Genomic DNA, 144,179 nt, shown 5'->3' with positions numbered 1-144,179 from the left:
GCGGATTTGGCTGTTTGCCTGTGGGAGGTCTGCCAATCCCATGGCTTCGGCGTGTCTGCCGCTGAATTGCCATCGAATCCACGGGACCGGCGGACCTCTCGCAGGCAAGCCGCCGAAGGCTGCCTGACTGCAGCTCTTGCAGGGACTGGCAGGCTACCCCCCGCGGCTTGCTGCCCCAGGCACACGCTTGGAGCACTGGTGCCTAGAGCCACCGCTGCACTGAACTGCTCCTCAGAGGAAGAATGTGGCAGCAAAGGAGTCAGAACTTCATCCTAATCGGTATCACACTCCAACATCTGCACCTCTACAGTCACGTCTGTCGGACACTTCTCTTTCTTTGGCTCTTTTTCTCTCTCTCATTACTGCCATGAAGCTCTGTTGCCAGGTCTGCTGTAGAAATTTTCTCTTTGTGGGATATTTTCCCACCATTCTCAGCACAGCTCCAATGAGATCGAGAGCTCTGTAGCCTTCCCTGGTTTGATCTCCTCTTTCCTTTCTTTTGGGTTTTCCTCTATTAAATTCTTCTCTCCCAAAGTCTTTATGAAAACTTTATTTTTGTAGGTCAAAGATTTTGTCATAACCTTCGTGTCCCCAACTCTTTCTTTTATTCTATGTAGTTCTCACCTGCTATTCAAGTGTCTCCCTGGTTCTTCCTTTTTCTTTGCATCTACCATTTATTTTCTGTTAATGTCGTGTGACAGCTCTGGATTCTTAGTGAAATAAACAAGCGTTTTCTTTACTTTTTCATATTAATTCTATTGATTTTCAGTGAGGCCTGATATTTGCAGAATATCATCTTCCTTTTCCCTCATGATGAATATGGGTAAATTGGTATTCCTCACTCTTCACAAGCCCTGATTCCACTTGGAAATTGTTCAGCATGGTGTATCCATTTTAGCCAGGGTGATTCAACAACAAAATTAAAGCACAGGTGGAGCGGCGGGGTCAGGGGCGGCTCTAGACATTTTGACACCCCAAGCACGGCAGCATGCTGCGGGGGGTGCTCTGCCGGTCGCCAGTCCCGTGGCTCCGGTGGACCTCCTGCAGGACCAGCGGACCCTCCGCAGGCAGGCTGCCAAAGGTAGCCTGCCTGCCGCCCTCCCGGCGACTGGCAGAGCGCCCCCCGCGGCATGCCGCCCCAAGCATGTGCTTGGCATGCTGGGGCCTGGAGCTGCCCCTGGGCAAGGTGGAAAATCAGAGGAGCCATTAGCTCCATTATTGTGGTACTTCTCCAGGCTCTCTCTTTATTTTGCTTTTGTCCCTTTTAGGACAATTTGCACTCTGACTCTCTCTGTGTCCCTGTGGAGATGCCCTCTCTCTTTCTTCTAACAGGGCTCCTTGCTATAGCTCCAGTGGAGTTTTTTTTTGTATTCTGACTGCCACTTTCCTAGTCTCCACTCATCTTCTCCAGACTGGAACTTTTCCTGCCCTCTCATTCCTTCTTAAAGCCTTATCTACTCATTCCTTTTTCTTTGCTTTTTCACTCCCAAGCCTACTCTGAAACTGCTCCACTGTTTGGGGCTGAGGGACGCAAACTCACCCCGAGTTTTTACTGACTCTTTCCTTCTCTCTCTCTCTCTCTGTCTCTGGAGGTAGCTTTTGACCTCTTTACACTGTGTACAGTGAGCAGGGAGGCTACAGTGTGAGTAGAGACACTCAAAAATCCAATCGCTGAAGTACAGAATGACCTCCTGCCTGGAATGGAAGTCCCTCACTTTTTGAAGTTCAGTATCTCCTGTTCATCTCTGGTAAGGGAGGATCAAGAACTCTGGGAAGTTCAATTCCATGCCATGAGCTGTGCCCTGTAGACGAGATCCTCCTCAGCTGGCATAAGTCAAATCTGCTCCAGAATTTGATCCTGCATATTTTACTACTGTAATAAGTTATATATGTGTATATATTAATCCCATTTAAGTGGCTAAATCAATGGAAGAAGCAAGGGCCACTATGCATTAAATATTATCCAAGTATAAGACTCTGTACTTGATACTTCTTTGATGAGATTAGTGTAAGAACCTAACTAGCAAAGAATAGAATAAATGAATTGAAGCACATGCTTAAGTGGTATTCTGAATATGGATGTTTTCCTAAACTTGAGCCTAATGCAGACAAAATAGATACTTTAAGTAAAGATGCACAGTCAAGAATAGTCAAATACAGTTTGGTAGGTTAAAGAGACATTTTCAGGTACTTTAGTTCCAAAATGTGGCCTATTTTAAAAAATTAGATTTATTTAAATCTAATATACACAGAATTTATTTCAGAACTCACAAATGGTCCTTAACATTCTATCTCAAACACTGAGGAACATTAATATTTACTAGTGTCACATTTGCTTTCTGTTCCTCAAAAAAGTCCAATAAGTTACACGTTCAAGAGTGTCAACATTGCAAATCTTGGCCCATATTCTCTTCTCGCTTCTATGCAACCACATTAACTTGAAGAGATGTGTGAGGCAGCAGGCTGGGAAAGTGTTTTTTCTGATCACTTGTCCACAGGCAACTAGAATTTCTTGTCAAATAACCAAGCGGGTTGTCCCAAATTTCAGGCCTTGATCTTAGTGCCTCATGTAAATTAAAATGAAATGTTGTTGCTGCTGTGATTTGTCTGGAGAGATTTCTCTGCATCCTGCTTTTTCTCTCTAAGATGGTTGTGTCAAGATTTGTCACTTTTATTGTCTGTGAAGTGTGTATGACTTTCCCTTGGCTTTACAAGGTTAATTTTCTCTTTCTTGTAATATAAATAAAAATGTGTTTTTATTTATATTAAAGCACATTAAATCAGTGCTCCAGGACAAGCACTGGCTATTTCTTGGTTACCAAGTGAGCTGCGACATAAAAAACTTAAAAATGGCTGCCAATTTGAGAGATCATGCCATACCATTGTGGCTGTGATCAGTAGAAGCTCCCTACCTGGATCCCACCAATTTAAAAGAGAGGCAGCCCTCAGTGGAGGAGCCTGCAGCTTTTCAACTAAGAGCCACTTTGCTCTGAAACACTTCTGGTCTTTTAAGCCCATCGCAAAGCGTATCTATTTTCTAAGTCTATTGGGGATGGAAGGAGTCAGTGGGTATTGAGGCTTGTGAGAGCATAAGGATGCTTGTGGGACCCTTTTATTGGAGATTGATTTTTGTTGGGAATGGGGGAGGGATGTAAAAAAGATTGATGTTAGCAGCTAGCTTTATTGTTTGTCTTCATAATCTTTGTTAAAGATAGCTAGAGATTTTTGTCAATATTTTTATAAATCAGAATAATAACCAACTAAAAATCTGTGCCACACAAACTAGCTATGTACTTCAACACAAATCAGTTCGACACTTAATCTGAACTTTTAAAAGACATCCATTTCTGATCCCTCCGTTTCACTGGAAATCAAGGTTGTATATGTATAGAAGTGAAGGCAGAAGTTATGTGTATTGCGAGTGATACCTGTAGGTGGGATAATGGGAAAAGTGAAATTGTGGTTGTAGGTTGCAGTGGTCAGGTGAGGACTAAGCTAGGTATTTCCTGGATTTTGTTCAGTTTATGCAGTTCAGTGACCTTGTTTGGTTTTCAAATAAGTTTTTGTCTGGTGGATGTAAATAAAATTGTGTCAACTACTTCCTTTTAAATCTGCTTTCAGGCATTTGACAATGAGCCATAAAAAGAGCAAAACAACATTGCATTGCACTTCTATAATTTTCATCCAAGGACTTCAAACACTTTACAAATGTCAAGTCTGATTTTTGCTTGCAAAGGTCTAAATGACTCTGCAAGATGAAATTCTGTTCTAGGTAGGTCATTATATCATCCCCATCAACTGTGGTATCCAAGCATCTAGGCAGTGGAGCACTGGTTAAACCTCTCAACCCTCCTGTAAGGTAGGTAAGGGACACATATAGGAATTCATTCTACTGAGCACTAGAATGCAGCCATCTCTTGAGCAGAGCACAGCAGAGTGTAATAGGGCACAACAGTACTATACAGCACCTTAGGAAATCACATGAAGAAGAACAGTATAGCTAAGTAAGACTACAGTGGGAATTTAGCTTAACAAAATATGTGTGTTTACAAAAAGAGCCATGGGTTCATCATCTGTTGTCATGGATTACAAGTAGCTGATGCAATATTTATTAAAACATTCAGGCCCTGCTTTGCCATTGCCCTGGGGCCCATTTGGGCCTGTGATGCTGACACAAAGGGTCTGCAAATCAGCTACCTTGCCCCAGCACTGAAAATGAGAGACATTTCCTAAAATCTGAAATGAGGTTGTGACTCCTCTCCCAGTCCACCCCTCAGCACAGGAATCATCATTGGGCACATGCCCCCCACCCCCAAAAAAGGCTCCACCTTTTCTGAGGAAAGAGCCCTGAGCCTCAGCTCTGCTCCTCTAGCTTCCACTTTCTGGTCAGGAGAACACTTCACGCTGTAACTCTGATACACCACTAAATAGTAAGTGCTAGCCCCCTTTCTCTCTCCCCTCCCACCATACAGATAATGGAAGCAGGGCTTATTTATTTTCTGGTTTCTGACCTTCAGGGTATGTTGGCCTCATGCAGCCATGAGGGCTAGAATTTTTATTGATTGATTTTAATGAGAGCTGGGATTCTTGTGCAAGCTCCTGATTCCAGCAGCTGGGGCTTTAAGAAAAACAATGACATTCACAAGAGTTGGCAATGCTGAGACGAACCCCCCTTTTCTTGGGCTAGACCCATGGGCGGCAGGTATAATAGACCAGGGAAAGCTATGCTGCTGTGGGAAGCCGGGTTGCCATTTTTTGCTTATTATTATGCGCTATGCAGGTTCCAGGGCAGATGAGGCAGCAATATCTGCTATTCAGCTTCCCAGGTTCATTGTAATCTCCCTGAGCTGCAGAGAGATTACTGGTGAACCCCAGGAAGCTGAGTAGCGGATATTGCCTTCTCAGCAGCCCCAGAACCTGCAAAGCACATATAAAAAGCTCAGCTTCGTCCGCTGGGCGGCTGGGGGTTTCAGGGGATGAGGCTCGTAGCGTTTCCCATTCTCCAGCTAGGGGCTGAGGCCGGCTGGGTCTCAGGTTGATCAGCTGGCCTGGTTGAGGCTGGGGTGGTTGGGGCAGGGCCCGGGGTTGGGGTTAGCCAGCTGGGGCTGCTTGGGCCGGTCCGGGGCTGGGGTCAGCTAACCGGCACAGATGGGGTCAATTGGCTGGCTGGAACTGCGTCAGAGCTCATGTTGGTCAGCCGGCTCGAGCCGGCCCAGGGCTGAAGCTGCTCAGGCCAGTCTGGGGCTGGGGTTGGCTGACCAGCACGGCTGGGCCTTCTCGGGTCAGCCTGGGGCTGGGATGGGCCAGCTGGTGGAGCTGGGGCTGTTCGGGCCGGCCCGTGGCTGGGGTCGGTTGTCCAGCTGGGGTGCCAATTTTGGTTGGACTTATTCCTGGAGGTTTCTTTGCATGACATAATCTTTAATTAAAGATTAATCTTTAATTCCTGGAGATTCCAGGCCAATCCTGGATGATTGGCAACCCTATTCAGCCGGCTGGAGCCAGGACAGGGCTCGGGTTAGTCAGCTGGCTGGCCAGCACAGTTGGGGATGCTCGTGCTGGCCTGGGGATCAGAACGCCGGGTCGAAAAGGGACCCTGACAGCTCCAGTCAGAATTACAAGTTTTCCAAATGCCATTTCATAGAATAAATTTTCAAAGTTATCTTTAAAAGTTAATAGGCCCCACACCTGAAATCACCTTCTCTCTGTGAAATCTGAAAAAAATTCTGTAAGTTATTTGTTATTGCTTCCAGTCTAATAACTAAAGCTGAAGATATAATAAAAGGATACCCAAGTTAAAAATCATGACAATAAATTAAGTTCTGTGTGGTGTTCATGCCGTTTGCTTACTTTTTGCATTTCTCTCATCCTGGATAACAAACATCTGATGAAGTCAGTTTCACTTTTGTGAAAAGTCATTTTTACTTTCAGGTAGTTAGTTCTGCAGTGTTTGAACTGAAAGCTATAAAATATTTATTTAAAAACAACCATTAGTATGGTATTTTTTAAATTGTGGTTCATTATTTCTATTACAGTAGTGCCTAAGGAGCATAATCAGAGGCCAGGGCCCTGCTATAATAATCACCAAACAAATACACACACAATGCCTGACCTCTATATTAACATTTCTATCCAGCTTGTTTTTTCTCTCTATTTCCTCAAATTTTACACAAGCTTTTATTAGAGAGCCACATTTAAATTGGCAGCTTATGGCTTCAGTCCTACCAAATCTCATCCATGTGCTTCACTTTACTCACTGACTTTAAGGGAACTATTTGAATGAGTCAAGTTACGCAAGTGCATACATGTGTGCAACATCAGGGCCTAAATCTTTAAATTGATTTTTCTAATCAATAAGCTTTTGCTGTATCTTTTGTGCTGTAGTCTAGAGGTAAGACTTTCATTAGATAAGAAAAGATCATTGGCAGGTCTAAATTGGCCTAAAATTTAAGTTTTACAAAATGAATCCAATAGTAATATTTCCCATGCGAAATTTAAAAAATGGGAACAGCTTAAAAACAATCTCCGATACTATTTACAAGCCCAGTATTGCTCCAGTGTATGAAAACCAGAAAGTGAAATTGAGGATCTATTTTTATTATCCAAGCTGAGGGAAAGACATGATGTAAAAATAACCAGGAAAGCGTCAATTTGATTTTTAATACTCATTCAGTTCATAGAATATCAGGGTTGGAAGGAACCTCAGGAGGTCATCTAATCCAACCCCCTGCTCAAAGCAGGACCAATTCCCAACTAAATCATCCCAGCCAGGGCTTTGTCAAGCCTGACCTTAAAAACCTCTAAGGAAGGAGATTCCAGCACCTCCCTAGGTAACCTGTTCAAGTGCTTCAGCACACTCTGAGTGAAAATGTTTTTCCTAATATCCAACCGAAACCTCCCCCACTGCAACTTGAGACCATTACTCCTTGTTCTGTCATTGGGTACCACTGAAAACAGTCTAGATTCATCCTCTTTGGAACCCCCTTTCAGGTAGTTGAGAGCAGCTCTCAAATCCCCCCTCATCCTTCTCTTCTGCAGACTAAACAATCCCAGTTCCCTCAGCCTCTCCTCATAAGTCATGTGCTCCAGCCCCCTAATCATTTTATTAGAGCGGGGGTTCTCAACCTTTTTCTTTCTGAGCCCCCTTCTGACTCCCCACTATAAAAACACCATGGTCCACTTGTGCTACAATAACTAGTTTTCTGCATATAAAAGCCAGGGCCTGTGTTAGAGGGTAGCAATCAGAGCAATTGCCCAGAGCCACACACCACAGGGGGCCTCTCAAAGCTAAGTTGCTCAGGTTTCAGCCCCAGATGGCTGGGCTTGGGGCCTCAGACTTTAGCCCTAAGCGATGGGGGTTCAGCTTTCTTCCCTGGGCCCCAGTGAGTCTGATGCTGGCCCTGCTTGGCAGCCCCCAGGAAACCTGCTCGCAGCCACCCAGAGGGCCCCATACCCCTGGTTGAGAACCACTGTATTAGAGTATGCCATTCAGTACAGTTATGCCCTAAACAAAAGACCCCTGCTAGCAGGAAATATCCAGCCTGCTTCCAAAATGGGTTTTGGGTGGTGAGCAATGCAAGTACCCCACAGAAGATTATTTTGGTGCACATAAGGGATCCATACTTCCACTCATCTTCACAAGCCCAGTTAGACAGTACCAGTGCAAGTCTCACTGTCCCAGGGCCAACACGAGGTCCCCCCAGGCCAGCAGGGCCGGTGCAACCACTAGGCAAACTAGGCGGTTGCCATGGGTGCCAAGTGGTTGGGGGTGCCAAAAAGCAGTGCCTTGGCTCAGCAGGGAGAAGCCACCCTCTGGAGGCACCAGAGAGCCAGAGCATCCCACCTGCAGGGGGCGGCGAGCCCAGCCATGGAGAAGCCGGCGCTGCGCAGGGGGGCAGCAGCCTCGCAAAGGCAGCGGCGCTGCTAGCGGGGAGCAGCCACGCCCCCCAACCCCTCCTGCGGCCCGGCACCCCCCTGGGCTCCTGCAGGCTGCAGCGGATGCATGTGGGCAGCAGCCCCCATGCGCCCCGCTGGCTCCCCCCTGCACACTCGTGCCTGGCGGCTCCCGGGCATGTGAGCCGCCACCAGGGCGCAGGGCCCTAAGCCTGCTCTGGGAGGGGCAGCAGCAGCAGCTCACATGCCCGGGAGCCACAGAGCCCAAGCGCAGCAAGGGAGGAGCTGGGGGGCACACGGGGACTACCACCCACATGCATCCACTGCAGGAGCCTCTGGGGCGGGAGACCAGGCCGCAGGCTGGGCAGGGAGCACAGCTGCTCCCTACCAGCAGTACCGCCACCCCTGCAGGGCTGCTGCCCCCCGGCACCACGCCGGCTCCTCCATGGCTGAGGCTCACCGCTGCCACAAGTGGGGTTCTTTGGCTCTCCGGTTCCTCCAAAAGGCAGCTCCTCCCTGCTGAGCTGCTGCAGCAGCCCAAGTCCAGCAAAGCCAGTGAGTGGACTTGGGGCACGGCCACCTGGGTGTGCTCATGGGCTATGCACCCTCCAGGGGAGTTCAGGGGGCGGGGGGAACCTGGTCTGAGGAGCAACCCGTGGGCACGGCTGGCCCCTGGGGTCTATAAAGGCTCGTTGGGATTTGCCCCTCAATGAACCGATGAGTGGGGAGGGGCGGGCAGGGGACGCCAGGTGGAAGTTTCGCCTAGGGCACAAAATATCCTCACACTGGCCCTGTGGGCCGGTAATAATTCCTGTGAGACCCGAAGCCAGAACACAACGAGTTCAAGGGGAGAAGCTGTGGCGCCTGGAACCAACCAGTGACCCACGCCCCATTCAGAGCCCACATGGCGGGTGCGGGGAGAGCCGAGCCTGGGCTCAGGAGAGCAGAGTGCCGGGCCAAGGCAGCCGGACCTACGCCGGCCCTGCCTGCCTGAGGCCACTCACCTCCCACCCCGCGCGGGGCTCCCGCTCGGCCCAAGTCTGACGGGCTCTGCCCCGAACCCACCGGTCCCCAGCCAGGGAGGGGCGCGGGGCTCGCAGCTGCCAAGGGAGGGGCAGGCAGGGCTGAGGGCTGGGCCTGACGGGATCCACTCGGCCGCCCCAGCCCGGACTCCAGGGCACACCCCTGACCTGCTTGGTCTTGGCCTGGGCCGCACTCAGCCCCTTCCTGCGCAGCACCGTGACCGTGTCCCACTCGCTCTCCGCCATGGCTGTTATTAATATTGAAAAGGAAAAATGTGGGTTTTTTAGAATATTTTCAGCAGACAGTGTCTCTGTAAACTGGGTTATAGCAGGTTTAAAAGTCTATAATATTTACTGATGATTTCCATTTAAATATCACTGGTGGGAACAATCCCAAAATGTTGTCTTGTATAAATCAATAAAGAGCTGTAATAGCTCCTACATGAGCACACTTGCAGGTTGTTATAGTGCTGTACAGAAATATCCATACAATCTTATATTTAATGTTTGCTATAACATTCTCTGAACTGAAATTTAGGAATTTTGATCCAAGCTTTTCAAAAGCCCAGAGCAAATTTAGCTACATTGGGATAAAGAATGGAAGACGTATGACAAGACACCATTTCAGATCTGGGGAGGGGGGGCAACTTTAACCATGATTCCAGAGGCTACGTAGGCACTTGAAAACTCCAGGGTTTTTTTTGCAAATAACAACTTAGAAATTAGCTTACAGGAGTACTGTATCTAATTCCTATATAAAGAAAAAAATAAAAATCAGACTCAGCTCTAATACTAACTTGTTCTGATATCTTGTGTCAAGTCACTTAAAGGACACTGGTTAGTTTTAAAATTTTAATGTATATTCTTACTTTATTACTAACTCTTGAATGTAATTGAAATAATTGTTGAAAAATCTAGATTACTTTCTATCACTTTTTTGCAGTTCACCAAGCTTGGAACAGATCATTTAACTTTTGGAAACATCCTACTAAGCAAGGTCTCATGAGTTTATACTGCACCTGCCTAGGGCTCCAGGGGTGTTTCCCCACTACAAGTAATAGACTAGAAACTGACTTTAAACAGAAGTGAAACTGACACTTTCAAGTCACTTTCACAGTATTGCCAGCCTGGAATGTTCAAAAATCATGAGTCAGGCTCACCAAAAATCATGAGACTAGCTTTAAAATCATGAGATTATGTACAACAGATTAGGTGATCTTTTTATTTGCCTTCTGCTTTTTGAGCCTTTAGGGTGCACTTAGGTCACATTTTGAAGCTTTCTCCAGAGCCATGAGGGCTAGAAAGTTATTTTTTCTTTAAGAATAAAGGGTGAAATCATCACATATTCACTTGACTCCAGAAGCTGGGGCTTTAAGGAAAACAACTATCAGGAGACTCATGACAAAAATCATGAGAGTTGGCAACTCTGCTTTCCCTTCTGTTTAAAGGCTAGATTGAGATGCAGTTCTCACAGGAGAATATTCAAAACTAAATACCAAGAAAATTCCACATTTTAAAGTTGAGGAAAAAATTGACACTTCTGAGGTATTTCGGGGCCACTGCAGGCAGGAAAGGAAAATAAACAGGCACCGGAGCTCTAGGCAGCTTTTCCTCTTGAAAGAAAGTTGGAGTCTCAAATCTTCTAACCCTTAATCCAGTAAAACTTCTATTGGCATCAGTGCCTCCACTCCTAGATATTAACATGTGCTGAATAATTATACACTTCATACTTAAATGTCTGAGCCATCTTAACCAGGGCTACACATATTATACAATTGGTTCAGGGACTACATTTTCTGGCATATTCTGAACTGTGCTGAGCATGCAGATGGTACCTACTGAATAATACAAATCATGACAATAATCGTTGACTTTATGGCCTCTGTGGATGCAATTTCTGTTCTTTGTTCTGGAATTGGCCTGGATTCAGATGAAACCCTAAAAATCTGAGGTATAAAAACATCTGACACGCATTCCTTCCTTTTCTCGAACTCAGAAAGAAAAAAAAAAAAGACAAAAAATGATTTTCAGGTAAAATTACACAGCAGCCATTGCCCTACAGCCCAGCCTGGGGCAGAACCTGACAACCATTGCGGGTTAAGTGATCTCCTCTCATCTGATTCTTATTCTCTCTCTTTCTTCATTCTTCCTGACCTCTTGCTGCTTTTTATGCTGTCAACCATGACATCCTTCCCAATTGCCTCGGATTGATTGCTGAAGTCTCAGAGAACTGGCCTCCTTGGTTTTATTCCCATCTATCAGAGTCCTCTTTTTTGCAGCATGCAACAGAAAAATAGGCTGGACCAATGGATAGGGAGCTAGCCCTGAGAGACCTGGGTTCTACTTCCCTCCCCACGGACTTCCTGTATGACCTCAGGCTGTGCTCTAGGGATAGCATTTCAAGGTTTTTAGGCTAGTGAAGGCAGGGGGCTGGACTCACTGACCTTTCAGGGTCCCTTCCAGTTCTATGAGATTGGTATATCTCTATATTCTTTTTAAATATTTTTATGTGCTAGTTAAATAGTTATGTATGAAGAACAGGAGTACTTGTGGCACCTTAGAGACTAACACATTTATTTGAGCATAAGCTTTCATGGGCTACAGCCCACTTCATCAGATGCATAGAATGAAACATATAGTAAGAAGATATACACCTCTACTTCGATATAACTTGACCCAATATAATAAGAATTTGGATATAACACAGTAAAGCAGTGCTCCGGGGGGGCGGGGCAGGGCTGCACACTCCAGTGGATCAAAGCAAGTTTGATATAATTCAGTTTCACCTATAATGCGGTAAGATTTTCTGGCTCCTAAGGACAGCGTTGTATAGAGGTAGAGTTGTATATACATACAGAGAACATGAAAAGGTGGAAGTTGCCATACCAACTCTAAGAGGCTAATTAAGATTAAGATGATCTATTATCAGCAGGAGAAAAAAGACTTGTAGTGATAATCAAGATGGCCCATTTCAGACAGCTGACAAAAAGGTGTGAGGATACTTAACATGGGGAAATAGATTCAATTTGTGTAATGACCCAGCCACTCCCAGTCTCTATTCAAGCCCAAATTAATGGTATCTAGTTTGCATATTAATTCAAGTTCAGCAGTTTCTCGTTGGAGTCTGTTTTTGAAGCTTTTCTGTTGCAAAATTTCCACCTTTAAGTCTGTTACTGAGTGACCATAGAGGCTGAAGTGTTCTCCTACTGGATGTTATGATTCCTGATGTCAGATGTGTGTCCATTTATTCTTTTGCATAGAGACTGTCCGGTTTGGCCAATGTACATGGCAGAGGGGCACTGCTGGCACATATCACATTGGCAGATGTGCAGGTGAATGAGTCCCTGATGCCATGACTGATGTGATTAGGTCCTATGATGGTGACATTTGAATAGATATGTGGACAGAGTTGGCATTGGGCTTTGCTGCAAGGATAGGTTCCTGGGTTAGTGTTTTTGTTGTGTGGTTGCTGGTGAGTATTTGCTTCAGGTTAAGGGGCTGTCTGTAAGCGAGGACTGGCCTGTCTCCCAAAGTCTGTGAGATTGAGAGATTGTCCTTCAGGATAGGTTGTAGATCTTCGATGATGTGCCGGAGAGGTTTTAGTTGGGGGCTGAAGGTGATGGATAGTGGCATTCTGTTATTTTCTTTGTTGGGCCTGTCCTGTAGTAGGTGACTTCTGAGTACTCTTCTGGCTCTGTCAATCTGTTTTTTTTCACTTCGGCAGGTGAGTACTGTAGTTTTAAGAATGCTTGATAGAGATCTTGTAGGTGTCTGAAGGATTGGAGCAAATGCAGTTCATAGAACCTAATCACATCAGCCAAAATTTAATTCCCCATGTTAAGTATCCTAACACCTTTTTGTCAACTGTCTGAAATGGGCCATCTTGATTATCACTATAAAAGTCTTTTTTCTCCTGCTGATAATAGCTCATCTTAATTAATTAGCCTCTTAAAGTTGGTATGGCAACTTCCACCTTTTCATGTTCTCTGTATGTATATCTATCTTCTTACTATATGTTCCATTCTATGCATCTGATGAAGTGGGCTGTAGCCCATAAAAGCTTATGCTCAAATAAATGTGTTAGTCTCTAAGGTGCCACAAGTACTCCTGTTCTTTTTGAGGATACAGATTAAAATGGCTGCTACTCTGAAACCTGTTGTTATGTATGAATTGTTTTCAGTCAATGTATACTTTGTCACTAGATACTGATCTGTATTTAAGGGCAAAGAATCTTTCTTTAATGAATAATTTGACACTGGTAGCTTTTCTAGGAGACTCTCACTATTGAGTTAGAAAGTGAGAGATGTGGCTCCTATGGAATTAGATACTTAAGAGAATTTTAAAAGAAAGAGGAAGATTTTTGGAGGAATTTAGAGACGCTGGCGCAACCCTCCTACTTAAACCTCTATAATTAACTGCAGATGTAACATAGCATCGAGTTGACGTAATGACTAATCTAAAGCCCACTGAAGGCTGTGGATGAAGCCCTAAGAAAGGAAGAGGTAAAAATGTCACTTTGCCTTTCTAAATGGAAAAGAAGAAGAAGAAAGAGTTAGGAAACCTACTTCCTTTTTATTTATATTTAGAAGGGTATTTATGTCCTCAAAGGAGAATGGTGCACAGATTAGTTTCAAGCCAACATCTGATATTGGCTATCAGTCAATGCTGGAAACTGATGAACCTGCATTCATGATCAGAAGCTGGTTGTCAGTTTTTCGAGTATTTTGATGATGCTGGCTTTCGAAAACACTCACCCCCATTCACTTGTGCGATGACAGAGAGGGAGAATTATTATTAATTAATTTTTAGATTGGTCCTTACTTGCTAACAGGAACAAACTAATGTTGTTTCATCTAATGCTAAGTGACACACTGAAAGGGGAAAGTTGGTGGTGAAGTAGTTGAGATAGACCTTGAGTTGAAAGTTTTTAATGACATTCACTAAGTGATTGGCACTGATATTTATACTGAATGGGCTACTGAGGACAATATTTTTCACCTGCTCATTACCAAATGTGTCAGTTCCTATTTGACAGGAGTCATCAAGTAGAAATCAAAAATCTGCAATGAAGTTGCTGGCTATTTACAGCTACAAATCTCCTAGTAATATCTGATATACTGCTGACAGCAACTGAAGAACATGCTTTGCCTATCAACTTTTATGTTAACACTCACCTTGACATTTCAAAATACTCACTCATCAGGGGTGGAATATTTCATGAGCATATCCCAGGTGATAAGTTTTCTTTATGTTGAGCTGCTAAAGATCTACATTTCTTCCAAGAATACAGTTGTTAGCACTCGGGCCTTGCTGCCTTGGCTAAATTCAGTTCTGCCTAGCTAACTTCCCTCTGCAATCTGTATATAATAGTCACGTAATTTCCTAAATTGTTGCATACTCTATCTCTACACTGTTTAAAAAGATGCCATGTTTTATGCACAGGTGACTACATTTCAGTGGCAGACTGCTAGATATGTTTATATAGTTTGTAAAGCACTTTGGATCCTCCAAGATAAAGAAGAGCTATATAAATGCAAGATACTTAAAGAAGTCAGATATTTTTAGAGAATAGTTCTTGCTACTGGAAAGCCTTGACTTCAATGGGAGTTTTGTCTGTATAAATAACCATGGGATTGGTCTCTGGCACTCTTGAACACCTATTTGTCTTTGAAGGTGCAACTGTCATCATGGGACTGTAGAAAGATACAATTTCTAAAATAAAGTTTATCTTGATCCAATTTTATTTGGCACTCATTCCAATGTTCAGACTCAAAATGTATCATTTTACTTCTAAACAACTGTGAAGTTCAGGTCTCCATATTGCAGAGTAAGAGCCATTAAACTCAACATTTGCTTGCCTGAGGAAATGATTGTACGTAGTACGATGTTGCCTCCTGTTTTAAATAGGAGATGGGTGCAAACAGCTTGGGCCAGCTATCTTGTGGTTTTGATAATTTCTAACTAAAATACCTTGCATTGACTCTCTCTCCACCCTATTTAGAAAGGAGCTAAAAAAAAAAGTGGAAAGCTCTAGGCACACTGGCTAGCCAGTAAGCAGAACTCAGTCTCTGTAATAACCAATTTTAATCAGTGTTTTAATCTGTCTTTTATGGTTCCAGCTAAGCAACTATAAATATGCATGTGAGTAAATTTGTTAGAGTGTGGAATATTTCTTTAAAAGTTAGTGAGCATGCATGAGATGAGAATTATGACAAAGGACACCACAATGTACATATGACAGACTGAAAACATTTCTCTTGTTTTGACAGATATTGCCATTTCAGGTGTATTCCTCATTTTATGTGCAGAGACTCTCTCAAACAGGTAGAATCTACTAAATTGGAAGAAGCTTTAAGTTCATATGTTGGGCCATGTTTACTTAGTTGTTCTGTAGCATATTACACTAGAGACCACACTTTGGGCCAAATCTGTAATATAATAATAATAATAATTAGGAGATATACCAATCTCCTAGAACTGGAAGGGACCTTGAAGGATCATTGAGTCCAGCCCCCTACCTTTGCTAGCAGGACCAAGTACTGATTTTTGTCCCAGATCCCTAAGTGGCCCCCTCAAGAATTGAACTAACAACCCTAGGTTTAACAGGCCAATGCTCAAACCACTGAACTATCCCTCCCCCCCCAATTCTCAAGGATTTTAGCTCAACTTAAGGCTCCAAGATTTGCCTTACAAGATGCAAGAATTCCAGCACATGAGCTGATAAAGTTGAGCCCAGATTGAATAATGTAAATTTTCCACTTCGCTGGGTGTTGTGCTGTTTTTTTGACAATGGCCCTGTCGTAGCTTCCTACTCAGATTTGAACCTTAGCATTCATAACTGAGAATGCTAGCATGAACCCCTCTAAGCTCAATTTACAGCTTAGATCTGATCTCGCTGCCACCAGCCAAGTGATTTCCAGGACTTGGCTCCCTCTCAGGTCTCCCCAAAACCTTCTCTGGGGGACCCCAAGACTCAGAAGCCCTGAGCCTTACACCAAAGGGAAAACAACCTCCTCCCCTTGTCATCTCATCCCCAGCTTTCTCCCGCGGTATCCCTGGTGATACTGTACTTAAACTCCTTGAAGCAAAACAGAGAGGGCAATTTACCTCCCCCCTTCCTCTCCCTGAGCGCAAGCACTTCAAACCTAGTCAAGCTAACCAAAGAGATTTCCCCCACCCTTCGTTCCTAGCCTTAACCAGAGAAAAACTCAAAAGGTTTAAAAAAGAAAACTTTATATAAAAAAGAAAGAAAAAGACATAAAATATCTGTACAAGATGACAATAATACAGGATCAATTGCTTAAAAAGAAAAATGAAACAACTAGAAAAGGAAAGAAAAACAGCCTTACCCAAACAATACAATTTAAAGTACTTATAGCCAAATACACATAAAGACCCACCAGCCAGATACACAGATGCAAATACAGCAAAACAATTTAAAAGACTATACTTGTTCCTGTACTCACAACTTGAAACTGAAGATAGAAGCTTGAAGATAGAAGGAACCCTCTCATAGCTAAGAGAGCACAGAACAGACTCAGCACAAACATTCCCTCCCCTGAGGAAGCTTTGAAAAATCCAGTTTCCTGATTGGTCCTCTGGTCAGGTGTTTGGTTCCCTTTGTTAACCCTTTATAGGTGAAAGAAACATTAACCTTTAGCTATCTGTTTATGACAGGCCCAAAGTAATTTGATGTGCATGTACAAGAGCTTGTTCAGGTTTATTATTTTTGTAGGTAGTGTTTGGGGCTTTTTAGATACAGAATGCCATTTAGTGGGATCAGTTTGTAAATTGTTTCTCTTTTTTATCAAGACAGATGACAAATCAGCAAGCTTGAGGAAATCTCTAAAGTGAGTGCACAGCAGGCACCATCTTCACCCCACCCTTGAGTAACTGTCATTCTTTGTTCCATTCTGAGAGACAGGTACATATTTTTAAGTGTTCCTCTCCTGGTTTTTCCTTATTAATTTATGAACTTTCAATTTCAAATACAAAATTAAATGCATGGAAAAATACCGTAGTTCACCAAATACCAAGGTACTTAGGCACAAGTGAAGGAGAATATAATGGTGTTAACAGCCAAAGGGTACACACTTAAAATTCAATTTACTCCTAATCAAATGCAATAAGGACAAGCAAAACAATTCTAGATAAAGATTGTTTTCTTTGGAGATGTTCATCAAATGTAATAGGGACTTGCTTGACTGAGAAAACTGAACAGGAGAAAATTAGTCATTATTTTATTTCTTATGCAGATTATTGCATGTTACTTTTAAGTCATCAGAACAAAGTGGGGACCTCCTGTTCAAAGGCTGCACTGCATGTTACTATGTAGTAAAGCTTTTCACCCATGTCCTTTACAGTCAAGATATCCACTTGTTAACATTATTTCACACACTTTAATAAGAACACAAAGAGGAGAATACACCCCTTTCTCTCTCCATGAATTCAGGAGAATTTGATGTCTAAACTTTGCTCCCATCTCTCCCACTGTGTGTCAAAGCCTAGCATGCTTCAACCAAATTGCACTACATTTATAATCTACAGCAACAGTCTTTGCTGAACTGCTATAAAATTTGGATATATGGTATGATATTCAGACAGATACTTTATTCTAGCTCCCTCACTGCCCAACTCTACCTGTAAATTGAGTAGCAAAGTCAAATTAACCAGATACAGACTTGACCAGCAGGAGAGAGCAGGGGGAGGGGAAAGAAAAGCAAAGCCTTTTCACTTCCCTCCATCTGAAGTGAGCTGAGCTGCACAGAGAAACTATTTATTGTCATGTTTCAGAGTGGTTATTCTCAGCTGCACTTTGCAGCCTCTCCCTCAGCCAAGATCTTACACACAGGGAAACTCACTAAGGTTATTCAGCTTCCCTTCCTCAGGAAGCTCTGAACAGGCTGCAAGGAGTAACAGACCATAGTTCTCTTTTGCAAACAGAATACTAAAAAACAGAAAATGGTACAAAAATCTGGAGGGGGGAGCTGGGGGAGAGAAGAGCTAAGAGAAAATAGAAATGAGGACAAAGAAATAGAAGAGATGAAAAAAAAAGGCAGATGAAGTAAAAGATGGGATGGAGAAAGACTGGCTAAAATACAGCCCCTCTTGTAGAGTTGAAATGAAAATTTAAGTGCTTAATGGGGGCTTTGATTAGCATTGGATTAATGTCCAGGAGAGAGGGCTGTGATACTCACCAGGGGCACCCAGTGTTGTGGGGCACTTCAGCAGCACCTTTCCCCTCTCTGAGGGTACGTCTACACTGCACGATTATTTCGAATTAGCTTAAACCGATATTACAAAACAGATCTAATAAAATCGGTTTAGCGCGTCCACAGTGGGATCCCGAAATCGATTGTTTGCGTCCATGGTCCAAAGCTACCATCGATTTCAGGAGCGGTGCACTGTGGGTAGCTGTTCCTCAGCTATCCCATAGTTCCCACTTCCGTGTTGAGAGCACAGTGCCTGATGGGGCAGAAAACACTGCCCCGGGTGGTGCTGGGTACAGCCTCACCCCTCCCTTTGTGAAGGCAGCAGACAACCCTTTGGCGCCTTTTTCGCGGAGTGCATTGAGCAAACGCCATAGCACAGCAATCTTTCCCTTTTTTTTTTCACGTGGTGGTGGGGGGAAATAAACTGAGGAGCTATTCCCTGAACCACGCCAGACACTGTGTTTGAACCTACAGACATTGGGAGCTCAGCCAAGAATGCAAATAATTTTCAGAGACTGCTGTGGACTGTGGGATAGCTGGAGTCCTCAGTACCCCCTCCCTCCCTTCATGAGCGTCCATTTGAGTCTCTGGCTTCCCGTTACGCTTGTCACGCAGCGCTGTGTATCCTGCAGTTTTTTATTCAAACGCTTTGGCATTTCGTGTTCTGTAACGGAGCTGGATACAACAGATTTGTCTCCCCATACAGCGATCAGACCTAGTATCTCCCGTACGGTCTATGCTGGAGCTCTTTTTCGATTTCAGACTGCATCGCCAGCCGTGCTGATCAGAGCTCCACGCTGGACAAGCAGGAAATGTAATTCAAAAGTTCGCGGGGCTTTTCCTGTTTACCTGCCCGCTGCATCCGAGTTCAGATTGCTGTCCAGAGCGGTCAGTGCTGCACTCTGGGATGCCGCCCGGAGGCCAATAACGTCGATTTCCGTCCACATGAACCCTAATCCGAGTTATCACTATCGAATTTAGCGCTACTCCTCTCGTTTGGGAGGAGTTCCGAAATCGATTTAAGGAGCCGTTTAACTCGATATTAATGACGACGTCGTGTGAACGGATACAGCGTTAAATCGGTATATCGGCCATTAAACCGATTTAAAGTCGCAGTGTAGACCTGGCCTGAGTGAAGCAGTCTTGTCTGTGCCTGCTGCAGCTCAGCTCTCTGAAATCAACAGCCTCTGGCAACACTAGCCCCTGCCTTCCAGGCCTCCATAGACCTCACTTTCTCAGTTCATCCTAGTAATAGGTTCACACCAACCCTCGAGTTCTTGCAGTGGTCCCTCTATAACACTCAGCCCCTATCACTGCACGCTCATAGAAATTACCGGAAAGCTGTCCCCAAAAGAACAGTGTACACACAGCTTGATAGGTACAATTCAGGATTAGGTCCTTGATAATATCATAGCACTAAGATATATATTTATAGTGAAAAATCATAAGTATATGATCAAAGATTAAGATTCAAGAAATACTGAGTAAGGATAACGGAATCAGAAATGGTGACATATAAAACAAAACAGGTATAAAATGCATCTCACAAACTAAACTTAACTTTAACAGGCTAAAATCCTTGTCTAAAGTAGTTCTCTCACCCCAAAGCCTTTTTTGCAGAATTTTCAACCAACCTTGGTTGAGAGCCTGTTCTCATGCAGTCATACTGCCTGATTACTTCCTGAAGTGCCGGATAACAAAATGCTTTATTTGTCCCCTTGTTACAGTCCAGTAAACTGATAACTCTTCTCCCCCATTGCTCGTTTTTCCTGTTGACTTCCCATGTCTCTTTTTATTGGCATTCAGTTCAAATCAGTGATGGGAGGCTCATTGTGAAAAAAAAATATACAATACTTAATGTACATCTCAATTTACTAGCTGGACAAGCACTCCTGGTCTGAAACCTCTCTGTGCTAGTGGCTCATACCTTCATACAGACTCTCAGAATATATTTTCAGTATCTATACACACATAACTTCTAAAATATCATCCATACATATATATCTCACAACGATTATGAAGATCAGTATGACATATGCTTGTATTAGATATCTTCCATGACATTCTTTATGGATAAATACTACAAAAGTGGTGTTTCAGTTGTAGTGAGTTGTGAGGCCTATTAGGAGTTGCTGACACACAGAAGTGAACCCTTTGCCAGCTGGCACCAATGGGCCTCTCTGTCAGAAGAATGTAATCTTTGTTGTACCACATTCTATAGGGCTTCTGCATCATCGTTGCTTTAGAATGTTTTTATTGAAAAAAAAAGTTTTAAACATTATAATGTACAAAAAATTAAAAAAAAAAAAAAAAAAAAGAATTACACAGCAATAACATTAGTGAGAAGTCACTGAATGCGTTACAGAACTTACCAAACAAACGGTGATGGAACAGGAATTTTCCAGCTATCAGTCCCGTAAGAATGGCAAGTAGCCATAGAAGCACCTTCAGAAACCTCCAGCCTCCTCCTCCAGGGTATTTATTTGTTACAAATGAAAAGCAGTTGCCAACAACAATAACATTGGCTTCTGTCTGACTGTGAGATACTGGATCCTCAGCAAATATTAAGAAGTTAAAGAAGATCACCAGGTAAGCCACTGTAAGGCGAGACCAGGGGTGCTGGAAGTAGTAGCGGAAGCCTTTACCCATTCTCAAATACTTCAGGACAGTTGTCTGCCTGTGTATACAAGATATATCAGTACATTGTTATACCCACCAATCAGCATGGAATTCGGAAGCTGTCTAGATATTTCAATAGTCAAACCACTTAACATTTTCCAGTGATTTACTTTTGATATTCTAGACTAACCTAGTGATAAACAGTTCCAACAAAACAGAGTCACCAGACAGCAAGTATGAAAAATCGGGATGAGGTGGGGGTAATAGGAGCCTATATAAGAAAGAGACCCAAAAAAATCAGGACTGTCCCTATAAAATCAGAACATTTGGTCACCCTAAAACAAAAGCTGTGTTAGAACTCAAGGCAAAGAAAAATTAAGACTTCCTGTTAGTTTCAGTAAAGGCATGCTATACATCTTAGCATGCCATTTTTATTTTTAAAATGTCTACATTCTTATTAAAGTACAACTACATCACAGTTAACATGGCACATGAATATGGGTCAGCAAAAAACATGTTATATGGCACTTGAAATTCATAGTGCCTGTCTCATGCATTCAAAAAGATACAGCAAAGCCTCCACAAATTTTGATTCTAAAAACCTTTCATCCCTCCTGTCTCTTCTTTGACACAGGTGCTGGAACTAGTGCTGCCACACCCCCTGGCTTGAAGTGGTTTCCATTATATACAGGGTTTACAGTTTGGTTAAATGGGTCTCAGCACCCCCACTATACAAATTGTTCCAACACCCCTGCACACATACACATAGATCCCAGGCCTACTACTAAAACTACTCCATCACCTTTTGGAAAGAACCTGGACTGAGACTGCATGAAAACCACATAGTCAATTCTCTTTATCACCTGCGAGATTTATAAGCCTCCCAATAACACCACTGGAGATTACTATACATGGAGGAATGAACAAATCCCAGAGTTAATCTATGAAGGGCCTGACCCAAAGCTCATTGAGATCAGTGGAAGTCTTTCTATTTACTTTGGCTGATTTGGGATAAAGGCCACAATAAAATGTAACCTTTTAAGCAGGGCACTCCCATTTCCTGCACTTCAAAACAACTTTGTATGAATAAAAACTATTCTAATTTTGAAATGTGTTCACTTATAAGAGCACAGATTTATTATTTTTTTCCCAATGTGGTCTGTTTCAGTTCTTTTCCATCTACATATTTGTCTCTTTGTAAACATTTCAGTGTGTAGGTTCATTATGTATTCATTAAGACACAAAGCCAGGAGTGCTATAGAGTACTACAGTTGTTCAGAGAACCAGACTGGGGTGGGCAGGCTGGTGGAGGAGGAAGCAATCCAACAGCTCTTTTTACAGGATGAGCATTTAAAAATATAGTCTACATAACTGAATGAAAAACAGTTTGTCAGTGTCATACAATGTGGAAAAAATAAATAAGATGCTTCTTGAAAATGTTTACGGAATAATACTTGTGTCAATGACAAAGGTCTCTCTGATAAGTTTAACTCTTTATGTGGGCACTTTTAAAAAAAATTCAATATCTAGTTTTTCTTATTGTCAGATTCCTATATTACATTCAGTAAATATTAAAAACAACAGATTATATTTACTAGTCAGGGCAACAATGTCAAACTTCATATAAGACAAAAAATATATCAGAGAAAGCACAAAATAGATTAGTATGTTTAAAAGTTGATTAGCTAGTACAAGGAAATATGTCATCTTTGGAAGAACTTTATGAACTGAAGAAAGTAACTTGAAGTGGGAAGTTATTACTCAAACAAGCTAAAGACTATTTAACAAGGTCAGACAACAAGAAACCAAAGATGCATTTTAGACTACAAAGTCAGTACATTCCTGTCTTCTTTTTGTGCTACTGTTAGCATGAAGAAAAGTTCTAATTATTCTATTCAATTAGACATCTTACATTTAAGAGGCAGGTGGGCAAAGACAAGACAATCATGTATCCACCAAATATTTTAATCACTAGGTTAACCTAGAGTTACCAGGTAGTGAGCAAAAGATATAGCCTATTAGATATTATTTGGGTAACAACAGGAACCAATTCTTTAACTAGTTGCACTAGGTTAGAAAATAAACAGAAGAGTGCTCTTTGCATCCAGCAAAGGTTCCGAAATTTAGGGACTATTTTAGAACAGGTGTGGACTGCAACATGCTCATTTAACCTATTTTATTTCCTGGGCAATACAAGGATTTGGCTTTTTTTTTTAAATCTTTTTAGAATTAATAAGTGGAGCTCGTTAAAACCGATTGTCTCCAACTAAAACTGAATGTGGTTTTTTATTAGGGAAATCAGCACCTGATACGGTGATATGCCTCCGCCTACCCACGCGCACACACACGCTTCAGTGCCTGCTTGGGAAGAATCATGCCAACAACACAGTAGCAGAAAAGGGGCTGTAATCTCCCCCGCTGGGGGTGTCACAATACTAACTGCAGCAGCCCCCATTCCCCGTGCGAAGTCCTGCCCATCGTCAAGGGAAACCCCGCTACAGTGTGGTCACAGCCGCTGGGGGGCCAGGCTGGAGCTGCCTTTCGCACACGGCGGGGCGGGGCGGGGCAGGGCTGTTACACGCCGAGAAAAATGCAATGTACTCACCGAGCTCAGCAGCCACCTTTTGCTCTAACGGGAAACTCCTACGTGAGCCAGGCTCCGGCTCTGGCAGGGCGCCGCTGTCACGGTGCTATAAATGCCCGCCGATGGCAGGCCCGCGTCTTTCTCCTGCTGCTACTGCGCCGACCGCACAGGGCCCCACTCCTTGCCAACAGCCTGCGCAGCGCTCGCCTCGGCCGCGGGGGGACCCGCTGCCTGCCTGGGGGGTGGGAGGGTTAGCAGCTGGGCTCCTCCCGCGCGCCCGCGGCAGCTGCCGCCCTTCTACAGGGCCGCGGGAAGGGCGAGAACTGAACACACAAGCAGGGGCGCGTGGCGGGCCTCTCGTCTCCGCCGCTCGGGGAGAGCCGCGGAATATTACCCGCCCCGGCCTGCAGGAATGCGGCGGCTAGCGTCGTTGTGCGTGGAGCAGAAAACACGCGTGGATGCTGCCTAGTTTTACCGGGCCTTGTTCAGTGTCTAAGCGCCACCTGTGCAATTGTCCGGCCCCCTCCTGAGCCTCTTGCGCTGTAGTGCGGGGACTGCTTGGGGGCTTTTATCTTTGTTACCCAATACGAGACCCTCTGTTTCCCCAGGAACATGTTTGGAACTGGGAGCCGGTGGCTCAACAGCAATTATGGGTGGCTCGTCAGGCCCCATAGAAATGAGTTCCCAACACCCAGTTCTGGCTGCTGAACTCCAACCGTTGCACTGGGTAACCTTGTATGAGATCTTATAAATGGGTGAATTATTAACCCTTTTAGGAGCACATCCTGGGATAGGGTACCCCTGGAAGGACCAAAGGAAGTTTAAAAAGTGTGAACAACAACACTGGAATCCCTTCTCTCAAGAGGACTCAGCAAGCCCTGAGGGTGCAAAGAGGACTTCTTTATTGCAGTATCAACCACTGCATAATCAATTTTTCACCTAAGTCAAGAAAAACAGTTTTCCTGTACATTGGTCTGTAATTTTTCCTCTGAAAGCTCTTGTGAAAGAAGCTGCTGTCTCATTCAAATATAAATCAATTCAAAACAGTGCATCTTTGCAAGTGGACAGGTTTAAAAACATACACAAAATGTATGTAGATTGATACTTATAGGATTTATATATCACTTGTACTATTTTAAAACAATGCGTAAAGGAAAGTGCATACCAGACACAAACTTATGTACTTCCTATGGCTTCCCCTATTAGGGATGAAGCCTGTTCACCTCTAGAAGGACCAATAGGCAGCAGGACCATTGCAGTTCCACTAGACGGTGTAGGAGGCTAGGAATCTGAAAGGTTGCTCTGAAGGAGGAAGAGAATTCCATAGCTCCCCATGGGATGGAGCCAAGTGCCCCAGCAGCCTATTCAGTGGGAGCACATGGTGTCATAAGTAGGTAAGGTAAGGGTTAATTTTCTTTTACTGTAAGGGGTTTACAAAGGGAACCAAACACCTGACCAGAGGACCAATCAGGAAACAGGATTTTCAAAAGGAAGGGTGGGAACCTCTGGAGGTTTTTGGCTTTTTTCTGGGTCTTTTTGTTTTCCTCGGCTGTGAGTAAACAAGTTTTTCTTCTAACTCCATCTTCTTTCAAAGTTTCTCCTAAACATCTGTGAGTACAAAAGGAAACAAAGTAATTCGGCTGTGATGAGCTTTGATTTGTATTTACATGTGTGTGGTGTACTGTGCTGGACTGATTTAAATGGGGCTATCTTTTAAATCAGACTGTTTATTCATATTTTCTATAAGCAAGAGCCTGTATTGATCTCTTAATGCAGTATTATTGTTTTGTATTTTCTTTCTTTTTATATAAAGTTTTCTTTTTAAACCTTGTGGAAGTTTCTTTTCCTAGTGAGGCAGAGGGGAGAGGAATCTCTGTGCCCAGAGCTCTGTTATATCGGTGACAGGCTAGAGGGGGGAGGGAAAAGCCCAAACTCTGTGTCTCACCTTCCTATTGTCCCAGGGCGGGAAAAGGCTACAGGACAAAGGGAGGGGGAATCTCTTGTGTGAGCTGACTAGGTGAATGCATAGCCTCGGGGAAGCTAGATTGCCTCTCCGGTTGTATTCAAGGAGTGAAGTATAGCATCGCACCGGCTAACCCAGGAAAGGGGGGGAAGCTGGGGGATGAGATAGGGAGACCCAGGGGTCTGGGTCTTGGGGGGTTTCTCCAGGGAAAGTCTGGGGGGACCAGAGCGAGGCAGGCGCTATATTCCTGTCTGGTGGCAGCGAGATAGATCCAAGCTGGGTATAAGCTTGGGGAAGGTTCACAGTAAACACTCAGATGTTGAACTCTAAGTCCAGATTTGAGACAAACGTTTATTACACATGGGGTTTTATATAGACTGGGTATCCAGATAGTTGGTCTATGAACTGTGCACATATGCTGTCTACAGACAAAATGAAGATACAAGTGTGGTTGCCAGCAGCTGCTACTTACAACCTATGGACTCCAAGGAGTGGCTGCACAGGTGATTGGAAAAAACATTGCATCATCCCAACCCTTCAATAATCCATTTATTTAGGATTTGTGCTACAAATATGAATTTTATTCAGTCCCTCAAAAAGTGCATCCCTACGTCAAAAAATTCAGATGTATGGCTTCAGTAGACAGGCCTCATTTATATCCTTATACTACATTCAAGGACATCAAAGTTATTACCAACTTGATAACAGGAGGGACACAAAAGCAGTTATCCTTTTTTATATATAATATAAAACAAATGGAACAAAGGGGAACTATAGATTCTAATTTATATTTATTGCTATGAATTGTAGACAATGGATAATGGGAGCAAAAGGTCACAAGGAAAACTCTATGACCAGCAGAATTAAGGACAATATTGAGGGTTTTTGTAATTCCACAGGAACAAAGGAATCCTGTTAGTCCCTTACATGAGGGAAATGGTGTCATGTTCTGGGGTGCAATCCAGGCCAGTAGAGGGGTTGTGTCCCTGCCTGCCTTGTAACCCTGAGTGCCTCAAAATGCTCTGTTGCTGCACTTCTTTTGTCTGGACACTTCCAGCTAGCAGACAAGCAAGCACTGAATGTCTTTAAGCAGATCTGATTCCAGCAGCCTGCTTGTTACACCCTTGTGACACTCTGACCTCCTCCAGCCGTGGTTACACCTGGCAAGATGACCCTAACAGCTCACAGTACTGAATTTTCCCAGAACTATGTGCTCTGCAAGGTCCAGCCCTCCCTTGGACCATTCAGAAAGAAATTAAGGTTCTTTTGTTCCTTTAAAGATACAGTACTCAGCAGTTTGCCACATTAATTGAAGTTAACATTCGCCTTAAATCAAACACAGCAATGGGTTGGTTTAGATTAAAAGTAAAACAAATTTATTAACAAAAGGAGATAGGATTTTAAGTGAGTTCAAGTATAAAAGATAGTTAGAAATGGTTACAAGCAAAGAAAAGTGAATAACACTTTCTAGAGGCTAAGTCTTAACAAAACAAGCTACAGCCTTTGTTGAAGGTAGTTTCCTTAGTAATCTTCCTCAAGCAAGATGGCTGACCACCCCCTGTGGTCAGGATTTCCCACAAAAGCCTGAAGTACTCAGTTCCTTTTTCTTCTTTGGTAAAACATAACTTGGGTTTCTCTGCCTCTCTTTTTATAGTCCAGTGAACCTTTAAATGGATTCTTCTGAAGGTTATCTCCCCCCCCAAAAAATCCATTCAAGCTGTGAGGAAGGCAACATGGAGTCTCCTGCTGAAGGAAGCTTCAGCATGAAACCAGCATGCTGGCTTCCTCCACTGGTGTTTGCTAACACACAAGTTGATCTATTTATTGCAATCTGCTCCCTCTGTTGCCTTGATGGTTCTGTTTACATTCTATTGCATTCCCAATGCCTCTTAACGTACCATGGAAATACCTTCCAGGTGGCTGAACCCCATTCCTATGTCTTGCATGGGGTAACTTTAGCCCTGCCTGGCAGACACACTTTGCTTACAATTTCCAATGTTGTAATTTTGAATTTGTCCTCCATACATACACCACACATTAATATGCATGATCAGTATTATATCAGCTTTCTATGGATATCTTACATGACACCTTTCAGATACAGGTTATGACTTAGTGAATTGGAGTACACTGAAATGGTCAAGCCACCTGAAATATACTACCAGATATCAGTGAGCCTCTTTCATTGCAATGTTGTTAGGGTCACACATGGAAGAAATGCTTATAGTAATTCCCAAAACACAGAAGTATTCAATAAATATTTCTGTTCTGTATCTGGGAAAAAGCCAGATGATGTAGTCATATTGTATGATTTTGATTATATAGTTTCTATTCCAATAATAACTCAGGAGATGTTATACAGCAGCTCCTAAAGTTAGACATCTTTAAGTCAACAAGTTTGGATAATATCCACTTAAGAGTTTAGAAGAGGTGAGTGAGGAGCTTGCTGAACTGTTAATGCTTATTTTTAAGAAGTCTTAGAACACTAGGATGTTCCAGAGAATCTGGAAGAAAGCTAATGTTACAGAATATCAGGGTTGGAAGGAATCTCAAGCAGTCATCTAGTCCAACCTACTGCTCAAAGCAGGACCAATCCCCAGACAGATTTTTACCCCAGTTCCCTAAGTGGCCCCCTCAAGGATTGAGCTTACTAACCCTGGGTTTAGTAGGCCAGTGCTCAAACCACTGATCTATCCCTCTCCTCTGTATACAGGCTGGCCCAGGTAATCATAGGCCTGACATCTCTCCCAGGCAAAACAAGGAAGCAGCTGATACAGGACTCATTTAATAAAGAATCAAAGGAGAGTAACATAATTACTGGCAATCAATATGGGGTTTACGGAATATAGATCTTATCAAACTAACTTGTTTTGTTATTACATTTCAAGTTTGGTTAATAAAGGTAATAGATACTTGGACTAAGGCATTTGACTTAGTTCTGCATGGCATTTTGATTAAGAAACTAGAATGATATAAAATCAACATGGCACATGTTAAATGGATGAAAAACTGCCTAACTGATAGGTCTCATACATGGGAAATCACCATTAAGTGGCCATGTTTCTTTCTGTTGGGGTCCTGTATGGATTGGTACTTGCCCCTATGCTGTTTAACATTTTTATCAATGTCCTGGAAGATAACATAAAATCATTGCTGATGAAGTGTGCAGGTGACATAAAGATTGGGGGAGTGGTAAATAATTAAGAGACAGGTCACCACCACAGAGCAATCTGGATTGCTTGGTAAACTAGACACAAGCAAATAATGTGTGTCTCAGTATGACCAAATGTATGACTTTAGGGACAAAGATTGTAGGCCATCTGGAGTGGCTCACGACTGAGTGTGCCAACCTCAGGGCAGACTGGTAAGAAGCAGAGCACAAATCCCAAACTGGTTGCGTGTTCTATACTTAGATTTCACCAAGAAGTATCAAGTGTGAACTCCTCAAGCACTATAACATCCTTAACATGGAGTCACAGACAGTCCCCTTGGGTAATATCACTATCTTGCCACCCAGGCAAGCTTGCCTTTGTGATAGATGGTCTCATACACAAAAAAGAAATCACAGCAATATGAAGGTTACTCCCATTCCCAAAGAACCAGTCACTTATCCCAGATCAATTGTACCTCAGATCTCACACCAAAGACAACACTTGTAGCTAATCCTGTAATAAACTAACTACAGGTTTATTAAGGAGGAAAAAGAAAAGAGTTATTTACAAGTTAAAGCAGGGAAACATACACACAAAAATGAGTTACAGTTTTAGGTTTCAAAAAGTAATAAAAGCTGCTGCAATGTGCAAGTTCTGCATGTCCTTTAGGTTGAACCCATGCTAAACAGCTGGGGAACCTTTGTTTATGCTTAGAAGTCTTGCCCTCTCCCTGATATTCAAGCAACATAGGAATAACAATTCTTGACAGGGATTTATATTCCCTTTCCCGAGACTCAAGTTCATGGGATGAATGTTTGTGCATGTCTCCTCTTCATGAGTGTGGGGGAATCAATCAATCAAGTCTTTTGTCTACTGAGTTCCACAATGGTTTGTCTGATGTCCATGGGCCTTCTTTTACTGGAGAGGAGATGACACCTTTCATGGGTCTTGTCTACACTACCAAGCTTTGTTGACAACGGTGATGTTGGCATAATGAAAATCAGAATATCATGTTCACAGTCGCTCCCTCTGTTGGCAGAGCACGTCCACACTTGGGAAACTATCATCGACCGTGTGAGCAATACACTGTGGGTACCTATCCCACAGTCCACCTCAACACCTTCTATCGCTAAGTGTTGTGGGAAGGCAGAGCGGATCACGGTGCACCTTGGAACCGGGCTCAATATCCGGTGATGCATTGTTTTCTGTCCCAGTACTCCATGGGCTTCCAGCTTTCTTTGGTAGCATTTTTCAATGGCCCTTCTTTGCTGTGCATCTCAGCATCTTTGTGAGAAGGGATGGATCCTGTGCTGCACTCCTATGCTCTTTTAACTGTCATGAAAACATTGCAGATGGCAGATGGCAGTTCCTAACTGAAGAAGATTCCCAGGCACCTGACATGCTGTGTGATATGGATAGGTGTAACTTTAGATTGCTTTTGGCATTCACAGAACAGGTGCATAGGATAGAGAAACTGTGTGCGGAGCTCGCCCGTGCACTGCAGCGCAAGGACACCGGAATGAAAGCTGCCCTATTGGTAGAGAAGTGTGTGGTGCTACTGCTGTATGCTACTGGTTGGTTGTGAATCAATTTGGAGTTGGGAAGTTGACCACTGGGGCTGGGTTAATGCAAGTGTGCAGGGCAATAAATCACATCCTGCTACGAAGGACCGTGACTCTGGGAAATGTGCGTGAAATAGTGAATGGATTTGCAGAAGTGGATTTTCCTAACTGTGGAGGGACGATAGATGGCACACATATTCCAATTTTGGCACCAGACCAGCTGCTTAGGGGGAAAAAGGAGGTATCAGTGTTCCAAATGTCATTCATACTGTGGAAAGGCCATTTCAATTGGCAAATTTTGCAGCATTTCTTAAAGATAGACTCCAAATTTGCCCAGTTTCCTCTGACATTTGTTCCAGAAGCCAGATCCCTTCAATTGAGATTTGTTCCCAGCTCTCATGTTTCATCCTTGGCTATGTTGTCTCAGAGGAGCACAGGTGTTGTGGTGGTTCATAACTCACTTATTAAGTTTTAACAATATTACACACAATTTTGAAATTGTGTTCTCCAACAGATGACGTTACTGCAGAGTCAAATTGTGTGATGCCACCATCAATTATGTTTATTCCATTTATATGCAGTAGACAATTTACACAAAACATGAACAATTAACACTGATTATAATAGGTGCTTTCTTCATAACACAATAAATACACTTCAGTTCAATATCTGCATATACTTTATTCATTAAGGATTTTTAACATCACACCCAGGCTAATGGTATAGTTATTGTTATTAGAGCTGGTTGGAAAAAAGTTTTGAACAAAAAATTAAATGAAAAATTACTTTTTCCAAAATAGGAAACTTTTGTGAAAAGGGCTTGCTAAATGTTCTTGTTTTTTTGGTCAAAACCAGATATTTTGTAAGTCTCTTCTCATGCATTCCCTTTTATTTCCTTTGTCCTTTTGCATTCAATTGCCAAAAAAAGAATGAATAATTGCCTGGGGGGGTTTCCTCCACTTTTACGTTTTTTGGGTTTTTTTGCAACTCGAACTTTTCAGTAGTTGAAATTCTGAAAACTTACTGTGACAAATGGAAAAATAAGAAAAATGAAAAAGTGAAGAAAACAAGCACCCTGATCATAACTTCTCTTGGATTCATTGGCAAAAAAACAAACTATTTACTTTTTTTCAAAAAAGTGTTTTGCAAAAATCTCATTCCAAAACAAGTTACTTTGAAATATTTCAGGAAACCGTTTTCGCTTTCTTCAACCAGCTCAAATTATTATATATTGTAGATATTTAACCGCTGTTAGATACTGACAATTCCTAAAAATCATCTTGCATGCTGTACTCCAGAGGAACAAAGGAAAGAATGAACAGTTCTCAATTATTTCGGGGTTTAGTGGGCTATAAATACAAAATATAGAATTTTCTTGTATCATTGATGTGACCACTGTATTCCCTAAATATGTACACAGGTTTGCACAATTCCTGAATTATATAAACTGTACAAATTAAACATTACATAAATAAACCATGCTGCAAACAGTTTTGAACAACTTCAGTACTAGTTCAGGATGGTTTGTCTTTCTTCTAAATAGAAATGACAAGCATGGGTTACATACTACATGGACTATGGCTGCAGGCTGTCCTTCTAAAGATCCCCTCACAACCCTGCACTGAGGGTCATGCTAGGGATGGGGTGGGGCCTCAGCACTTAGCACTCTGGAGATTCTGTGTAGTGCTGCTGCATGTAGGGCAGCCTGCAAAGGCTATCTAAATAATCTTAGGGGCTACTCTGGCTCTTGGAGAAGCCTAGAATTTGGGGCCGCAAAGGTGGCTTAAAGCCTCTAATGTATAGAGCAAAGAATTACAACATAAAAACATAAGAATGGCCATACTGGGTCATACCAAAGGTCCATCTAGCCCAGTATCCTGTCTACCACAGTGGCCAACGCCAGGTGCCCCAGAGGGAGTGAACATAACAGGTAATGATCAAGTGATCTCTCTCCTGCCATCCATCTCTACCCTCTGACAAACAGAGGCTAGGGACACCATTCCTTACCCATCCTGGCTAATAGCCATTATCAGATGAATTTATCCAGTTTTTTTTTAAACGCTATTATAGTCCTAGCCTTCACAACCTCCTCAGGCAAGGAGTTCCACAAGTTGACTGTGCACTGTGTGAAAAAGAACTTCCTTTTATGTGTTTTAAACCTGCTCCCCATTAATTTCATTTGGTGGCCCCTAGTTCTTGTATTATGGGAACAAGTAATTTACTTTTCCTTATTTACCTTCTTCACATCACGCATGATTTTATATACTTCTAACATATCCCCCCTTAGTCTCCTTTTTTTCCAAACTGAAAAGTCCTAGCCTCTTTAATCTCTTCTCATATGGGACCTGTTACAAACCCCTAATCATTTCAGTTGCTCTTCTCTGAACCTTTTCTAATGACAGTATATCTTTTTTTGCGATTAGGAGACCACATCTATATGCAGTATTCAAGATGTGGGTGTACCAGGGATTTATATAAGGGCAATAAGATACTCTCCGTCTTATTCTCTATCCCCTTTTTAATGATTCCTAACATCCTGTTTGCTTTTTTGACCACAGCTGCACCCTGCATGGACGTCTTCAGAGAACTATCCACGATGACTCCGAGATCTTTTTCCTGATTCGTTGTAGCTAAATTATCCCTTATCATATTGTATGTGTAGTTGGAGTTATTTTTTCCAATGTGCATTACTTTACATTTATCCACATTAAATTTCATTTGCCATTTTGTTGCCCAATCACTTAGTTTTGTGAGATAACCCATGTCTTTTGACACGGTCACCTGTTCAGACTCCTGAAAGCCATGTAAAGTAGCAATGCTGTAAACAGACCTCTTTAGAGCACAAGTCAGCTTGTTTCCTGAAAACAAACAAACAAACAAAAAACACACACACAAGCTCGTGTTTGGCAAGAGCGCCTGATTAGAAAGTTCCATTTCCATACTCCTTCCCCATTTCCATACACTTTCCAGCTGGAATCAGGCAGTCAGTGAAGGTCACTTACTCCTGAGGTAATTCTGTGCCAAATAATAATAATAAAAAAAATCTACACAATATTTTAAAATTCTGCAAATTGTATTTGTCAATAAATAAATGTGGAAGCTCCAGAATGGCAGTGCAAGTGGGGAGCACAGACCACTGGCCGCACAGAGGTGGGAGATCACCCTGTAGCTTGGACTTGGCGGTGAGGCTGCACCTGACTCTGACATGGCACAAGGGTTGGGCCTGCCCCACCGCACCTGGCACACTAGGTGTGGGCAGGCAGGATACACTTGGAACCTGCCGGTCTGAGAGGGGCTTAATGTGGGGGGACCAGGTGTGGAGTGAGAAGGTTTTGGTTAGGGGAAGCTAAGTGTGCATGACTCAGTGTGGGGTCTGGGTGGGAGGGGGATCTGGATGCACAGGGACTCATTGGGGGGTTCTGGGTGCAAAGGCATTGGGACCAGGTGAAGGAGGTTGGGACTCAGCAGGAAGGCATGGTGGGGGGCATGTGCCAGGGGTTAGGGCTTGTCAGGGTTGGGGTTTGACTGCAGGGACTCAGCTTGGGGTGGTTTGGGTCCAGGTGCAGCTGGTTGGGACTCAGTGGGGTGGAACTCCCGGTGTGGGGCTCATTGGGGTGGTCCAGATGCTGGGAGGTGGGGCTCATCAGAGTGGGGGTTCAGGTGCAGGAATTCAGGAGTTAGGTGTAGGGGACTAGGTGGGGAGGGTGCTGGGGAAATCTGCATATGGAGGGTCTGGATGCATGGGAATCTGGGTATGTAGGGTCTGGATGCATGGGAGTTGGACAGATAGGGGAGCAGGAAGCAAGGGGACAGAGCTGACCCAGCCCCTCCTTGCAGGGGAAGAGGAAGTCCCATCCTCCCATGCCCCCAGCCCAGCTGAGATTAGCATTTGAGCTCTGCGCTTGGAAGGAGCCAATGCTTGGGACATCCCCAACCTCCTCCTCCACCAGTGATTTACTTCCCTGCTGGCTGCTCTGAGAGTCCAAAACAACACACATGCACTGCTGGGGAGGGGCACGTGACTGCTCTTGCAGCTTCCCTTTGCTTCCCCATCAGGAAGTCATTTTTCTGTGGGGACTCAAAGAAATCTGCCAGAGACAGAAATTCTGCACACTTGCAGTGGCGCAAAATTCCCCTTGTAGTAGGTTACTTTGTACCTATGCATGAATGATTACCAAATGTGTGGGACTGAAGAGAGCAGAATTTCTCTGCTGGCTGACCAAATCTTCAAACCAGTTTTTAATCTAGGCAATCCAATAATCAGAGAGTCCTTTGACTGCCCTGCTGGTGCTTGTCAGACAAAAAGAAGATAGAAGTTTGTGTGAATTATTGGGTCTTTAGATATCGTTAGGCATCCTTTGCAGTGCAGTTGTTAGAGTAGATGACATCCTTGCATAGGCACTGACTCCATGGGTGCTCCAGGCTGGAGGCACCCCCCAGCAGCCCACTTGTCAGTTCCTGCCAGCCCCTCCTGCCCACCGGTGGGCCCCACTGATCAGCACCTCCCCTCCCTCCCTACACCTCCCACTCGCTGCAATCAGCTGTTTTGTGGCATGCAGTAGGCTGGAGGAGAGGCGGAGGAGCAAGGATGTGGTGCACTCAGAAGAGGAACTGGGTGGGCAGAGATGGGGCCTTAGGGAAGGGGGGGGGAGCAGGAAATGGATCAGAGCCAGGGATCAAACACCATCCGGCACTTTGGAAAGTCAGTAACTGTGCATCCTTGACATACTAGGTGTGCCCCAGTGGCTCATTACAATCAGCCAGTGACTACTGCCAACTTAAGATGCAGCCTGAGGCTGGGTTGGGGGAAGAGACTGCTTTTGTAAACACACAAGGCTCTATTTGAATTCAGTGTAATGCTTAGAATTATTTTCAGCAACTAATGGAGTTGGACCTTGCCGATTTATACTGGGCTACCCATCTAATACGTCTAGAGCATTGGTGGCTCTTTGCCAGAATTCATTGCCTATCAGGAAGAGGTCCTTGGATGCCTACACAATTCTAGGTCAAGGGTGGCCAAACTTTCTGAGCCGCGTATGACAATCTTCAGAAGTTCGAGAGCCAGGGTGCATCTACTGGGGCTCAAGGCTTCAGCTTTGCAGGAGGCACCTGCTGGGGCTTGGGGCTTCAGCATTGCTTCTGGCTGAGAGCGGCCCAAGCCTGGCAGGTGCAATCCATCAGGCGTGAAGCGCCTGAGGCCCCCCACACTGAGCAGAAGCCTCTACCCCACCCCCCACTGCAAGCCAGAGGTCCCGCTGTTAAAAACCAAGACTTTTCCATGAGCATGAAGTTTACTTAGACATAAAGCTCCCATCTCTGCTCTGTACTATTTCTATAAACACCTAAATACACTACAGTATATTTATTTCTCATCCATTTAAACAGAGGAAAGACTGATTTTCTACCTACATAGAAACTGAATGGCTTTCTGCCTGCTGCAGGATGCTTACTAGATACTACACAATCCAGAGTGTACACAAAAACTTAAGAAGCACATCTATAACAAATTTCTAGAGAGAAAATAACAGGACTAATATTCATTCCCACACTATAAGACTGACTCTAGTTCTACTTGGTCATGCTTAAAACAAAGTTCTCCCAATCTAAGGCTTAAAATTACTTGGATATCAAATAGAACAAACAAGGGAAACGACAAAGATCTCTTTTCACAAAGTGTCAGAGGCCAGATATGCCATTAATCATAAACAAATTACCAAAAATCAACAAAATAGTGCAAACTAATATATACCTACCTCCAATGTTTCTAGGTTGGTTCTATGAGTCCTCCTACAAGAGGCCAGCAGATGTAAACCCCTAGGTTGATCACCAAGCAGGGGCGGCTCTATGCTTTTTGCCGCCCCACGCACAGTAGTCAGGAGCCTTCGACGGCGTTTCTGCGGGAGGCCCGCCAGTCACACAGATTTGGCGGCGGTTCTGTGGATGATCTGCTTGTCCCACACCTTTTGTGTACCAGCTGCCAAATTGCCGCCGAAACCACGGGACCAGCGGACCTCCCACAGAAACACACCGAAGGCTCCCTGATTGCCGCTCTCATGGCGACCAGCACACCACTCCTCTCCCACCCGGCTTGCTGCCCCCAGGTACAGGCTTGCTGCGCTGGGGCCTGGAACCGCCCCGTCACCAAGGCAATGAGGGACACCTGTCAGGAAGCCAACTTTTTAAAAGAAGTGCTCCTGCAACCCTCACCTTCACTATTTTTGGAACAGAAAGTAAGGGTGGGTTAGTTATAGCCCCAAATAGGTTTGGGTGTAGGGGGGTGTAGTTTAAACACCTGCTGCTCAGAGGAGGTACTGTCTCCATCCTTTATAATCTTTATCCCAGTGGTTAGGATGTGACAGATAAAACAATATCCTGGACAAACTTTACTGAATTGAGTTAAACATTATTGAATTAGATTAATGCCTTTGAGGTCCATTATATTAAAAATGCAATTGGTTATGTGTTATTGTATCTAATATTGGGTATGCTAATGTAATTCCTCCAATTATCAGCCCTTTGAAGCCATCCCAAGGTGATGCTTGCACATGCTAGTTCAAACTGGATTCCCAGGAACCAACATTTCCAATATTTTTGGAAATATAGCTGGGTTTTAAATGGGCTGAGGGCCTTCATTCTGACCCAGCAAATAGACATGACCTCTGGTCTATGGAGAACCTTCCTTGGGGAAAGGTTGGAAGGAGTTGGACCATTGAGGCCCCGTGACACTGGGTTCCATTTCTGAGCTGAGGCTGTTTTATGACGTTATGTTGACAAAAGAGACCCCTTTGGGAGGTTTGAAGGACTAAGCTGCCAGACCCCATGTTGGAGACAGTTGGGGTAATCTCTGGTAAACTTACTAGCAGGATGTAGGTTCATTTATTGTTTTTAATATGTTTTTGTTTAAGTATTTTTACCTTAAACATAAAATAAGCTTGCGCAGTAACTTAAAACTGTGGCAAGTGCCATGTCATCAGTCTCTGAAGAAAAAGCAAGCAGGTCAGTTTAGGCAGGCTGTCTGTTGCTGGAAATAACACAGCAGAGGCAGGGAACTCTTCAGCCTGGACATACCTCAGTCAGAAGGAAGAGAGATACAGGTTTCCTCCCAAGAAAGGCTGTTACTAGGGAGTTGGAAGCCTGAGAGTAGGTTGTCCTCACCGAGGGGAAATACAGATGCAGTAGCCCTGAACTGTGACACAGGGTACTCAACCAGGTTTAAATCCAACTTTACCAAGGTTGCAGCCTGGATTTAAACTTACGTCTCCTACCTCCTAGGTAGGGGCCTGAACTACTGGGTTGTTCTGGGTCAGGGCTCTCTTTAGCTGAAGGAGTTCCACTAGGTAAATAACTACGTATTTACTGGCACAGGGGACTGGGACTGGAACTTGGGCCTACTGCATGCCTGCCCTAGCCCCTAGGCTACAGTCATTCTCTCCCATTCTCTTTCTCTCACTGGTCCAATGAATATTTAATACAAAGCAAAAGTTTCAACAGGAGAGCTCCAGAGCCTCACCCAAGAATATCATATAGCCCAAGGGTTAGGACATCACCTCCTTCCCGTTTTGTGTGTACACAAAAAACAAACTAACCTACCTGTCTTAAACAGCCAACTCCAGGGAAGGGTTTACAAATGTGAATCGCAAGTGAAAATAGATACCTAAAACCAGGCTGGAAAGAGGTGCCTAAATTCTTTTGAAAGACACAATTTAGGCCCTGCCACATCCTTGGCATTTCCTACTGACTAGTTTACATGCTGCCCCTTACCCCCCAGTTTATTGTTTTTTGTGAACCATATAGTTAGCCCACTAACCTTCCTCACACATTATATAAGGAGCCTGGGCACGTAACTCAAGGTTGTAAATTCCGCTGGGTAGCAGGGCACTTAGGGGTTAGGCATTGCAATGCCTCAGCCCAGGTCTACACTACAAATTTACATTGGTATAACTGTATCGCACAGGGGTGTGAAATTTTTTTTCTAGTCAAGATTTTTCACACCCGAGTGACGCAGTTATTCTGATCTAACCCCTGGGGTAGACAGCACTGTCAACGGGAGAGCTTCTCCCATCTACATTGCTACCGCCTCTCAGAGGAGGATTAACTATGCTGACGGGAAAAGCTTTCCCGTTGGTATAGTAGCATCTTCACTATAGTGCTACAGCTGCACCAATACAACTGTGCCACTGCAGCTTTAAGTGTAGCTCTGCCCTAAATCCCTTTTGAATCCTACCTGATGTGTAGTAACACAAACTCTTGGCTTCTACTGGAACCATAATTTTTAATTTCTGCGGCCAAAACCTGTGGTCCTTACTCAGAAAAATCTCACTCAATGCCTGAGTAAGATCTGAGCTTAAAATCACACCCCTATCCTGGAAAGATTTATGCACGTGCTTAATTATGCACTGCAAGCAGTCCCACTGCATAACGTCCAGCACATAAATCTTTGCAGGATCAGGGCCTAAGATCCTAAGGCTGCGAGTTGTTCCACACAGACAGAAGTCAGGGCCTTTGCACAGGTGCAGGATAGGGGTCAACTCACACAGCAGCTTTCGTGATCAGGGTTAAATAAGCAAGGACCTCAAAAAATGGACCTGTATAATTAATGCAACATTAAATTTAAGATTTTAATGTAATTTTATATGAGTTAAATCAATCAGCTGCAAACTGGCAAATGGGATCCGGGGGTGTGTGTGTGCCTGCAAGTGAGAGTCACGCGCCTCCACCAAGGAGCCGGACCTGTTGCTGGCTGCTTCTGGGGCGCAGTGCAGTCCACAGTGCCAGGACAGGTGGGAGGCCTTTGTTAGCACCCCTCCTGCGCCATTGACCAGGAGCCTCTGGAGGTAAGTCCATGCCTCAACCCCGTGCCCCAGCCCTGAGCCCCCCCAAACCTGGAACCCCTTCCTGCACCTCAAGCTCCCAATGCCCTTCCCCCTGCTGCAGGCCTGAGCCCCCCCAAACCCAGGACCCCTTCCTGTACCCCAAACCTCCATCCCTGGCCCCATCCCAGAGCCCTAACCCCCTCCTGCACCCCAACCCCCTGCCCTAGCCCTGAGCCCCCTCCCTCACCCTGAACCCCTCATTCCCAGCTTCACCCCACAGCTCTCATCCTCAGCCCCTCCCACACCCCAAACCTCTCATCCCGTTCCCTGGGGCATCACAGGCACCAACTTTCTTCAACTGGGTCCCCAGAAAAAAAAGTTTGAAAATCTACTAGGCTAGAGAAACCTTTGCCCTGTAACTGATACTGCTGCTAAAAACAGCCCAAACATGAGATTATCTGTTTTCATCACTTACTTTGGCAACTAATTAACTTTGTAGCATGTTTGAGGCCACTCCACCCAAGCATTTTCTACAGACCTATTACTCCAGTTAGTAAGAATTCCAGAGTTTTAAGTACTCTCTTTATTAGAAAGTTGAGAAGTGTTTTCCATTTTAAAACCTTGATTCCGTTCTCTAAATCTCTAATTAAAGGTCCGTACTGCACCTTAAATTTCATCTGTGGTCTCCTGTCAGTGAAGAACAGCAGACACAATTTAAAGTTCATCAGCCAAGCTATTTCAGAGACGAAGTTTTTAACAGCTAAGTGTGGCTTATTTAATGGCGCGTCCTCCAACTGGTTTGTGTGCGCGCGTGATATCACCTTAAAAATAGCTTGGCAGTCATTTTTTTCCCCACGTAAGCGGCCTTGACCGGGTTATTGTTCAGAGGTTGAAGCACCTCACTAGGGGATTGTTCGCTTCGGATGCACTGAGATCATCATAGCAACAGCCAGCAAACTGCCCAAAGATCTGATGGCCTCTTTATAGTTGCACCTATGGACCTGGGGCTTAGCCCCCCGCCCGCAGCGGGCCCCCAATCCCAGGCAAGCCGCTGCTTCCCCCTAGCCCCGAATCTCCCGCTCTAGAAATGCTCCCGCGGCCGCCCGCTTTGCCGAGCACCGGACACCATTGCGTGTTGTCCCCCCAGCCCCGTTCTCTAGCGCTCGCCCTTTCGGGCCTCCCGGCGCAGCACAGGGCGGGCGGAGAAGCCGGTCAGCGGGGGCGCGGGCGGGGATAGTCGGGAGCTGTCTGGCCGCGTGGAGACGCGGCTGGAAAGAGACAAACTCAGCGCAGCGCGACAGGCCCGGGCGGGAATCGGGTGCCCCCAGCCGGCCCGCGCGCCGCTCACGCCCGGAGCCGGCTCCCACCCGCAGGGCCTGCCGGAAGGAGCCGGGCTCCCCGGCCGCTGGTGGCGAGGACGCGTCACGTGCGTGTCCCGGGCCAGCCTGACCCCCCGCCCCTCAAGCCGCCGGGTCCTGACCGAGGTGTAGGGACAGAGCCCTAGCGTCGCGTCCCGGCTCCAGCGCAGCATGTCCCACCAGAACCGGCATCCAAGGTACCGGCGCGGGGCTCCCATTGTCCCCTCCCCGCAGCCTCTTCGCCTCTGCACCGCCCCAGTTGCCGCTTTCCCCTCCGCTCCCCTCCCCCCAGCCTCTGCACCCCCTGGGCGCTCCCTTAGTGCCCCTTTCCTCTCCCCCAGCCTCTGCACCCCCTTGGGCTCCCTTAGTGCCCCCTTCCCCATCCCAGTCTCTGCAACTCGTGGGCTCCCGGTGCCCCTTTCCCAGCCTCTGCTCCCCCTCGCTGGGGGTCCCTAGTGCCGCTTTCCCCTTCTCTCCCGCAGCCTCTGCAATTCATTGGGGGCTTCCCACGTGCCCCTTTCCCCATCCCAGCCTCTGCACTCCCCTGGGGCTCCCTAGTGCCCTTTCCCACTAGGCTTCTACACTGCCCCCTTGCTGCCTTCCCAGCATCTGCACTACCCCTTCCCTTTTCCTCCCTTTTTTTTTCCCTCCAGCTGGCTTCTCCCTCATCCACTCTAGAGCTTTTAAAACTGCCCCTGCTCTCTTGGGGGGCTGAACTGCCTGGTCTTTTCTCCCTCCCCTAAGCCTTGAAATTGCCTCTTTCTTCTGCCCTTATCCTTCTGGGTTAGCAATCAAGACAAGGTCCCCATTCCATGTCTTTGTTAGTAACAAGCCATCTAGGCCGACTGTGATGCTTGGTTTCGTTCTTATCCTTTGCCTAGACTGCATGCAGCTATGATTTATTAGCAGTCTGTTTGTGGGACACCCAGTGGCCCCAAAACTGTGGGGCAAGGTGAAGTACAGATGGGCACAATATGTTTTGTGAATAATTGTACAAACCATATAGCTGGAAGGAGGAGCATAGAAATGCAGGGCTGGAAGCATCCAGAGAAGTCATCAAGTCTAGCCCCTTGCCTTAAGTAGGACCAAATAAACCTAGACTATCCCTGACAGGTGTTTGAGATGGCTGGGAAGTGATCAAATGTTTTAGATGTAATCTGATGATTTAGAATAGCTGGGGAGTTCTGGCTTCTCTTCTTCTTCCTTGTGCCCCAGTATAAATCGATGACTTGTTCCCTGTTGGAGTATATCTGAGTATTTGGCTTGTGGCTGTTATTGTGTTAATTGGATGCTTTATGTTAAAACCTCTTTTGCAGTCACTTACCATGTCCATATGGGAGTTAATGAGATGTTCAGTGTATTTCAATGTCTCTGCTTTTGAGGAATTCATTTTTTGCTTAAAAAATCCAACTTATCTTTGATGTTGCTTTTATTTAGTTCCTTTGTCTTGGTGGAACATTCGCATCTTTGATTCACACATCAATTTTAACCTGGCTGCCATCTTTTAGATTTTGGTCTGCATCAGACAAAGTCTCCTGGCATTATGACATCATAACTTTTGAGGCTGTTGCATTGCAGCTTCATCTGGACAGTACAAAATCTTATTTTTTATATTGCTAACCATACTTCTCAACCTTTGGATGACCAAGACCAGAAGTGATGGACAAAGGAGAAAACATTCATACAGAAAACTTAATTTCTTTGGATTCAAATACCTTTCTATACTTTATTTTACATATTTTGGAGATGAATAATTTTTTACAGTAAAAATGAGGGTAATTGAGTAGATAACTGGGATTAGAATGAGTGACTTCCTTCAAAATGAGGGACACTTGAGCGGTATGATGTTGCTTGGGAACTGTTCCTGACAACTGTACAGAGGGGAGTCATTAATTTCGGCTTGCTTCATTTTAAATGAAAGTTTTCCTTTATGGGTGCAGTGGTAACTTTTAGAATGGGAGCAGATATAGAACAAACTTCTTGACTGCATTGCTTTTGCTGCTTCTAGTAGCTGTCCCGAGCAGCTGCTGCATTGTAGTTGACATCTATTAATTTTTCACCACGGCTATTCAGAATCATTTGGGCAGCCCTGAAAATGCCAAGAATCATGTCAGGTTTTTCTCTACTGCTTCTTTGAGAAATAGCTGAGACAGAACTTGGAGTAAACACATAGAGGAAGAGTTAAAATTGTGGAGAAACACATCCCACAGCAGAAGGCTGGGGTAGGAGTATAGTAGGAGAACATCCTTCCTCCCTACTCCCCCCAACACACACCTCCCACATTCCCCTAGTACTTGGCAGCTATGAGGTGAAGGTAAAAGAGAATATCTTTTCTGTTTCTGCAGCCAGAGGAGAGCAGATAAGGACAGAAGAAGTCTGAATTTTGAAGCACACCAAATTTTGGACTCTAATCAGGATAGCAAATATCCATGATTCCTGATTATACCTGTGTTGGCCTGCAATACCCTATGGGGAAAATCCATCTAAAGTGTTTTAAATATATTACATGATTCTCATTAAAATAAGCACAATTGCATTTATGTTAGTATATAGCACTATAGGTATAATTACTATGCTAGATTTTCAAAGTGAACTCTCACAAGTCAAGGTATTTTCACATCTACAGTAGGTTGTGCATGTGCACTTTTGATGATTTTGAAGTGTTTAACACACATACACATGCTTCTTCCCCCAGTATCTTAAATTTCCATATTCTATATTTTTTAAAATTCCTATCTGGGATAATTTTGTGAAGGCTGATTATTTACATTCTAAACTCCTGCTGCGGCATGGCATGGGGAATTTCTGTGAATACAGAGATTCTCTCTTCACCAAGCTATTGCATTGCCCCTGATGTAATTCCACTTGTGGGAGCTCCAAGTGTAAACAAGACACTAGTGTTTTTACCACTGTCATATTTATGAAATATATACTCCAGTTAAACCATAAGTTGCTAGACTAGCTGCAGGAAACACTGGTTGAAATTCTGTGGGCCAGTGTTACACAGGAGATCAGACTAGATGATCATATAATAGTCCTTTTGGGTCTTAAAAATCTATTAACCCTAATTAGAAAAAGTATAAATGACCTGGTGGCAAAAATGCTGCTGAACATTGGGGCTTGTCTCCTATTGTTACTGCAGTTGGTACAGCTGCACTGATGGTAGTGCGGTAGTGGGAAACTTTAAGAAAATGGTCTATATAGATGCCAGAACAAAACTGGTTACACGTTTTGCTCTCGTTTTGGTGCATAAGTTTAATCCTGGAAAAGAAGGAACAGAAGACACCTTTGAGGAAAGGGGACAAACAATTCTCTGGAAGATGGGGGAATATATCATTCTAGGGGAGAGAGGGGGGATTTGGGGGAGTGAGAGAGAATTTCTGGCAAAGGGAAAGGATAAGGAAAACTTGGTAGCATATTACCTACATATAGAGCTGACATTGGTCCTGTGTGTGTGTAGGTGAATTAGTCTAATTAGTTGTGTGTTGGATAGGTATCTGGCCAGACAAAGATACCCCTCTGAGATCCATCTTTATACCCCGATACAAACAAATTAGTACGTCTTCTAACATAGTTAGTTACTGCCTCCTGGCGTAGCTAGTTATCACCTATCACGTTGTACATATTGGTTTGATCAAAACATCTCTATTACGTACTGTCATCCTGACCATATCTTTTAGGAGGGGTCAGTGTGTTCCTGTTATTCTTGGGGAATGTTTTTGTACCATCCTTGTTATCGAGATGTTCTGGTACCACTTGATATTGGGATGTGTTTGTGTGAGTACTCTGTGACTAGCACTTCTTAGGAATGTGTATTTCTGCAATATCAGCTCTATTCTTGCTAGATTCTGTGAGCAGGTCCTGCCTCATACCAGGTCTCTGATTCAAGGGCTTATGTCTCAGGCTCTCTTCCTAGTATGAGAATAATCCTCTAAGGGTTCAAACACAATTCTTCAACATGTTTATATAAATGAATTTGCTATCTTTCCTTCACATAGATGTGAACGATTTTAAAACATGTTTAACTACTTTCCTGGTATAGTTTAGTAGTGTGGCTAGGGCAATAGAAAAATAATAGCACTAGAAGTGGTGAAATCCCACTGTTTATCTTGATGGGTAGATTCGACTATTTAACGCCTGCATATTAATCACTTCCATTGTGAAAATGAAAACACAAGCATCCAGTTAGTGCGCCTTCTACTGTTGCAGACTTTGTTACAGTAGTTTTTTGATACTACAGGTATAAACAAAGGTAATTTGAATTTCTCTGTGGGAGAAGTGACGTAACAGACCTTCTCCTATTTCCTTCCCAGTGGCCTGCAGGCTGTGCTTTGCAAGGAAGGATGAAAGAAACCAAAAAGTTGCTTCTCACTTTCAGCAGTTAGGAGGGGGCAATGCTTCATTGATTTACGTGCAATTTGCATTTTGAAAGTTGTTTTCACAACCGTTAGGGCTAGAGACTTTGAGAGAGATTTTCAGACATCTAACTTGCAGTGACTTTCAATGTGAGTTGAAAGTCTAACTGCAATTAGTAACTCAAAAAATCTCCCCCCTCAACTTTTTTTCAAAATGCAGACTTAGATGGTAGAGCAGATGGGAAAAGCCCTCCAGGGGAATGAAGCGGCCCCTGTTCAACCTCAGATCTTTGTAATACAGAGATACACCAAACATCCTGGATGATCTAATCAATCATTTATAAATTAATTCATTTACAAAAATGATTAAAATGTGACTTTGGAAAGTATATTTGAGTCTGTAAAAAGATGCAACAAACAAGCGCTACAAAGGAAATTAGAGGTTAAGCCAGATGCTTCATTCTAAACTTGTCCTATTATGACAAGCGAGGGACTGAAAATTGTTATCAGACACATACTACTGTGAGGTAGATATGAAAGATGGAAGGGAAGCGTCGTCAGTGGTACTAAGGGGCCCCTAGGAAAGGCCAACATCCAAATGCTAAAAATATCCACCTGTATGTTTTTGGGGTTTCTCTTTTACACATTATTCTTGTTCTGTATTTAGCTAGTAGGCAGTTCATAAATTTGAAAATTATATACTTGAGCCCGCAGGAATCCTGAAGCTATTGCTTTAAGAGATATAACACAATCAATCTCCATGGAGTATTAACTGAAACCTAAGAATGATGACATAAATGTCAGCGTTGTTAACTGTTTTATTGCTGAGTAAGGTATACAAGAAATAGAGATTGTTCAGATAGGGTTGCCAAACCTCCAGGATTGGATTAAAGATTAAAGAATTAAAATTAATCTTTAATTAAAGTTTGTCATGTGATGAAACCTACAGGAATACGTCCAACCAAAACTGGCAACCTGATGTTCAGACCTTCATAAGACAATGTGAGTGGAGCAGGAGTTGTGAGTGGAACTTGGGGAAAAATACCCAACTATTTGTTTTCAGTCTGACTTCTGGTAAAGGTGCAGCTGAATGGTTTAGTACTAGCTTCTTTTTACGATCACATGAGCAAGTGTACTTTAAACATACACATCTTAAACAGGTGAAATGCATTAATTCAATTACTAATATTTTTTTCTTTTCCAGCTTGCGGAGATGTTAAAGATACCTTTGCCAGAGCAAGATATGGACAATACAGGATTTTAAAAATAGTTATTGAAAATGGTTAGTTATATTTTAATATATATTTTATTTCTGTTATGTCTCATTCCTTTTTAGTATTTTACTAGTTATGTTTTAGTGACTTGCAAGTGAAGAACACACTTACGTGATCATTGCTAGGGTCTTCCATATATGAAGATGAGATTGAATTTCAGTGACGCTTCAGTGCTTTCCAGTATTTTCATCTTTTGCTTCATATTGGAAAAAAAAATTGTCATTTCATGTCAGAGTAAGTAGTGTTGTGTGGCTGGTCAGAAATCTCAAAGGATTGAAATAACTTATGAAAACAGTTAAAAAAGGAGAGTGGGTAGAGAGTGGTAGGAACACTTGTGTAGATTCTTTTTGTTTTTTCCTACTCACAATTTTAACACTGCAGCAAACCCCTTGGATGAGTTTTAAATATTCCTACAACTAAAAGTAATGTAGTCTGCATCCCCAGTCTTGCAAGAGGTATAACTATTCCTTAGTTCTCATGCACAAATAACTAGATAATTTTTATTGAAAATAATTTGGTGCAATACATGAAATTTATCTTTGAATTTTTGTGCCAAATGTGCAAAGCTGAAAACATATAGTCAAAATATGGCATTCACCAGCTTTCTATATTTTTTTTAAATTAACTTGTAGCCATTAGCTTTTTAAACAAAGCTTGTTCTATTTAAATCAACAGTTGAATCAAACTGTTTGAAACTTTGTATAACTTAGTGCATAGATAAGCACAACCAGACCTTTTGGTTTGTTCCTGGAGCCCAGGATTCAGCACTGCTCTGAAACAGCAGTAAGTTGGAGAAGCATTTTTGGTATTGTAATATAAATGAGTCCACTCTGACCTTCTCTGCACTTATCTTTTTTGGGAAAATTTCCCGCCATTGAAATACCCGTGCTCCAGCAGCACACCACTGGAATAAGCAACAGTAGACAGTCTAGTGTAGGTGGGGGGAATGTGATGAGGTTTTTACAGATTAGGTTAGCAAATATTGACACACTGTATGTCTATTGAATTTCATTGACATCAGCAAGGTACAACACCTGGTGTTGTGTGTGTAAATTTTACGTTCCATCTCACCTCACTTTTCAATAAAGCATCGATGCAATAAGGGGGGAGTGTCTTCCGTTGTGAATTTAATACTCAGCGTGTAGACACAGAAAATGGAAACTAAAACCAATATGATACTGTAACATGCTGTTCAGGACACCCAGAACTGAGAGACACTGTAGTATAGGTACGTAGTTCCTCACCACTCTTCCTTTTCCAGCAATGGATATGGGGATCCTGACTAACAGCTAGTCCAAGGTGCTGGTTTTCCCTGTTTCTTCAAGTGAAGGAAGGATAACTTAGGGGTTCTCAGCCCCTCTCTTTATAGTCCAGTAAACCTTTGAAAAGTATATTTCTCAAAGTTCATTGACCCTGTTTCAAGAAGTAGGAAGACTTCCTGGTGGTGCAGTCTCCATCCTCCACTGAGAATAAGTGATCACTTTTTCCCTACTTGCTCTCCAAATGGTTCGTGTGCTTTTCTTTGTCCTTGGTCACATCTTGCTCAATTTACATGGGAGATATATTCAGTCAGACAGAACTACAGTCCTTTCTCTGAAGAAAGCCTATTTATTTATTCCCCCGATATGCCTGGTTTAAACACATTTCATCATAATTCCAGCACATCTGCATAGTTCTTTGTTGTTTGATGGTACATACATCACGCAAGAATGTTATTGATCAGTGAGCTATTAGTTTTTCAGTGACGTATTACATGACACCTTGTACAGATACAGACTATAACTAGAGCTGTCAATCGCAGTTAACTCACGTGATTAACTCAAAAAAATTAATTGCGTTAAAAATTATTAATCGTGATTAATCGCACTGTTAAAGAATAGAATATCAACTGAACTTTTAAGTGTTTTTAGATATTTTCTACATTTTCAAATATATTGATATCAATTACAACACAGAATATAAACTGTACAGTGCTCACTTTATATTACTATTTTTCATTACAAATATTTGCACTGTAAAAATGATAAACAAAAAATAGTATTTTTAATTTCACCTTGTAGAAATATTGTAGTGCAATCTTTTTATCATGAAAGTGCAACTTACAAATGTAGATTTTTTTTTTTGTTACATAACTGCACTCAAAAACAAAACAATTGTAAAACTTTAGAGCCTACAAGTCCATTCAGTCTTTTCTTGTTCAGCCAATTGCTAAGATAAACAAGTTTGCTTACATTTATGGGAGATAATGCTGACACTTCTTATTTACAATGTCACTTGAAAGTGAGAACAAGCATTTGCATGGCACTTTTGTAGCTGGCATTGCAAAGTATTTACATGCCAGATATGCTAAACGTTCGTATTCCCTTCATGCTTTGGCCACCAGACGACATGCTTCTATTATTGATGATGCTCGGTTTTTTTTGTTTCTTTTAAAAAAAGCATTAATTAAATTCGTGTCTGAACTCCGGGGAGAATTGCATGTCTCCTGCTCTGTTTTACCCGCATTCTGCCATATTTTGATGTTATAGCAGTCTCAGATGATCCTCAGCACATGTTGTTCATTTTAAGAACACTTTCACTGCAGATTTGACAGAATACAAAGAAGGTACTGATGTGAGCTTTCTGAAGATAGCTACAGCACTCGACCCAAGGTTTAAGAATCTGAAGTGCCTTCCAAAATCTGAGACGGAGAACATGTGGAACATGCTTTCAGAAGAGTTAGAAGAGCAACACTCAGATGCGGAAACTACACAAACTAAACCACCAAAAGAGAAAATCAGTCTTCTGCTCATGACATCTGACTCAGATAACGAGAATGAATGTGTGTCGGTCTGCACTGCTTTGGATCATTGTCGACCAGAACCAGTCATCGGCATGAATGTATGTACTCTGGAATGGTGGTTGAAGCATGGAGGGAAATATGACTAATGCATCTGGCACGTAAATATCTTGTGACGCTGGCTACAGCAGTGCTATGGAAATGCCTATTCTTACTTTCAGGTGACGTAAACAAGAAGAGGGCAGCATTATCTCCTGCAAATGTATACAAACTTGTTTTAGCAATTGTCTGAACAAGAAATAGGACTGAGTGGAGTTGCAGGCTCTAAAGTTTTACATTTTCTTTATTTCTGAGTGCAGTTATTTTTTTGTACATAATTCTACATTTGCATGTTGAACTTTCATAATAAAGAGATTGCACTGCAGTACTTGTATTAGGTTAATTGAAAAATACTATTTGTTTTTTATAGTGCAAATATTTTTAATCAAAAATAATATAAAGTGAGCACTGTACACTTTGTATTTTGTGGTGATTGAAATCAATATATTTGAAAATGTAGAAAATATCCAAAAATATTTAAATAAGTGGTATTCTATTATTGTTTAGCAGTGCAATTAATTGTAATTTTATTTAAATTATTTGACAGCCCTTATAACAGTAGCGAGTTGGTGCGCACTGAGCTGATTAGGCCACTGCTAGAGTCCAGGGAGCCTCTTGTCTTCTGACACTGGGATGCCCTAAGGGTCACAGACACCTCTTTTCTTGACTTGATGGAGTGATATCAACATGGTCCAGAATAAACCCTATATTAGTCATAGTGACTAAGATGTGCAGAAAGTTCCAACAGGGATATGGGATAAGCTCTTCCATCTGGCACACACACAGGCAGGTCCACACTCTTCTGCAGATGAGCTCTGGGAAGACTCAACTTAAGGGACTTGCTCCAGCACTCAGATGTCCACGTCCCTTGGAGTGCACACCCAAAGAGAGATTATGAAATTCGCCCCTTCCTTCAGTGTGGAGAGAGGTGTACATACTTCTTGCCCCCACAGTTAGAAATTACAGAAGCTGGGTTTAATAATAAACAAAACAAATTTTATTAACTATAAAAGGCAGATTTTAAGTGGTAAAAGGGATAACAAACAGAACAAAGCAGATTACTAAGCAAAGGAAATCAAACATGCAAACTAAGCTAGTTTTACTAAAGAAATTGGTTACAAATAGTATTTCTCACCCTAGATATTGTTGCAGGCAGTTTGCAAAGTTTCTGTGGTTCAGAGTTCCAGTTATATTCCTTTCCAGACTGGACCCCTCCGCCTGCCTTTTTGCAGTCGTTCTTCTTGGGCAGACAGGCCATGGAAAGGAGTCTTGTTTGCCTTCCTCCCCACCCATAATTAGGGCTCTAGTTAAAACAAAATTCTGCATATGATCATGGAGCAATCAGATCTGTTGAGAGGACAGGGGAGTGAAAGTTACAGTCTTTGAAAGATGGTCTAGTGGTTACAGTACTGGACTTGGGAGTCAGGAGACATAGGTTGTTATCCCAGTTCTGCTATTGACCTGGCTTGGGCAAGTCACTTCTATGCTTGTTTGCTCTTTCATCCTTCACCTATCTTGTCTATTTAGATTATAAGCTCTTTGGGTGCAGCCACTGTCTCTCACAGCAATTAAACACCCATTGCTTGCCTGGGTCAGTTGATTTGGGCTCGTGGGGTTCAGGCTGTGGGACTAAAAATTGCAATGTGGAGGCTTGGGCTGGAGCCCAAGCTCTGGGACTCTGAGGAGGAAGGAGCCCAGACTCCAGCCCCAAGCCTGAATTTCTACACTGCAATTTTTAGCCTTGCAGTCTATGCCCTGCGAGCCAAATCAGCTGACCCAGGCCATTCACAACTATGTGCTGGGTCTTTTATTCCAGTGTAGGCGTACTCTGTGCATGTATGTACAGGTCTATTGCAACTCTGATCTCAGATGAGGCCTTTAGGCACAATAAATAATAATATTGTCTTGGCTTTCCATGAATTTGAGTCTTATATAGTGCTCTTTTTCTATCTGTTGTTATTACTTACATAGCATTACATACATATGTTACTCTCTCTCTCCAAAATGGATTTATTTTAAGTGAAAATCCCTTCCACATCTACTTGCAAGTCCTTGCTCTGAACAGGTGTGCAGGCCAGCAATGAAATCAGACCAACCAGTGGATATTTTCTTATGTTTTAGTATTTAAGAGTTGAAATAATGTAGGGCTTGATCATGGAAACAGTTATACATGTGTGTACCTATTGCTGCATGAAGTGCCATTGTTTTCCATTCTCATGGGCAGAACTTTTCAGGATTAAGCCGTAAGTATCTTTAATTGCAAAAGCTTAATGTTTCAAACCACTTCACTGACCCGCAATGTTTCTTTTTGTTTATAGAACAGCTTGTAGTGGGATCCTCTAGGCAGCCTGATGAATCATGGGAAAAGGATTATGATTCCTTTGTTCTTCCCCTTCTTGAAGACAAGCAACCATGTTATTTATTGTACAGATTAGATTCTCAGAATGCTCAAGGATATGAGTGGATCTTCATTGCATGGTCACCAGATCACTCTCATGTAAGTAATATTAATGTCTTTGTGTTGTTAAAAACACATTGTCCAAAAGTCTGAAGGAGTTACAGATTTCCAGACTATCTGCAGTATTTTGGCCATCTGGTCTAAATCCCAGGAGAGCAGGAGCTGGCAGTGTTTTGGAGGTGGCCTGCTTAGCTCTGAAAGGAAGTGGGCAAGCATCTTGAAATTTATTTCATGCTGATTTAGGAATTGTATTTGTTGGCTCCATATTGAGTCCAGCTGTTTTTAGCAAGAAAATATTTCCTGGGGACTTCTGCTCTACAAATACAGTGAATAAATAGGTAGACTTGTTGGCCTGTTTCAGGATTGGGTTGCGGAAAAGAAAAGGTGACAAGAGAAAATTGGGTAACTGAGGAACTCCAGAATGGTAAAGATTACAGCCTACCTAATTATGTATTGAAATAAAAGGTTTTATCAAATATTAGATTTATTTAGCTGAAGAGTGTACGTTTTTTGTTTCATTAATTAAATTCACGAAAGGAAACACCATCTTTTTAGAAGCATTCAGCCATAAAATAAACAAGAACTTGAATATTTTCTGTGATACAGATGTGTCTTCCTCAAAAAGTCATTATCCGTTAAATCTATTTAAACTCCATCCTAATTAAGATGGAAAATTGGATTAACAGGGCTGATTTATGGAGTTATTTCTGTTTGTGAGGCAGGTGACTATGCTTAGTGCTGCTTTTACAGGCTCCTGTCAATTTTTTTAATGAATTTTTTCTTAAGTACATCTTAACTTGGACATTCCACTTCAGTATTTATTTTTTATTCCTTCTGTGGTTGCGATAGTTATTCAGATCCATTATTGAACCAAACAGGCTAATAGGATGTTGGTAGGCTGTTGTCTCTCTCCTTTCCTTTTTTTTTAATCCAGTTGCTTGTATCAATATTCAGACCAGCAACAACAGAATCTAGAACAGATTTTTTTTGAAAGCTGTTACTATGTTATTTGTAACTTTTGCAAATGTCCCCTATACTCCAAAAATTACCGTAACAGTTGCAATTTAAAATTACTTTGATTGGGTTGTTGTAAAACATCTCTCATCATACCCTTCAACTGCTTAATAGCATGTCAAATTATCACACTCCAAAGCTCATTGTACTGAGTGTATTCCTATTATTAATTATAGCTTTAAATTGTAACTTATTCTTCTTGTAACTTTTTTATTTTGCTTAATGAAATATTTCAGAAGTCCAATAATTTAGCATCCAAATGCACTAGCTTCCATGTACATTAAAAAATCAAAAGCAATCCTTTTGCAACATAACAGGTTCGTCAAAAAATGTTGTATGCAGCAACACGGGCAACTCTGAAGAAAGAATTTGGAGGTGGTCACATTAAAGATGAAGTATTTGGAACAACAAAGGTATATTTTTAATGTCGGCATATATGCTGTTTTTCAGGAATAATGAAATTCTTCTATGGGCTAAGTTGCATAGTAAAACATTTTAAATAATAATTGTGGCCAGATGTTCAGCTGCATGCATGTGTTCTCTGTGTGTGTTGTCCCAGCTCTGCGCAGATAGCTGGCACAGCAGATCTCGAGTGAACTGTTCAATAAGACCACAAGACTTGTTTTAGTAGCAAAGGCTCCTGACCAGGTTTATTGTCGACGAAGCACGGTAATAGCACCTGGCAGACTCTACAAGGATACTAAGACGTGTATGCTCATGACAATGGACACAGCTCAATCAGTGGTGGGACTTTCCACTGTCCCGCCTGCTGGACAAAAACAGTCCCTCTGAGATACATCTTTATACAAGTTGTGTATCACCCTCTGACGTATCAGGGCCCCACCCATTGCCTTGTACCTGTAGGTTCAGTCAAAACATCTCTATTCATCATGCTGACATCCTGACCTTATCCTTAATATGGGTCAGTGTGTTCATGTTATCTTTGGGGAATGTACCGGTATCAAAGTGTTCTGGTACCACCCTTCTGGAATGTGCTTCCTTGAGTGCTTTGTGCCTCACATCTCTTAGGAATGTGTGTTTTTTTTAATATCAGCCCTATGTTTGCCAAATACTGTGAGCAGGGCCTGCCTCTTGCTCACAATCTGACTTTGCTTTATATCAGCAAAGTTTTTTGACCACTACTTTAGCCCAGGCTTCTAAAACAAGGCCTTATATTTCAGGCTCTCTTCTTACTACAGTAATTTAAATATAAATCTTTTTTCCTTTTTTTTAGAAAGAGGGTAGCAGTATAAAATGTGTACAGAATAGCATTTCTGTTTTAAGTGTCACTTTATTTTAAATTCCTTTTCCAAACTGTTTGTTTTGAGGCTGTGTGTTTCTTGTGCTTAATTACTGTAAAGGGTAAACAGTCACCTCTAGGAACAGTTGGAGGATCTTCCCATTTTAAATTATGTCTTGCCCAAGGATTGTTCTCCAGAGTCTCAGCTTTCATTTTGGTAGCAAGAAAGGAAAAGAGAGAGTTGTTTTGTTTTTTTTAAATTCACATGAAGCACTCAGATACAGCAGTGATGGGAATCATGTACCTGGATATATAAGTAGGAGCTCTCTGGTATGCCTTTGTGAAAGCTCTCGATTCCAGGCCTCTCCATATCAAGGTCTCCAGATTTTCCACTCCTGCATTTATGTACTAGAGTGGAGAGTGGTATCCAAGTATCAGTAAATCTTCTACAATTGGGCCCAGTGAATTCTGATCGTCTGTCAGGCTGCCACAAAGCCCTAAGCTTTTCAAGGCTTTCCTTTTGCCCTGTGTCGGCAGATGTAGCAGCTCGTATTGCAGTTGGAGTGCTCTTCCTGCACAGATGATATCTTTAGCGAAAGGAAAATCATTTTGCCTTATAATTCTACTTCTCTGAAGAGATCTTCTTGCAGGATTCTCACTCACAAATCCACTTACCCCTTAGAGTTTGGAGGTTACTATTTAGAGGTGTCCCCCTTTGTGCACCTTTAATTTTTCTGAGACATCTTTTATTATTTTTCCCCTATTGATCCTCCTGAACTGGCTTTTTCTTTCTGGGTGCTTCATCTCCCATGCAATAAATGGAACTGAGGTGGGGTGTAAGCATACTTAATACTCAGTAGGAGTTGGTGCATGACAGCCAGTTGAGGGGACTCTCACTTACACCCTACTTTGTTATCTCTTGCCTGTAAGGGTAAAAAACCAAAACCTTGAGAGCTAGGAGAGTTCTGCTGGGCTCTCTACTGAGCTACGCCTGGGACTAAGAATTTTGCAAGATATCTTCAGAGAAGAAATGTTATAAAGTCGATAACATTCCTTTGTAGAAAGTTTGGCGTATGCTCCAACAGAACCCTTTTTTTATACCTTCTGGTTTGGGGGAATTTGGCTCATTTCAGAGGCAAAACAAGAACAAAACAACAACTAGCCCACTTTTCATAAGGGTTTCTTTGAACCCAGGCAAAAATGTGATCCCTGGAAGAAGTTTAGAGCAGAATCCAGGAGTGAATGAATTCATTGGTGGCATAGAAATCTCTCTGCTCTCTTTCAGGTAGAACGGGGTGGGAAAGGGGGTAGAAGAGCGAGAGAGATGATCATATTTATTTTATTGTTATATATTAGCATTACATTTCCTTCTCTATTTGCATATGCCTTTATAGCTTACTATGTTCTGCAATCTTACTTTCATTCTCCTCTCTCTAAATGCATTTTTTTTAATCTATTGTCTTTGTCACACCCTTTCCTTCTTTCCCATCATCCCCATTGATTTTTCTCTCCACTTCCCTGTTTTTTTTCATTTTTAACCTTCTATTTATCCTTCCCTCTTTGATTTGCATCCCTTATAATCTCATCCTCACTTCTCTAGCTTTTTATCCTGAAACATATTTATTCTGTAAGGTTCTAATGTGTGTTTAAAGTTCTTAGTTGGGTTTCACGTCTGATTTATATTTGTGTAAAAATCCCAGCTTCTTGGAGTGTTTGCTGGTGTGGATCCTGCTCTGGCTGTGCATACACCTCATATGCATGACACTGGAAGGTTTGAACAGCAGTGTTTGTTGAGTTTCACCTAGGCTGTGCATGTCTTGCTGCCCTCTCCAACGTAAGGACACAAAGGGCATATCAGTTGTAACTATCTCTTACTTTCCTCTTATCGTCAGTGGCATAAAGACAAAACCAGGCTGTGTCCATCCACGTGCTACTCCTTAGTATATTCTCCCCCTTTTCCTGTTTAGATTCCAAGGAAAGGTAGAGTAGGATACTGGACCAAACATGGTTCCCATCACCAGTCTACCTCCTGTAGCTGAGAGCATAAGAACTACTATTTGCCTTCAATCTACCGACAGAAGTTGAGTGCAGAACCCTCTTGTAATACAGAGGCAAGTGACAAAGGATCAACTTCCTACTTTGTACCTAGTAACACCAAAACAACCCCAGTACTTACATCTGGTACCAATGTGTCTGCACCAAATCCCTGAGTACCAACGCTGACAATCAAAGCCCTAATAGTTCCGGCAGACTTGTCAGAAGTCACTAGTTCTCCAGCACCATCATCTCATCCTCTGTACCGAGTACACAGCAGTCTAAGAGAGTCCAACAGCCTGGCCCATTGAAGGCTACTCCCAGATAAAAAGATCTTAAGAAGCTAGAGCTCTCTGGGAGAAAGGAGTTGTTCCTCTGTCTTTCTCTAATCACAAATAACAAATGGCAAGCACTGTTTGCTAAATATGATTTTTTTATTTTTAACCCGGGACAAAGCATCTTCCTCAAGATACCAGAGAGGAATTAAAATCTGTAATTGAGGGTCTGCTAGTAGCAAAAACATCTCTGCAAGCAGCCATGGATACTTTGGATATGGCCGCTCAATCCATGGCCATTGCAGTCACAATGAGGAGAACATCTTGGCTACCAGCATCAGATATCCAAAAAGAGGTGCAGAATACCATTGAGGACCTACCCTTTGAGAGCATAGACATATTCATCACCCACACAGATGATGATTTTTATTTGCTGAAGTATTCCATGGCCACTTTATGATCACTGTCTACACCCCTGCCTCATTGCAGAAGCCCTTCAGATTCCAAAGCCAGACTAGGTAGAGAACACCCAGTTATTCTGAACAACAGCCTACTGATTGAGAGGGCTGGAGAATATGGTTTATGAGGAGAGGCTGAGGGACCTGGGATTATTTAGTCTGCAGAAGAGAAGAATGAGGGGGGATTTAATAGCTGCTTTCAGCTACCTGAAAGGGGGTTCCAAAGAGGATCAATCTAGACTGTTCTTAGTTGTAGCAGATGACAGAACAAGAAGTAATGGTCTCAAGTTGCAATGGGGGAGGTTTAGGTTGGATATTAGGAAAAACTTTCCCTAGAAGGGTGGTGAAGCACTGGAATGGGTTACCTGTGGAGATGGTGGAATCTCCTTCCTTTATTAGGTTTTTAATATCAGGCTTAGACCAAACCCTGGCTGGGATGATTTAGCGGGGATTGGTCCTGCTTGAGCAGGGATGGACTTGATGACCTCCTGAGGTCCCTTCCAACCTAATATTCTATGATTATCCCACTAGAAAGAAGCCTGGGTTTTCATGACAGAGACCATGGTCATCTGTAACCACCAGCTTCATGCACAGTTATCTAGGCAGTAGGTTTGAGGTGCAAGATCAAGTGTCACAATCCAGCCAGGACACAGCCTGCCTCTCCAAGCCCTCCCTTGGGATGCTGTTTTTCTTATCCTTAACTACCAACAAATAGGTATTAGAAATCATCTTCTGCAGGTTCTCCATTCAGTTCCAGTCTCTGCCTCAATCCCCCTTCTCCATCCCTTTTCAGGGACTCTTCTCTCAAAAAAACAACTGAAGGAAGTAGCTTCCGTTCATCGTCTAGGTGAGGTATCTCTAGAATTCAAGGGAAAGGTTTTTACTTCTGGTATTTCTTTATTTGGTGGGGAGGGTGTTCTTCATCCTATCCGTGACTGGAGAAGACTCAACAAATATCTACATAGTCTCAGATTCAGGATGGTAACATTCGCCTCCATCATCTCTCTTTTCAAGCTCATGACCAGTTTGTGGCTCTTTAACTCCAAGACACACACTTCCATATTGAGATCCATCTGACCCACAGGAAGTATCTGTGATTGACAGTAGATTCCAGGTGCTATCAATGCAAGGTCCTGTCTCTCCACAGCATTGAGAGAATTCACAAAGTGTCTTGCAGTGGTAGTGGCACATCTGAGGAGACAGAGTGTTCACATTTACCCATATCTAGATGATTACCTGATCAAAGACAGATCCCATTAGGAAGTCTCCATAGCCCTAAATTCTGTCCTTAATTAAAAGTATTAGGCCATATTATAAATTGCAATAAATCATCTCTCAGCCCATTGCAGTTATGTAGAGTTTATAGGAGCTCTAGTAGACTTCAAATCATCAAGGATGTACCATCCCAAATGAAAGATTTCAGTCTATCAAAACAGTAATCCCCAGCATCAGGTCCATCAACCACAGTGAGGATCAGTCTCAAACTCTTAGATCATGTCAATTTGCACTTACATGACGCTGCTATCCAGACTTCACCTACAACTGTTACAGGGCTAGCTAAGGTTGGTTTATCACCCCATGAGACATTAGGTGGACATGCATATTGTAGTTCCAGCTCACATCCTATCAGATTGGTGGACATGTTCTCAGAATATCTGTAAAATTGTACCCTTCTCCACCTCTCCAGCCACAAAGATACTGATGCTTCGGGAACAGACTTGGATGCCTACCTGGATCAACTTCAGATACAAAGAAGGTGAAACTACACATATATGTCTTAGAATGCTGGGCAGTCAGATTAACCTGCAGAACCTTTCTTCTGGCTTTGAAGAGTCCCGCCATACAGATACTCACGGAAACACATCTGCAATTGTTATAACCCTGGATGAAGCTTCTCATGGTGACCACTCACCAGGTTGCTGTACTGGACCCAAACATTTGATCTCACCTGCTCTTAGGTTGGCTGGGCTCTGAGCAGAGTCCAAGCACCTGATTGGGCTCTGAGCAGAGTCCAAGCACCTGATTGGGCTCTGCACTTCTGGGTGCAGGTCCTCTCTATCTGACACTGCTTCCTGAGAGAGAGGACACTGCAGTCCAACTACCTAGGCCCTGAAACTATGCCAGCAGTCCCAAAGTCTCCCCAGCAGCTCTTATATGCTCCAAGAGTCCCACTGAAGCTATGGACCCCCTGGATTATTGTTTCCCCTTTTGGGGACTACGTGTCAGTCAAAGTAAGTAACACACATTTTCCACAGGAATTTCTAAACCAGTTATGCTTTACTCACAGACAAAGCACAGGAGCTGTAGAAAAATAACAAAAACCTGCACACAAATCTTCCTCAGTTTTGTCACCATTTCGAGAGCCTTTTGGGTTTTGATCCTTCCTTTCAGGGTCCCATGGCCCTCCTAGTCTCCTTGTCTTGCTGCACAGCTTTGCTTCCTGTTTCTGTTTATGGTTTTTCTTTGTAAAATGGCCAGAGAGAGAGCCTCCTTTTATAAGGATTTAGTCAGATGACTCTCCAGAGTGACTTCAAGTGCCTTGACAGGGGATCCACTGCTTGGTTACAAGCCCTCGTGGGAGCCGTGGTTCTTCTGGGCAGTAGACAGCTCATAGTTTTAAGGTGCTTTCATTTGAATGGAAGATCATCCAGGTTAACCACTCTTGCTCAGTTTTCATTACTAGCCCTCTGCTAGGTGCAGGAATTTCTTCTGATACCTGGGGTTTTCAGTTTAAGACTGAGACTGCAGAGCCAAGGTGAAGGTAAAGAACAGTTTTACACTCAAAATAGCATTCACAAAACAAAACTGAGTTTGTCATTTTAGTGTAATGTCTGCACAAGTCTGTATTAATCCATCACATTATGTGAAAAAACAAGAGGTTAATTCATCACCTCTCATTCGTGCTCTCATCATGGATCTGTATGCCACCACAGAGAACACAAACTGCCAAGTATTTTCCTGCCAGGTGGGGCATGAGTTCAGGACCTCGGCAAGATTATGATGTATTGTATTACTGTAGTGCCTAGGAGCCCTAGTCATGGATCAGGACCTCTTGCGCTAGGCGCTGTATGGAACAAGAAGATGCTCCCTTCCTCAGAGAGCTGACAATCTAATTATAAGACGAGAGACAACAGATGAATACAGACAGATGGAGCAGTACAAGAAAACAATGAGACAGTATTGCAGAGGTGGCCAAACCATGGCTCATGAGCTGCACATGGCTCTTTTACAGTTAAAGTGTGGCTCATGGAGGGCCCCCCCCCCCCCGATTCTCCTCCTACCAGACTGGGGGTGTGGAGCTCAGGGCTTCACCCCTGGGGCGGGATGGTGGGTGTAGGCACTTCTCCCAGAAATGACTGGGGGGGGGGCACAATGTAAAGGCTTCCCCCAAGAGCCTGAGTCATGCTCCCCACCCCCTTATGCTCAGCCGCCACTCCCTGCAGCTCCCAGGTGTTAGCTCTATGTGGAAAAGCAGTGGCAAACCACTGGGAGCTCCACAAAGGGGCTGTTGCTTTTGCTCCGTGAGGAGAGGCAGCAGCAAAAGCAGCAGCTCTGTCTGCAGCTCCCAGCTATTTGTCACTCTCTCACCTCATGGGAGCAGCTCCCAGCTTGCTGTGGATTGGGGTGCAATGGTACCATGTGACCAAGCAGGGCTAGCGCATCACCTCTGGCTTCTGACCAGTGGAGAGGAGCCCCCAGCTGAAGCCTTGAGTCCTGGCAGGCACACACCAGCTCTTAAATTTCTGACGACTGGCGTATGCAGCTCAGAGAGTTAGTTAGTTTGGCCATCCCTATGTTATTTTTCACTATGTTAGGCAGTAGTCTCAGCACACCAGCAGGAATCAAGGTCTCCTGTATGCACTTCCTCCAATTCCTCTCATACCCAGAGTGGTGATAAAAATTAGACAGGCCTAATAGCTTTTTAGTCATCCAGATAGTTCTGGCTGAGTGATCTAATTCATCAACTCAGCCTAAAATATATTTGCAAACTTGACATATCACAGAAATCAGCCAAATTCTACATTCAGACCTGAAACCATATGAGAAATCTTACTACAAAGCAGGAAGCCCTTCATAAGGGGAACCCAATCCTCAGAATGGAAATGATTCTCAATCTTTGCAGAGCTGTGACCCTTCGGAGAGCCGTATCCCCAAGATTTTGACTATATTCTGTACCTGAAACTCTGGACTCTCCATCACTTTCATCAGGATCCACCTTGCAGCAATTTCAGCATGCCACCGTCTGGTTCAAAAGTTTACTGCACCAACACAAGCTGGTCCAATGAAAAATAACATCTCACTCACCTTGAGCCTCTGGTTCAGTCATACTCAGTATTCTTCCACCATACTATTGCTAGATAACTTTACATTTTCTTTCTGAGGAGAGAAATAAATGTGTAAAATTAACTTTCCCTCCACTCAGGGAGTGCTCTTCTTTTTTGAGATCTCGTATTGTACTTGTGAGTCTCGTGGAGCCCCCCAACCCATTTGGACCTCTCAGTGATTGCTCTCTTCACCACTTTACTCTCCAGATGGCCTTTTGGTGGCCTTTATATAATCTAGAAGAGTCAGTGAACTCCAAGCCCTCATGGCTAACCCTCCTCATAGCATATTCAATCAATATAAGGCTGGTGTTGAGACTTCATCCTAAGTGTATTCCCAAAGTAGTTCCCATGTTTCCATTTAACCCAGTTGATACAAAACTGGGGGAATCATTCTTCAACCCCATTCCACTCCAGGGGAAAAGAAACTCCCCACCATAGATGTTGCTAGGGCCCTGCTATGTTACCTAAATAGTACAAAGAAAGCCCTTTAGATAAGCTTTCTATCTTTTTATCACATTAAATAATATTGTTTCGGGACAATCCTTATCTTCTCAGAGATTATTTAAATGGATTATGCAGTAGGGATGTAAAATATTAACCAGTAAGCATTAGGCTTACCATTAACCGACCTTAACCCTCTGCATGCTGGCAGAAGTGGCCCTGCCCCCACCCTGGGCCAGCTAGAGCAGCCCTGGCCCCTCTCCCTTTAATGAGTTAAAGGATATAATTTTAAGGTTACATCCCTATTATGCAGTGTATTTCAGTCTGTTCCCTCATGGCAGGCGTACCTCATCCCCCAAATATCAAAATTCAGTCAACCAGAGCTCAGGCTGCCTCCTTTGCGTATTTATGGGAATATGACATCTGGAAGGTGATGTAGTTATAGCCATGTAGGTTGCAGGATATTAGAGAGACATGGTGGGTGAGGTAATATCTTTTACTGGACTAACATCTGTTGGCGAGAGAGACAGACTTTCAAGCCACACAGAGCTCTTCCTCAGGAAGCCGCTTGGGGCAAGATAGAGAAATACAAGGCATTGGTAAGACCTCATTTGGAATACTATGTACAGTTCTGATCATCCATGTTCAAGAAAGATGCATTTAAACTGAAACAATTGCAGTGAAGAGCTATAAGGATGATCTGGGGGCTGGAGGGTCTATTTTATGAGAGAAAAGTGGAAGAGATTGCTTGTGTAGTCTTGCAGAAAGAAGGTGGAGAGAGGATACGATTGCCCTGTATAAACACATTAGGGGGGTAAATACCAGGGAGGGTTGAAAAAGCGATTTAAGTTAAAGGATAATGTTGGTACAAGAAAACAGGGATATAAACTGGCCATGATCAAAATCAGGCTGGAATTAAAAGAAGGTTTCTAACTATCGGAGGGGTCAGGTTCTGGAACAGCCTCCCAATAGGAGTTGTGGGGCAAACAACTTAATTCGTTTTAAGAGCAAGTTGGACAAATTTATGAGTGCAGTTTGTATGATGGGATTGGTTTGATAAAGGTCAGAATGGATTTTTCCCCATATGTGTATTTTTGAAGGTTTTTTTTTTTTTTTTTAATCTCCTTTCTCTGAAGCGTCAGGGATGTCCACAACTGGAGATGGGACACTGGGTGGGGTGGGCCAAGGCTCTTGGGTGGCACCGAGCATTCTCTCTCTCAGGTGATTTGCTGGCTCATTCTTCCTCACATATCCAGGGTCTAGCTAATCACCATATATGGGGTGAGGAAGGAATTTTCACCCAGGTCAGATTGAGAGCAACCTTGGTTGTTGGTGTTTTTTTGTTTGTTTGAATTTCTCTGCACCATATGGGAGCAGGTCATTTGTCAGGATTATCTGTGTACATCTCACATAATCATTTCCTTGCCATTGCAAGGGCCTTGAGCACTGGTATATGTGAGTCCCTCTTATTCTCTGACTTTAGCACATAAAAGTCTAGTCTCCTGTGGGCTGTAATTGTTTGGTTAATTTCAGTTGTTGGATTTACTGTGTGGGCGCTGTGTGGTGATGGTGGCATGTGATATATGGGAGGTCAGACCACAGTGGTTCTCAACCTATTTACCATTTTCAGCCACATCCAATACTGTCTGTATGGCCCTGAGAATGTCACATGGGCTGCAGCTGTGTACTGATTGGGCTGCAGGTTGAGAACCACTGGACTGCATGACCTAGTAGTCCCTTCTGGCCTTAAATTCTGACTCTGTGATCATGCCTTCGACCTGGACTTGAGATCAGATGCCAAATTTGAGAAGGCAGTGTTACAATCATAATTAGTGACAGCTAGGACCTTTTGATTCCATTTTCCACACAGGGTACTGTTAGCTGTTCACCTACAGAGGGATCCATGTGGAAAAATACTCAAAGAAAGAATTGTTACTTTTCAGCAATAGCTGTGGTTCTTCAAGATGTTCTGTCCATGTGGATCCCACAAGTCACTCTATATCTGCTTCTTCAGTCTTCTCTAGTTGTGATTCAGGATTAGTGAGGAACGGAGGAATGGCCCTGGCCACTCTGTCCTTTATACCCTCGTGTGGGGAGGGCATGAGGATATGCAGGGCCCAAAAAGACTCAAAGATTTTGATCTCTCACTCATGAGGTGAATGCACACTTAGAGTGGGATCCACACAGACTAAACATATCAAAGAACCACAGATACTGTAAAGTAAATTAACTGTTCTTTCCCTTACTTAATACTCAGAAGGAAGAATCTTCAAAGAAAACTTTAACTGAAGAATCATTGATGCCAAATACTGATTCTGTGTTTTCAGGATGATGTTTCGTTGAATGGATACCAAAAATACTTGATATCACAGTCCTTCCCTGCCCCTCTGACTGCAGCAGAAGAGGAACTTCGGCAAATTAAGATTAATGAGGTACTACATTGTCTGGGAAGACAGGCAGGGGGATGAGTGGAGAATTCCTGAAGTATTGTAGGAGGAAGCTTGCAGGAGGAGAGAAGCAAACCAGTCAAAAGTTTTCAGAAAGCCTGCAGGGTGGGACAGGGACACACAAACTAGGGTTGTGCATTTGGCCAGTCCAAACAATAACTGGCCAATTGAGTGGTCAAAAATGTCAAAAATGATCCAGTATTTTCAAGTACTAATTTATTAGCACAGTAACAAAAAAAAAATAAGACTTAGCCTTAGATAGATATTTGTGCCCAATTACAAAAAAAAAATAAAGTAACCTAATTGAATTGTTAGCTCAAAAACGTGAAACACAATGAAAAGAAAATTACAACAAATGAAAGAATAATCATATCACCTTTTTTGGTAATGTTAGGTTAGCATTTAAATGTGAACGTTATTCAAGACTGAACGGTTACAAAAGAAAAGAATCAATAAATAAAACACATAGCAAATATAAAAAGTTATTTTTAAATGCACTTATGCTTAGTAGGCAGCAGTCCAACTCTTTAAGCAGTTTAGTGGTTGTCCATCTTTTTTCTTTGTGTTGGGGGAGGAGGTTTAATGGCCATTAAGCCTCCATTCCCTTTCCTGCTCCCTTCTGAGTTCATTTCTGTATGTTTGTCTAGTCAATTTAGACTGCAAGCTCTTCAAGGCAGGGAACGGTGTCTTTTAATTTGTTTAATGTGGTGTGTAAACCACTATGTACATTGATGGCCTGAAATACAAATAAAGCTATACATACGTACTTGACCAGTCACTTGACCATACCAACCAATCATGAGGCTCAGCTTTCAGTTAGTTCTCCTTTTCCCCCCCCGCAATAGGTGAAATTAGTAGGTAGTGAATGATCAAGACTTTTAAGTAGGTTTGCAACAGAGGCTGCTGCCTACATCAGGACATTCTTGCTGGAATATTTGACAGTTTGACTGCAGTCAACTGACATTACTTGACTGGTCAATTGACTGGCTTGCCGAGCCAAAGCACAAAGAATGTCATATTTTCAGTTACTAGCTGGGATTTAAATGTATACTTTAACACATACAATATGTGCAGTGTGATTTGCATTGCTCCAAATACCTTAATCTTTTCATTTCCTGTTTTGTATGATTTTAGATTTTTAAACTTTAATGTTGCATTAACTTCACTTTTTGATTATAATATTAACATCTTGGGTTTATTTCGATTCAAGTCTAGCCCTTTTAATGTTGTACTTCAGTGATGATAATGAACATAAATCAGCTACAGGAAAATGCTTGTGTGGCTTTGGAAGATACAGTCTATATATAAATAAGCTGCTGAGATAAATTCTGATCAGTTAGATTTGGAAAATAAAATACAGAGCACAAAGTTCATTTTATGAACGTTGCACATGTGGACAATAGTTCTTCTCTGAAAAGTGACTCTAAGTGATATAATTGGTTTCCATATTTGTAGGTTTTTGATGAGTTCCGTATCAAATTTGCTAAGTTTACAAGAAAATATATGTTTTTTCTAACTGCCAGCCAGCACTAGGATTCCACCTGGAATATGAAAGTCAGGCTGTTTTCTTTCTGGTTTATACATAATCATCAGTATTAAAGATTCTGAAATTGCAACTTAACTAATTATTCTCTTGATACTTTAGCACTGCCAAGAATTTAGAGTTATGGGAGAATGATATAAAAAAAAACAGATTTTTTTGTTTTTGTTTTAAGAAAAGTAAGCAGATGTGATTCTATAAACATAAAAAAGGAACAGATCTATTGAGTAAGGTAAAGCCATTTTAGTCATTTTTTAAAATATCTGTTACTCACCGAATGCAGAATGAAATAGTACTTACTGTGAGACTAAAATCTATGTGAATACTTTGAAGATTTTAGATTATAATTAAACTGATTTCTATTAATTCCAGGTACAAGTGGAAGTCGGTGTAGATACCAAGCATCAGACACTGCAAGGAGTAGCATTCCCTTTGGCTAAGGAAGCTATTCAGGCTTTGGAAAAACTGAAAAATAAACAGCTCAACTATGTGCAACTGGCAAGTACAAAATATTGCATTTAATTATTTTACAGAATACAATTATGCAGTAGTTGTTTAAATTGTGCATGTATGAACATGTACTGCAAGTGTTTAATTCAGAATAGGATTCTAAATTATCTGTTTTCTCATATCAGGTTCTCTGGCTATGCTGCTCTCTGTATCTGCTCTAACTTGTGTTTGTTTAACAGCAAATTGATATAAAAAATGAAACTATTGTTTTGGCCAACACACTCCATACTGAACTTAAGGATTTGCCAAACAGGATTCCAAAGGATTCTGCACGCTATCATTTTTTCCTTTACAAGCATTCCCATGAAGGAGATTACTTGGAATCTATAGGTATGAGAATTCCTGTATATGAAATTTCATTTGTTCATTTCATATAACTTAGAAGTAATCTGGAGATGGGAAAGATGGTATGTAAATGATAAAATTTGCTGCATAGTTTCAGTGGTCAAGGCTTTCAAAAGCAGCCACTGATTTTCAATGTCCTTTGGGCATTAGACTTTGAAACCGCTTTAAGAAGGCCTGATTTTTGGAAAGTGCTGAGCACACTCTGAAAATCAAGCACTTTTTAGAGTGTCTCCAGTTGGGCACCCAAAACCATTGTTCAGTTGAAAATATTGGCCAATATCTTTCCATTCGTTGGTCACTTGTAAGTTTACATTGTAACTGAAGAAGTGTAGTGCTGTTATTTCTTCCCCTTCAGACTTTGTAGAATATTTTTATTAAATGTCTGTCACAAGTCATGATTTAAAGGCAATGGTTCTAACACCATTTTCATTCTGCAGTATTTATCTACTCTATGCCTGGGTATACGTGCAGTATTCGAGAACGGATGCTATATTCTAGCTGCAAGAGCCCACTGTTAGAAATTGTAGAAAGACAACTGTGGATGCAGATAATTAGAAAGGTAAGCATATTAGAGGTCCCATATCTGTGCGGTGAGGGAAGAACATTAATTTCCTTTATCTTGAGTTTTATCTTCTGTATAGCTGAATTTTGTTTGTTAATGTATAGCCAATTAATTTTGACTACACTTGTATGTCAATATTAAAAATGTTTGAGACCAAATAACCAAGCTGAGCCAATTTATTGTCTATAAAGAAAACAATATGGTACAAGAAAGGAAGTTTAATACATCACCTGTCCTTCTGGGAAGCAGGTTCTCACTGTCTGTTCAGTTAACATTACACAGAATGTGTGATCCCAAAATACACCCCTAAAACGACCTCTGTTTATATTAGACCTGTTTACAAGTAAGAAGCACTATATATGTCACTCTTAGGACTAAATTTTTCCCAATTACCTTGTTTTACTGGTACCATGGTATACTCCTCTTATCTCTTGGTTTCGAACACTGCATTCCAAACTAGTTGGGCCATGAAGGCACTCCCCTACTTCTACCAGGGTAGAATATTTACATATCTTACCTTTGACAGTTTTCCCATTTGCCTATGCAAAATGTTGACTTGTACTTTTACGTGGTATTATGGAATACTTAAGCGATCAAGAGAAGGCATAATACAATTTATGATTACCCAACACTTAATATAATATACCATGTGTATAATGCCTAATAATATGTGAGTGTAGCCTGTATGCATTGGCTAACAATGGTTTATGAGGTCAGGCAAAATTTTTAGGGCTGTCAATTAATCGCAGTTAATGTGTGCAATTAACACAAAACAAATTAACTAGATTTTAAAAAAATAGTTGCAATTAATTGTAGTTTTAATTGCCCTATTAAACCATAATAGAATACCAATTTAAATTTATTATAAATATTTTGCAACGTTTTTCTACATTTTCAAATATTGATTTCAATTACAACACAGAATACAAAGTGTACAGTGCTCACTTTATATTATTTTTATTACAAATATTTGCACTGTAAAAAAGATAAACAAAAGAAAATGTATTTTTCAATTCACTTCATACTAGTCCACTCAGTCCTACTACTTGTTCAGCCATTCACTAAGACAAACAAGTTTGTTTACATTTACAGCAGATTGTGCTGCCCACTTCTTATTAACAGTGTCACCTGAAAGTGAAACAGATGTTTGTATGGCAGTGTTATAGCTGGTGTTGGAAGATATTTATGTGCCAGATATGCTAAACATTCACATGCTCCTTCATCCTTCCATTTGTAGGCTCTAAAGTATTGTTTTGTGCTTGAGTGCAGTTATGTTTAAAAAAAAATCTACATTCATAAGTTGTACTTTCATGATTAAAAAAAAATTACACTTTCAAAACCAATTAATTTTAGGCAATCACCCTGTAACTTTAATTGCTATCTTTAAGCACCTTAATTAGTGCAAACTAGGATTTGTAAATAAGTGCATGTCTTTTCTTATAAAGAATTCCAGTCATGTATTACCATATAGAAAAAATTTCTTCTAAACTGAAGAACTGATAATATTTAATGGGGCTCTTCAAGGACTGCAGTACATCAGGTCATGTTCTTAAACTGCAGATGCTACAAACAGGGGAGAGCTTTTAAATTTTGTTTCTGTGGATCACATTTCAGTATTAAAATCATGGCAGGATTAATAGCAACTAGAGATTCTCTTTCATTGCAATGTTCATCTATTGAATCTATGTCAAAAATAACTTTGTATATACATATTTCTTAGATATAGGTCAATATGCTCCCCTTTCTTTAAAATTAAATAACGGCATGAAATGACCTTTTGAAATGACTAGGAAGAGTATTCCTGAGGACTTATTTGACTTCTTGCTGCAAAGTAGTTGCTGATGGATCTATTACTGGCTCTCGTTGGGGTGCCAGGAAATTCTAAACGCTCAGTGGTACAGGGTCAAATAATTTTTCAGAGATGTAAATTCATACAATAAAACCAGTGGATTTTGGCTTGAGAACAATAGTTTTCTTCCAGGCAGGGCTGTGTTTTGACATGTTTATAAATAAAGATTTTAATTAATTATAGTTTCTTCCTTGTCTGAGTAGTTACACTGGGCTGGGCTGCATTAGGCTGCAGATCATTCAGGTCCATTTTATTCTCTGTGCAGGGAAAGCAATATGTATATTGGTTGCCTTTACAAATATTATTTTTAAAACACTTTTAATAGGTAAAATGATTAAGTTTTTCTACTAAATGTTGAAAGGTTGTGATAGAACATGAGGTTTGAAGGAGTTTCTTCCAACATGAGATACATATTGCACATTTGTGTTATACTCCTGAAAAACAAATTGGGAAGCTAAACCACAAAAACTGCATACCAATAAGGGCCTGACAAACTCAAAAACAAATGTAGGTACGTTCAGATTTGTAGAGGGTGCTGTACACAAATGAATTAAGAGTCACCATTTCACCTTGAACTCTGAACTTCCTTGCTTATGTTTGTTTGAATATAGTTGTAGTGCTTCAGTAATATAAACTCTTTCACAAGTTGTTAGTCAAAATCATGAAATACATTTAACTGTCTCTTATCCTCCTTGGCAGATTGAAATAGATAATGGTGATGAGTTAACTCCTGACTTCCTTTACGAAGAGGTTCATCCAAAACATCATGCACACAAACAAAATTTTGCTAAGCCTAAAGGTCCTGCGGGAAAAAGGGGAATCCGAAGACTAATTAGGGGTCCTGCAGATGCTGAAACACCTACTGATTAAAATCTTTTACTTGCACTGGTAATAATAGATTACAATAAGAGATGAAAAATTCCAATTTTTGGTAATGAACTGAAATCATTCCACACTGATATATGCTAGAAATAAGCCTTGTTGTTCCATAGCACTTATCTGGCTCTGCCGTTTTAGAGTTTATATGGTCCATATAGTGTGGAAGAGTTGTTAATCAGTTCAGAACTAGAAAAGGATTACAAAACTAGTAGTGCTTTATTTTTAATTATTTAATAGCTATACACTTTATAATGAACTCCTGATCTTCGTACTGAATATTGATTCTATGTAATCTGCAGTCAGTTCTTACTATTGGGTTAACTGTCACTGTGGGGCTAGATTTGCAAACATTTACTTACACGAGGAGCCCACTGAAGCTAATGAGAGTACTCCTTTGAGTAAAGATTTGCAGGAGTGAATTCTGTAGCAGTGTTCCAAATAAAGACATACTTTTTTTCCTTGCAGCCATCATGAAGGAAAACATTTTATTGTATGTAATATCTGTCTCAGAATGGAGAAGCTGAATGAAACTAGTCTACCTGATGCAAATATTCAGGAATAGCTAGATTATTTTTCATACAGAGATTTTGCTGCTTGAAATTAACTTCTAGTTTTGTGGAACTGTCATTTAAAGAAATCTGACACTGAAAGCACTAGAATTATTCATACTTTTATACCATCCTTAAACTGTTATGTACTGTATGATCAAGTAAAACACTACAAATTTGCATAAGTCAGTGCATTCAGTCAATTATGGAGCTGCTGTAAAATCACTACACTAAAATGTTTCTAAATCATTCTGTTAAACTATATTACCTGTACACTCTGATGCAAAATTGTTTATGCTTAGTAAAAGGCTTCATGATACTGAATCAGTTCTTGAGAGAAAACAAATTGATTACAAATGATTTTCCAATGCATCTGCCGTTTCTACTGCAATATAATAAATACATTATGAAGGCAGCTTTTTTCCTTGGATTTGTAAATGCTGTTTAATTTCAGAACATTCAACTTGTTTTAAAAAAACTGTTGGGAGAACCTTAATAGCTTTCACTTCTTAGTTCTTTTATTGTTTTTCTAAATCAGCTACTAAAATAAGCCAAGGAGAGTCTCACTTTGCTTTAAGTAGATCTAATCTGTTCAATAGGAATAGCAAAAATACACATTTCATAACAAGTAGTAAGAAAATCAAGTATTAGATATGTCAGTTAAGTTCTGGATGAGCTTAAATAATTAAAATTTGCTTAAATGTGACAAATGATCCAGTAGTCAAAGTATATTCCTAATAATGCAGTGGTTCTCAAACTTGCATTGCTGACCCCTTTCACACAGCATGCCTGATTGTGACCCTCCTTATAAATTAAAAACACATTTTTATGTTTAACACTATTATAAATGCTGGAGGAGAAGCAGTATTGTGGGTGGAGGCTGACAGCTGGTGACCCCCACATGTAATAACCTCACAATCCCCTGAGGAGTCACGACCCCTAGTTTGAGGATCCCAGTACTAATGGGACTTAGGTTTTTTAAAAGATCTAAATATGAAGTGTTTGCAGGTCTTCGGTCATTTCATAATACATCCTAGGTGTTGGGCATGTAAATTAACAGATGGCAACATCACATTTGTGCTTACTTCTTGGGAGATGTATTTTAATCTCATTTTCTGGGGAGATAATGCATTAGCAGTAATACTTCCTGGTGTCATTTACTTTAGCTCCTCCAATTATTTCCATTATTAAAAATGTTTTGTTACCCAATCTGTTAAGACCGCACGGAACAATCTGAAAACAATGATAGAAACTTTTAAGTCTATTTTATACTACAATAAAATGTTACATTTCAGCTATTTTTAAAAATTGCATATATTGTATCAGTGCTGTTCAGTATATTTCTCTGATCCTCAGTTAATCTCCTTCCATCCCCTCACTGCTCTGATCTTCCTCCTTTGTCTCTCTTGCCCTCTTGTAGGGCAAAGAGGTGTGTTCTCCCACAGATTTTTTCCCCCTCTCCTCCCTGCACCTATCAGTTATGTCTCATGTTTTAGCTTAACAACATAATGTCTGTGTAGTACGTTGAACAAATCACTATAAAATTGCTATGTGTTTATTTAAAATAACTGAATCAGGAGCTACTTAGTGCTCCCAACTCCATTTTAAAAAAAATGTGAAGTTAGACCCTCGTGATTAAAAAGCACTGCCTCAGAAGAAACTTTTGAGAAACATTCTTCAACAGTTTTTCTCACTGTTTCTCTGTCAGGAATTTTATCATCCCTGTACTTGTGGCTCAGTTGACTTGTGCATTTAAACTTTTACTTTGAAGTGGGAATATTAAAGGCTTTCATATTTTAGGTCTTATGGTTTTGGTAATGAAATGGTCAAGTCTAGTTGGATATTTGTAGGTAGTGTTACTACACTGCACTACTAACTGGCTGAGGGTTAGAAATATTGCTTGGGATGAAATTAAAGTTTTTGTTTTAAATGTAATTTTAAAAGGAAAATAATAAGACTAGCTCTCGTAATCTTGGGACTCAGTCAAATAGAACACATGTGATCTGCTGATCCATACAACTTGCTGAAGTCTGGAGTTATAGCGCCATTACTGCAGCCTATCCAGGGGAGCTGCTGCAAAAGGGCAGAAAAACCCAACTCCTCTCCAGTTTTGTCAAGGAATTATAGACCTGGAGGAGAACTAGCAAAATGAATGTTCTCCTGTACCACAAAATGCCCTATGTAGGCCCTTTCTGTGCCCTCTAGTCCTGTGGTGTAGGTCTGCAGAAAATTTTGTATAGCCCTTGTGACACATATTACAACTGCATGCAATATCTGAGGGGACCATTTTGTCCGAAGTGTATGAGTGGTCTGTGTAACACCTTGCTGGGCCAGTAATTGTATGCAACTCCAAGGGAGGAGGGTTGCCACAGTTCTGCTAGGAATTTAAAAACAGTAGGAGGTGATTGAGGTTATTAAGTTGAATCACTCAGGTTGTAAACACCTCCAGAGAGGTACCATCCCTCACGAGGTTTGGTTCAAACTGGTTTGGACCCTGGTTCAAACTGGGTCTTCCCAGAAACCAACAACCAAAGAAAGTGCTTTTGAAATAAAAAGCCCTGGTTTAAACTGACTTGGGGACTTCTTTCTGTTCCAGCAACTAGATAGGACCATCTGTCCAAGGGCTCCAACCTTTGCAGGAGGGTTGAAAAGATTTTGGCCTACTAGGGCCCGATAAGACTGATGGGTGACCTCTGCTAAGCTTTTAGCACCTATATAGGAACTTGGGTTTTAATGTTTTACTATAATGCTTTTACCTTAAGAATAAATGTGCTTGCTTAGAAAGATTGTGCAGTAACTGGTAATAGTTGGCAATATGCTGTTCATAGCCTTTGGACAGAAAGTATAGCAGATCCATGGGCCTTTAGGCAGACTGGCTTGCTAGGGATACCACAGTGTAAGGCAGGCAGCTGTGCAGGCTTAACCCCCGTGGGGCAGTAGGGAGAGAAGTGGGGTGCTCTCAAGGGACCATGGAAGGGGTGATATGGGTTACCTTGAAACTATCAGCCCTATGTCAGGAGTAGGTCTTCAGTGGTGCCTCGGAGTGTGGAGGAGAATTGGCTTCTCCACTTACCCTACAGGGTAGGTAGGAGAGACTGTTGTCCCCATTGCTTAATCATCAGACTGCTGATGTGGGGGCTTATGAGCTCCCTGTTCTGGAACCCATTCAAAGCCAGAACATGTCAGACTGCAGCCTGTTAAAAAAAATTTCATGTCAACTGCTGGCTAACAAGCGCTGTGTAGTCTTTGCCGATATACAACCAACGTGCAACGTGGAGTGTTACTGCACTTTCCCTCCACACCCCAACCCAGAAAGACAAAGCCTGTGCTTATGGTAAAATATTCTCTTGGAATAGGAAGCAGCCCCAGTCACTAAAGGAGTTGAATAGGGCCTTATGCTATGCGTGCTGAAGTATTCACCCCACCACATTATCTATTCTGTCATATATGTTCAAGAGACAAAAGCACTAAGTAGTGTCTGCTTAATACTTTCTTGTCAGTGAACACTTAGAAGCAGCACACAATAAGGGCATTAATAAAAGCCGGGACTGTTGTTTCTTGAAATATTGCTGGTCATTTGATGGTTAAATGACTCCTTTCTAAAATGCTTTTTGCCTTCATAAAGCATATGGGGAAGGATGTAGCTGCTAAAACAAATGAATGTTAGTAATGTAATGAATAATTCAAATCCCCTAGCGTATTTAGTAGATTTGTTAATAGAAAAAATGTAGATGATGAGCAAGTGATAAATTACTTTTGAAACATCCATATGGTAAAGGTAAATTTGGTGGAAATGAGATTTTTAAATTAAGAAGTTAATTTGTGTTAGAGGTTTGTATAACAAATCAAGCTGTTAATATCATTTGCTTTATGTAAGCATTGGATAAATCTAAAAGTGATTAAAATACTGATTATGGAATCTTTCCCCCAGTACATATGTATTGAATGTAAAACACCTTCATACATTTCAGTTAACTAAACCTCTCCTTACTGTCTATTTTGTAATTTCAGTTTATCAATAAAAACTGAAGTTTTGGTTCAGTGTTATCTGGGGTTTTCTGTAATATCTTTCAGCAAGAACTCATGTTATAAAGCCATCATAGATAAGTATGTAATTGTCAACATATGTTTAGACACCGCACAGAATAAAAACATTGCTAGGGGAGAGATGTGCTCATGGGAAACAAAATCCTCCAGTTGCTGCTAGTGATGAGTATCAGCCTGTTAGAGGGTTGAAGAAGCAGTGGGAAGCTGCTTCTATAAAGGTGCAGAGAGGCCTTCAGCATGGGGGAAAGCTCAGTGCCTTTCACACCTGAATCTTGTGAATTTTAATTAAAACTATAAAGCAGTGTACTGTACTCTGACTTTGAAAGAAAAATCTGAATTTATAACTACCAGCTTGGCACTCATGCAAGATACATTGCGGTATACTTCAACAATCGCAGTTCAGTTAATGTTCATTATACACCACATGTTATAAAACAGTATAAAGAGATTAGATAAGGCCAAGCTGAATTTTGGCCTAAAATTAGAATAATTTAGAACTTCAGGAGAGGAGTATTCAAATTGAGGGGAGAACAACTCTGGTATCATCAGCATGTCCTGGCCTGCTATCACACTGCCTTTCTGACCAACTGGGGAGAAATCTTGTTGGGGACGTTTGAAGGTGGCACATAAGAATAGAGGAAAGTGTCCAGAAAGAAGGCTGAGGTAAAGGTCAATGATAAGCGAGTTTAAAGTGAGGTTGGAGGAACATGTGGTATAATAAATCCTTACCTCATGCAGTCCTAGAACAACTCCCTTATCTGGTAGTTTGATAGGAGGCTGCCTTTGAAGGGGTTTTCTAGCAGGTCTGAGAAGGGCCTGTCCCTTGGCTTCTTCCACTCCACCACTTCCTCTTAGGAATTTGTGTACCAGAGGATGAGAAGTATGATGGATCCTGTCATTGTTCGTTTGAGTCTCATGCCTTGGATGAGTAAATTGTGATGATCTATAGGTCTCCATAACACTGATATACAAAAAGGTTTGGAACTTCCATTAAGAACTGATCCTTTTGCCACCATCCTCCTCCTCCTTTTTTTTTTTTTTTTCCTCCTTTCACCTCCTGGTTAGAGCCTTTTGTTTCAACATACAAAGTACAGCGATCTCAGGTCGCTGGCTTGGTAGGGGCAGAACTGGCTGAGAAAGGAGCCTAGTGGTTACATTGCTAACACAGTCACCAGGCAGTCATCACCCTCTCTGCAATAGCAGCATTCACTTGGGAGCCCTGGGGCTCTGTAGGGTAATGCCAGCTCCCCCACAACATATCATTCCTAGTCTGAAATGGGGGGGGAGCCTAGGGCTTTCGAGCAGGACCTTCCAATAACCTCCCTCTGCCTTACTCAAACTCCATTAGGTGGCCCAGGCACAGATTGGAGTCCAGCTGGGGGTAGCTGAAGAACCCAGGCTGAGCTGGCTGGGTGTACACACAGGGAGGGAGGCTGCCCATGCCCCCTGCCACACTCCATGGGGCAGCTCCTACACTGGGACTGACCTTGAAGTCCAGTGCCCATTGACCCAGCACTTTCCCCCTTCCCGCCAATTACAGTAACTGGTGGTGTTGACTTGCTGCTCTGAGAAGCATGATTGGCGTTCCAGACCTGAGCCACCAGCTCCCTGCTCAGCCCCCGGCTGGCATGCACTGGGAACAGAATTTAGTTCAGTGACAACTGTGGCTCCAGCAGTGACCCAATCTGAGGCTCCTAGATCATGTGCCCTCCTAGGCTTGTTCAGCTACCCCAGCTGAGACAGGAACAGGTTCTGGGTCAGCGGCAGCAGCAGCAGCTTTCTTCTTGAGCTTTTTCTTATTTAGCTTAAGCTCCTTGCACTATTTCTTCTCCATCTCCTGGAATTTGGCACTGTGGCAGTCCACCTTGTGGCCAAAATGCTCCTGGGCCTCGGCCGGCAGACGCTCCCACCGGGCTTTGTCCTCCCACTCCTTCTCTGCATGCTGCCTTCTTCCTCTGCCAGTCCTCGATCATCTGCGGCATCTTGGCCTCCTTTCCAAGGCAGGAACAACAGCAATTGCCTTTATAATACAATCTGGAGTTGGACTTCATTCTTTAACTGCCTCTGGCCCAGAGTGGTCTTGCGTTGCTGATACCAGTACCAGGTCATCTGAGCTCAGAGTCCCCAGACCTAGCTTAGCTATGTGGTGTTGATAGTGACATGCTACATAACTGCTGATGGCAGGGATTCTCCCACCAGTGTAGTAATCCACCTCCCTGGGAGGGGTTAGCTAGGTCAATGGAAGAATTTTTCCATCAACTGAGCATGGTCTATAGCTAGGGTTTGGTTTGTTTAACTGTCGCCCCCCACATAGACACAGCTAGTCGACAAAAGACTGCTTCTGTCGACATAGCTAATATTGTCCAGGAAGAGGATGTTCCTACATAGACAGAGAAAGCCCTTTTTCAGTGTAGGCTGCACCTACACTATGGGGCTATCCTAAGGTATGTCTACAGTGCAGTAAAACATCTGCATCTGGCCTGTGTCAGCTGACTTGGGCTCATGGGGCTATCAAATTGCAGTGCAGATGTATGGGCTCAGGCTGGAGCCTGGGCTCTGGGATCACACAATGGAGAGGGTCCCAGAGCCTGGACTCCAACCCAGACATCTACACTGCAAATTTAGAGTCCCGTAGCCAGAATCCCACAAGTCCGAGTCAGCCGACATTGGCCAGCTGTGGGTGTTCATTGCACTGTAAGCATACCCATAGTGTAGATGTATACTAAGAGCTACAATTAGTCTCTACTTTGAGAGGCAGGCAGAGGCAGTGAAATTTCACTTTAAATCAGTGAAACAGTTTCTGCAAAATGTGGTCTTCTAGCCCCTGAACTACCATGATCTGAAGTGCCTCAGATGCATGGGCTCAAAACACTGAAAAATAAATCTTTAAGCATACATGTTTGGGTACAGTAAGCACTAGAGCAGAGATTGGCAGCCTTTGGCACACAGCCCTTCAGGGTAAGCACCCTGGCAGGCCGGGCTGATTTGTTTTAGCCTATTCCATTTTCAGCACACTTATGTTTTGTATGTAGAAAATCATAGTTGATTATCCATCTCTTGAGCCACATTAGAATGTGACACGCAATACAGCATTCCTACTCCCCCAAAAAAGAGAGGGCCTTGCCTCCTGCTCCTCTGGCAGAGAATAGGAAGTGGTACCAAGCCCAGAATGTTCATAGCCAAATGTTCAAAAGTGGGTTGTGTTTGTCGAGCTGGAAACGTTTGACCCATTTTCCAGAAGTGCAGATAACCCACAGTTCCTATTCATCCTGTTTAAGATCATCTAGTCTGACCTCCTATATCTCATGGGGCATTAAATTGCACCCAGTTACCCCTGTATTGAGCCAAATAACTTGGTTTGCTTAAAGCATAACATCCAGTATGGAATGATTTAAAGACACCATGAGATTGAGACTCCACCACTTTCCAATGGTAGTTTGTTCCAACTGGCAACTCACCCTGTTAAAACAAACAAAAAGCTGTACAATTGTGCCTAATTTGAATATCTGTCATCAGCTTCCAGCCACTGGTTCTGACTCTCTGCTAAAGAGCCCTTTAGTACCTGGTATTCTCTCCCCACTAAAAGGTACTTAAACTAAGCTGATTGAGTTCTTTATCAAAAAGACTGAGAGGTGATTTGATCAATGTTTAAGTCACTCACTGTAAGGCATTTTCTCTAGCCCTCAAATAATTTGTGGAGCTATTTTTGGCAAGCTCAGTTTTTCAACATACTTTTTAAAATGTTAACACCAGAACTAGATGCAGAATTTCATTATCAGTTTCACCCATGCTGTGTGCAGAGCTTGGGTGAGACTGATAATGTAAAGTAGCCTCACTATTCCCCTGCATATAATAAAAGCCAACAAAGTCCACAAGTGTCTGAGGAGGAGGGGGAACAGTTGTGGGTCAACCTTTATTCCAAAGCTGCTTTAGTTAAGGACTCTTTTGTAAGAAAACTCTAGTATCTTTATTCTGAAAATGGAGAAGCTCTACCATAAACGGGCCTAAGTGACACATTCCTGCTACGTTAGCACTTAGAAGCTGAGGTTTACAACTGTTTTATTTTCTTTTGGAAATGGCTTCTTTGACTTCTAAGTAACATTTTGCACCGGACAATGAAGAACTCAGTCAGTGCACTCAGGAGATACAGACTCCACTCAGTTGATGAAATGGAACAGTAGAAATCACCCATCGTTTGCAATAATGGAATGAAAGAGCATACTGTCGTCACTGAAGTACTGACATAAAACAGAGGTCCAGGTGGGAGCTAAAGAGCACACTAAGATTGAAAAACAAATCGTGAGCTAGAAACATGTAAAAATCCTTGGCTGCTCACATACAAATGAATGATCCACTAATGCTACAGAATAGGTGAACAAATGCACATTTGACAGGTAAGTCAAATAGTTCTACTGCATTGTTGAAGAGTTAGTGATATGTCTTCACTTCTCTACCCACCACAGGAAAAATGCTTGAGCTGATATTTCATACATTAGAGGGCAGTAAGGCTGCACGCAAGCTCCTGGGGATATGGAAGAGCAAGTACGTTCTAGGAAGGTTTCCTCAAGAAGTGCCCAAAGAGACTTTTTCTGCCTTCTTATAGCCATCTTTACTTTTTGTCTTCACAATCTGCTATTCTTCATTATTGTAAAGTTCAGTTCTTAACAGGAACCTCTTCCCAATCAGCCTGAGTTACATTCAGGGTCCTCAGACACCTCCAGTTCTAGCACCAGAGTTATAAAGTGACTGTTTCCCAAAGCTGCCTAACATTCTAGCAGTAAGAATGTATATTAACAATTATGGCTCATTCTGACTCATATTAAAACCCTTTAACCTATGCTCAGTTTAAGTCACCCACCATAACAATGTTAAAGTTAATTTGTATTCAGATGTACGTGTTAGTCCATTTATTTAAAGAGGCACTTTAGGACTTATTAGCTGTATGGGATTTGTTTACTAATATAATTACCAATTTGAAAATGACACATACCACACCTGTAATGGAGACAGATCAAATCTACTCTACTCTGATTTGAAGTGTCCTAAATCCTACTGTTCTTGTTCCATCACAAGCATAGATTTCATTTTGTTCAATTGTTTTCCCATCCACAATAAGTTGTCAAGAAAAAGCTGAATGAATGGTAGGTCCAAAAAGGAAAGTTTATTTGAAATTCATATCTTCTTTTTACAAACAGTAGCATTTTTATACAAGATCAATGTTGGTTATTTGTTCACTGTGGAGTGATCGATTTTTAGCCTGTGGTTTGGTCCATCAACATTTATATATTCTTTTATTATAAAACCTTTCAAGTACACAAGTCATTTTAGTCTATATAAGCTCTTATATTAAACTCAGCTATTGGATGTGAAGACAATGCAAGTTGGTTGTAAAAGGGCACTATAGTGATAACTTACAAAATGACAGTATTAATGATACTTTACATTTATACAGCATTTTCTCCAAGGATCTCAGAGTACTACAAAAACAGGTCAAACAGCTTATTCCTAAATGGAAAATTGAGGAATAGAGATTAAATGGCGTGTCATTAGGTCATATGAGTCAGTAAACTCAGTGAACCCACATCTATCAATTCTCAGTTCTCTACTCTCAATTTGCATTGAGCAAAGTAGATCAGTTAATTTTAAATGGGTATTACCAAGATCATGTAGTTTTAAGAAAAAGATGGACAAATTAACAGGTGTGACTGTATGACAAGGTTGCTTATGGTGGTGGAGCAGCCTCGGGGTTCACTTCCAGCTTATATCATACATTCTTCAAAGCTCATGCTTTAGGGTTTCAGCTGGCTACCTCCAGGGGTCAGGAAGTGATTTTTTTTAATGATGTATTTCCTAAAGCATCAGGGATGCCCACAGCGGGAGACGAAACACTGGACAGGGAGGACCAAGGCTCTGAGTTGACACTGAGTAGTCTCTCTCTCAGGTGCTTGGCTAGCTGGTTCTGGCTCACATGTAACTGATGTAACGATCACCATACATGAGGCTTGGAAGGAATTTCCCCCCGGTCAGATTGGCAGTGACATTGGGGGCAGGGGGTCACTGTCTGCTGCAGCATGTGGATCACTTGCCAGGATTATCTGGCTATATCTCACTTAAATCATTTCCCTGCCATTACAAGGGCTTAGGCATTGGCCTGTGGCACTTAATAGTTTAGTCTCCTGTGGGCTGTACTATTTTAGTTTAATTTAGCTTGTTGGGTTTTGTGTGCGGGTGCTGGCCTGTGGTATAGATTAGATGATCTGGTGGTCCCTTCTGGTCTTGAACTCTGGACTCTGTGACCACATGGAACAACAGATTAATGCAAGTTACCTGAACTCTGGCTGAGAGCAATATAGACTGACCTCTTCAGTTTAAGCAAAAACATTTCAAAGTAGAAACCAAGAAGAGCTAGTCTTTCTGCTTAGAAGCAATTTACCAGTCAATTTGTTTATCACTGTCTCCTTGTAACAGGTATATGTTACCCAGGGAGCTACAGAAGCCTGGATTCTAGTCAGGAAATATAATTAGAAAACAAAGTGGCGACGGTATGGCAGAACCACAATGTGTTGCCATAAAAAGAACCTCTGCGTTCTTGCTCTCTAAGGCCACTGAAGAAAGTCTTATGGAAGTGATTTAAGATACCCTTTGTTTTAATCAGACATCAACTCCCTTAAATGACTAAAGCATAAAGTCTTTGAGAAAGTTCCTTGCCTAGTGGCACAGTGGTGAAAGGCCAACAACACATTGCACATGTGGGCCACAAAAGCCTTGAATGCAGGAATAGCACTAAACTGGTAAGAAACAGATATCAGGCTATTATCTCTTGTAGATGCTGCTGGATCTGCAAAAGTAGAACAGATGTGGATTAGTTACATTACCACCAGTACACGATATATTGGCTAAACAAACCTTAGACTGAAAATCTATGTACCATCTTAACGTCTGGCCTCCTGTTCTTTTTTTCATTCAGACACTGACTAGCAACTGAATACATTTTGTCAATGGAAATGGTGTCCCAATCACTCATTTTTTCATCAACATAATCTTCAATTGTCTTTTCCTCATCTTCAATTTCTTCTTTGATACTTAACTGTAAGAGAATTTGGTAGTGTTAAAACTGTTTTGAGAGAACAACTTTTTAAAAGGAGCAGTGAGGTTTAAACTTGTGAGTACTTTACATTTTTCTGAGAGATAGGGTGGGTGAGGTGATATCTTTTATTGGATCAATCGCTGTTGGTAAAAGACACAAGCTTTAAACACGTGCATGCATGTGTGCATACACGTGGAGGACAAAAACAAACAAACAAAAGCCACCATGGCTAAACAGCAGAGTAGGAAAGGCAATTACAGGCAAAAAGGCATCCTTTAAAAATTGGAAATCAACTCCTAATGAGGACAATAGAAAGGAGCATAATCTCTGGCAAGTGTAAAAATATAAGTAGGCAGCCAAAAAAGAATCTGAAGAGCAACTAGCAACAAAGACATAAAAACTAACAGCAATTTTTTTTAAGTACATCAGAAGCAGGAAGCCTGCCAAACCACTGGTGTGGCCATTGGACAAACAAGATGAGGAAGGAGCACTCAAGGAAGACAAGGCCATTGTAGAGAAGCTAAATGAATTCTTTGCATTGGTCTTCACTGCAGAAGACGTGAGGGAGATACTCATGCCTGAGCCATTCTTTTTAGGTGACAAATCTGAAGAACTGTCCCAGATTGAAGGGTCAATAAAAGAGGTTTTGGAACAAATTGATAAACTAAACAGTAATAAGTCACCAAGCCTCTTCACCCAAGAGTTCCAAAGGAAATCCAATATTTAATTGCACAACTATTAACTGTGATATGTAACCTATCGCTTTAATCAGCCTCCATACCAGATGTCTGGAGGGTAGCTAATGTAAAGCCAATTTTTATAAAGGGCTACAGAGGTGATCTGGGCAATTACAGGCCAGTAAGCCTAATTTTGGTACCAGGCAAATTGGTTGAAACTATAGTAAAGAAGAAAATTATCAGACACATAGATGAACACAATATGTTGGAGAAAAGATATATTTGAATTGGAAGAAGTACAGAGAAGGGCAACAAAAACAATTAGGAGTATGGAACAGCTTCCATCTGAGGAGAGATTAAAAAGACTGAGAATGTTCAGTCTGGAAAAAAGAGATAACTAAGGGGGGATATGATAGAGGTCTATAAAATCATGAAAGCTGTGGAGAAAATGAACAGGGAAGTATTATGTGAAGGGGTAAATAACACAAGAACCAGGAGTCAACCAATGAAATTAATAGGCAGGAGGTTTCAAACATAAGGAAGTACTTCTTCACACAACACACAGTCAACCTGTGGAACTCATTGCCAAGGGATGTTGTGATGGCCAAAAGAATAACTGGGCTCAGAAAAAAATTACATAAGTTTGTTGTGGATAGCCATTGATGGATCTATTCTCCAAGATCATCAGGGATGCAACCCCATACTCCAGGTGTGTCTACATCTCCCCCAGCAAGAAACTGGGACTGGATGACAGGAGATGGATCATTCAATAATTACCCTGATCTGTTCACTCCCTCTGAAGCATTTGGTAGAGGGAGATGTAGAGACACCAGGAATATGGGGTTGCATCCCTATGTTCTTTTAATACAAACTTAGTATAAGTTAATTATTTCAGTATACATTCCATTTTAAATAGAAGTTGTAAAGCAATTTTCTACTTTTAGATGGAACACAAGCTGTGAACTTTCACCCACTTAAGGCTCAACAGTCCCTTACTGAGTTCCCCAGTTCTCCTGTTTGCAAAACAAAAGGTGTGATAGCTGTCATGAGATAACTAAATTTACTTCAGGAAATGGTGAAGGATGCATGATGGAGTGTGACTGGTTCATTTCTTTTGTTAGGAAAGGATTTACTTCTATGGAAATGTTGAGTTCCTTTTCCCAGATGTTGATGCCATGTGTCGCCCATGGCCCAGAGGGGTAGTATAGGGCAGCTTCCTCAAAACTGGCCTTGTGTTTTTCCTATTCTTGATTAGACTCTCTCCCACTAGCTCAAGAAATAAGGGTTCCTGCATTACTCCTGAAAGAAGACTGTGGCAACTGGATGCACTGTCACTACTTCCTGAGTGGCAAAACTGGGAGTTCTCCAAACTGGAAAGTATGGATTTTTATAAATTCTGGGATAAGGAGAAAAAAAAGTCAGTACCAGTAACTGTGGCTCCCGGTTTTCATCTATTGGCGAAAGCCCCGTTATTATTTCCAGTAAAACCTTCAAGAAAACCAAAAGAGGTAACAGCTAGGAAAGCATCCAGGAACAGTTAACACATAAATAATTTGAAACAAAGGAACAAGATCTTCTGTTATATTTATAACTGTTTCAAGTGCAAGTCCCTAGGATCATGGCTTACAAAGAAGAGCACATATTTGAACATAACTGGCTGACTCCTGCCTCTCATTTCCCCCATTTCTGGAAGAGCAGGTGAACTCCTTTTCTTCTCTCATCCCATCCCTCCTAATGAGGTTCTTCATTTTCTCCCTCTCCTGCCTAGCTGAGGGGAGAAATTGGTTTGTCACCTCATCTCTATTTCCCTTCCATTTTCACCTTGTGTGCAGTATGGGCATTCCCTGGAGTTTTTCCCCTGACCCCATATGGTGGTGGTCATTTTTCCTATTTACCACTCACTTCCTCCCCAGCAGGTGGTGGGTGTGTTTAAGTACTTAAACATTCTTCCTTGTCTTTTCATCCCCCAAGCTGACAGTCGGAAAGCAGGAGTTGACAGCTCTTATGATGCTGAATAATCTGTTCATATTTGGGTTCATCACTTTCCTGAATAGAGCAAAGAGCACTAACACTCCACTCATACTGATTTACGAGCAAGCTAGGCATGAGGGGTATCAATTACTGTGCTTCAGCAGCACACTGCATTGAGGTTTGGGGTTGTGTGTTTTAAAAGCAGAAAAGTAAGAGAACCAGTTCCCTGTTACAAACTGTGCAAGTGGAAACCATATTTAACAAATAAATGTAACATCTTAAGGATTGTAAAGCCAGGATTAAATCTAATTGGAACATGTCTGATCTTACATTGATGTTCCACAGCATCAAACTCACTTTTCAGCAGAATAGCAGCCACCAGTAGTAGATTTAAATGCCAGTTCTAATTAATTAGCATTTTCAAATACCTTCAAACAGTGCAACAAAACAAATCCATTTACTCTTCAAGATACAAAGTGGTTTCCTTCAATCAGTAAACATCGTATATGCAAAACAAAATGGTAACAAATGCTGGGTTTTCTGTTTCATGAACTTTGGCTTGTAAACGTTTTTCATTTCTAAAAAGGAAGCAAGTACAACAGTTTTCTATTTGCTACTCACCACACCAAAACTGAAAATATCAGATTTGGGTGTTATCTCTCCACGCAGCGCTTCAGGTGCCATATAGGCTGCTGTTCCCACAATTCTGTCAGTCATGATGGTTTTTGTGAATTTCACAGATGCCCTTGCAAGTCCAAAGTCAGAAATTTTTGGCACAAATGATTCATTTAGTAAGATATTTGCACTGAAAAAAAAACCACATTATTTGTAGTAGTGGAATAACTCTGTGTTTTCTATCACACTTTTAAAAGCATTTAAACATCTGTACCTGAACTGTACTCACTATTTTAACCAATATTTGGAATCTGGAGAACTCACTGAAGTTGATGATTTACTTTAGTAAGCAAAATATGTGCAAGTGATCTTTGATGGGAACCTACCATAACTATCAAACTGCTCCCTAAATAAATCAGTAACTGTCTGGCCAGCAGACTAATCCATGCACAAGCTCTCTTGGAGACTAACAGGGAGCAAAACTAAAGTACAGAAACTACTTAAAGGCTACTAATCCTGTTACATTCATGTCCCAAAATTCTAGGCACAGCTTGAATGCTCCTTCTTTAAACAAAACTGTACAGCTTGTTAATTTTAGTCAAGTTATTGACATAGAAACCTCCACAAAACCCTCTCAATTCCCTAGCTCATCCTACACAAAACACCAAAGAGCTGCTTTTGGTGCATATCCATGAGCCAACAAAAATGGTTAAGGAGGCAGAAGGAATACAAAGATGTTTATTTTCTCCTTGGTATGTTCATGCCTCAAATTAAGGGAAGTCACCTAGGCATGTCCACATATTAACTCACCCCACTTGTCTCTAACATCCTGGGACCAACACAGCTACAATACCACTCCATGGATGTAAGTCAGGAGTAGGCAACCTATGGCACATGTGCTAAAGGTGGCATGCGAGCTGATTTTAATTGGCACTCACACTGCCCAGGTCCTGGCCACTGATCTGGGGGGCTCTGCATTTTAATTTAATTTTAAATGAAGAGTCTTAAACATTTAAAAACCGTTATTTACTTTACATACAACAATAATTATATTTTATAGACTTATAGAACAAGACCTTCTAAAAACGTTTAAATGTATTACTGGCATGCCAAACCTTAAATTAGTGTGAATAAATGAAGACTCAGCACACCACTTCTGAAGGTTGCCGACCTCTGATGTAAGTCATTAGTGGCCTTAAAGAAAAACTGCATTGAACTAGGCTAAGCTAAATGAAAGGGGAAAACTCATACTTTTTACTAAATATAGATATTTATTTTACTATTTTTAAATTTAAATATTTTTGGCTTCTAGAACCTGAGACAAGATTAAAGAACCTTGATACTTAGACAGTATCTCTCCATTTTAAGACCATGCTACTGGAACCGTAAGAGACCCATAGGAGACATCTCAAATAAACAAAACCTATTAGAAACATTACTATGTCCATCCTCTCAGTCTTACTCTTAGAGCCTTCTAAGCAAAAAGTTTATGAAAGATTACGAGCTGCCTTAATCTTAAAAGTAGACCAGCTATAAAAGGATCCCTAATAGACAATCACAGCTACAGGCCAAACACTAACCAAGGGTCCATCCACCGATATGTGATGCACTTAACTCTAAATAGGCCAGTGGGAACACCATATGTGAAAAAACCTGCAACTTTTTGAGTAAGTCATAGTTTCTTCTCAGCTTAAGAAGGCCAGAAGCCTATAAGAGAGACCATAACGTGATATGCTTCACAAAGCAGAATGGAAGCGAGTTCTACTGTGATTGTGTCCAACTACAAAGACCAACCCACTTCTTTACTGCATACAACTCAATCAAGAATTAAGAGCAACAATGAAAACAACAACAATTCAGTGATGGCTTCCCAAATCTGCAGACACCCATCCTTGTGCCTCTGTTATTCAGTTTCCCCAAGCTGCAGCAATGTGAAGACTAACCAGAATCTTGTTTGATTTCTCTGCAGCTATTCACTACACCCATGAACACAGAAATTATAACAAGAATTGCCTTGTTTATTGTGCTCCTTCTGCTTGGAAAAAATATCAGCAGTAGCAGTCACACTCTCTCACTGAGCTATTCACTATGAAAAAGGAAAAAAAACAGAGTCCAAGCAGGGGAGGAAAGGAGATGGACAAAGTGATACAAAGGGAGAACAACTCCCTCTCACAGCGGTCAGGAGACCAGAGGAGGGGTAAAGTATAAGACACTCTGTTCCCCAGAAATTCCAGCTGCTAGGAAGCTTGAGGAGAGAGGTGGTTCTGACACACACAGAGTCAAAGCAGCAAGGAGCCTTTAGGGTGGGAGCTGGAGTAAGAATACTCCCTTTTTCCAGCACCCAGAGAGGATTGCAGGGTTGAGGTGAACTGGATTCAGCAGGAGTGTTGTGGGAGCCAGGAGGTTCTTCATGCCCTCCTCCATGACATTATCCTACAGTTCAGCCAGTCACAATCCTTCTCAAGGTCTAAGATGCTTGTCCCTGAGGGATGTGGATTGATTGCTTCCCAGGCATTTCTTGAAATAGCTTGACTGCTTTGCTACTCTGAAAAACGCTACACAAAAATTTATCTCTAAGAGCTGGAGGTAGCAGAAATTGCTTTGGGGATAACACATGAGTGGAAGAGTCCACTTCCTCTGTACACCATTGGCAAGCACACTTGATTAAAGCCAGTCTCCATTACAGAGATGAGGGGTTTTTTTGATGTTGTTTTGTTTTCAAAATAGCAATAACTCAAAGGAGGCACTCAGAGGAAATTCTCCAAAAGAAGAGGGTTTTCAGGTGAAAATTCCCCCATCGAAGTTGTCATGGTGCAGCATTACTAAAGTGACAAATGTGTAGTGACCAGCAAAAGCTCTTACACTGGTCATAGACTGGTTGCAGTTAGACAAGAACTGACTTTTGGATACACTAAGCAACCACGCATCAGCTGTTCTACAATGGCAGCTCATGCCACCTTGACAGGAGCAAAGTTTTAGAACTCTAGCTATGGAGATTCTCATCTGGCCACATCTTTGCAGCACAGATCCAAAAATAGTATGACAGAAATCTTTTGCAGGAAAAGTTCATGTCCTTGAATAATTTTTTGAAGTGATGTTTTGAAGGTCTGTTCAGTCTCACTAAGATTTCATTTGTGGAGGAAAGATGAAGCAGACTTTGGAAAGAGACACCATACTCAAGAGAGAGAGAGTATGTTCACACAGTGCAAGCATTAAGCATAAAACAAAATCCAGAAAGACTGTATAATGAAGAGCAAGTTGCAAAGCCATTACGATACTTTGGAAAATGTGAAAAGATTTGGGGTCAATTACTTTGCATAAAACTGTTCTGTATACATATGCAGCTGTTCTGATATTTTCATACACCTCTACCCCGATATAATGCGACCCAATATAACATGAATTCGGATATAATGCGGTAAAGCAGTGCTCCAGCAGGCAGGGCTGCGCACTCCAGTGGATCAAAGCAAGTACGATATAATGCGGTTTCATCTATAATACAGTAAGATTTTTTGGCTTCCGAGGACAGCATTATATCAGGATAGAGGTGTAGGTAAATCACTGTGAAATAAAGTTATCCTTAAAATGACTGACAAACAGGCCTTGAAATCTTAGGTAAACAGTCCTGATATAGAAAAAGAGAAAATATTGTGATAAGAATTCTATCAAAGTGGGTGTTTGTAAGAACCAGGCAACCTTGGCAAAGAGGTTCCCTCTGTAAAATGCACTCTTTGGAAAAATTTGGGGCATTATTGAGCGTTAGCAGCTTTTACCTTTTAACATCTCTGTGAATATGATTGTTTTCATGTAAAAAGCTGATGCCATTTGCTGTACCTTGAGCAATGTTACACCTTGTACTCCAAGGAATTGGTGCAGTGTCATCCTTAAAAGAGAAAAGAGGGTGGGGGGGAGTGAAAATACATCAATATATGTATTTGATTTATAAATATGGATCCCAAAAGAGGAGGTAGATCTATGGAGGACTAGTTAGTACATGTTCCTTTATTCTTCATTCACTACATCAGTTTCTGCTCTCCACCCAAAACAAAAATGTGTTTGTAATGGTAACTGATAAGTCTGAGGTCTGGTCTATGTTTACAATTTAGGTCAACTGTCTACAGCGCTCAGGCTTGTGAAAAAAACCCACTGAGTCCCACAGCTATGCCTATCTCACCCGCGCATAGATATGGCTAGCTCAGTGGAAGAATGCTTGTGTCAACTTAACTACTAGGGGAGGTGGTGTTCCTCCGGTGACAGAAAAATACCTTCCGTCGCTGGAGGCTGCATCTACACCAGGGATCGGCAACGTCTAGCCTGCGGCCCACATTAGAAGACAGATGAATGCTCCCTAATGCTGCATTAAACTCTTGAATAGCAGTACAGAGGCCTGATCCCAAGTCAATGGAAAGACTTGAAAAATCAATGGGAGTTAGGCATCTAATGGAATTTTCAAAAATGCCGAGGTGTCCATCTGCATATTAAGGTACCTAAATACATTTTTAAATGTGGCCCCTAGTGACTAAGACACTTGTGTATCATTAAAATGGGGGTGAGGAGGAAGCATGAAAAAAGTAAGAGATTAGAAGCAAAAGTTAATTTTGCTTCTGTCTCCTTTTGGGTCTAAAACAGGAAGATTACATGGAGTTAGTAAAGAGACTATAGTCTATAAAAATCTGGTTTCAGCAACTCAGGAATAAAAAAAATTAAAAAGCTTGTCTCTGCAATCTCAAAAGACTGATGATCTTTAAAACAGAAGCCATGGAAATATTATTTATATCATTGGTACATGTGTCACCACACCACTTGAGGCCAATTAGTTTCTGTGCTAAATGGATAGCAGACACTTGAGATTTTAACCATCCCTTGTGATTCCCTCAGTACTGATAGAACACAGCAATTCTATATGACAGATCAAGATCTAAACTCCAGAGAGTAGGTTTTGGATGCCAAATAAACTTGAGGAGACACTGTTTATCATTAGGTCATTAACACTTTTTCCTTAACTCTCAAGTGACCTAGGGAAGAGGAAACATTTTAGGATAATTAAAGACCTAACTTTGTAATTAGGGCAAACTCATTTGGCTATATTAAAATCTGAAGTGATAACAATCTGTTATGTTTAATTTCTCTTGCATTGCTTTCAGCATTGGTCTGACAGTTTTAGCTGCTTTCAGTAGGTTATTTTAAAGACTAATAAATGTTCCTCTCTTTCTTCACATGTGTAGCAATATGTAGATTTGTCAGGTTACACTTCCTCTTCCCACCCCTTTTTATTTTAAGAACTGCATCAGGTTGTTTCAAAACTTGCTCTTTATTGCTTTGATTTTACCTATATACCGGCAATCACTAAACTGCAAATTGAAGAGCTAACTACATCGGCAACAATTACATCCTAGATTTTATTTCAGCCTCAGTAGTTGCAACATCACATCTACGCAACCAAAGCAAATTGTTCCAGTCAATAAACATCTTTATGAACATGCATGAGAAAGTGAAAAGCTAATGTTCCTTCATGAAATGATTGCAAACATACAATTTACCAGCAGAAGATTTTCACTTTGATTCATGGCACTAATTAGGCTGGGAGAATGGGGACATTTAACTCTCCCGATCTGTAGCTGAGTCAGACACCTAGGGAAGAGGACTGGCATGAATTCCCCTTCCTCCAGCTCAGCTCAGCCTAGGCTCTGTGTAGTGAAGGAGATGAGCCAAGAAAGCACCGCCAAGTACCCAAGTTGTTCTTGAAAGTCAGCAAGCCTAATAAACATTCCGACAACCACCTATTTCCCTCTCTGGTCATTGGATGGAGAAGCCTTGGGGACATAATAGGGAATAATCTTGCTCGCTCCCTTGCATGCAAGGGCCTGGCCTATTTCTGCCTCCCCTTTAGACTAGGAGTGCTCTGCCCAGCTCCCTCTTTCCCTAGTGCTGATTTGCGAGGTTACAGAGGCAGATAGCAAGAGATTTTCACACACAGCCCTTCCAAAGAAAGAAACTTGTCTACAAGCCAACTTGCATCAGTTTAAAGTGTTTTTTTGGTTGTTTTTAAACAGATTTATTTACACAGGCACAAGTTTCTACACCAAGATACTTACAACTGGTCTACAGTCAGATGTTGCATTAGTTTTAAGTTAGTTTTTAATAAGATTTGTATCAGTTTAGTAAAATCAAAGTGAACACTTTTATAGTGGGTTAACCCTGGTTTATAATGGCTTAGTTTGGGGCTTGCACCAGTTTAACTAAATTTGTTTAAAGTCACACTTTTAATAAAAACAGTGAGATTGTCTTTTACACCAGGCCTTATTTCAGTTCAAAAGTGTCTTATTTCAGTTTAGTTGGATCAGTTTTCTACAGGATTAAGCTAAACTGAAATAAGCTACTCTTAAACCAAAATAAAGAATATCGATAAGCAGTTTAAAAAAAATCTAAACTAAAAAAATCAATTTTTAAAAAATCCCCAACAAATACCTTTTCTGAAACTGGTGCAAGTCTATGTGTAGTCTAGACTGGCATTTAAAGTCTTAATACTGACACAGAGGTTAGCTTGCTTATTTCATGTCTACATGTCTAAAAGTTACATTATAGTTTTTCTTAAACAGAAACAATTTTCTAAGAAAATCTAACCCTCTTGAGACTAATGCAAAAGAAACTAGTCACCAGTGTCAGAAAGATGTGATCTTTCAGGTCTCTCTTCCTGAACAGGAAGTTCTTGAGATGAATGTGTATACTGTCAATTTATAATCTTTGAATAACTAGTTTTATTACTAACCCACATTTTTTGTTGTTGTTGAAGTCTTCTAAAGGGGTAATACTAGATTAGGGTTAGAAGGAAGTTATGCTCATTTGGCTCAGCACTGTACTAGGAACTCACATGAAGTAAGAAGCATTTCTTCTCATGTTTATACTGTAAGTTACATCTGTAAATCAAACTGACATTTCGGTGTCAGCTAACATTTTCTCCTTCATGTAGGTAGCTGCACACATGCCAAAGACGGATGGCATTTATTAGTTACTAGGAGGCTCAAGCCTACAGGATAAGTCATTTCCCTAGATCAAAAGGAAGAATTTTACTTACAGAAAATATTTATTGCTTAAATACTACTCTTTTGCTTGCTAAGCCTGGTTTACGGTTTTTGACACTGACTCCCATGCTCTGGAAGTGCCAACTGATGTTACAAGGACAGAGACTAGGTCAAGAAACAAAGACTTAGATGCTGTATGCCTGACAAAAAATGGTTACAATGGACAGGGTGGGAAAAGAGCATCTTATCACAAAAGATAATAGATTGCTCTATGAATGGTGCCATTTAAAAACCAAACAAAAAACTCTGGCACTCACTGATAACAAAGTTACAGGTTTCACAAAACTTTCAGACGTTTTTTCAGTCTCTCAGGGAGCTGCCATTTTTCAGACAGATTGTTAAAGACAATGGTCTAGCTTGTTCTAATTAATTAATATTATATCTGATCTCTTAATAAGTTAAAATGTTTGTATAAAATGTTAACTGTATTTGCCTTCCAGCTGGAACACAGTAGAATATCATAGCTTGACCACTTCAAATCCATTAGTGAAGAGGTTGGCAACCTTTCAGAAGTGTTGTGCCGAGTCTTCATTTATTCACTCTAATTTAAGTGCCAGTAATACATTTTAATGTTTTAGAAGGTCTCTTTCTATAAGTCTATAATATATAACTAAACTATTGTTGTATGTAAAGTAAACAAGGTTTTTAAAATGTTTAAAAAGCTTCATTTAAAATTAAATTAAAATGCAGAGCCCCCCGGACCAGTGGCCAGGACCCGGGCAGTGTGAGTGCCACTGAAAATCAGCTCATGTGCCACCTTTGGCAGCCGTGCCATAGGTTGCCTACCCCTGCATTACTGTCTCAAGGACATTAGAATAAACTTCTAGTCATTGAGAGAAGTAGAAGACAAAGTTAGAAAAGTAATAATAAAGCTCACTTACCAGACAAGCCAGTCTGTCAAGCAATGAACCATTGGGCATGTATTCATAAACCAGACAGGGTTGATCACCATCACCTGAGAAACCAAGCAGTTCTACTAGGTTTTCATGTTGACACCTGTGGCAAAGAGAAACCTTAATAATTAGTTCTGCTGAATGATACTTCTAACACTTAGAAAAAAAAGTTTAGCCCTGTTAGTGGTTCGGTGTGGATTATTGATTAGTAAGACATCAGATCACTCAGCTCAATTAGTTTATTAAATCAAAGGCAGATCAGCATAACCAGAGAGGTTCATACATTATCAATCCCTGGGAAACAGAGTTGTAGCAGTTCAGTCCGTCTCAAAGTGAAAGCTTAATTTGACATATAGTTATAGTCCACTTGTTTATGACAAGTAGAAGATTAATATATCTTACTCCCTTTCTTTTAAATCTAGCTTCATAACTATTTTTCAGGCGCAAACATCTGTACCAACCATATGCAACAACATTCCAGATGTTAGTAGACTACAGAATACAAGTTGCATGTAGAGACATGAATTGTTTTGTGCTAATGGTACCCAATAATATATATATATACATTCCTTAACAGAACATACATCTTATTTCTTACATTCTAGGAATTCAGTCATAGTTTTACAACTTAGCCTAAATGCAAAGCATTTTGGAAATACATGACATTGGCTAACAGCCCACAAACTCAATGAGGCTACTAAACTGTGTAGAATTAATCATAAGCCTAAATTTTTATCTTGAGCAGAAAGAATCCACAATAGTTTTGCAATGTTTTCACTTAACAGTTTCCAAACTATCCCATGCAAAACTACAGCAAAGAAACCCTAAGGCAGCATGCTAACAAGGAGAACTCTGCAAATGTAGGCAGTCTATACCTACAGTTATGCTAAATTTGCATGACTTAGTACCTACTTTGCCATTATTTTTATTTCTTGATCAAACTGCTGTTTCAGATCTTGAATGCTTACATCAACCATCTACAAAGACAATATTAGTTCTCCATTAATTTTGTAGGTGATATTACATACAAAACAAGTTTATTGCAAATCTTACTCGGGGACACCCCTTTTTGTAAACAATAAAAAATTGGTTTCAAACAGTTGGTAGTACAATATGTCCTATGTAACATCCTCATCACACATCTTTGCTGACCCAGAAAGACAGTACTGATTCATATTCAGGTGGTTACTCTCACAGATGCAAACACCTCTCCTTCCCACCCCAACCAACATCCTCCTGTAGAAAGTGATAGGCAGCCCCACCCATGCCCACATGCTTGCAAGGGAATTTCCTATTTGCCACTGCACTGGTCATTGCATTTCAAATCCTATCTAATAGAACGTTTTTTCCTGTATTCATACCAATGGGAAGGAAAGTTACTCTTGTGGCTAAAGCACAAGAGTGGGAATCAAGAAATCTGGGCCAAGATTTAACAAGAAAAAAAAAATCAGATGCCTAAGTAAGGCTCCTAAATCCATGTTTAAGCACCTAAACGGAGTACCTGTTGAAGTCAATGGAAATTAGTTGGTGCTCAGCACTTGGAAGGGAGCGGGGGATCAGACCACTTCCTTAGTCCACATTTAGGCACATGTTTTAAAGTCATGGAACCGGTCCCATTCTTGGCACTACCAGAGATTTCCTTTGTGACCTTCCAGAGTCAGAGTTTAAGGCCAGATGTAATCACCAGATCATCTAATCTGACCTCCTGCACATCAGGTCACTAAACCTCATCCAGTTATCCCTGTACTGAGCCCAACAAAAACATTACAGTCCTCAGGAAATTAAACTATTGTGTACCACAGGCAGAGAATAGGAGGGAATGAATGTTCCAATGCCAGAGGCCCCTACAATGGCAGGGAATTGATTTGATAAAATAGACCCCTAGCAAGCAACCCCTACCTATGCCACAGCAAAAACACAATGTCCCTTGCCAATCTGACCTGGTAGAAAATTACTTCCTAATCCCAAAAATAGCTATCAGTTTGATCCTGAGCATATGAGCAAGACACACAAGCATCTGAGGAAGAATTCTCTCTACTGCCATGGAGAACTGGCCCACTGCATACCATGTCCCATATCCAGCTGTGGCCATTTCTGATGTTTCAGAGGAAGAAGAAAACAAAACCCAGAACTCCTGCAGGTGTCCAGCTGAAACCCTGAAGCATGAGATTTAGGGAACATAAGACAAAGGACTGGAAGGAACCCCATGTACCACTGAACTCAGCCCCTTACCCCTCCAGGTAAACCCATCATACCATCTCGCTCTTAAATGTATCAAGCTCTATCTTAAAGCTAATTAGATTGTTTGCCCCCCCCCTCAATAATATTGGGAGGCTATTCTAGAACCTTACTCCTCTGATCGTTAGAAAACCTTCTAATTTCTAGCCTAGATGTATTTCTAGCTAGTTTATACCAATTGTACTCGTGACAACTTTTTTCTGTACATTAAATAGCTCTTCTCCCTCCCTGGTTTTTATCCTCTTGACCAAATAACTTGGCTTCTCTGCAACAGGGACTTTTCTTAGGGGGTCAATGAAAGATGTTCTCGCCATTTCTCCCTTGCGGATGGTTACTGTGTAACATTTATAAAATAAAATTTTGCCACTACTTGTGATGGAATCATTGACACTATATAGTTATTCCTGATCACTGTTACACAGTATTCTCTTGTTCTTTGAAATCCTGATTAGAATGACAGAATGTCTTTAGGGTCTTCCACACAGAACTTGCAACAGTCCCCTTAGTAACAAAAAAAAAAAAAAGTAACACTGTAGACTTCTCTCCCCCTTAAATTTTCAAATCCTCCACAGCTAAGATTGTGGTCTGGACACTGAGCCTCAAGGGCCTGGGATAAAAAGCAGCAGTAAAATATTAGGGTAACACCAGAACTCTTACAGGGTTCTAGAAATACATTTATTCCCTTGTATGACAGATCAGTTTTATTGTATGTGTTTGTAACCTGAGCGGTCTGATTGATTTCACTGGGACCACTGGTGGGGGAGAGGGCTGCAGAAGTAGGATCCCATTGTTCAGTTTCCTAAGAGCTACAAGACTGTGCCCTTGGAAAAAGAAATCTGGGCTCCTACACAAAATTCTGACAGCTGAACCTTAACTTAAGATATTTTACTCAGTGTTTCAATTGTAGCAGCACAAAAATGTAGATAAAAGTTTATCTTTTCCACTTCCAATTGGAGACAAGCTACATTCTCCTCCCAAAATAAGCATGTTAGTTACACTGTCCCTCTGAATACCCATGAATGACAATGTCAATTACTTTAAAAGCTAAAAACACAGAACAATATGTAAAATAACCTACATTTTTCAAGAATTGAAAAGATTCTTTCTTTAGCAATTCAATCCTTTCCATTTAGAAAAGGTTATTTTTTTCACTGTGTGGTTTTTAATGGAACTTGAAAATGAGATCTCACAGCATTATTATTTACTTCCTTGATTATAAGATAACTGGATCTAGGATGTCAACATAACTGCTAGATCACCTGTTTTTCCTCTAATTGCAATACTGTGCTTAATAATACAAAAATAAATATTTATACTTAACCAGCAAGTTTATAATAGATAAAAGTAAAAATATTAATGGAATGTATATTTAGCTCATGGGGTCACTCACCCAGTAATGAGCTAAAGACCTTAAAACAAACACCAGACACATCTGAAGCACAGAATCACAGAAATCAGAATGGCAAAAACTTACAAAATCATTGCTCCAACCCTTACCAGTACTGGATTATTCCTTACAATAGTTTCTTGGCCTTTAGAAAACTCTTTTTAAAATGGAGCTTCCACACCTCACCTTGGAAGAACCTAAGTTGAACTAGGATAAAAAGTTACAGAGACTACCCATTCTGAAACTTCAGAGCACCAACTGATCAGCAGGCCAGGAAAAACTTCACCTCTACAATTCATCTCTGTCAGTTGCACGCTACTGCATCATCTGGGTATATACCACAGTAGGTGAGGGAAGTTACAGTCATCCTCTGAAACAGCTAGTATTGGCCCCTTTGGAGACAGACATCTCAGTAGATGAGCCATTAACTGCTTATACATCAAAACCTATGTTATTAAAATTCCCAACAGGTGACTAACATTTTGATGAAAGAATAATGCATTTTAAAAAAAAAAGAGTTCATATCTGACAAAGTCTCACCCAACTGAGTTTTCAATGATCTCAAATTCTGGAGTATCCCCGTCACTTATAAAAATACTGAATACGTCCACCTAAAATACACACTAGTAACACCATAAAGCATATGACGCTCATACAAAATAGTCATGACAACTTACTGCAGCAAGTTTTTTCACTGCCACAATTCTGCCATTGATGTAGCCCTTGTACACAACTCCAAAGCCTCCTTCTCCCAGTTTATTACCTCCAGCTGATACAGGCCGTTCATCGAAGTTGTTTGTAATATTTTTCAACTCATGGAACCAAAAGCTGTGAAAACCTGAAATAAAGAAACATTTAGGATGGAACGGAAAGGTCAATTTCACTGTAAGGTACATGTGTGCGAAGTGACTATCTCCCTGCTTTAGCGCTATTTAAACAACAGATTTCCCAGAGCACAAATAATGGCATTGTGGATCTTTAACTTTGGACTCATTGTGAGTTTTAAGCCAGAATTGCTCTGTCTGAGTAGACACCAGAAAGAAAAGCAAACGAAGTACAAGTGAGTTAGCTATTCTTTGATAACTTTGCTCACTACTTGCAGGTACTTTGAGTACAAATATCTTCCAGTTCCTTGTGTGGAAGAAACCAGATATAGTCAATTCAGCTTTAATTTTAGAGCTCAGGAGCCTAAAGCGTAGCCCATGAAGCAAATGCTCCAACAGTTCAATCTCATCACTAACATTGATGTAGAGCACACTGGAATTAGAAGCTTCTATATCCAACACTCCCCCTCAGTGACCTTGTTAATATCAAGATGACCATAGGCCAAAATCCCTTTATGCAGGCAGCACAAAAACTGGACAAGGGGTCAGTGGCTTCTTATGGGGACTTGCAAAAGCATATCAAAATCTGGCCCTTTGGTTTCTATACAGTAGAACCTCAGAGTTACGAACACCAGAATTACAAACTGACCGGTCAAGCACACCCATCATTTGGAACCAGAAGTACGCAATCAGGCAGCAGCAGAGGCAAAAGAAGCAAATACAGTACAGTACTGTTCTAAACGTAAACTATAAAAAATATAAAGGGAAAGCACAGTTAAGTTTCAAAGCTGTACTAAGTCAATGTTCAGTTGTAAAACTTTTGAAAGGACAACCATAAACATTTTGCTCAGAGTTACAACATTTCAGAGTTACAAACAACCTCCATTCCTGAGGTATTCGTAACTCTGAGGTTCTACTATACGTTCTTTTTACTTCTAGAACTTGGGTAAAGGATGTGTGCAATGATGGAAGGCAGCAGCTGAAGCTGCATTTAATTTTATCAAAGTGCATACCTGTGTCATTAAGTTGCAGATTGTTGTTCTCTTGAGGTAAGCAGGAAGGAGCTGAAAGTTGTCCCTCACTACTCTGAGCTAAAAGAGGTGTTGCAGATATTACTGTTACTTCCTGTACGGGCATAGCTTTATCTATAGGCATAGTTTCTTGTGAAGAAAAAGGTACTGTAATTTCATCTGCCACCCTAACAGCATCTGAAAATGAAATTAAAAATATATTGAAGAGTGCTCAGAAACAGAAAATCATAGGTTACGTAGCATCACCATTTAGTAAAGGCTGACAGATATCTAAGCTTCACTAAACGTGACGTTCTGTATGTGTCTAAAATTTAAAAATATATGCCCCTTGTCATGTCCTAAGGAATTACTCTTAATCTTTATTATTAAAAAAAAAATAAGTCAGGAGAGATGTAACCACCTTCAGTTATCATTTAAACAAGCTAGTCATTTTATTTCTTTTAAATAGAGAGCTACTGTGAAGTTACAAAAGATCTGTGTAAATGAAGAATGCAATATATAGATACTGTGGAGAACAGAATTACCTGGAAGCAAAAGACTAGCTGGTGCTAGGAAGTGATTCCTGGTCAATAGCTCCACGAGATCACCAACTGTACAGTTTGATGTTCCCCAGTCATAGAGTAATTCACAAGTAGGGCTCTTTCCCATCTTTATTAGCCCTTCAAACCTCCTTAAAAGACAAATTAAAATCAAATTACTTTTTTAAATAAGAAGTGATCTGCAAAGACCGGGGGGAGGGGGGGTGAGAAGGAGGGTGATAGGTTTGCACCCTTTTTTTGTTTCTTCATGGCATAAGCAGGAGATCTGAAAAGTTAAAAAATGCAGCTTTCTTCTGTTTATTCCTAATATTTTAATAGTAGAAAAATAAACCCTTTTTTCCTGTTTTTGCTAGAGGGTCCTGCTGGAAGACCCAGGTAAGTTGACTGGGAGCCTTCTCAGCCCTCAAATGAAGGGGAAAGGGTGTTGAATATTTAGCAAAGAGAATGTTTCTTCCACCTGTTTGTTAGGTGTTCCAGTTAAGAAGCTGTTAAGAAATTTTAGACACCTTGACTAAATCCCTTAGGTAGGTTTCACTTCCTTGGTATTCATCATATCATACAATTAGTTCTTCAGTTATTCATAAAGTTTTCCAGAAAATGCAGGATAACAAGACCTAATGTAAATAACAACAAAGAACACATACGCAGAAACAAAAAAATCTCTTTCATCAGAAAGATCACAAACCCAATTTTAAAATACATCTGTGCAGATCATTTAAGCATTCTTCCAAATACACACAATATTGCTGCATATGTGAACTACATGGTGTGTTATCAAAATAAAAATAATTCTTATATTTTTTGTTCCATTTTGACTTTGAGTTTGCTTGGACTATTTAACTTGAAAGGGACAGAAACTGAATGAAACTTGAACCTAATTAAATGTCTTCACTGCTTTATTATTATTTACAGAAGGCAATTGCGGCTTTAGTGTTAAAAGGGTACTAAAAATACATAACAATTGGGCTTAAAAATTTACCCTAATTGTGAGCTCAACTGTCAAAAATTATGTGAAAGTTTATAAGATGTTACAATATCCTATAATAATAAATGTTGATGGTAAAATGTATGAAAAGGAGACAGACTGAAAACTAAAAATTAAATTAATCCAAATAAAAGGCCCTACTGATATGATTTAAGGGCTATGTTAAAATCATGCTGTGTAAAAAATAGAAGATATGGAACCAGAAATTGAGGAATCAAAGTTGGTGTGTTGGACATTAGACCTAACCGGCAGACAAAATAATGAGGAGATGGGCAATTCCACCCCTCACTCCCTTTCGGTGTCCTTAAAGAAAGAGACTTTAAGTGAATAACTCAAGTAAAAGACTAAATAATCAGTTTAAGTAAAGTAAAATGGCTAATAGCCACTGATGGACCTATCCTCCATGAATAAGGATAAGATTTTGTCATGGAGGTCACGGATTCCATGACTTTCAGAGACTTCTGTAACATTTTTTGCTTCAGCTTCATCTCTGCAGCTCTAAGCCAATGCGGGCCCTCCCAGCTGTCAGTAGCTGCCTCAGACAACAGGGACTGGAGCTGTCAGTCCCTCCCTTTATTTCAGTAAAAGTCACAGGTTTCCATGAATTTTTGTTTATTGCTCATGATCTGCCTGTGACTTTTACTAAAAATAACCATTACAAAATCTTAACCTTATCCATGAAGGTATTTAGTTCTTTATTGAACCCAGTTATACTTTTGGCCTTCACAACAACCCATGGCAATGATTTCCACAGGCTAATTGTGCATTTTGTGAAGAAGTACTTCCTTTAGTTTGTTTTAAACCTGTTGCCTATTAACTTCATTGACCCCTAGTTTTCTTGTGTTATGTGAAGGGCTAAATAACACTTCCCTATTCACTTTCACCACACATTAATGATTTTATAGGCCTCTGTCATATCCCCCTTAGTCACCTCTTTTCTAAGCTGAACAGTCCCAGTCTTTTTAATCTCTCCTCATATGGAAGTTGTTACAAGTCACAGGAATGCGGACATGACATCTACATGAAGTAACTCAATTTTATTAAAAACAACAAATCTATTTTCTCATGACTTTTATACAATACCTTATATGCATTTGGTTGTATCTGTTTTTGCCAGAAGGGTCTTTTATATCTATTGCTAGCTTCTTCCATCCTTCTTGTGGATCAATGAAATCAGCCAGTTGCATCATGAGTTTATAGCCAATGCAGCGCACGTATGTTGAAGGAGTTATGGATTTGCTCATCTTCCTAACAAATGCATTGCATCCTTTTAATACAGATTCTTAATTAAAACTACAGTTAATATATGACTCACTGTTTTCTTATTTTAATTCACTCGTTTTTAATCGCACCATCGCCAGCTTTCACCTTCTTGATTCTTGCCACTACTCTTTCCCCTCTTTCTTCCTCTTCCCTTCCCCTCTGTTAACATTTATATTCCGGTACTAGAAGTCAGCTAGGCCAGAGCTCCATTGATTTAGGCGCTATATAAACATGTGCAGTCCTCCATTTATGTCCAAGTCCCTCCCACGTAGCTCACTTTCCCCACATCCTCTCTCATCTTAGTTCCACATCATGCCTTCTGCCCCAAAATAGGTTTTAAAAGTTGTACATACCCAACGTACTTCACCATGTGACCTTATTCCTAACCCCCGTCAGGCTTGCCGGGCCACAGTACCTCGAATCGGGCCCAGCTCTCTCTCTCTCCGGGCCTGCTGGCTCGTGCCTCGGGCTATGAACTCGCTGGGGCACGAAGCAAGTGATCTCTAGGTACCGTGTACAGCGCCGCAACTAGGGCGGGGCGAGCGGGGCACCAGCCCAGGCTCAGAGCCGCCGGGGCGCACAAATGTGGCGGTTCAGGATCGGGCCCAGCAGCGTCCGGCCGCAGCCCAGGGCGGTCATCCCCCCCCCCCCCAGGGTTGCGGCCCCAGTGTTCCGGGGGGGCTGCACTACCGGCGCTAGGACTGCAGCGGCAGAGCTCCGAGGGCCCCGGCTGGTGGGCTGGGCAGGAGGCGGAAGAGCCGCGCGCCGGAGGTAGGAAGTTGCAGCACCAAATGCCTGGGAGGCGAGGCGGGGGCCGGGCTGGGGCGTCAGGGAAGGGGAGAAGGGGGCGCGGGTGAAGGAAGAAGGATGGGTGCGTGGGTGAGATGGGGCGGGGTTGTGCATGGTCTCAAGTGAGGTTAAAAGCTGCCTGTGTTGATGGCTTGGTTGTGAAATCACCAGAGTCTGCAGATTTCTGTGTAACATTTTGATCGGCGTAGGGTTGTTTATTTGTCAAAGCAAAATGCTGTCCAGAGACACCCCAGTAAAAAGGCTTTTTCTTTAGACAGGTGCCAGGCTGTTGTGACTTAACCTGTTAAGCACGCCCAGCCTAACAGAAATCTAGTGTCGCAGATGTAATAAGCAAGGAGTAAATACAACAATCATGGTTTGTTCTGTGTCAGCCTTCTGCTGTGCTGCTTTTTCCTAGGCCAGCCACCATTCCTATCTTTACTGTGCTTTTGATTTAGATTGCTTTTGTAAGCTCCTCAGGTCAGTGCTTTTGTATTTATCTACCTATAAATACTCAGCTACATAACATGTTTCACTGAAAGATCTCAAAGCACTTTACAAACATATATAAGTGTAATTACATATGAGAAAACTGAGGCACAGAGAGTTTAAGCCCAAGGAGGATGTGGACGAGACTTTCTTCCAGCAACTAACAGAAGTTACTAGATCACAGGCCCTGGTTCTCATGGGGGACTTCAGTCACTCCATTATCTGCTGGGAGAGCAATACAGCTGTGCATGGACAATCCAGGAAGTTTTTGGAAAATGTAGGGGACAATTTCCTGGTGCAACGGCTGGAGGAACCCAATAGGGGCAGAGCTCTTCTTGAACCTGCTTTTGCCTCACAAACAGGGAAGAATTAGTGGCGGAAAGCAAAAGTAGATCGGGAACTGGAGGGCGGGTGACTGTGAGATGGTCGAGGATTCGGATCCCTGACCCAGGGAGAAAAAAGATGGAGAGATTAGCACAGATACGACCTGGACTTCAGAAAAGCAGACTTTGATCCCTTCAGGAACTGATGGGCAGGATCCTGGGAGAATACATGAAGGGGAAGGAAGTCCAGAGAGAAGCTGGCTTATTTTAAAGTAAATTTCTATTTGAGGGTGTGTGCAGGAATAAACCCTCCCAAATGTGATAGATAAGATAAGAATTTAGTAATATGGCAGGGTGACACTTGGTTAACAAGTGAAATCCCTGCTTGATCTTAAATGCAAAGAAAGAAGCTTACAAAAAGTGGAGATATGGACAATATGACAGGGAGGGTATAAAATATTTGCTCAGGCATGCAGATGAGCGAAATCAGGCAAGGCCAAATCACAACTGGAGTTTGCAGCTAGCAAGGGGATTGTTGTTGTTAAATAACAAGAAGGGTTTCTTCAGGTATGTTAGCAACAAGAAGGTGGTGAAGGAAAGTGTGAGCCCCTTACTGAATGAGGGAGGCAACCTAGTGACAGAGGATGTGGAAAAAACTAATGTACTGAATGCTTTTTTTTCCTGTCTTTACGAACAAGGTCAGCTCCCAGACCACTGAACTGGGCAGCACACTATGGGGAGGAGGTGACCAGCCCTCTATGTAGAAAGAAGTGGTTCAGGACTGTTTAGAAAAGCTGGACGAGCACAAGTTCATGGGGCCAGATGCGCTGCATCCAAGGGTTGCTGTCTTTTGTGGATGGCATTCTTAGCCACTTATCTCTCTCCATGCATTGTATAGGGAGCCAACTGAGCTTTATGGATCATAGTGTGTTCCTGTCATTTTCTAGGTGATATGACATTCAGCATTGCAACACCTAAGTCCCTTTGTGGATCCCACCCAAAGTACATTACAAAAGGGGAGTAGCACCATTATCTCAATTTTTAGATGGAGAAACTGACCAGGCAGAGTTCCTTGCTGCAGTGATTTGGACTGGGAAGCAAATCTGATTCCCAGACTTGTACCCGGCCCAGTCCCTAGTTGCTATCAGTGCTCTTGCTGTGATTTGCGCCATTACTGCAGAATTGTTTTGTGGAAAATGCCTGTTATTAATTCCTATCTGTTATTTGGATGTCACTGTTTCCACTTGCACTTTCTATCCCACAGCCCCTGTGCCTTTGCTGATGGAGAATCATGTCGTACTTTTTTGACACTTTTAGACTGTTAATTTGCTTTGGGATAAGGCTTTATTATTTCATTGGAAAAATGAAACAGTCCAAAGCCATTTCTTTTTGTTTTCCTTTCCCCCCAGATCTCTTTATCCTCTTGATTTGCAGGTAGAACACAAGGGGCTCAGATAAGTGTGTGTGTGGGGAGGGAGAGTGGTGTTAAAATCTGTAGTTCAGACAATACAATGAGGAAATAATGAAGTATGTGAAAGAGGAAGATACCTACTTTATCTGACGCTTGTTTTAAAAGGGCTGTGTGTGTGGTGGGAGCTGGACTACTAGTCTTGGACTAGCCAAGGCCTGCTGTAGAGGCCTGCACATTTCATTTCAATTCCCCAGATGAAAAGGTGATACTGGCTAATTTGAATCTAGACATTAAGACCCCATTTCAAAACTCAGTCAATTAAGCTCTCTTCTCCTCCCCAGCCCATGGCCTTGGTTTGTTGTTATTAATCAGGAGACAGGGAAATTGCTTTCACCATAAAACTTGCACTTTCTTTGCTGAAAGCAAAACACTAATCTGATCTTGCACGATGGAAGAGGCTTTTATGCCTGTTGGACATGAGTGTGGGATTGCCTCTCAGAAGAGAGCTGTTTAACACAGCTCCTATGGGCTAGGGTGGGAGAGACAGATTACTGACCGAGTACGGCGGGTCCAGCTGGAGTTCCAGCTACAGTAGTGGATTCCATTCACTGGGACATATGTTAGCAGGCAGGATTCTCTCTCTGGAAGCCACACTTGTGCATGGGTTTTAGTGCTCTAGAGGATTAAGTTTCAGAAAGGCATATTTGAAATCTTTATAAAATAGATACTACAGCACTGGTCCCAAATGCTGCAGTGACTCCACTGTAAACTCTAGCCTTAGAGATCATGATTGCAGAGCACTGCAGTATTGCTTTCTGTGAGGGCTCCTAACCTGTGATCTCTGGTTTATGGGAAAAGGATCCCTTTTTCCCCATGTCCACATTCTGGAGAGATGAACTACTCTAGTTTGTACTCTTACAATGCCTTTCACTTTACCAGTGAATTATGCCTCCCACCATCCCTCTACAGAGTATCTTTCATATAAGGGGAAACTGAGGCACCAAAACATAAGATCATAGAGGATTTGCTACCTGTCACACTGCCCACACCCTTCTCATGACAGGACGGCACTGAGGAGCCTCGTGTATGTCGCAATGTAACTTCCCTCACCCCACCCCTGATGGGCAAGTGAACGTGGTGTGGCCAGCGCCTGTCACTGGGGGCTGAGACACTGTCTAGGGCTCACCCTGAACCAGTGACATCCCCGCAGGACTGACCCCTGGTCACTGCCACTGGGCTGATGGCGGCCACGCCCCTTGTGGGCAGGAGCTGGGAACCTCTTTTTCCCTGAGCCGTCGGGGGCAGCACCTCACCTCATGATCCCCTGTCCAGGCCCTGCGCTGTGCTATGATTGCTGCTCTCCCCTCCACCCCCCCCCCACAGGGCAAGGGTAGGGCTCGGTTCTCTGACTCCTGCCCCCCATGTACACAGTGCAGGGGGTAGGTTCACTGGCTCCTCTCCACACAGGGCAGGGGTTGGGGGCAGATTTGCTGTTTCCTGCCTGCAGAGGTTGGGGGCAGGTTCATTGGCTCCTGCCCTCACGTGCACGGGGCTGGGGGAGGAGTGGTTTTGTTGATTCCTGCTGCCCCTCACTCACTGGGCAGGGGGTGGAGCCACGGTTGCTGACTGCTGCCCCCACATGATGGGAAGCGGTACCCTTGTGTTAATGTTTTATTTCAGGACGCCCCGCTAGTAGCCGGTAAGCTGCAATGACCCCTGGGAAAAGTGGGGGTCCCCTGGCTGCCGTGAGATGACTGGTGCACTCTCTCTCACAGGTGTGTGGCCCCAGGGCAGGCTGGCACCATGCCGGGTGTACTGAGCATGCGGAGCAATCACATCGGCTTCCAGGGTAGCGTAAAAACCTCTGCCAGTGACTTCATCGTGAGAGAAATTGATACCCTCGGGCGGCTGCTTAGCGAGAGCACAGCCGAGACTCTTCGTGCATTCGGTGACACGCCTGCAGCCCCAAACAGCTGCTGCCCACAGAGCCCCCGTAGGCCCTGGCCAGAGCCTCCAGAACTGCACAGAGAAGAGGTGCTAGGCCCATTCGACAGCCCCCGTCATGCTCCAGAAGATGGCCTGTTGCCAACCAAAGGCAGCACAGAGCACATGGCTGGAGCTGCACCTGAAGGTGGGTGCCATGAAGCAGGTACATTGGACTCCTTGTTAGATGAGTCTGTGAATGAACTGTTGAATCAGTTTGCTTGTAACATAAAAGATAGGTGGGACTCAGAATATGATCCAGCTGCTCATCCTGCTGAGTTCTCACTGGGGCCAGTCCTTGCCAAGAGGAATCGAGCTGTTTTACACAGCGCCATTAGACAGAAATTTCCTTTCTTAATGACTGTGACAAAGAATAATGAAATTATTGTCAAAGCAAACACTGATTACAAACAGCTCTGTCAACTAGTGTCTGAGGAGGAAGCGTTTGATTTTTTTAAATTTTTAGATGCAAAACTGGAAAACTCTAAATTTTCTTTTAAGCCTGATGGGAATAAGGAGCACAGAAAGGCAGTGCACCATTTTGTCAGTCAGAAGTTTGGAAAACTTGTAGAAACAAAGTCTTTTTCTGTGACAGACTTTAATGGTCAGCAAAATGTAGCAATAACAGTAAGGTTTCGGGAGAAGAGCTGGTCCAGGAAAAGGCCTGCTGCTGATTGCCAGGAAAAACTAGATGTTTATACAGGTAAATATTTAATAATGTTTTATAGTTTCTTTGGTTAATTGTTTCATAATAATTGTTTTTTAAAGTAGTACAGAGAATCTGAGTCTCTTCTCATTTACACAGGCATAAATCAGGAATAATTCTACTGAGGTCAGTGGAGTTAAATTACTGTAAAATTGGTGTGAGAGATGAATCCAGTTAGCACAGTGAATTAAATAAATAATGCAGTGGAAATGGCTGAAATACCCTCAGTGCAACCTCTCCCTGTGTAAATTTCATGCATTATAGTTTCTCATTTTAAAATAACTTGAAGAATTCTGGATGTTCTGTTAGGTGTTCCTAAGCTTTTAGATGTTAAAGTTCCACCATTAATTGGAAAGGTTATTGCTCACAGTTTTATAATAAGACCAGATTTGATTTCTGATTTCATTTTTTAAAACGCTTACTTTTTGATATGCAGAATGATGTTCCTGTTAGAAGAGTGGTTTATAGGCCCAACATTAAATCTACAGACCGTCTTAGAAACATTCAGTATGTCTTTTTTTTTTAAATTGCTTTGTTTGATTGTTTTTATCTGAAGATGAAGAGATTTGCATCTTCTGAGCACTGAAAATTCTGTTGCTTTTATGGCTGTCTATGGTTTCTAGTAGCTGTAGTTTGAACATCAGTTGTCATTTTTCTCTTCAATACAACACATTTTTTTCCTCTACCAGTAGTTTCATTTTGAGAACAATTGATTCTGTGTTCTTACCAAATCCTATCCTGTTCTAATGTTGAAGAATAGCTGCTAGCCCATTAGTGATGACAGAGTTCCCAATATAATGTGGAATGGTGGATTTCTAATAATTCCGAGATGTTCGTTGCAGGTTTTACCCTTCGAAAAGAAAATCTGGAAACACTAGAAGCAATTAGCTATTTGTCTTCTGAACTTGGTGTTCTTCCTTCAGACTTCAGTTACACAGGCATCAAAGACAAAAAGGCCATCACCTACCAAGCTATGGTTGTGAAAAAAGTGACTCCTGAGAGGTACTAAAAACTTGGTTCCTCACATAGAGCAATTTCATCATTGGAATAGGTTAATAAATGTGAAAGTACCTTTTAATACCAATCTTATTATATTGGGCCATCTCCACCTATGTTTGAGTCTGCTTAGAGCGGTTATTTTGTGACTTAATGCGTTTGTTATTAGAGAATATCAGGTTTGACACTGGATTAGCCTTGGACTTTAAGGGAAAAAAAGTATATATTATTCTTGCTTGTTGCGGAGAGCTGTCCCTGTCCTTTCTAATGGTCTAGTGAACTAATCAGGGTGCAGCATCTGGGACACACAGAATATCGAAATCTACTTCTTGTGTCATCAGAAGAAATTGCCTGGGGGACAAAGGGGTGTCTTCCCTAGGGACATGCCATCACCCAGCACAGGAGAACTAGGTCAAGTTGCTCTCTCCTCTACTTCCTAGCATTGTCTTTCAGGACAGCACAGTACTTGGCTGTTGTAAATATGTAGATGGAGCGGGTGCGACTTGCCATCAACCCCCTCTATCCCAAACTCTTAGTCCCTCTCTAAGTGAAGTGAAGAAAAGGAATTGCTACTATAACCCAGCATGGAGAAAAGAGCCATGCTCACTCATGTGCCACCCCTTGCAACCTTGGGGAATGAAGAGTAGAAGCTGCATGTCACCCGAAAAGTGACTGTGTCATATAGCCCTTTCTCCTCAGAGAGTATGAATGACACATCAGTACTTGTTGGATCAGGAGAGGGGAAGGCATGTGGGTAGATGCCCCACAACACAACAATAGTGATAGTTTTTCTCTGTAAGGGTTCTCTCCAGTATTATGTTGTCTCTGAAACAGCAGGTTCTTTCCCATGAGTGTGGGCATAGACAATGGAAGGCTTGAGGTAGCTTTAGTCCCCCAGAAATTTAGGGATTGCATTAATAAATAAAGGAGATAAATGAGCTTCTGTTCCAAACTCAGAATCTCACATTGTTAAAAGTGGACAAATTTTGTTGTGGTACAAAACTACTTATTAAAGCACGGTTCAATAGCTATTTTATTATTATTAACTCTAGCCTCCCTGCTCCCCATCCTCCCAGATAAAACAAGTTGTCTATGATCCTGCTAAAGGAGGCAAGTTAGGTAGTGGCTCCTCTCCCATCACCCTCAGCAGAGAATCAATGATCTTGACACAGTATAGGGAGTGAGCAGCACTCTAACTGGTGAGATTTAGTTCTGCTATACCTTGACATCCATAGAATAGGAGAGAGCTCATAAGAGGGGAACCATGATTCTTACTCCAACAGTTTCCCTTTGCATCTGGGCCTGAGTTTAATATGATGAGGTAAGATAGCCTATTAGGGAGGAGGATGACAGGTTTTCCCTTCTAGCCCTTTTTGCTCTTTGGTGAGCAGAACTCACTGCAATGGGATTTTGCTATTTACAGTGTTGTAACTACTGCATTCAGATTCCTCTGTGGTGTCATAAACGGGGCAAAATCTTCTTCTGTCACAAGTAAAGAAAGGGGAAGCCAAAGAGGAACCTTGTTTTTCTTTTTTTAAAGAAAGACAACAAGATTGGTCTTTTGTGTAGCTTGACCTTCCTTAATAACAGAAATCTGAAATTAAAATATCACCTTAATGATACATCTATCTTGAAACTTTCTGGGAAACTTAAACTTCAGGAGCTAGTTGCTGAATAAATACCGGGAACACCAGGGATTGGGAAATATATGGTCCTTTTTCCTTTGGTACCACCAGAACATCCTTTCTTTGTGGTCTTAGTTCGATCCTGCAAATAATTACTGCAAAATGTACTGCTTACTTTCATAAGTAGCCCCGGTGGGACATCAGCGGTAAACATGGCACTCGGTAATAAGCTTATGTAGGATCGTCATCTAAGTTGTCATTAATTCAAATATTAGCTAATTTTTAATTGCAGCTCAATTGAAAATGATCATCCTTATATTCCAAATATTAATTTGATACTTCAGAAATATTTAAAAACACATTTGGTTGATTTGTGTTTATAGCCTTCATTGGACATTCACCAAAATGGAGTAACTTGAATATCTTAGAAAGCATTCTCAAGGTTGACTGTACCTTTTATTTCTCATTGTTCTGATTCCTTAAAATCTGTTATTCATCAAGAATAAAGGCTGTACTATAGCAGTCTCTAAAACACAATTACTCTCTTCTGGTGAGCCTTATAAAAGCAAACTCAGAGTATTAGTTTTCTCCTTGGGTATGCATGCGCATGCTTGTAATTGGAAACACAACTGACAGTTCAAATATTTGGTCTTTATATAGCCTCTTACTCTTTCAGTTTTTACACTCATTCAAGTCAAGAGAAGTTGTGTGTGTATAAGAGCAGCAAGATTGAAATTGAATTTTGAGTAACATTTTTATAATCTACTTTAGTATATTGCTAAATATAGATTTTTCCAGAGATGGCAAGTTGGTACTGTTTATGCATATGTGCTTATAGATTTAAATATCAATGCAAAATTTTGCTAATTTATTGTTAGTTTGAATACCAATTGGAGCAGAATTTTATGACAGATAAATACTGCAGTTGGTAGGCCTTTAAAAACCTGTATTTAAACTTCCCTTATTGCAAAACCAATTTCCTTGTGGTTCAGGACTAAGACCACAAGAAAATTGACTGCAAAAAGGTAAATATGGGAGATAGATTACACTGCTCTACAGCCAAAATGCTTCTGAAATAAATGTAGTCAAACTTTACTAATTCTGGGTCACTGAGAACGAAAATGATGCTTAAAATTGTTAATTGGCTCTAGTTTTCAAGATATGCTATTGGGTCAGTATATACGACCCTTGACTTGGAATTGGGGAGGATAAGTGACTATAAAGGGAGAAGGATCTCCAATTTAAACCGAAATGACTAAATCAACTCTTTCGACTGGATCTATGATAAATCGTATGACTGGGGTTTGGACAGTACTTGCTTTTTAGGCAAACCATGAAGTGATCAATCTGAAGCATTTATCTAGACATTCTATCAGCCTATACCCAGTACCCCCGAGTAGAAGGCTGCGTTCGGAGCACCAGAACGTTCTCACTTGAGTCGACGAGGACGAGGATGAACTTTTGTCTGAACCATCAATGCACAGGAGCCACATTCTTTCCCATTCTCCTCCTTGACCACATCTCATTAAAGGTGAACTGAATGACTTGTCAGGATTTGGAACTACCAAGGTTATAGGCAGAGCTGTTGGGCCCACGCTAGCACAGTGGAATCCTGGCCAGGTGGGTTGGTTTCCATGTTCCATGACCGTCAAAAGGATCTTTGTCCTCTTTTCTGAAGGTGTCTTCTAGCCTGCTTATACACATCGATGGTGTGATGGAGCTCACATCCGTCCGATCAGTGAGCTGGGAGACAGTTCATTGATTACCTCGAACATTTAAAGCTGTTTTTGCTGGCTAATGGCAATATTTTCCATCCATTCAGTTTGTCATGGTCCATAGAGGAAACCTATGACAACATGAAACAACTTTTGATGGTACATACTATGACCACATCAGTGGCAGTTTGTGGATTTGAGTTGTTGTCTCTCGTGGCGTCTCAGGACTGGAATACACACGTACTGTTGCATTTCTCTGCGATATGGATAGTGTCGCAAGAGATCACCCTTCAAGAAAGATTGGCCATCTGACAGTCATTTGAGCCTGGGAGGAAAAGTGTTCAGCATCCACACTTGGTTGCTCAGGAAGATTTTTACCACTTTAACACATCAAGCTGTGTCTGATGAAGAACTTGTATAGCCATGCACAAAACACAAGACTGTCAGTACCTCATGGATAAATTTTCAAGGTTAGTGAAGCTAAGCTAAGAGGAGGTTGTTGTTGGTCTCAGATTCGTGACTTTTCGAGATGATGCATTGACCATTCGCACTGCGTGCAGGCAGGAAAGACGCGGTGGACAAAAGGCTTCGTTAGTGCGTAATAATTTTCTCGAAACACAGCAGACAATCACGGTTGTGTGGTGGAAAACCTCTCAGGCTACAAAGCCTTGGTTGGCCAACATGTACTAAAGATACGTTTTTTGCACTTCATCTAGATTTTTTTCCACCGAACTGCGGAGGCGGGTGAGCGCGAGCGGCGAGCGGATTCACAGGCACTGCAACATGGAAGAAACGCTATCAGGGGCAAATGGCCCCTCGCTGCTGCAGACTTTGCTGGACGTGACAAGATATGCTCCATTTGACGATACAAGAACAGCCAAGAAGCGCTGAGGAACACTGTAGGATCTAAACGACTAATAATTTTTTTGCTCTTTTTCAATCAGTAAATTTTCTATAAACCTTTTGGCGATTTTTAAGTGTTACCATAAACAGGGACAGGTGAATTTAGTCAGTAAAGCAACCAATACACATGAAAAGATCTAGGTTTACATTATGATTAAACTCTACTATCTACACAAATATACATAACATAAAATGTAAAAACTTAAATATCTTAGAAACAGTAGCCAATCAGTTGTTTTAATTGTCATGTTTGAATTCAGCACATCAAAATACATAATAAACACCACATTTTATCTCTGAAGCAGACGACTTCTCAAAAATTGTAGACCAGTGTTATTAAGGGCTTGATCTTCAATACATTTACTATAGAGCTAACAGAACTGAATATACTCACTCATATCATTTACCTAGCGAGTGTGACAAAACCAAACAAAGGAAAACATTATTTAATAGTGCCATTTGTACATTATTTAGAATTTACTTTTGTCCTAATTTTGGCTAATTGTTTCTTACTTACCTCCATATTTCCAAAATGTGAGTACAATAAGATTATAAATTTAAAATGTATAAGGAGAAATTGTCTATCTGCAATACATTTGTGAACTTTTTCTTTTTTCTTTGTTTCTTGTACCTTTTTCTGTAATAAGAGCAGTAGTTCTCAGACTGTGATCTGTTGACCACCAGGGAGCATTTACTGATGGTCTGCAGAGTTTTGTTTGGTCACATGATGCTGGCTCCTTCTTCTTGTTTCCAGCTAACAAACTGCATTAAAGAAACTATAAATACTACTTAATTTTAGTAATAGTGGGGGAGGGGGAGATTATGGCTTTTCCCATGAAAGCAACTGCTGTAATCACCAGAAAGATGTCATTCAATCACGAATAGGAGGGAAGATAGTCCATGTGATCATGAATTGGAGGGAGGTAGTCCATCAGACAATCTCTTTATTAAAACACGGTCTATATTATGAACAATTTGAAAACCCCTATATAACATTAGATCCACCTGATAATTTTTCACTTATAGACTGTTAAAACCTTCCATTAAACTAATTGTGTTAGCTTCTAAGCATCATTTGATAAGGGGTTAATTTCAAGATCACAAATTATTTTAAATGCTCAGTCAGGAAGCACGACTGTGACTTATTTCAAGTAAGACAAAGGGAAAACCTCTGAATGACAAGTATTTTTAAATCAGTTTTACACATAATTTGTGCTGAGGCAAACAAAGCATTTGTGAAGGAAACTTTTTTTTTCCCAGTTTGAATGTCTTATCGACAGTTCTTCATAAACTCCCAATTTATCATTTGTGTAGGTTGAAAGAAATTGGAAGCACAATTGAAAAAAAAGGAATTAAAATGTATAATATCCATTCAGTGTGCCAACACCTTAGACTCGGTCAGCTGAAGGGAAACCACTTTGATATAATTGTGAGAGATCTAAAACATCAGAGCAATGACTCTTCTGCAGATCTGAAAGAGAGAATATCTGAAGCATTTGAGAATGTTAAGGTAAAAAGAGATGCCATGATTTCATTTTCAACAAGGAAATATTTTTGCCTCATCAAAATTATCATGCTGCTCTTTTAGAACAAGATGGTTTTCATGCTTCCTCTTACCTGCAGTCTCCACTCAGCTCTGGCAACATTTCACTTGTTCTAAAATGTAGAAGCTGTGTGCCCTTTGATAATTAGTCTCTGTGGCTCAACAAACCAGGAGCAGAGCAACTTGCCAAAAACGGAGGACAGTTAGTGGGTTCATTCTGTGCCACAGCTTTCTGGTCCCAGAGTAGTACAAGACAATAGATGGCGAATTTGACGTATACGGGGTATCTGTATGAACCAGAGTTGCTGAGGAATTTCTTCTGTGGCATTTTTTTTAAAACCCCCTGCTGTCTGGCTGCTTTCCCCGCCACAGCTACAAGCAAAGGGAAAGGGAGTTTCAAACTTCCGGGGGCTTACAGGGGGAGGGGAGAGCGTCCCTTTACCTGGCATCAGAGCAGCAGAGATGCTGGCCAGAGTGGTCACTTCTGGAACTGTGGGATATCCTCTGGAGGCTAGAAGGCGTTTACACAGATAGAACATGTCTTCACTTTCACAACAGTGCAAAAAGAACAGCAGTAAGAGCTGTATGCCTCTCGTGAAGGTGGCTTTCTTTTTGTGGTGAAACTTCTGAGTTTCACCGCAGAAAAGGCATTAACAAGTGTAGTTGCTCCCGCAGTTGTAGTGCAAAAAAGGGACTTTTTGCACTTTAAATGGCAAGTGTAGACATAACCTTTGGCTCCTAACTGCCTAAGTCACATTTGAAAATGGGATTAGCTGTCTGTTACTTAGTCCTCCCATCGTGAAGCAGAGCAATATCTGAATACCTTTAAAAATATGTACCTTACTGTTTTAATGAATATTTAATATTTTCATATTTTAACCAGTTGATTTCTTTTTGACTGTAGACAAAAGGTTTTGTAAACTATTATGGACCTCAGCGATTTGGGCATGGACAGAATGTTCAGACAGATCAAATTGGATTGGCTTTGCTGAATGAAGAAATGGTATAATTCACCTCATAATCCTAATGACTAGTCTACTTCTTTTCTATGGCTACAGTTGGCATGTCTGAATCAAGCATTGGAGGTTACCTTCCTATTGAACGGTGATCTCCATGTGCAACAATGGTAGTGTGAGTGTTGTTGGAGGAGACTGCAAAACCAGCTCCCACCACGTATTAACAATGTTGTGTCGCAGTCATGAATGTTTTAGTATTTAAACAAAATGTTCAATTTTAACATTAAGCTTAAACATTATTTATTTTAAATAGAGTGGAAAGTAGTTTTCAGTGTTTTGTGGGGCTGTCACACTGCAGTTGTCATATATAATATAATATAATTTTACATGAAGACATCTGCTTTTATTACTAGGATCAGAACAATTTAAATCAAAAGCTCTTTTTTATAGTTTGTTCATGATGAGAAGTGCTCTTTAACTTGTGAATATTCAGACTGTTGGGCTGAGTACACTGGGAGAGATTTTTTTCTTAAATTTTGTAAGAATATTAAATAAGACCAGATCTAAACCCCAGACCCTTTAAGATCACAGTAGATGTATCTGCATTTCTCAATATGTTGTTCCTTCTCATTATCCCTTGGCTACCGTCCCTCATCCAGTCTTCTTTCCGCATAAATTCTTCTTTGCAAGGCTATTTGAATTAATTTCTCAGATAATATTTCATGAGACATAGTTCTTGATTCTCCACTGTCATGTAACTTGTGTGACAGTTTGCACAGGTAAATTATCGCACAAGGTACGAGGCAGTAGAGAATGAGGTCCATGGTATCAGAAGTTATTGTTGAACTAGATATATAGGGACTGATTCTTCTCTTCACTTAAACTGATTCAATTCTGAGAAACTTAATAAATGTCAATATAGTTACACTTGCATGCAAAGAGAATCAAGCCCTTAGATCCCACAAGATGCTATCCACCCGCTGCTGGGTCTGGGGTGCCGGCCCGGCTCAGCCCATCGCCTGTCTGGGGTTCTGACTGCTGGCCTCTTGCCAGCTGGGGTCCCAGCCACCAGCCCCGCTCAGCCTGCTGCCAACCTGGAGTTCCGGCCGCAGGCCCTGCTCAGCCCGCTGTCGGCCTAGGTGAACGAAACCCCAGGCTGGGAGCGGGCTGAGCAGGTCTGCGGCTTAAGATCAGCATTTTAATTTAATTTTAAATGAAGCTTCTTAAACATTTTGAAAACCTTGTTTACTTTACTTACAAGTAGTTTAGTTATATTATATATAGACTCATATAGAGAAACCTAAAAAACGTTAAAATTTATTACCGGCACACAAAACCTTAAATTAAAGTGAATAAGTGAATTACCGGCACACCTCTTCTGAAAGGTTGACGACCCCGATCTACTCTCATGTAGACACAGCCTAGGCATATCATTGTCCCCTCTTGTGAGGGTGTGTAAGCCCCTCCATGTGAACATTGTATGGTTAGGCCACTGTGGGCTTTATTTGAGGGTCACAAGGTAGAACCAGAGTGCTGTTGCTTTAGGCAGCGTGCTCACCTTGCATGCTTTCCATCTGGAAACCTATAGAAAAAGTAATACTCCCTGCATCATTAAGTTCCCCTTTGGAGGTTTTGAAGGCTGTTCCCATCCCTTCCAAGGGGAGAATACAGTAGCCACTTGATTTCACACTTGTGACATTTTAGGACTTTCTTCTGTCAGAGGAGAGAATTTGAGCCATCGTGCTTAAGAAATGGTCAGAGGTTTGAGATGCTATGTGGTATCCTACCACAGAACTGACATATGGTTGTCTTTTTCATCAAACAGGTAGTTACGTTAAAACACAGTAACCTCATGTTTGTTGTTTTTCAAAGGTAAAAGCCATTAAGTTGTTTTTCACACCAGAAGATACAGATGATCCTGTAAACCAGGCAAAGAGATATTTTCTTCAAAGCGGTAAATTCCACATTTTAAAATATTTTTGTCGTAATTCAGAACATGTGTTTTTGAGGGTGAGGGTTTTGCTGCATACTGCCTGAGTTTCTCTCAGTTCTTCTGGTGTAAATCAGTAGTAATTCCATACTGGTGGAAGTGATAGGAGGATCAGGCTCTGGGAGCTTGACTTAATAAGAACTGAGTGAAAGCCAAGCAAAGACCCCAGGATTTGGCCGTATATGTTTTGCATTGAAGGCATTTTTAGATCATTTCTTTTCTTTACATTTTCAACAAGTATCTGGTAGAAACGGTGAGTGTTAGCAATTAGTTTAAATGTAATGAGATTTTAATAATTCTATTGTCACTTAAAATTATTCTTAATAGTCATATTTTTTCATACAATTTCTGCTTTTGCCAGTAGCTGATTCATTCTTTTGTGTAAACTGACAATACAATAAATCACTTCACACTTCTTGAGAGCATTGGAATTTTGTCTCTCAAAATGTTCTGGGTTCTGAGTCTCCTGTGCCTTGCACCCTGTGTAATTATTTATACTTTGCAAGTGAGCGTAAAATGCTACCATCTCCCAAGTGCAGGGCAGTGGAAAATCTTTATTTACATCTACATAGTGGAAAAGATATGAGACGTTCCTACAGGCTATGTTCTTCTTTTGTCCTCCACCTCTCTTCTTCTTTTGAATTACCATATTCTCTTTGATTGGGAATTACAAAGGAGTGTACAGAAGTTGGGAGCCCAGCTGCTATTGAAACTGAATGAAAGTTGGGTGCCAAACTTTCTTAGGTCCTTTGAAAATCACAGCCTTTGTTTACAGCTTTGGCCATTATGTCTATGTAATTGACTTTCAGCTCTGCATCTCCTTCCACTCTCTCTCTGACTTACCTATCTTGAGTTCCATTCTTCACTGAAACATATTTTCAAAAACTAATACCTGTCTTTTAAGTAAAATGCTCCGTTTGTCACATCTCTTTCTGCTGTCATTCTTCAGACCCTAACTTTTCTCACAGAGTCAGAAATCTTGAAGTCACTGTTGACCCCAAATCTCCCATGTCTGTAAATCCAGTTATCACTGTATATTGCCAGAACAGTTAGGGTATGTGGCTTCAGGGGGTACGGATGTGCTTCAATTCACAGAAGAGAGCCTTTGAGTTCTTCTGTACTCTAGCGTGTTGTATGATGCGTGAAAAGGCATTGATATGAACTCTGAAAACAAATGCTTATCTTTTCCCAAAGCAAGAAATAAAAGGCTACACAAATGACTTCTCATCACAGAGAAAATCTGGATAAAATTACAAAAGAAAGAAGGAAATATTAACACAAAGGGGTAGGTTTCTATCCAGGTTGAGGCTCAGACTCCCTGTTGTCAAGTGCAGTTTACAGCTACAAAATAAAACAAGCACATTATTTTTTCCTACAAAAAATGACTTGGTGCTTACATTGCTTTGACGAATCAGGGTACTTAGCAATGCAAGTGCTAATACTGGTGTACATTTTGTGGGTGCTTCCAAAAGGGAGGTCCATCTTCTGACAATGTAGGCCTATGTCGGAGTATCTCATGTTCTTTGATAGTAATACACTTCTCTTTCACGTGTTACTTACATGGTGTAAGAACACCCTGCTAGCAATGATGTGATATGCTTTTATTTCTAAGGAACTAGAAACTCTTTGGACCAAAGTAATGAACATAGTAAGCCAGTTTAATTTATACTTAATGTAAATTACAGAAAATGGAGTTAATTAGCATGGGTTAAAAGGTAGATAAGATGGAATTTATCTGACCTGAGAAGTTAAAGGCAGGGAATAATAAACAAAACAATAAAAACCACTGTAAACAAATGAGTCTGACATCCTTTTCCTCATCTTGTTTAATTTATCCTTTTATTTATGTTTTTCACTTTCCAGCAGACTAAGTTTGAAAAGCAGATTGTTGTTCCAATGTTGATTTCTGTTTATTTCAGATGATGCAAAGGGAACCCTGGCAATGTTGCCCGAATTTAAAGTAAGAGAGAAGATGTTGCTTCGTGCCTTGAATCGCTATGGTGTAAACCATGAGGGTTGTACACGAGGATGGCTCAGCATTCCTCATTCCATGCGTATATTCTACATTCATGCATATTGCAGTAAAATTTGGAATGAAGCCACATCTTTTAGGTTTATGACCTATGGTTCAAAAGTTGTGGAGGGTGATCTGGTCCTCTCTGAAGAAAATGTTGATGAAAATTCTTCTCTGAATGACAGAGTGAGTGAGTTTACAAAATATTTCTTGTAAAAGTTAGCTTAACACACTTAAATAGCTTAAGATATAGGAGTTCTGCTTTTTATGTTTAACTAAACATTCTAACCCATTTATGCTACTTTTACTACTTACCTTTGGCTAATGTGGAGTGGCTTAGCCCTCCCTCAACTCCCCACAAGTAGGCATACATGCTCTTTACACCATAAAAGCTCTTTTCTGTCCTGACTGTTCATAGTACTCATGTTAAGAGTAGGAATGCATGAAGGTGTTTGTAGGGACCTGGACTTGTCCTGAATGGTTACACATACGTGATGCCTCTGAGCTATTTTCTGTGACATTTTTCTGTGGATCCGGTCATGGAGGACCTAAAAGGCAGCCGTCTTTCCCCCATGTATCAGCACCAGTGTGGAATTTTAGCACTATTGTAATGGTGTGCACAATGGCCAGAATATAACCCAAATTGTTTAGTTGAAGAGTGAATTTCTTGTAGATATTTTTGTGAGCAAGAGCAGCTTAGAAGTCACTGTAAATAACCTTCAGAGCTCTAAAACAGTAGCTTTCTATGCTCTTTGTGATTTTACCAAAATGTTATTAAAAAAAAGAGTGAGTTTAATAAACTGATAGCTCGGCCTTCCATTGAATTTGGTCTATCAAATTTAATATTAAACAATGGAATCTGGTTCTCATGCTAAATGTGAATGTTACCACACTAATCTTCTAGCATGAAATTACATTGGCACCTTGAACTTGAGATGGGCAAGCATATTAGAACTATAGTGGTAGGTCCGTACATCAACAGTAATTAACATTAGTTTATATTTAATGCAAGGCCTTGTACTAATAAAATGATTACTTTGTGTAAAACACTTCTAATTTTTTGTTGAGTGAAACAGTTTGTCCTTGGAGTAGTCAAATGGCCTTAATTCTTGATTTTAATAGAGAGTGGGATCAAGACAAATATGTGATTGGTTCATAATATAGTTTTTCTACTGTTTGTCAAACTATAAGTATTTTTTTTTAAACATTTTATACCAGGTTCACGTAGTAACTGCTCCAGAAGAGTCCGCTAACAAATATGCAATACATCAAGTAAGTTTGTTTGAAAAATCATGTTTCAGGGGTTTATGAATTAATGAAGATGAGTTTTGTTTTTGAAATAGATCCGATTAACTTACAGGTGCAGTTTTATTTCTCTTCAGAGTGCACCTTTATGGAAAATGGGCATAGAAATTAATGTGGACTCACAGCAAACACAAAGATGAAAGTCTTCACTCATGTGTACTGAACATAAGGGCAATGTTACCGTGGTTGGATGTGCTTTTTTGTGCACTGTTACTGTCAATTGAGTGTTAGCAAACTACTAATTGTAGTTTTCTTGAAACATTTTATTTCAATCCTCCCGTGCTAGGAGAAGCATCAAGAGTATTTGAAGGTCAGGGTATGAAAAGGCTGAAGATACAAGAGTTTGGAGACTTACAAAGAATGCTAACATATTCTCTATTTCTATATCTCAGAACAATCCAGAAAACAATAGTTTGGTATGTTTGTAGTCTGTTATTAGAGTACTGGCATTTTGATGGGCTTCTGTGCCTTTCAGTTTAAGCCTCAAATAGCTGTCCTCCAGAGCAGGGCCGGTGCAACCATTTAGGCAAACTAGGCAGCCGCCTAGGGCGCCTAGTGGTTGGGGGCGCCTAAAAGCCTCCTCAGGTGAGGAAGTCGAGGTGAGCTGGGTGGGGGGCGCGCGGAGAGGGTTGCCCGCAATAACGGGGGGGCGGGCCCGATGGGTGGCCCCCTGGGGAGCGGGCGGACGTCAGGGAACAAGCTCCCTGCCCCAGCCACCTCCGCTCTGCCTCCTCCTGAGCACACAGCCCAGCTCTAAGTTTCCCAATGGTGCCCGCAAGCCTGGACGAGGAGAATTAGAGCAGCGCTGACGTGCTCAGTGGAGGAGGCGGAGCCAGTGAGCTGGGGCGGGCTACTCGCAGTTAGCGGTTTCCGCAGGAGGGTTCCCCAGGCAGGGTTACTGCGGGGGAAGAGGGAAGTCTCCCAGCTAGGGTTAGCTCGGGGGGGGATGGGGAGAAGTCTCCCCACGCAGGATTAGCTGCCATGGGGGCCGAGGGGGGGAGAGGGGTTAAGCTGTCATGGGGGGGGGCTAGCTGCTGCGGGGGGGGCTCCCCGGGTGGGGGGCTGAGTTAGCTGCCTTGGGGGGCGCGGGGTTAGCTGGGGGGTGCAAGGTGGGAGTTTCGCCTAGGGCGCGAAACTTCCTTGCACCGGCCCTGCTCCAGAGCCTTGCTTGGGCTTTTATGGTGTGGAAGCAAGGTGGCTTCTTTGCAGAATCAGGCCCTAAAACATAAAGGAGTTAAATTTTAAAGGGGAAAGTGGTGGCTTTGTTTCAAACACATTTGTGGCTCACATATATATTTTTTTTCCCTTGAGGTGGTTCTTCCAATGGTTGGACACAGTATCAAGTATCCCAATAATAAAGTTGGGCAGTGGTACCATGAAAGGCTTGCCAAGGATGGGCTGCAGACATGCAGGTTCAGGGTGTCTGCATTACAGCTGAACACACCTGGATGCTACAGACACATTTTGAAATATATCCACAATCTGTCATATCATTTCTTAGAAGACAATGAAAAAGAAATCAAAACCGAAGAAGACAGTCATGTAAATGAATCTAAAGCATCTCTTCTTTTGTCATTTGACCTTGATCCTTCATGTTATGCAACTGTTTGTCTGAGGGAAATAATGAAATGTGACCTTTAGAATGTTCATAGTAAAAAGTTACAGGAGTAACATAATCCATGGAGGTGTTTTATATATGTTGCCTATAAAATAAGGAAAGCTAATCTTGTTCATCATGTACAGTGTAGATCAGAAAGAATTAATGAATTACTTAGGGTTTTATTACTTTTGTTTTTAAAACTAAATTTGTAGTCCTGAGTACATTGGAGCCAAACAATACTAAACTATATATAATGTCATACTTACTTAGAGAAGCCAAGAGCTGCAGATCTGGCTTTTAACCAGTGATATTTGCACAAGCTTTACACCTCATGACCAAAGCTGGATTCTGGAGAAAGGGGAGTATGGTGAATGGTCATTTCCTCCTTGCCTTTTCTATTACCATCTTAAGGGCTGGTTATATATTTGGTGCTGTACACGACACACAAAGACTGCTTCTGCCACAACGTGTTTACAGTCTAGTACTATCTGTCTACTAGGAAAGCTGCCATATCATAGTGAACTTCCAGGCCTGTTGAAACCTTGCTGAGTTCTAAGTCCCATTCATCCTCACCTGTTTTCACTATGCACATGAACCCAGAGCTAAAAGGATATGTGAGGTGAGTAATAGTGCTGAGTCATCCTGCTGATTGTAGGACACTTCTTTAAGCTCACAGCATGCTCGTCTTTCAGTTGTTCCTGTCCTGAGAAATTGAAGAAAAAAAAACAGGCTCAAAATAAAAATCTATGTAAACAGGAACTTCGGGACCCAGGGGTAAGCATGCCATTAATACACTTACAGAAGAGTGCTAATGTTTTTATTTCCTGACTTCAGGCAGTGTGCTCATTGCTGGTCAAACCTGCTCACTGCACAAGCTTAAGGTTGTGAGGAAATCTTGCAGGGATTGTCACTGGAACCTTGCCGTTATCATGGTTAAAAGTTATTTATAAAATTATTCTGTGAAAGAAGTTTGTAAAAAGATGATATTGGCATGGAAGGGCAGAAAATTGAATAATAAACTAAGAAGCAAAACTATCACAAAAGCTTTGAGTTGCATATGTTATATTTAATCTGTAGATGGCACTGTGACTTAAAAATAACCAGTGGCCATTTTTTGAGAGAAGGGATATGTAAGTTACAAATGCTTCCATTTTCTCACACTCTGGTAAACACAACACTGATTTACTTTTGTCTGTGACCCCAGTCCTGCAATTCTTGCTCAGTCCTTAGCAAGGCAAATATTCCAGGGTTGATTCATCACTTCTTTACACCAGTTTGACAGAAGTGTAATTCCAGTGACTTCAATGGAAGTGTAAAAATGGTCGTCTAGAATGAAGGATCAGGTTCCCACTGTGCTTGTCTTTGTAAGGCATAAGTAAGCATTGCAGGATTTGGCACTGAAGTGTCAGGTGGGAAATAAACTCTTATGCCAGTAATATTTGCAGTGTTATTGTACACTAAATAAACTATTGTGACTATTGCAACGGGTCACTTTTAATGCATTTCATCATAGAACCTATGTGAAAACTAACAACTTGCTTAAAGATTCAACAAATCACTTAAGAAACCAAACCTAAACATGTTTTCCTACAGTACATCTGCTTCAGCCTTCTCTAGATTTTCTGAATTATATCACTCATCAGAGGGAATTACTAGAGCCGATGAATTTTTATTGAGATCAGACTGGTGCTTTCACTGCTTGGTTCAAAATAGTTTTGAGGATCATCGGTTTTTACTGATACTTGATTTGAAGGGATTCATAAAAGGTTAGATTAAAAGATTTTTCACAGAAAGGTCTGCCATTTTAAAAATGTTCAGAAGATGATGTTAATGGAGTTAATCTATAGTAATTTTAGGCTCATTTGTCCAGTACTACTGAGCATTGAAAGGACTAATCTTAAGCAAATCATCCTTTCAGCAACTCTGAGCGGAAAGAGCTAACTTACTGATATCCATAAATATAATTCCTGCAATAGAAGCATTATACTTGGAAGAAGTCAAGGTAGTAATTAAATTGTTTGTATATATGATAATCTTCTGCCTGCTTAGTTTTACTGTATATTTAAAAAAAAGTCAGAAATATTTCAGTGTAAAAACATGCAAAAAAATAGGTTTGTTCATACACGTAGCTTTTGAGTCCAACTCTGCAACCCTTACTTATGTAAAAACTATGGACTTTAATGAGAGTTTTGCCTGAGAAGGGGATGCGGTACTGGACTCTTAAAGCCATTCTGTGTAAGCACAAAGCTTTAGCAGTACAATAAAAAAATAATCACTGCACACATCTGATTTTAAGAAGGAAAGATCAAAGAGCTGATCACCCCTTGTCTTGATTCTTTGCTTTTCTATTGGTATTCACCTTTCCTTGATAAACCTAGTAGGCATTTTGTTAACACTAGTGAAGGCAGGCTCTGAATTTTTTCCTAACAAAAGAGGTTTTAATCTTAGTGGCATGTTGACTTTTCTAGTCATTGATGATAAATGTGCGTTTTTAATGGAGAAAATTCAGATTTTCTTTATTTGTGCAATAATTTTTATTGACTCAAATTGGACAAATATATTAATTTTAATCAGAATGTGCAGAGCTTTCAGAATGGATTGGATTTAGATTACATTCACATCACAAAAAGCTTCTTTATTTGATGTATATTTCTGTTCTTCAGAAACCAGGTAGATGTTTTGTGATCCTCAGCTGGTATAAATCTGCATAGCTCTACTGACTTCTATATTGATTTCAGTTTACACCAGCTAAGGATTTGGCCTATTATACTCAGCTAATAAATCCAGTCCTACATTCCTTGTGCTCTGAACTCCCACAGAAACCAGCAACAAAAGTACAATGATCCAAGTCAGAGGATGATTTGAACTTTTATTCCTTCTTTTTCAAATCAAATCTGTTATTGCAAAGTATTTAGAAAACAAAGGGAGCTTTAGGAGTGCTGGGAAGGCAGGATCAGACCCAAATTTTTGTTTCCAGCTTCTGAAGACAGCCATCTCCACCAATGCTATGGAAAAGCACGTTTTAATCATGTTTTAATTTGCACAGTAGTTGTGCAACCTGACCAGAAAATGAGTATATTTAGTCAAATCATAGAAATGAGTTACTTCACATACCTGAAACTACCTGTATTTAACAAATCCTAGTTATTTAAGCAACCAAACCCCAAAACCCACAGTTTTGTCATTTCACCTTTATACCTGTATTAAGGCCATTAATTCCTTGTAACTTAAATTCATAGGTCAAATCTGAGAAATCCAGAGAAAATTAATTTGGAATGATTCATGGCCCAGCCATCCACTTGCAACAGGAGTTCACACTGGAGCACTTACTCATTATACATCTATTAGGTATACAAGCATATAGAGTTATACTGTATTGTACATATATCATAATGCTTTATATAATTAAATAATGTTAAACTGCAGAAAGTATACCTGTGTGGATCTGGGCCTAAAAGTTTGAGGTGAGTCCATGAAGAGTACTACACTGATGCCAGCTCTGAAGCAGATCCTGAAATGAATGTGGAACCAGTTGGGATATCTGGAAATGGGGCTATTTAGTCATGCTTCTTTGCCCAGAGGATGCCAAAAATACACTGCACAAGCTAGAGATAATTTATGGCACAAAGACCACAACTGTATTACACAAATAAATAAATAACAAGAATGTAAACAAAAGAGGGCGATGAACCTAATCTTTGTGGGAAAGGGGGTTGTAGATCCTCAGCCTGGTCATGAACCAACCTTCGTTCTGACTGGCTGATCCCAAGGTCAAAATGGCTATCCCTAGAAAGAAACCAGCCAGTCCAACTAGGCCTGGACACGAGGTTTAAGTTACAGTCGCTACCCTTGTAGATAGAACTAGAGCTTCAATTGACACACATTCCAGGCAGTTTCTGCTGCTCAGTCTCTTGGTCCTAGCTACTTGCTGAATCCCAGAATTATGGATTATATATATAAAAATATCCCTCCCTATATCCCAATATCCTATGATACTGGCCCAAACAGCCCAATAAATTTACCCCCTGCCAAGGCTAGGGGTAAAATTTTGAAAAGTACATAATTCAGGTTAAAAGGTGAGATTTAGGCTCCTAAATCATGTAAGTACATTTGCAATTTTTATCCTAGGTCCATGTCCAAAGTTGTGATATAACACACTGAGATGCATGGAAACCCAAACAATTCTATCTTGACCCAAACAAAACAGTGGTACAGTGGCTAGTCAGCTTTAACAATAGTCAGCAATTAAATGACAGCACAAAATCTCAGGGAAAAGACTAGCTGCGCTAACCCCCATCCCCAGGGCACTGGCAGGCAAAGAAAATGCACAGCTGCAAGATGAGAGCATGAATACCTCTTTGCTGCTCCCCACTCAGCCTAAGGGGAAAGGAGTTGGCACCTCCATCTAGCCTAGAGGGCTTCTTAGAACTAAACCAGGTCATAGTTTCTGAGGAGGGGTAAGGTGGCCCTGGCATCCACCCTGAGACGCCCAGCTAGCCACTGCCCTGTGAATCTATATGAAAGATGCTGCAAGATGATGGCAGTGCTGTGCACCTTCTGGAATTGGAGTCTGGGGTTCAGGAGAGAGAGTGCAGCGATTAAAGAGAAATGAGAGGAATGCATGTGTTGAGGTTTCAGCCAGAGCCGGCTCCAGGCACCAGCATTCCAAGCTGGTGCTTGGGGCAGCAATCTGCAAGGGGCGGCAGTCCCTGTTTTGCCCCCAAGCAGCAGCGCTGAATTGCTGCCGCAGACGGCGGGGGGCAGTCAGTGTGCCCTTAGGGTGGCACACGCGTCTCTGCCGTGTAGGCAATTCGGCAGCAGCTTCTATATTTAGCTGTCCACCGCAGCTTCAGCTAAACATAGAAGCTGCCGCTGAATTGCTGCCACCGCGGAAACGCGCCTGCCACCCTAAGGGCATACAGACTGTCCCCACCGCCCGCGGCGGCAATTTGGTGCGCTGTTTGGGGCGGCAAAAACTGTAGAGCCAGCCCTGGTTTCAGCAGCGGTGGAGTCAAAGTGATGGTATCTATGGGCAGTATTGCTGAAGTGGTAATAGGTAGAGTCATAAAATTTGGTGGTGTGGGAGGAGAGAGAGCTCAGAGTCATGGATGACATCAAAGTTTTTGAAGTCTGAGTTGAGGAAGGAAACCGGAGAGAGCTGTGAGGATGTACCCCAGACTCAGACCTTCTTATAGGAGGAAGTTTACCATAATCCTGCTCCCCAAATAATTAAAAGTTTCTAATGAAAAAATACAACCACCACATCGGTTGCAAACAGATCAGGTAACTTAATACCAGTAGTCCCTTTGTATAGCCACATTCTTTAATTTAACACATTGCAAATGGTGCCTGTCAACAGAATGGCCACCATGTTGCTAAACCAGGTTCCTCAAAATCTTATATGCCAAAAGTCAAAGTCCACACTATCATGCCAATGCTAAGAAGTCCCAATTCTCAGTAGTGCACCCACTACAGGTAGCTCTCTACTCCTATCAGGACATTCAGAGTAAGCAGAAGTTTCTTGTTTCACTGACCATATTTTCACATAAGCAAAACAAGGTAAGGTATTTTTAGCAAAATGTAAATCACAATATTACACATACCTTCTCTGAGTGTCTTAATATAACAATAAATTTATAACTGATCTCTATTTATGCTTCCCAAGAAAGAACAAACTAATTTTAAATTAAAGGTATAGAGCCTCTAACATTTATTTTACCCAATATGTTCCCTACCACAGCATGGGCTTGGCATGTTTCAGGATTAGAGAGGTAAGAGAAAGCTATTTTCTTAATCACTTGGTTGGAAAACAGAAATTTTGAGATGACGGTTGTTAGTGAGTTGGGGTAGCGGAATGGGTGTTGTGAAGAAGTGACTTTAGAGAGTTGGAGAAGGTATCGTGAAAAGAGATTAGTGATAATATATGGAGTAAGGTTGGCAGGATGGTAGAAATGCTGGGAAGGGGAGGCAGTCTAGAGAGAAGATAATTTTTGTAAGTGTGGTTGATGGCAGGAAAGGAGAAGCAAATTAGAAGGAAGACAAAGATGTGGGTGAGTTCAAGTTTGGCTAAAGGAGATATAGGACCAGATCCTCAGATTGTGTAAATTAGCACTGTTCCATTAGAGTTAAGAAAGCTATGCAGATTTACACCTGTTGAAAGCCTGGCCCATTGAGAATTGGAGCTATCTTAGATTGAAAGAAGGAGGCATAATTCTAAATATAGCCTGTTAAAAGCTGGGTTAGCAGAGAAGGAGTGCTATGTGGACATTAATAGTATTAAGACAATAGGGATTGCCAGGTCCTATGGAAATGAGGGAGGCACAGAAATTGAGAGCTTGATTCTTCACTGCCTTGCAACTTGTGCAGACATTAACATCTATAAAATGGATATAAAATGCTACCAAGTAAGAATAGTGCTGCTTTACACTTGCTTTGCAGAGGTGCAAATGTCTACACAAGGAACAAGTCAGTGGAGACTCAGTCCTAAGATGTCACTGCCCAGGAAGCATCCATCCCTCGGAAGTATCTGGGATTTCCAAATCTTGTCATGAACATGAAGAAGGGATATGCATCATTATTTTATGAAATGCCAGTTTGTACTCAAGAGGGACTGTAGATGTCCAAGATATATCAGAGGAAACAGCGTAGGCTCTCCTGGAACAAACTGTATAAAGGGGTTAGACAGAAAGAGTTTAAAATAAAGGAGAAAGTCATGGAGAAAAAAAGCATAGTTTTGGTCTAGATTACTACAGATGCACAAGCAGTGTGTTTGTAACATTTCTAACCTTACTTTTGATGTAAGGTTTCATTTTGTGTTGGTTCTTGTGCAGGGATGCCACAAATTTCCTTAAATGGCTGTGTATCATTGTTAATTTATGGCTTCTCTATTCATTCCATATTGCGTGTTTAATGTTAGACATCTAGTTGGGAAAAAATGTGTTTCAAATCCCCCCACACACACATTCTTTTTCTGTTTTATTTAATATTTCTCTTCATTTTAACCTTTCTCCCTTCATTTAACGACCTTTCTTTCCACTAGTACAGTCTAAAGTGCCTTCAGTATAGGAAGTAGTAAGTAGCACTTGTCTTACTAAGCTAAAAACGTGACCTTTAATGCTAATCATTCCAGTTAGAGAACCTGCCTCACTCCTTCAACACTGGTGCCTACTCAGATTTCAAAACGAGATGCAGTATTACACTACTGACACCCATATAACTTATTTGCAGTGTTGAAGCCGTGTTGGTGCCAGGATGTTAGAGAGTCAATGTGGGTGAAGTAATATCTTTTATTGGACCAACTTCTCTTGGTGAGAGAGACAAGGTTTCAAGCTCACACAGAATCCTCAAGAAGAGCTCTGTGTAACCTTGAAAGTTTGTCTCTCTCACCAACAGGAGTTGATCCAATAAGAAATATTACATCTCCCATCCATATAGCTTATGTAACTCATGCCAGACTTGCTTTCATATCTCACTGCTATGAAAAGAACGAGGCAAAGTATAGTAAACTGCACTGCACTAGTTTATTTTTGCTAAAGAATCTAGACACACAAAAGCTTTTTATTTGCTCTCACACTGATCCCATTCCTTCAAACAAGTCAGGACTTCACAGGGAGAATTGGATTGCTGTAGGACCATCCAGCACCTGACAGATCTATCCCACTCCAAGTTACACAAAGAGTTTGACAGTGATCACAAACAGGAAGTCTGCAAAAGGCCTACAGTATTTTTGCTTGGGCAAAGCAGCTGTCTTACAGCTGATACTTGATTTTCCCCTCAGGAGATTTTTTTATGCTGATTCTGTTAAGGAACTGAGAAGTGACTTGTCACCTTCAAAGGATAGTTTGTCTTTAATACTTTTAAGGCTTAGATTAGCAAATGGCAGAAATGTCATTCCTAGTGTGAAGTAAAGAAGTAGGTCTCTCTGCAGACAATGTAAAACATTCTAATGAATTTACAAGTGAGAATCAGATAGTTGTGAAAGCCCTTTGTGGGCCATCAAACCATCAGACTGGCATTAACAAAGAAGGCCTTAAGAAGAGCTCTGTGTGGCTTGAAAGCTTGTCTCTCTCACCATCAGAAGTTGGTTCAATAAATAATATTATGTCACCCAACTTGTCTCTCTAATATCCTGGCACCAGTATGGCTATAACTACACAGCATTACCAAAGAATGGCAGCAATATTATATCAAAGACTTTGCTGTTACCGGATGGTGTATTTGTTCTCTAATCTGATCTTTCCTCCCCTTCAGTACTATATACATGCACTATAAAGCAGAGAACGGGAGGCCTGGAGACAAGCCTCTCACAAGCAGAGGGCTGCTTACGAGCTCATTGGATGTTTCTCCCTGGTATACACAAGTGGTTTGCTGTGTATCTTGATACATTCTTCATTCAGAAAACCATTTATACTGATTAAATAAATTAGTCATAACTCAGTTTTTTATCAGTGTAATCAACTGTCTGAAATAGTTACTTGCTTTTGCCTCAAACATCACAAGAGACTTGGATCCTAAGATTTTCATAAGTGTTAGACTTCTTAAAAAATATTTCCAGAACTTCCATGTTTTTGCATATGTGAAGGAAGAGTAGATGAATAAATTGTATTGAGGATCTTGGTGACAGGACATGGCTGCATAGGAGCATATCAGGAAACAAGGCGAGGTAAGTTAGACAAATTCACTGAAGGGGGAAGGTTAATGTCACATGCCATAAGCTCCAAACACAAGGGCTCTGTGTCAGAACTGAGAAAAGAGGTGGCGTGAAACAAGGTGTTCGGTAAACATAAAAGAAGCCTATGCCCACAGGCTGGGCCGGCTCCAGCTTTTTTGCTGCTCCAAGCAGTGAAGTGGAAAAAAAGAAAAAGATAAAGCCGGTAGGTGGCACTTTGGTGGCAGCTCAATCACGTTGCTTCGTTCTTTGGCGGCAATTCGGTGACTATCCTTTGCTCCCTCTCCTCCTCTTCGGTGGCGCTTCAGCAGCAGCTCAAAGAGGAAGAGAGGGACTGAGGGACCCGCTGTCGAATTGCCACCAAAAACCCGGACGTGCTGCTCCTTTCCATTGGCCGCCCCAAGCACCTGCTTCCTTTGCTGGTGCCTGGAGCTGGCCCTGCCCACAGGCAGACTATACGTGGAGGAGAAACTGGGGATCCAAGGAGACCTTTCTTAAAATTACATGTACAGGTGGTTACTACAAAATAATCGGATAGACTTTTATGAATCTTATAAATGTTTGACAATGAAAATGTAACAGACCAAATTATCACAAAGGCTGTACAAGAAAACCTATTCAGAGAAGCACTGAAACCTCAATTCTAAGTCTCACCAAAACATGGGGTCTTTGTGACTAGAACAGTGGAGATGCATTCTAGGATTGGGTCCTGACATTTGTGTGTGGTTGTGTCTGCCCTGGTACAGATCACTCTTACACTGAGCAGGAATAATTTGTATGTGAAAAGTAGTTTATGCCTGGAGCTTCTACTGGCCACAATACTGGCATAAGTTAATGCAGTTTATGAATTTTTGTGGCTAAATTCCCCATTTTCAAAATATGGCCTGTAGATATGATTAAATGTAAAAAAAGAGGTTCATATTAGTGAACACTGTATTCAAAATACTATTCAGTGTGTTTCACAATGAGCATGTCAAACAGCTTCATTTTATAGTTATTTCCTTTAAATTGTTTAATGAGGTTCCCTCAGGATAAATATTTAAAATATCTGCTGGATTACCTTGGTGCAGTTTAATTAGATTGGAGAGAAAATGTTTAAAGCTGGGTTGCAAAGAGTTTCAGACATAGTATAATTTAAAAGCTTGTACTATGAGAAGTGATAGCTTTGGTGAAGTTGAAGTAATGAGCTTTGAGAATGTCTAAACATAAAGGTGAAGTTATGTAACTAGGGAGATTTGCAATGGGGGGGAATTAGCACTGCCAAATATTTACACTTTGAAATCTGAAATGTCAAAATTTCTATTAATAGTAAAGGAAGTAGATACAAATGACTGGCCTATAAAGCTCTGCCCATCTGCCATCAGAAACAGACCTGTCAACCTGGAATCATCATATGTCTAAACTTCAGGGTATTGCTCTTTAGTGTTTCTCTGACAATCAACTGTTGTCTTTACCTCAAGAAAAGTGCTAACATCCCCCAGAGGACAGGACACTCAGTGACACTCCCTGAGGTCATTTACAAGAGCCTCAGCACCTTACATGCCGGTTAAGCTGGGTGGAGTTAGTGACTCCTCTCTGAAGCAGGGAGAGGGCATAGACTGCCTAGCAAGGCCTTCTGTAGCTACTGCCAAGACTGGAATTTTTACAATTCTCCCTCAAGTGTAGGATGACCCTTCCACAAATGGAGATACTCTGCTGAATCCTTATAATTAATTCTTCCCTCAGATATCTGCACCAAGTTCTATTGATTTCAGTACAATCTGTACATAGAACCGCGAGGGCCCAGATTCACACCAGAGTCTATGCAAGTGGGGTCTCTAGCAGTATGAGCTCTGCTGGGATGCAGGCATGCTGCAACAGTTGAAAAAATGGCTATAACTTCTTTTCCACAGGATAGTTTGCAGAGGGTCTGTGCAAACAAAAAACTGTGGAAAAGGTGTCTGAAGGATGCACAGGTGCAGCAGCTTTCCTGTAGTTTCTGGAGACCTGCCTGCTGTGTGACCCACTGCCAGTCTTTCTTGGGGTGAATACTGCTTAGGAATGTAGGGGACCGGGAACGTGCAAAGCAGCATAAATAACATGTCTCTGTACAATTGTGGGGAGCCCAGCTTGATGGTGGTTATCGCTGGTACTAGTAGCAATGCCTATATTTAAGTTTGGTCAATACTTCCGCTTATAAGGCCCTGTTTTCAGTTGCTTATAACTCTACCAAACTTAGAATAGTAGGGTTGGAAGGGACTTCAGGAGGTCACCTAGTCTAACGCTCTCCTTTCAAAGCAGAACTAATCCTTAGATTGATTTTTTTACTCCACTTCCCTAAACAGCCTTCTCAACGATTGAACTCATTATCCTGTGTTTAGCAGGCCCATGCTCAAACCACTGAGCTATCCCTCTCCCCAAGCCATTCAGCCTGAAATTTTCCATGCCACATGTTTGTCAGGCTCTCTTCCCCCCTCTCTCTTGCTCTCTCTCTCTCTCTTTTTTTTTTTAAAGCTTCAGCAAAAATGGGTCAGCTGTTTCCAAGACCAAGGTTAGGAAAAATGTTGTTTTGCCATGTTGAAAACATTCTTGTAACAGTTTTGTTGAGAAGCTCTAATAGCTCAATGTTTTGCAATAGGGATTTAAAATATGGTTGCGGGGTGTCACTCTGGTGTCAAGGATATTCTTTCTGCCATCCCTGTGAATTTTTGCCCAAATTTGCCCAAATAATAAGCCTTCAAAAATAAAAAAAATCTCTGTTTGCACATGCTCAATAGAGACATGTAGAGTTTGACAGCTGCTTTGTACAAAAATTTGGTGTGCACTGAGCATGCTCCCTCCCCCTCACAGCTTAAATCTGCCACTAGACTACAGAGTCATTTTCACTCTCTTTTTGACCGAATGCATATTAAATTATTTAAACACAGTGGAACAGCTTCAATGGGAGAGCTTAAGAGAGCCCCTTATCAGAATAGCCCATAGCCCAGTGGTTATAGCACTGACCTGAGAGGTGAGAAACCCAAGGTTAAATCCTTTCTTCTTATCAAGTAGAGGAGGGGAAATGAACTAGGCTCTCCCACATCCTGGGTGAGTTCCCGTTTGCTGTGCTAAAGGTTATAAGAGAGGTTGCTGCTGCTACCTCTTCCTCTGCCTTACTACCACTCCCTGGGCCATTTGATGTAGGCCACCACTATTCTTGCAGGAAATGGCTTAGGCACCAGATTCCAGAAGAGGGTTCTTGGCTGCAGATAAGTGTCTCCCTCCTGCCTGGACTTAGATGTCTGAATCTTTGAGAGGATGGGGCTTAGGCCACATCTCTTTCACTGGCATCTGCTATTGGCTAGACTAGGCTGCTCCCCATCCAGCATGCTGGCTTTTGTGAATCCTATTCTTAGGCATCATCTCTCCCCATGTATTGTATAGGGAGCCTTGTTGTCTAACTCAGGGTTTGTGGATTCCACTGGGTGGCTAGGCACTTAAAAGATAGGTATTGCAATACTGAGTCTAAGTTCCTTTGTGGATCTGCGTCCTAGAGTATCCATATCCTGTTACTGGTCATTAATCCTTAAGTTTTAATAATGATAAATAGCTGAATGAAAGTGATTGACGGAAGCAATTTGCTCTTTGCAGCTAAATGTGAAATTCTATAGGTAAAGAATCTGTCCATGCTCTTTTGATCCAAACCTTGGCTTGGTCAACCAGAAGCTGAGCAATGAAAAGAACACCCGATTTAACTGAACTATGAGATAATATGAAATCGCAAGTGAGGAAAAACCCCTAATTGTGAGACAATGGAAGCTTTTGTCTTGTAGACTATGGCTGTTTAAATCTCCAAATAAAAGTATTAACTGACATCAAAGAAACTCATGCAGATGAAAAGGGAATGCCAGAAACAAAAAAATAATAAATGAGGTAACCTGTACACTTTGACAGCATGATGTTTTTCATTTACATCAGGATTATGTTAGTAATAGCACCAGCTTCTTACATTTAAGGTATACAGGCCTTTCATTCCAAAGTATTTTTCAAAGAACCACAACAATGGAATGAACCTAAGCAGCACTAACATCAGTTTGTAACACAGCCTGCAGCAGTCTCAGGATGCCCTGACTTATTTTCCAGCGACAGAGAGAAACGATGACTTGGTGACCTCTTGAGGTCCTTTCCAGCCCTACATGTCTATGATTCTATGACCTCTGGTTATGAACTGGACTGGGACTCAGGAGATCTTGGTTTGTTTCTCAGCACTGCCACATATTTCCTCTGTGACCTTTGGCAAGTTGTGTAATTTCTCTGTGTCTCAACTTCTCATTTGTAATTGGGAATAATAATAAATATCTGCTTTCTCTAAAATGTTTTGGTGTCCCATCATGTCTTCAACATGCTAAAGAAATTTTAATTGATTTGTTATCAGAATATGCTTTTGAACTAGATGGTCTGCATATAATGCTGTTTTTGAGTGCTATTGTCAAAAAGGAGAGCCGAAGTATCAACTGCAACTGGCAGAAAAAAGGGAAAGGAAACAAGTGTTTTGAGTCCACAGCTTTAAAGCCTAGGATTATTGGAACCAGAACCCCACTGGGTATGCAGTTACCTGTATGCTGGAGGAGCGCATGCAGCACATTAAACAATGGAGGAGGAGAAATTTTGGCAAAAGAGCAATGAAGAGATTCATAACCATATTAAGCAATCAGACTTCTGTTTAAGATGTCATTTAAAAATTATTCATTAGTAAACTGCATGCATCTTAATTTATATAGCTCAAGGACTTAGTTGACCCCACTGGGACTTGACAGATCATTCTGATAGCTAGGTATTTTGAACCTGCTGGTTAGACTATTAAGTCATTCCCTCCGGCTTAATTAAATACTAACTTGGGTGCACTGCATGTTTATGAACTGGGGAAAATTCTTTTTCAGTAGGATAATAACTGAAGAGCAAATAAACACAGTGCTGGATTGTGAACCCTCACTATCCCTACATTTAAATTCTTCTTAATACAAGAAACTTCTTTTCAATTACTGAAGATATATAAACTGGATCATATCTAAGAGCCTAAGCTGAAGTAAAATTAATTATTTTGCAACTAAATGGAAGTCCTACACTATGCATCTTTATTTTCTGCAGTGAACGAGTCTCCATACTGTTTTGTAGTTAACCTAATATTCATACACAATTTTGTGTGTGGAGGGCAAGTATAAATTTTCCTATTTCAGATATATTCACAAAGATTGAAATAAAATGTATTCAGTAACCAAAGAAACTAACTCACTACTGTTGTCTCATTTTTGTGATCGTGGGAAAGAAGACAAGGAAGTATCTGGATGAAGACTATCCACTGACTTCAAGAATTGACAAGAATTGTTAGAAATGGTGTGAACTTGTCTTGTTGGCATCAGAGAAGATTAGAAACAGACAACAATAGTGTAAGGGCTGGTCTATACTGGGTGGACTGCCGCGGCGCCCCCGTCGACTATGCTTACTCCTCCTGCTGAGGTGGAGTACGGGCGTCGATTAGCGGATGAATATATTTGTCTTCAGGGGAGTACTAAAGATCAACTTATTTTGGATACCTCAGGCCCCTGTATCTCCCATCACTGGTTTCAGCATTGGCCTACTAAACCCAGGGTTGTGAGCTAAGTCCCTGAGAGGGCCATTTAGGGATCTGAGGTGCCAAAAAGACAAACAAAAAAACCCCAAAGTGTCAGGGATAGTACTTGGTCCTGCTAGTGAAGGCAGGGGACTGGACTTGATGATCTTTTAAGGTCCCTTCCAGTTGTATGATATAGGTATATCTCCATATATTATCACTGCTAGCCCATCTTCATTACTCCATTGTATTCCAGCACAGTTTCTTTCTGTCTTCAGAATTAGAGGGCCAGATTCTCAGCTGCTGTTGAATCAGTGAAACTACTGAAGTTATTGGGGCTATGTTAATTTACACTGTCTGAAGAACTAGCCCAGATAATTAAAGTCTGTATCCACCATGTGTATATGCATATGTTCTAGCTCCCGAACATATATATAAAAATGATACTTAAAGGCAGTGGAACAAGGTCCCAGACTGTTAAGCAAGGACCCTGGCATTGCATAGTTAATGAGATGGAAGCAAAGTTAAAGGGCCCTTGCTGGCCTCATCATTTTGTCTGCTTTCGCTATCCTCTTCTTAAATTGCTCTAGTCAAAGATATTACTTTACTACCTTGTCTCTCTAACATCCTGAGACCAACGTGGCTACAACAATACTTCATCCTAGAGCTTTTGTCTCTTTCCACATTATGAATTCCTGACTTTGGTCAGTTCTTAGCTTCAGTCTTCATAGGTATCTTCTTGGATCTTCTGTGTTGTTGGTCATTGAGCTATGAGAAAAGTGATGGTGATGTATCCTTTCTTCTGGTACTTTCTGCAAATAACCTGGCATGCCCCGCAATCCTTCTCAGCGTGTGTAGTTTGTACGCAACAGTCACACAGAAATTCTTTATGTTCCCTATTCCTCTGTCTCACTGATTCAGGAGGTGAACTTTCTCAGCTCCCACTAAATTCCAGAGAATCCTTCTCTACAGTTTGCATGCCAATAGCTATTTCAACAGCCTTCTTGAATGTAAGTGCTGATAAAGTCAGTAATATCTTTCAGATCTGCTCATTGCATAGTCCAGAGAAGCGGTTCTCAAACTACGGGGGTGGGGGGTGGCTCCCAAGGGAGGCATGGGAATGTGTCAAGAGAGGTGTGAGCTGTGGTTTTTGTTGCTTTTTTTAAAGAGCTCTGGCTGTCAGCCCCAGGTGGCTGGAGCTTGTGCAGAAGGGCTGTGCACACCTGGGAGGTGGGGACAAAGGGCACAGCCAGAGCCCTGCCACCCAGGCTCCCAACTTCCATCGATCCCTCATCTGGAGACAACCTGGGCTCCGGCTCTCCTTCCCTCCCTCAATCCCTCACCAGGAAGCAGTTCGGGTTCTCCTTCCCACCCTCACCTGTAGGCGGCGGGGTTCCGGCTGTCAGCCCCTGGATGTCAGCTGCAGTGCAGAAGTAAGGGTGGCAAAATCACTTTTCATATTGCCACACTCACTTCTGTGCTGCTGCTGGTGTGATGCTTCCTTCAGAGCTGGGTGCCTGGCCAGCAGCCACTGCTCTCTGCTCTGCCTTCAGATCTGGGTGGCAGTATATGTACTTGGGAGGAGAGAGGTAAATAACTACAGACACAAAGAAGGGAAGCCCAATCAAATAAGTTTGAGAACCATTGACCCAGAGACAAATTGGTCATGCAGGGCATCACTTAATGTTACTCACTAAGGAGGAGGTAAACAGAATTTCTTGTGCTGCTCAAGACACTAAATCAGAATTTTAGACTGTATGGTAAAGTAGCATTAGACTGGTAAAATGAACTTCAGACAACCAAATACACCACTGTACTGAACAGGGCAAACTAATGAGAAGAATCTCGTAATTTCTAAGTAATGCACCTGAACTGACAGTGCTCTGACAATTTCCTTAGAGTAGCAATGATCTGTGCTACTGAATCTCCACTTCCCTGATGCCACTGATGGAACCAATATCATTCTGCTATCGTTGATAGAGTAGGAAAAATATGTTCATGCATTGCTGTAGTAACAATTGCTCCAGGGACAATTGGAGACAACAGGTCATGCTGCAGTCCGTATGCCTTTGGACCATCACTGTCAGCTTGGTTGAAACTCTTTGTCCATCTGGAATGATGTTACAAGCTACATTTGCTCAAAACATCCAAGGTACACCACCCATAATTTGCAGTTTTCGTTGAACTCACCAACATTGCCAATAAAAGTTTCTCTGCTCTCCTGTTGGACTTTGTGCTCTCCCAGCTGCCATGGGTAACTGTTTGTGTTTTCTTTCACTGATATCTTCCTCATCTGTCCAAGTTCTTTGTCAAAAACTTTGGTATATTTGTCCAATATTTCTTGACGATTTTGAGATGCTTCTGTGTTCGCCTTGATCTCGCTCCAAATCACCTTGAGCTTCTCAAGCTCAGATCTGCCAAATAATGGTGGATATTTTGCTTCAGCCACATACAAGGGTAAAATGACTGATTGTCCATCTAGTTAAACATTCACCCGGAGTATCCATTTTGAGACTTTTTTCTCTGGTATAAGTCTTCAAAACCATGGATATGTCGTCCAGAGGGACTTGTGACAAAGTCTGGTGATAGGTAGATGTACAAATCAGTGAGATTGCAGCTCCAGTATCAAGCTCTATTCTTGTAGAAATACCTTCAATCAACGGTGTGGCCCAGCTCTGACTCCAGCTTCTGATGACAAGGTTAGTGCTGGGTCTTGGTCAGTGTCATTAAAGCTCTTAGAGATAACTCCAGGATAGACCCTCAGCCTCTCTGACAAGTACTGACTACCTGAAAGTGTTCAGGAAGAAAAATGCAGACTTACTCCCCCACAGAGAGATTATGGCTGCCCAGTGGACTTCCAGCCCAGGGCAAATGTGGATGGATATACTCCATGTCTGAGCCAGAGCTGGAGGCACTACATTGTAGGATAACAATAACTACATTCAGTTAGGGAGAGGTTTTGATGTATTGTATGTAGTTTGCCTAGCAAATACTGGGGGAATTGGCTCTTTAAAAAAAAAAAGACTTTAAATATTTTCAAGTTTAACTCTGTTTTTTCCAAATGTGCCAGATATGCAAAGTCATAGAAAGTTGGATAAAGACACAGAGTTCCTTTGTTTTATAGGAAAAAAAAATATGCAAGCCTAAACAAATGATAAAGGATGTGAAATCAAAGAACTCAGGCCAGAATACATAGTCACTCTTGAATGATGCTAATGTTCTTTCCTCTGATTATTGCCTTAAGATGTTATTGTGACACTCATCTGAGGCAGTGGCACTGTTACAGGCCTATGGTAGTGATTATTAGATAAAGGTTGCAATTGTGTACTTATTTTCGCCTTAGAAAAGGCTCTGATTGTTAAAACATTCTCTGAAGAAGCTGTTTCAGGCCCTTTCTACTATGCTAGTCTTCATCCCTGGTGATTAGCAGCTGCTTTCCTTTGAAGATTTAGTGCAGGAAAACTATACTTCTATGACCTTTCACTTATCTTCTGAACTCAAAGAAAATGCTTGTTTGCCACAATAGCAGCGAGACACATGCTGACTTGAGGGAAGGAAAACAACTTTCTAAAACTAAAAGGCATAAATGGAAAAAGAAAGTAGTTCTAATTCCTCATCTCCTCATTAGTTATTAATATTTCATTTTCCCCGTCCACCATACCATCACTTTTTCAGGCACCTGTCATTTAGACTGTGTACCTGTGGTAATTTTTTACTTCAGAATATTTTGTTAGAAGGCAGGATGGTATTGTGGTTAAGGCATTGACCTGAGACTTTAGAAATCTATTTTCCATTTCCAGTTCTTGGGCAAGTCACCACATTTCTCTGTGCCTCAGTTTTCCATATTTTACTTCTCTTCTATTTTTTGTCTTCCTTGTCTATTTAGATTGCAATAGCAATCTGAGAAACGTAGTTCACAAAGATTCTTACAATGCTTATATGTGCACAGCTTGTAAACTCCACAAGACTCCTTGTGAGTTTGTATAGAGACCCTAAAAAGCTTACAGCCTGAAGCTGTGGATGTCTTAACTCCACAGGTAAATTCCTGGCCCAACTGAAGGAAAATGGTAAAATTCCCATTGACTTTGCTGGGGCCAGGAATTTGGCCCATAATCAATGAAGTAATGGAGGGGACTTGTTGCAATCTCTGGTTAAAATTGTTCTACCCAACTGGTTAAAAAATAGGGATGATTTATCTCCCTTGGTATCTATCTCTGCTAAACCTTGCCACACATGACGCCTATCTAGTACTCCATACTACGTCAGTACCTTTCAAAGGTAACTAGAGAGCTCCACATTTTCTTGGTTTTGGAAAGTGCTTGCTCAAGGGAGAATACTCACAGATAATGTTCTTATGTTTCTGAGGGCTTCTTAGTAGAGTGAAACTACAGAATACTTTCTATGGCGGATCCTCTTTCCTGGTCAGATTCAGTCTATGAAAGAGACTTCAATTAAATTTGGAAAGTCTTAGTTCCCACCTCCAACACCCAAAATTGTTTTCATCTTAATTTTTTTCGACGAGGCTTTTGACTACAATGGATTTCTCTTTATTTGTTCTATTTCTCTCATCTTCTGCAATCTTTAAATGCTCCACGGTTAATGAATGGTTTATGTGTTGCTATCCAGATTATCTAGTTTGGGTTCCAGAAAGCCAGTGAATTCCTATTGTTGATTGCTTTTCTTAAAAATGGTTAATAAAGCTCTCAACATTAACTGGCTGCTTCCTGACATTATAATTGAAGTAGAACTATCGTTTTGGGAGGCAATACCTCTTGGAGGGACATGGTACAAGTAAAGTATGCAGTGTTGTTGTAGCCATGTTGGACCCAGGATATTAGCGAGACAAGGTGGGTGAGGTAATATCTTTTATTGGACCAACTTCTGTTGGTGAGAGAGACAAGCTTTTGAGCTTACACAGAGCTCTTCTTCAGGTCTGGGAAACTAAATCAGAGCTTGTCTTCATGTACAGCGCTACAGGAACCAAGCTGTACCAGACCCTGTCAGAACAACAGATGCAAAACCTAAAGATATATCTGCACTGCTACCAAGATCAACACCCCCCACCTTTCAAGATCCATGAGTTCTACAAATGCCTATCAAAACGTGGTGTACTTCGTCCAGTGCACTAAATGCCCCAACAGCAACTGTGTGGGTAAAACCAGACAGTCACTACACTCCTGAATAAACTCACATACGAAAATGTTAAAAGACAAAAACACCACATCACCTGTGGGTGAACACTTTTCATAAAGCGATCACTCTGTATCTGAACTATCAGTCCTTATCTTCAAAGGAAACCTTCCCTACACTTTCAAAAGATAAGTCTGGGAGCTTAAATTCATAACTTTGCTAGACACTAAAAATCATGGACTGAATAGAGACACTGGATTTATAACTTATTACAACAATCTGGTTCGTGTACTGTCTATACTGGGGCTTTACAGCGCAGAAACTTGCAGCGCTCAGGGGTGTGTTTTTTTCACACCCCTGAGTAAGAAAGTTGCAGTGTTGTAAAGTGCCAGTATAGACAAGCCGTTAGAAGAGCTCTATGTAAACCTGAAAGCTCATTTCTCTCACCAACAGAAGTTGGACCAATCAAAGATATTACCTCATCCATCTTATCCCTCACAGAACAGGTAAGACAGAAGAACCAAAAAGAATCCTAATGTTTTAAAGGAAGTTACACAGCTTGTGGATTCATCTCATCCAATTTGGTGAAACATTTGATTTGTACATACCGACTGCTATCAGTTACAATAAAGTAAATCTGAAATGACTACACTGTCTTCAGAATATGGTCCTTTGAATCTTCCATATGTGTCTTTGTGTAACATTTCTCAATACAGAGAAAATTCAGTTGACTACAGTGGAATTACTCTGGGTTTACACCAGAATTTGGCAAAGGAAATAAAAGCCAAGGCCAGTAATATTAACTGCCTATGTTATTATGGGACTATGTTATTATGGAACTATGTTATTATGGGACTAATCCCATGAAGATATTAGGTCTGTTCAGCATAGCCATATTATGTATTTGTTGTTTTTATTGTCCTATTTATCTACACTAGCACTTTTGTTGGCAAAATTTTTGTTGGTTGTGGTGTGAAAAAAACCACACCCCTAACAAACATAAATTTCACCGACAAAAGCGCCGGTGTGGACAGTGCTGTGTTGGCGAGAGATGCTCTCCTGTCAACATAGCTATGCTGCTTGTTGGAGGTCATTTAATTATGCTGGTGGGAGAGCTCTATCCCAAGGACATAGCGTGGCTACCCGAGAGACCTTACAGCGGTGTAGTTGCAGTGGTACAGGTGTGCCGCTGTAAGGTCCATAGTGTAGACATAGCCTTAGAAACTATTCATGAAAAACAATTCATTTAAACACCTTCTAGAAATAATCAGAATTCAGATAATTATTATAAATTAGTTTAACAAATTGTAACTAATTTATGTAAATTAGATTTTTATTCAGTTACTGCTTCTACACTGCTGCTCTATGATAAAATAAGCTTTTATCCACTTAAAATGTTCTAAAAATGTTATTAAAATATCTGTTCTTCCTCAGATTTTCACATTCCATTTTGTGTTCCTTTTTACATCCCATAGTTTCTTGAGGGGTAATCTACTGCAATGTCTTTCTTCCTAAAGATTACAGCAGGTTGCAGACCCTCTGTAGTTTAAACAAAGGCAATGCTTTAGCAGCTTTTCTGATTGAAACAAAGCAAGGGGAAAGAAAATGCTCTGACACTGGTACTGGGGTGAGAGGTTGGATTGTAGGAAGAGCATGAACTTCTCTTTAGACTTCGTTGATGCACATAGCAGAGATAAATGGAGAGCAGTTATTGTCCCACAACAGATGTACTGTATGTTAAAGCCTTTATCAACTCAACAATCTCCGTATTAATGAAGTGGGATAAAGAATTTGCCCTGTGAAAAGTGATACAAGTCCTACGCTTTTTCCTACAATGTTAATAAATTCCTTACTTGATTTTCTTTTATTGCACTGCCCCTATTATTAGATGCCAAAAAATTAACAGGATTTGGCAGTCTTCTGCTATCATGTGGCAGCCCCCTTCTTCGCTCAATTAGATGTGTTTTGGGTTTACATTGTGTATCTCCTTTCTACATGTCTGAGTCAGTGGGTTCCTTTTATCCTGTGCATGCTGAAGCATTGCCAGAAAACTGCAGCTGGGGCTGTAAAGAGCTCTCGAGGCCTGGAGTTTAGGCCCCAGAACAAATCTGACAATAAGGTGCAGTAAAACAATAAATAATGTGTCTTTTTCTTCCCATTTAGCATAACTACAGCTAGAACATGGGGCTTATGTAGTAAGGGATTTTAATGTCTTGCCAACTTTGAACAACACTTTAATACTGAGAAATCTAACTGTTGAAGTTTTAGGTCAGGAAGTATCATGCTCTGGTATTGTAAGGGAGCCTAAAATCAGCCTTTTTTCTGGATCATTCATATAGAATAATTTGATTCCTCAGAACACAGCAGGACATCACTCCTGTGAACTTTGAAACTTTAGAATGAGGAACATAGACTCTCACAGTATTTTTTTTAAATGAAAAGACATTAAAAAGATTTGAGGAAATCACTTATAGTGATAGGAGAGCCTTAAAAGCTTCAGGTTTGGTTTAGATAAGAACCCAAAGGTTCAAATACTTATCCAAACACAGATAGAATGAATCCTTGATTCAGATTGGATTAATAGTTGAATCCAACCATGTAGTTTGGTTCTTATTTGTTCCAGTCTGTGACAGAGGCCTAGTCACTGGTCACTGACATTGCTGCAGTACAGAGAAGGCTGAAAGCTTAATTGGAGCCAATCAGCCTGTTCCTAGTGGGGATTACTACTCAGTGGGTGGCTAAAGAAGTGTCCTGTGACATATAGGGCTTGTCCAGGATTGTGATGGGATTTACAGGCCTCTCACTAAGACTACAGGAGTGATGGAGCAGTACTGGATCAAGAAGGCCCCACCCCTTAGCAGCTGTAGCGCATACTCCAAATGGAGGACTGGCTTAAAAAGGAACTCTGTAACTCAAGCAGGGGGAGTGTGAAGGAGAGGCTGTCTGTAGAAAGGAAGCTAGTTATCTTCCGGAACAGTGAAATCCACAGGAGAAGGGTCTTCTTTGACTGGGGTATGGCCAGGCACTGGATTCCTTTTTCCCTCCCCTCCCCTTCCCCTTGATGAGGGGAATCATTGGGCACTAAGAAGAGAGCTGGGAAGCCCAAATGATTATCTGAACTGCTGAGACTTCTTGAAGAACCCTGGGAGGGAAGCAGAGTGCTGTGGCCACACCCCAAACTCTTGGGAGATAGGAAGTGGCCCAGGAGAGGCTGGTCTAGAGGAGCTGGGATGCTCTTCACCTCTTTCTCTTGGCCCTGGACCAGGACATAGTGGAGAGGGAATGCCTGGGTCCCCCATCCTTCCCTTTACCCTTCATTTGCCCAGGGAAATCAGTAGAAGGGCAGACTAACTTGGCTGCTGGCTCTCAGATTGCCCAACAATACTTCCCTGGGACACTGGGGACTATTGAGCTGTGGCAAGCCTACTAGGCCTGCTGGTCCCTAAATTAATCCAGCTCCTGGGATCTTAACTCTCTCAGTTGAGGTTTGAGAGGTGACCTCTCTAGGTGCAGTGGGGGAGATGCTGTGCTGGCTAGTGAAGCCTGACAGTAGAGAAATATCATCAAAAATTTAGAGCAGCTAGGTGGAACAGTGGGATATTTCCAGGCTTTTTTGCAAAAATTCTGACTAGCCAATTGGTAGTTGAAGCCAGATAGACAGGACATAGAGGCCCTAATAGACTCAATTATTCTCAGTTTACCCAGAATCTCCCTGAGGCTATAAGAGTTTGGGTCAGAAGGCATCAGTTGGAATTGCTAGATGCTGCTGTAAAACTAATGGAGGCGTATATGGAAACGAACTTTCCATAGAAAGAGCTTTCCCCGCTCCCTATTTGTGGGGGAAAGAAGAGTGAGGGACCTCATTCATCGAAGCCCAGGTAGGGATACAAGAGGTTAACAAGGGTGCCCTAGTGCCTGCTCAGTTGTTTGTTACCAGTGTGCTGGCAAAGGACATATAATGAAAGACTGTCCATAAATGGACTGGGTTTGTTGAGTTCTGTGGGTGGACAGGTGTAAAAGGTGGGCCTGAGATAAAGTAAGCTGGAGAACCTCAAGGGATGCGGTGGATTCAGCAGTTATATCTTCCCTTGTACAGATTACCTTAGTTAGATGGCAGTAGCAACAGAAAGGGGTGACAATAACAATCCACTGTCTACATGGAGTGAAAGAATACTTCCCCCAGGGTGTAGTCATTCCATTGGAAGTAGAAAGAAAGTT

General features: G+C 41.4%; 4 protein-coding genes across 8 annotated transcripts in view; 2 read left to right on the top strand and 2 right to left on the bottom strand.

The window, feature by feature from the left end:
• The window catches only part of TMEM117 (transmembrane protein 117), a 363,574-nt gene extending 340,134 nt beyond the window's left edge, over positions 1 to 23,440 (bottom strand). Inside the window, exons 1-2 of the mRNA XM_075065932.1 lie at positions 23,349 to 23,440; positions 20,497 to 20,801 (exon numbers count right to left, since the gene is read on the bottom strand). Coding sequence (XP_074922033.1) covers positions 20,497 to 20,773 — 277 coding nt within the window. The 5' untranslated portion in view covers positions 20,774 to 20,801; positions 23,349 to 23,440. The remainder of the gene's footprint in view (positions 1 to 20,496; positions 20,802 to 23,348) is intronic.
• Positions 23,441 to 40,259: 16,819 nt separating this feature from the next.
• Positions 40,260 to 71,406, top strand: TWF1 (twinfilin actin binding protein 1). The gene is made up of 9 exons (XM_032804460.2): positions 40,260 to 40,372; positions 45,735 to 45,812; positions 51,001 to 51,179; positions 52,472 to 52,567; positions 63,255 to 63,359; positions 65,287 to 65,412; positions 65,604 to 65,754; positions 66,207 to 66,328; positions 68,880 to 71,406. Exons 4-9 carry the CDS (start codon positions 52,484 to 52,486, stop codon positions 69,048 to 69,050), a joined length of 759 nt encoding a protein of 252 aa, XP_032660351.2. The 5' UTR covers positions 40,260 to 40,372; positions 45,735 to 45,812; positions 51,001 to 51,179; positions 52,472 to 52,483; the 3' UTR covers positions 69,051 to 71,406.
• A 7,389-nt stretch (positions 71,407 to 78,795) lies between these two features.
• On the bottom strand, positions 78,796 to 100,680 carry IRAK4 (interleukin 1 receptor associated kinase 4). Of its 3 annotated transcripts, none has more exons than XM_075065910.1 (12): positions 100,662 to 100,680; positions 100,067 to 100,231; positions 97,984 to 98,129; positions 97,442 to 97,636; positions 96,282 to 96,442; positions 92,892 to 92,956; positions 91,968 to 92,082; positions 87,778 to 87,887; positions 84,011 to 84,194; positions 82,844 to 82,906; positions 80,583 to 80,741; positions 78,796 to 80,492 (listed from the first exon to the last, which is right to left on the bottom strand). In XM_075065910.1, the coding sequence occupies exons 2-12, from the start codon at positions 100,225 to 100,227 to the stop codon at positions 80,460 to 80,462; spliced, it is 1,392 nt and encodes a 463-aa protein (XP_074922011.1). In that variant the 5' UTR covers positions 100,228 to 100,231; positions 100,662 to 100,680; the 3' UTR covers positions 78,796 to 80,459. The 3 variants fall into 3 exon arrangements, with proteins under 3 accessions (XP_074922011.1, XP_032660352.1, XP_074922018.1); XM_032804461.2 differs by lacking the exon at positions 100,662 to 100,680 and adding an exon at positions 100,600 to 100,661; XM_075065917.1 differs by lacking the exons at positions 100,067 to 100,231; positions 100,662 to 100,680 and adding an exon at positions 98,505 to 98,593.
• Positions 100,681 to 104,660: 3,980 nt separating this feature from the next.
• Positions 104,661 to 122,074, top strand: PUS7L (pseudouridine synthase 7 like). 3 transcript variants are annotated; one of them, XM_032804468.2, is made up of 8 exons: positions 104,661 to 105,389; positions 106,790 to 106,949; positions 112,501 to 112,696; positions 113,634 to 113,732; positions 115,558 to 115,639; positions 117,595 to 117,875; positions 118,908 to 118,961; positions 120,306 to 122,074. In XM_032804468.2, exons 1-8 carry the CDS (start codon positions 105,062 to 105,064, stop codon positions 120,633 to 120,635), a joined length of 1,530 nt encoding a protein of 509 aa, XP_032660359.2. In that variant the 5' UTR covers positions 104,661 to 105,061; the 3' UTR covers positions 120,636 to 122,074. The 3 variants fall into 3 exon arrangements, with proteins under 3 accessions (XP_032660359.2, XP_074921993.1, XP_032660357.1); XM_075065892.1 differs by having other exon boundaries at positions 104,661 to 105,407; XM_032804466.2 differs by having other exon boundaries at positions 104,661 to 105,944.
• Positions 122,075 to 144,179: the final 22,105 nt, after the last annotated feature.

Source organism: Chelonoidis abingdonii, chromosome 1 (genome assembly GCF_003597395.2).
Source record: "Chelonoidis abingdonii isolate Lonesome George chromosome 1, CheloAbing_2.0, whole genome shotgun sequence".
In the NCBI taxonomy this organism is placed as follows: Eukaryota; Metazoa; Chordata; order Testudines; family Testudinidae; genus Chelonoidis; species Chelonoidis abingdonii.
The sequence above is the reverse complement of the archived record's forward strand: the minus strand, read 5'-3'. Positions and strand labels throughout refer to the sequence as shown.

Coding starts and splice junctions, on each gene's coding strand:
- TWF1 (XM_032804460.2), top strand. CDS start 52,484: ATGTTGTATGCAGCAACACGGGCAACTCTGAAGAAAGAATTTGGAGGT. Junction 63,360..65,286: donor GGCAAATTAAGATTAATGAG/GTACTACATTGT, acceptor TATTAATTCCAG/GTACAAGTGGAAGTCGGTGT. Junction 65,413..65,603: donor AGCTCAACTATGTGCAACTG/GCAAGTACAAAA, acceptor TTTGTTTAACAG/CAAATTGATATAAAAAATGA.
- IRAK4 (XM_032804461.2), bottom strand. Junction 87,888..91,967: donor TTGACAGACTGGCTTGTCTG/GTAAGTGAGCTT, acceptor TTCTCTTTTAAG/GATGACACTGCACCAATTCC. Junction 80,742..82,843: donor ACCGGGAGCCACAGTTACTG/GTACTGACTTTT, acceptor ATTCTCTTACAG/TTAAGTATCAAAGAAGAAAT.
- PUS7L (XM_032804466.2), top strand. CDS start 105,062: ATGCCGGGTGTACTGAGCATGCGGAGCAATCACATCGGCTTCCAGGGT. Junction 113,733..115,557: donor CTTTGCTGAATGAAGAAATG/GTATAATTCACC, acceptor TGTTTTTCAAAG/GTAAAAGCCATTAAGTTGTT. Junction 117,876..118,907: donor ATTCTTCTCTGAATGACAGA/GTGAGTGAGTTT, acceptor ATTTTATACCAG/GTTCACGTAGTAACTGCTCC.